The sequence below is a fragment of the Phoxinus phoxinus genome (genome assembly GCF_949152265.1).
Source record: "Phoxinus phoxinus genome assembly, chromosome: 23".
NCBI lineage: Eukaryota > Metazoa > Chordata > Actinopteri > Cypriniformes > Leuciscidae > Phoxinus > Phoxinus phoxinus.
The window spans coordinates 7,445,356-7,589,534 of NC_136898.1; the positions used below are offsets into that span (position 1 = coordinate 7,445,356).

The 144,179-nt window shown below is 38.2% G+C and overlaps 4 protein-coding genes across 23 annotated transcripts; 2 read left to right on the forward strand and 2 right to left on the reverse strand.

Moving 5' to 3' along the window:
• Positions 1-2,920: 2,920 nt before the first annotated feature.
• On the forward strand, positions 2,921-26,972 carry usp25 (ubiquitin specific peptidase 25). Of its 2 annotated transcripts, XM_079599797.1 has the most exons (26): positions 2,972-3,207; positions 5,296-5,373; positions 5,493-5,637; positions 6,394-6,517; positions 6,641-6,803; positions 9,839-9,925; positions 11,034-11,171; positions 11,953-12,029; positions 12,320-12,393; positions 13,380-13,531; positions 14,114-14,241; positions 14,833-14,928; positions 15,209-15,373; positions 15,460-15,683; positions 15,778-15,848; positions 15,942-16,170; positions 16,436-16,672; positions 16,751-16,890; positions 18,351-18,518; positions 19,067-19,162; positions 20,524-20,702; positions 21,564-21,642; positions 22,027-22,106; positions 22,401-22,524; positions 23,357-23,552; positions 25,998-26,972. In XM_079599797.1, the coding sequence occupies exons 1-26, from the start codon at positions 3,166-3,168 to the stop codon at positions 26,174-26,176; spliced, it is 3,471 nt and encodes a 1,156-aa protein (XP_079455923.1). In that variant the 5' UTR covers positions 2,972-3,165; the 3' UTR covers positions 26,177-26,972. The 2 variants fall into 2 exon arrangements, with proteins under 2 accessions (XP_079455924.1, XP_079455923.1); XM_079599798.1 differs by lacking the exons at positions 18,351-18,518; positions 19,067-19,162 and having other exon boundaries at positions 2,921-3,207.
• A 1,804-nt stretch (positions 26,973-28,776) lies between these two features.
• Positions 28,777-89,655, forward strand: LOC306991157 (uncharacterized protein). Of its 17 annotated transcripts, none has more exons than XR_013796043.1 (6): positions 28,777-28,901; positions 33,679-33,766; positions 35,461-35,589; positions 36,938-37,260; positions 72,504-72,558; positions 84,704-89,655. XR_013796043.1 is itself a non-coding variant. In XM_079598731.1 (6 exons), the coding sequence occupies exons 1-4, from the start codon at positions 28,883-28,885 to the stop codon at positions 37,091-37,093; spliced, it is 318 nt and encodes a 105-aa protein (XP_079454857.1). In that variant the 5' UTR covers positions 28,777-28,882; the 3' UTR covers positions 37,094-37,260; positions 72,504-72,558; positions 84,704-89,655. The 17 variants fall into 17 exon arrangements, 12 of the variants coding, with proteins under 12 accessions (XP_079454857.1, XP_079454852.1, XP_079454853.1 ...); XM_079598731.1 differs by having other exon boundaries at positions 35,535-35,589; XM_079598726.1 differs by lacking the exon at positions 28,777-28,901 and having other exon boundaries at positions 33,490-33,766; positions 35,535-35,589; positions 84,704-88,850; positions 89,494-89,655.
• A 17,311-nt stretch (positions 89,656-106,966) lies between these two features.
• wscd1b (WSC domain containing 1b) lies at positions 106,967-115,750 on the reverse strand. Of its 3 annotated transcripts, XM_079599023.1 has the most exons (11): positions 115,676-115,748; positions 115,339-115,477; positions 113,063-113,175; positions 112,635-112,946; positions 112,419-112,533; positions 110,967-111,151; positions 109,904-110,025; positions 109,299-109,470; positions 109,057-109,221; positions 108,610-108,810; positions 106,970-107,512 (listed from the first exon to the last, which is right to left on the reverse strand). In XM_079599023.1, the coding sequence occupies exons 4-11, from the start codon at positions 112,885-112,887 to the stop codon at positions 107,160-107,162; spliced, it is 1,566 nt and encodes a 521-aa protein (XP_079455149.1). In that variant the 5' UTR covers positions 112,888-112,946; positions 113,063-113,175; positions 115,339-115,477; positions 115,676-115,748; the 3' UTR covers positions 106,970-107,159. The 3 variants fall into 3 exon arrangements, with proteins under 3 accessions (XP_079455147.1, XP_079455149.1, XP_079455148.1); XM_079599021.1 differs by having other exon boundaries at positions 106,967-107,512; positions 112,635-113,175; positions 115,676-115,750; XM_079599022.1 differs by lacking the exon at positions 115,676-115,748 and having other exon boundaries at positions 115,339-115,660.
• Positions 115,751-142,345: 26,595 nt separating this feature from the next.
• Positions 142,346-143,403, reverse strand: bhlha9 (basic helix-loop-helix family, member a9). Its single transcript, XM_079598884.1, has one exon. It carries the CDS (start codon positions 143,287-143,289, stop codon positions 142,447-142,449), a length of 843 nt encoding a protein of 280 aa, XP_079455010.1. The 5' UTR covers positions 143,290-143,403; the 3' UTR covers positions 142,346-142,446.
• Between the last annotated feature and the right edge of the window lie 776 nt (positions 143,404-144,179).

Below are 144,179 nucleotides of genomic sequence, written 5' to 3' on the forward strand. Positions count from 1 at the left end.
ATAAAGTGTTTTGGATTTTGTTTTCAAGTGCTCAAATCACTACTTTGGGCTGATTATAGCCCTCGCTCGCACATGGCCAGACAGTGGAAATACGGCTAATCATTTCTGGATATCTGGCATACAAGTTAACCGAACAAAACAAACAAATGAAAACTGGTAAGGGAGGGGGCCCCCTACTGGGCAGGGCCCATGGGCTGCAGCCCAGTCAAGCCCAATGGTAAGTCCGGCCTTGCCTGTAACACAGGTGTTTATTGCTTTAATCAGTGCTGTATGCTGCAGATATTCTTTGTTTCTATTATTCCACCTACTCCTGTGAAGGTGAGCTTCTTGAAGTCTGTGCCAGTGCCTCAGGGGTTTTGACCTTTGTCTCTCTCTGACATCTTCAGCTCACTCACTGTGGTTGATCTGCAGTTGCCCTGCAGCTGTGACCCCCCCCTCCCGTTTCCCAGCAGCCCCCTCTTCAAAGGCCACCAGAAATGTGACAGCTGGCAGAAGAAGTTCTCCTTTCATTAAGAGCGCTCACTGAGCCCTGTTGTTGATCGCGGGCAACTGGTGGTGTGTTGACCTCGTGCCACGGAGCATAAAAGAGCTTAAAATTGATTCACACTTAACTTATGCTGGAGTTAACGTTTCATGGGTTAATGGCACGATAAATGGACTGATATTTCAAGTTCAGTGCTGGAACAGATGTGGTCCCATGACCTTTGATAATACAAGGGTTTTGTGCATCGATATGAGAAAACCTTGAATATGCAAGTTCAATAAAAAATAGTTTTAGTTCTTAGTTTCACACATTAAAAATGAAACATGTTCATTGAAGATTTTTCAATTAACCTTCATAAATGGAGCAATTAATACATTTGTGAGAGTTTTTGTATTTATATTTTTATATTCTGTAAACTCCTAATGTCATTTTCATTTAAATCGGGAAATACATTTTTAGAACTTCAAACAATATTATTGTATTTCATATTTTGTCTCAAGATTTTTGGACCTTACTCTGTATAATATTAATGAATTAAATAAAAAAATATAGAGATTTATTATTTTATTCAAATTATAACAAAACTTAAAAAAATTATAAATTATATATATATATATATATATGTATGATACATTATAGGCCTACATACACATACTTGCATACAATATATATATATTATGTAGGCCTATATAATGTATCATTACATTTTTCTCTTTTGTAATTTCAGATTTTTAAGAAATCTTTTGTGTTTCCATAAATATGTTCTACGCATGACCAGCTCAAATCCAGCTTCATCATGGGTCATGGACTTTTAGCGCAAACATTTCCACAAATCACTTTTAAATGTGAAAGGGCACTTTTAATGTCAAGCAATCTCACTGAGGCCAGATTGAGATTAGAATTGGTTCTGAGGGCAAAGGTCAAAGAGTGCGGCCGCAACTAACTCATTTGTACAGATTTTTTTTTTCAGAGCTTCATTTCCACTCCCAAAGTTGAGGAAATTCCCCAGACTGACCCGTGAAACCTTTGAATTATGCCTCATATAAATGTTAGGAGAGCTGGGTGGGGGTAGAGGTCAGATTTATTTAGTTTGACAAAAAAATTATTATTTACTGTGGATTCTTTACGACTCCGAGTAACATGCTAAATGTACTACATGAGTGTTATTTTTTATATGAATACACAATTGTAACATGAACTCACATGTGGTTGCCATGTTGGAGCCAACTGCATTATGATCATCACATCACTTTTAGTGACCTCTGACTGACCTGTAAATGTAAAGTAGAGCTACCTTATGTAATCAGAGAGAGTGCTGCTTTTACAGTAGGCTACTTGAAACGGTTTTGATATTCTTCAGATTATTACTGTATACAGACATGCAGTGAAACATATATCACACACTATTAAGGAACATGAGAGACCAAACTTACACAGAGTTCCAGGAAAAAATCTGGAACAGGGCTGCGAAACAACACATCAGTGTCATAGTGTTAGTAAAATGACACCTGGAGTAAAACCCTAGTGACGCAGATCCTGCTGTTTAGGTCGTGTTTCGTGATTTATTCAGTGATTTGAAAGGTGAAAAAAGTAAGTTCACAGCAAAAATGCTCTAAAAATGAGAATAGAAATATCCCAACCTCTGATCGGTGACTTTTTGTGTCCGTCTGCCTGGGTCAGACTTGAACTTTTAATGGCTTGAAAGCATGTACAATAGCGCCACCTGCTGGCAGGACACACAATTATCTATCTATCTATCTATCTATCTATCTATCTATCTATCTATCTATCTATCTATCTATCTATCTATCTATCTATCTATCTATCTATCTATCTATCTATCTATCTATCTATCTATCTATCTATCTATCTATCTATCTATCTATCTCAACATTAGGATTTAATATTTGTAGAAAGGACCAATAAGAATCAATCCTAAAATACATAAGCCAGATTGAACACCATATTTAATTATATATGGTTCTATATTTCTATATTATATATAATTCTATATTTTACACGCAGTCTGTGCAGGGTCATACTTTCACTGAACAGAAACAGCAGTGTCTTCTGTGAGAGAACTTTTACTTTCGTTTCATGCATGTTACAGAACTCATAGTCAGCTGACTTTGGCCTGTTATATGTAGGCTAGCAGGGAGTGATTGACAAGTTATCGCGTTAAAAAGCAACACAATTAGGCTAATTATAGACTATGTTAATTTTTTAGCTGTTTCGTGAATTGTTTTGTGTTTCATAATCGTTTGCTTTTTACATTGTGTGTGTGTGTGTGTGTGTGTGTGTGTTTCTCCTTAGGAAATAACAGTGGATTTTTTTTTGTCACCTCTTCATTAATTATTTATTTTTATTGCGTTGTTTATGTGTAGTGTTTTACGTGTTTCAATGTGTGCGTGTTTACCATAGACTGTAAAAAAATAGGTGTTTACTCAATCACTATGACGTATGGGCGGGCGCGCACGCGTGTGAGCCAGAGATTCCAGACCCAGCTAATGGATGTCAGAGATGTCAGATGTGTCTGTTCTTGTTCGTCATGGCGCCGTTGCAGCGAGGATGAGTACGGGGTTTTTCTTTTTTAAACTCTCCCATATTCTACTTCTCTAACTCCTGTATGCTGCGTTTTTACCCTCGAACCTGAGTCCATTTCGTCTGGATCGGAACCGGCCATGACCGTGGAGCAGAATGTCCTGCAGCAGCACTCTCAGAAGGTAACCCGCGCGCACCGCCCGAACACACAGACCCGGCTCGGCCCTGTTCGGTTCGGCTCGGTTCGTTCGGTGACATAAGGAGGTTTATGGTGGCGTTGAAAGTGCCAGTGGCTCAGTTTGATTGCTGCGGCCTAGTTATAGCGTCACATTAGCCGCGCCTCACGCTTTTGTGTTTATTTTTATTTATTGGAGCTTTTATGCTTAACGGTTTCACACTTATGACTTGTACATAAATTAAACAGTTTAAAACAATAAACAACTGTAAATAAAACAACACAACCCCGTATAACTAACAAAATCTGCGAAAAAGTATCGTTTTTGCTAACAGCTAAAGCTGCTAAACTTAACGTTACCCCTCAAAACGCACTGAAATCTCAGTGAAACTCTTAAATCTTACTAAATACCCCGCAAAGTCTCTGTTTGAGTGTTCAGAAGGGTAATGAGACATCTTGTTGAGTTTTTGTTTGATGTCGCTCGTGTGTTTATGTTCTGACACCCACACATCTGCTGTAAAATGTTTGTAAACATTAGGCATTTCATGTTCATTTGTGCCACATATTTGCGTTCTTTGTTCATTTATTTAATCTGTTTTTGAACACGAAACTTGTTCTTGTTGGTTTGTGTTTATGTGGGATTCAAATTAATCTGTTTGTAAACATACTTTTGTCTGTTCATAAACATTCGTTTTGTTTTGTGGGATTATTGCATTTGTAAACATTAGGGATTTCTTGTTCTTTGATTTTAATCTGGTGGGTCTTTTGTTTATTTTTGGCATTTTAGCTTTGTTCGTTTATTTAATCTGTCAAATATACACATTTAAATAGCAAATTTTGTAAATCGACTCTTGATGTCCGTTTTTCTTTTGTCGCATTATTTTATCTCTTTGAAAATATTAAAGTTTTCTTGTTAGTTTGTGTTGTGTAATAGTGTTTTTGTAGATTGAAATTGAATCTGTTTGCAAACAAATGTCTTTTTCTACTGGTTGTTTAATATGATCCATCTCAAGTGTACATTGATGGGTTGTTTTGGCCGTATAATGATCTATTTAGTTAAAAATAGGCTGATTATTCATCAGATTGTTATGTAGTAACTGAAGAAGCGATTTTGTGATCTTAATTACACAAGATGAGTTTTCAAACCTGAGTTGCAGCAGGTGGTGGGGAATATAAAACTGTGTATTTCGCATAAACTGAAAGGTTCAGCCGTCCTTATTTGGCACAGAGCGTGTGTTGCTTTATCATGTTACTGTTGAGAAATGTGTGTTACTTAGCCCAGTGAATCCACACCACAGTCAGGGAGGGGTGTGCCACCTTTAGTGTTGAGACGTGCCCGCTCCGCACACCACGTTTCATGTCATATCTTGAACGGAAAGGCATGCGATGCATCAGAAGGTCAGTGAAGCATCCCTTAGCCACTGGCTGTTCGATTATGTAATGATGTCAGTAACTCAAGACTTATTATGAGGCAAGCAGAAGAACATTTGTAGATTCGATAGAGCCCAAAACTAAAATGATCAGATGAGTAGAAACAAATCAGTCATACTGCGTTTCGGTCTTGGGAGGAGCGCTGCTGTTCCTCCTTCTTCGGCTTGGCACGGTCTATGTTTGACTCATGCTGTTCCTGATCATAGCCAGGACTGAGATAAAGGGCCAGTACTCTGTTTCCCATCCAGAGATGTGAGATGTTGTTCTGTTTGCAGTGTGTCCTGATGCTCCACAGTGATGCTGGTGACAGCAACCCGTTTGATCCTGGTCTTGCAGAGCAACATTTTTAACGTTTGATCCATTTGCCAACTTATTCTGCCAAAACCCACACATAGAGAGAAAAAAAGACCATCCGCAGTTAGCTTTTTTAAAATATGGCATTTAGTGTTGGGTGAACGAATATCATGCTTGCTCAATCAAAGTCTCAATCAAACGCATCTCTTGGGTTTTGATAACGTAAACATCTGACATGCAAATGACTGCAAAGCACACACAAATTAAATACACAGTATCAGTCGATATGAAGCTGTATAGAGGGGATGTATAGTCACAAGCACAGGAAAGGTTCATTTTGATTTACTTTTCTCTTGCGTTTTCCTCACAGCACCAGCAGACATTACTGAACCAGCTGAGGGAAGTTACTGGAACTACAGATGTTCAGCTGTTACAGCAAGCACTGCAGGTGAGCTTTCAGTTTCATTAACTCTATATATACTTGCTGCTGATTTGATAGATGGACTATTGTTTTCTCAAAGACAAGTTAGTTTCTTAGCGCATGTAATGAAAGGTGTTTGTGTCCAGGCCAGTAACGGTGACCTAGCCGAGGCGGTTGCCTTTCTCACCGAAAAGAATGCCAAGGTCCCGCAGCAAGATGAAGCCACCTATTACCAGACGGCCCAAATCACCAATGATAGATACATCAGCGTGGGCAGCCAGGCTGATACAAGTACGTATTTAAATCTAAGAACAATGATTGGCCGGAATCCATGGAAATATTATGCTGCTCTCTAGTGAAGTACAATGACATGACGCAAAGGAACCAGCTGTAAATGCTTTGTTCCCGACAGCCTGCAAAACCAGCCTGTTTTATAAGCAGTTCTAATATATATATATATATATATATATATATATATATATAAATATAAAAGACTAATTGTTTTAGATTTCAATCTGTATTTTGGTACCTGAACTTGAAAAGTGAGACTTTAGGATTGATTCATTAACTTCTAAACTGCAGGGGTGAATTTTGCTCTGCGGCGTCAAACCAGAGAATTAATCTTTTTGCTACACGTCTTGCTGAAAATCCTCTTTAGAAAAGAGAGACTGAAATGAGACATCATCATGTAACTCAATGGGAGTTTAGCTCTCTAATAAGTGCATGCACATTTTCTGAGAGAGCCAGACCTTTAAAGATCCAGCCTGCTGCTCCTCCCAGCTTGTTTTAAATGATTATGATACAAACCCCAGTCCTACCACTGAGAAAATGCTGACAGGGGGAATGTTAGTTTGGCATGCTTCCTCGTGTTTTTATTTGAGCTCTCGACGTGCTTTTTTCCTATCACTAAGACAGTGTGTTATAACCTTGTGAGCTGTCTAACTAATGAAATCTCAAACAGGCTGATTCATTGGGTAATATTTGAGCATTTTGACACTCATCGTTTGCTAGTAACTCACTTTGGGATGTTCCTGTGATTTTTTTCAGATGTAATTGATCTCACTGGAGATGATAAAGATGACCTGCAGCGGGCCATCGCTCTCAGTCTGGAGGAGTCGAACAGGGCCTTCAGAGAGACAGGCATCACCGATGAAGAGCAGGCGATCAGCAGGTGGGGTTTTAACTGTAGATTTCAGAATAAAATGAATCGCATAACAAGTAGAGTTGTATCAGAACTCTTTTATACACCGTGTGCGACCAGACAGAAGTGATGTTTGGTGTCTTTGTGCTTCAGAGTCCTGGAGGCCAGCATCGCTGAGAACAAGGCCAGCCTGAAGCGCACGCACACAGAAGTATGGAGCGATTCACCCAACCCGTACGACAGGAAGAGGCAGGACAACTGTCCCGTAGGGCTGAAGAACGTGGGGAACACGTGCTGGTTCAGTGCAGTCATACAGGTCAGAGTCAGCCGCTGTGATTGCTTTACAATTAGAAACACATTTGCTTATTTAATGAACTGAAAAACAACAAATGACAGTTTAATTCATTATTTTTAATTGTCTTATTTGATTTTATAATTCTCCAGACAGTTTCATTGTTAGTCTCACGTTGCAGATCTGATCTGAATGAAGCTGAGTTGGCCTTGCATTGCATTGCAAAAACAAAGAGATTATTTTAAGTATTAAAAAGTATAGTAAAGAAAAATTATACTTTTTTTTTTTTTTTTTTTTAAGCAAGGACGCATTAAATTAATCAAACAACAGTAAAGACATTTATAATGTTGTTAAAAATATATTTAAAATAAATGCTGTTCTTTTAAACCTTCTATTAGTCAAAGAATCCTGAAAAAAAATTATTATGGTTTTAAGCAAGTTAATTTAATTTAAGCAGCACTACTGTTTTCAACATTGATAATAATAAATGATTCTTGAGCAGAAAATCAGCATATTAGAATGGTTTCTGAAGGATCATGTGACACTATGGAGTAATGATACTAAACATTCAGTTTTGTAATCACAGGAATAAATTACAATTTAAAATAGAAAACTGTAATAATATTTTGCAATATTACTGTGTTTTTTTTACTCTATTTTTCATAAAATAAATGCAGCTTTAGTGAGCACGAGACATTAAAAAATCCTACCAACCTCAAACGTTTGAATGTGTGATTATATTGTTCACAGTAATGTCCAAGACTTGCATATCTGTTACCATCTCAAAAGTGACAATTGTAACTTCTGGCTTTATGTAGGGCTGGGCGATATGACCAAAATCTCATATCACGATATAAGTCATCTCATATCCCGATAACGATATATATCACGATATAGTACCTTTTCTGTAAATTCAATCAATTAATAATTTATATATATAATTACTACATGGAAAATACTTTAAGCATATATCAAATAAAAGAAAAGTTGATATATATATTGAGTATATATTAAGTATATCCTCAAAAATGTTTTATATATATATATATATTTTATATTCTCAAAAAAAAAATGGGCAAATGTTTGATTAAGAATGTAGAAATATAAAATATGAACGAAATTTAAAACACTTTTCAAAAACAAATGATTACAGGCCCAACATAAAATATTGCTATATAAAATACCAAATGTAAAAATGCAATGGAAGATGTTTAAAATGTAGCAGAAATCAGGGCTCTGAACCTGTTCAATGAACGAAAACAAACAAACGAAATTTTGACAGGAGCATAACCAGAACCGGAAACCAAATTAAATTTAATCGTTCTGAACAGACCGTTTATATACTGTCTATGGAACAGACACGCTTATTTGAAATGGCCATTACCCGGTTAACAACGTTATTTTATCGTTCTGTTAACTATTTTAATTTGCCAGTCAACCAATCATGTATTCAAATAGTACAGACTGAGCAAATGTGATATTGACGCATAGCCTATCCAACGTGAGTGAAATGCCCATGCTCAGCTGTCAGTCATCATTGATAAGTCGCAATGGGAATGCGCTGGCGTTAGTTTTCCATACTGTAAGTTGTCACCAACTGTCAAAAAATTAGGCCTACATTTCAGTGAAAATGAATAGCAGGTAATATGTAACTTTTTGTTTTTTGAAACCAGCGAAAATTGCAGGATAGTGTAGTAGAACATGGATCCACACAACGTCACATCACGCACTTAAAGCGCTTCTGTGAACGGAGAAAACAGAATAAAGCTAAATATATTAAAACTAATATATAGGCCTATATGCGAAATATAGGCTATTTGCCTTAAATAATTACAGATTAACAAAACGAAAGGAAGCATTTTGCTGAGCTTCGGATCATGCGACAGGGTCCAAAGTTCACAAAAAGGAAACCGAGATGTTAGAAAAGGGAACCGAGCTTGTTTTCTGTATTTTACGGCTTTACAGTTTTGAATTATTTCTTGCTTCTATCCGTATGACCATAAATTACGGAGTAACGGATTCCTGTTCCTGTGATCGCGCCGACGCTTCACGGCACGCGCACACGTTATTGCATTGCTAACTTGACATAGCAGCATGTTCATTATCAATATATAATAGTCAACCAAACATAAATAAATTTTACCAAATCATGTTCAGGCTACAGAGGTAGCCCCTCATTTAGGAACGAGCTCCTCAGTTTGTCCTGGCTGGTCCTGCTCGGAAACACCCGGTTCTATCACCCTTAACTCGCCATGTTATTCACGTTTCTGCCTGCATTCTCATGGCGGCGTGTAAGATTGCAGTCCTCCAAATGATGAAAAAAGTTTTGCCGTAAACAATGTTTTTTTGCGACACCACGATATGAACGATAGAGCATAATATGAATCGATAGACTTTTTATATCGTCCATCCGATATATATCGTCATATCGCACAGCCCTAGCTTTATGTATGTTATTGCTTTTATAAAACGTAGAGAACTGCAATATTATAAAATATACCTGGTTTTATATTTTATTATTTTTTATTTGTACATTTAATATCGTTTATTAACCTAACTGTAGGCTATTTATATTACCAAGCAACCAAGCATATTAATATAGCACTCATTTATGTGCGTATATCTGCTTTTATACAACGACTTTGAATGTGACTTCAGGTCCTACTGAGGCCTGATTGTTTGTGTCTGTTCGCGATGTCAGAACATGAACCATGTAGAGAGCTGAGTAATGATCGCTGAGTACTGTCACATGCTGTTTACCTCCTGTGTGTAACCTGACCCTGAAGAAGCCCCCGCTCATGTAAGAACCGCAGCCGCCCTGGCGCTCAGAGCTCTGTGCGTTTATAGATATGGACGAGGAGACTCTAAATGTGTGAATCTGTCACCAAAAACAAGACATCAGTCATTCACACTATGATACTGTAGCGACACTTCAACTGAGCGCGAGAAACATGCCAAATGCGTTTTGTTTGACGTATCATCACAAGGTTGTGTTGACATTCAGTGCTGGTACATACTGTTTTCAAACACTGATATTTATCTTTTTTTTTGTTTTCCAGTCTCTTTTTAACCTGCTGGAGTTCCAGAGGCTCGTGTTGCATTATTCCCCCCCTGCACGGATGCAGGACTTGCCCCGCAATCAGAAGGTGAGATTGCCGCCCGATACCCATGTCCACCGTGGTTAACAACAACTCGCATGCCATAAGAGCTTCCATTTCTCACCGAGACACACTTCCAGCAACTGTGACCTTGCTCGACCTGGCTTGAAAGCACAGTTGCATGCTGTGACATTATCGTGCTGTTACGAGCAGTGGTTTTCACCCATCTGACTGGCCTGTGACCAGAGGAGGTGAAGCAGAGGAAGTGCTTTATCAAGGTCCATGTGTTCTAGCTGTTTAACTGTCACATCAGCTCCTCCAAAAAGACTGTGTTTTTAAGTGGAAGAAGTAGTGGACAGTGTCCGGCTCAGCAGGCCAACTGCGGTCTTTGTGATTTCTGTCTTCGTGTATTTCTCTGGGGACCCTGAGCCTGCGAACGGGGTCAGCAGACATGGCCGCTAATCTGAGCTTAACCTCATCCACTGATAGAAGACCACAGAGCCCTGGATTCATTCTTTTCTCTCTCCTTATTGCTCATACTTTTTGTCTCCTGGTTTAGTGGAGAATCTCTTTCTAGACTTAATCTATTATCATTTAATACTGAAGAAGAAAATCCAGATCATGTGATCTGGTGAAGGTTTTTGACCCCTGTGTGGCATTGAGATGTTTGTAAGGCAAAGATCTCCTTAACTGATTGAAGACAGACCAAACTAATCAACTCTCATCATTAAAATTTACTCAACATTTAGCCATCATACCTTATATCCAGGGGCTGAAACTAACTTTTTGCCACACCTGCCAATGAAATGTACCGGCCATAAATATTAAACTTTTGTGACTATGCAGCACTGGCCCATCAACTGCCCCGAGTGTTGTTCATGTTTGTTCACATTCATGCATTGTTAGAATTCATAAAAATGTTACTGGCCAACTGGCGTGTGACACCGTTTTATATACTCACCAATGCGTGTTAATTTTAGGCCCTGCTTAAAGTTAACATTTTACATTTTTATGCGTTTGGCAGACGTTTTATCAGTTGCGTATTCATTGGAAATCAAAACCCATGACCTTGGGATTGCTAGTGCCATGCTCTGCTGTTTGAGCTGCGGGAACACAACGCATTTTAAGAATTTGGTCTCCATTTGTATTCCCACAGGAACACCGGAACCTGCCCTTCATGCAGGAGCTGAGGCGCCTCTTCTCCTTGTTGGTGGGTTCCAAGCGGAAGTATGTGGACCCGTCCCGAGCCGTGGAGATCCTCAAGGACGCCTTCAAGTCCAGCGAGTCTCAGCAGGTAAGGCACGGAAAGACATATAATAAAAAACTGGAGTGCTTCTGTGTAGACTCTAACATTCAGAACGTGGAGTTTGGGCTCAGTAAGATTTTGTAATGGTTTTAAGAAGACTCTAGCTGTATTCTATTTGAATATATTTAAAAATGTATTGCATTCCTGTGATGGAAAAGCTGAATTTTCAGTGTCATTACTCCAGTCCTCAGTTTCACATGATCCTTCAGAAATCGTTCTAATATGCTGATGAAACGTGATTATTATCAGTGTTGAAAACTGTTGTGCTGCTTAATTTTTCAGTTTTCTTTGATAAATAGAAAGTTAAAAAGAACAGCATTTATTTGAAATAGAAATCTTTTGAAAAATAAAAATTAATTTATTTAAAAAAAAAAAACTTTTGAATGGAAGTGTACAATAAAATGTAATCATTTACATTTTTCAAGGTTCAGCAAATGGATTACAATCATGAAATTGCAACATTTTATTGTGCAAGAAATCTAGATTAACATATCATAAGTGGGCTTCAGGGAAAAAACAAAATGTTACAAAAATAGGGACCTATTTATAGAGCTCTCAATATTTGTGCCATGGGTCAATCTGTTTTATACCTTCTCAGTATCATAGATAAGCCTGACCTTTTGATTAATATGGTGCATTATTGGCACATGTGCACTTAGTAAGAGAACAGACAAGTGCAAAATTGTTGTTCAAGGACCAATTGAGACCAGTTAAAACAAGAATACATGAATTTTGTTCAGGATTTGAATTGGTTTGTTTGTTTGTACAGCAGGATGTGAGCGAGTTCACCCATAAACTCTTGGACTGGCTGGAGGACGCGTTTCAGATAAAGGCAGAGGAGGACAGGTGAGATTCTGTACATCCTACCAGAAGATCTGGATGACCACAAGCTTTTCTCTGTATCTGTGTTTCTCTCTCATATCATTCAGAATGATGTATGACCACATGACAAATTCAGCTGGAACAGGCATTAATGATGATTAATGTGGTACATTAACCTGTATGACTTCAATTAGCACCGTTAAATACCTGCCGAATGCAGTCCTCGTGTGACTCCTACAGCCAAAGGACACTGACTCCTCTAGTCCCGAACATTTCCAGCCCCATGCGACTCTGTTTGCTCTTGTTCTACACAGGGAGGGAGAGAAGCCGAAGAACCCGATGGTTGAGCTCTTTTATGGACGTTTCCTGGCTGTGGGCGTCCTGGAGGGTGAGTATCCATCGGCTCCCCGAGGGTCATTGATGTGTGAGTGGTGCTGGGCTTATTAAACATGACAGCACTGATCATAGCTGGTTACATGCAGACTGCTTATTAGGTGACCTTTTTACCTTCTTAAATTGATTAGCATCGTTGTAAATCTAGTAAAACCTCACAAAAATGTCTGGTTTCTTATTTCAATTATTATTTCAATTTAGTTTTAGGATGAGTGTTTCGTATTTCTGATTAGATTAAGTCAATTATTAAGTACACTACCATTCAAAAGTTTGGGGTCAGTAAGATTTTTTTTTCAAATATTTTTTAAAGAAATTAATACTTGTAGTCTGCATGGATGTGTTAAATTGATCAAAATTGACAGTAAAAACATAATGTTACAAAATATTTTTATTTCAAATAAATGCTGTTCATTTGAGCTTTCTATGCATCAAAGAATTCTAAAAATAAAAATAATCACAATTTTCACAAAAAGATTTAAGTGTTAAAGTGAACTTGAACTGAACAAGTAAGATTTAACTGTTTTCAACATTGATAATATTTCTTGAGCACCAAATCAGCATATTAGAATGATTTCTGAAGGATCATGTGACACTGAAGACTGGAGTAATGAGGCTGAAAATATAGAAATAGAAAACAGTTATTTTAAATTGTAATAATATTTTTTTTATCAAATAAATGCAGTCTTTGGAAGCATAAGAGTTAAAAAAAAAAAAAAAAAAAAACTTACAGACCCCAAATTGATTAGTATTTGTATGTGCGAGTGAATGTAAGGCCATAAACATATTCTGCGCAAGTACATTAATGCAAATGATTAATGTAGCTATGCTGTCTCAATTTGTTATGCATGTTTTTGCATTACATACTTTCACTGTGATGCATCCATATGGTGCCCATATGATTACATGGATAAGATAAGAGATTAACATTATATATCAGTATTTAAAGTCAATGATGCGACGCGAGCGTGTGTGTGTTCTCAGGAAAGAAATTTGAGAACACTGAGATGTTTGGGCAGTACCCTCTCCAGGTGAATGGCTTCAAAGATCTACACGAGTGTTTAGAGGCAGCCATGATTGAAGGAGAGATCGAGTCTTTGCATTCTGCTGAGAACTCCGCCAAATCAGGACAAGAGGTTTGTAGAGATGTTGTCTCTCTTTTTTTTCATCCCAGTGTGCAACAATACCCTTAAACACTTAAAACTGTCCTCATATTCCTTCTGTTGGCCATCCAATCACAATCATTGAGGTGAAGAAAAAAACAAAACATGTGACCTCTGACCGAGATGTTACATAATGGCTTTTCAGTCATCAGTGCCGCCCTGGGCAGATCCCTTTGCAGCTGCTTCCTGCTAATTACTTCAGCTGAGTGCAAATAAAGAAGGAGATTCTCTGGTGTACATTATTCTGGGCACCAACAGGCTGGGATGTTAATGAAAGCCCAGCACACTGTTTCTCTCTCAGAATGTGATCAGGCCACCGTGCTCATTCCAGCTGTCAGCATGGGGGGCGGAGCTGGGATGGGTCACATGGTGGGCCTCTCATGGAGCATGCTGGGGTTAAAAGACTACTACAGACAGATTTTTTAAGAAAAAAACCTTAATATCGAATCAAAATACATTTATAGCCATTTTTCTCACTTGTTTCTCATTATTGGCAAATGAGAAGTTTGACTTTAGTTTTTGTATGCACATTTTTGCTGTCTTTTCTTTTTCCAGCACTGGTTCACAGAACTCCCACCAGTTTTGACCTTTGAACTGTCGAGGTTTGAGTTTAATCAAGCCTTAGGCCGACCTGAAAAGATTCACAACAAGCTGGAGTTTCCCTCTATGCTGTACATGGACAGGTTAGTGCAATTTACTTTCTTCTTTTCCCCTCTCCAAACTACAGTGGTCAACAGTTTGAAGTGGATCAAAACCTTTCATTAAAGTTATACATGCATTTTGAACAATAACCGATCTAGTCTTAGGAAAAATTTGATTCACTTTTTGATCCACTTCAAATGATGACTACTGTAGTTCAAACTGAAAACCTTCAAACTTCCAGCTTTTAAAACTACTTCAAACTTTCTGGTCAGGCTTTCTCAAGCAAACATCAATGTTTGTTTTGACAAACCTTTTTATCTAGTTTCATAATGTTCTTTTTAAGATCTTTTCCTTTAGTAGTAGTCTATTTTTTAAAATGTGTTTTGTAAAATGGGGGAACATTTCTCATTGACCTGCACTGTTCCCTAGTCAAAGTCAAAACAAAATCAATGACATCATTGTAATGTTTGTGTTTTTTTTAAATTGTTTTGATAGTTGTTTTTTGATGCCACATCACATAAAGAAGCAATTGTATAGTACTTGTATAATATAGTGTATGTATATTGAACAATACAAGCAAAACGAAAATGACTTCCAGTTTTCAGTGAATTCAGTTATGCGATTGATTTCAGGTACATGGACAGGAACAGAGACATCACGCGGATAAAACGAGAGGAGATCAGAAGACTAAAAGAGCACCTGACCGTCCTCCAGCAGCGACTGGAGAGGTTTGTTAACTCTATTTAACCTCTGCTCAGATCTAGAGCTAACCTGCTGTTAACTTGCATAGCAGGAAAATCTCAGATTTCAACATGAAAGATGCTGTTAATGGAAAGATTAAAGTCACATGCTGAGGTTTGGCTGTAATTTGCCTGAAGAATGAGTATGAGGAGACCGACTGACTTTCTTTTTTCGTATTTCTGCTGTCGGCCTATAGACAGCCAACACTTTTTCTTATTTGAGATCTGTCTCTTCCCCCCCCCCCCCCCAAAACGTTCTCTATGACAGGTATCTGAGCTATGGCTCAGGGCCCAAGCGGTTTCCTCTGGCCGATGTTCTCCAGTATGCCATGGAGTTTGCCTCCAGCAAGCCTGTGTGCACGTCACCCGTGGAAGACATTGATACAACAGCACCACCTGGTGGCATGACTGCACAGCTGCCACCTCCAGCAAGGCAAGTTTTTCCCCCAACTATTCCAAGAGGGAAATATTATTTAGTATAGTTCTGAGATATTCAAGTGTTTTCTGCTTGGACTTCAGCGCAGGGGATCAACCGGATGCGTCCGTCTCACCCGAGGGCTCCAGCTCTGGTCTGCAGGCTCAGCAGCAGCAAAGGGTTTCGATCCATAAACCATTCACTCAGTCTCGCGTGCCGCCGGATCTACCCATGCACCCCGCCCCACGAAACATCACAGATGAGGAGCTGCGGGTGCTGGAGGGCTGTCTGCACCGCTGGAGGAGCGAGGTGGAGAATGACACCAGAGGTACAAGCAAGCATGCATGCAAACATGTGCTCACACTGATGTCCTGTTGCTTTGGGATTTATAAATGTGCGTGTTTCTGCCTGATCTGTGTCAGATCTGCAGGCCAGCATATCCAGAATCCACAGAACCATCGAGCTCATGTATTCTGACAAGTCCATGATGCAGGTAAGAAGCTTTTTTGAGATCTCCGATAGTTTACTATCCATCTCAGAAATGACCCCAGAATGTGTTCATCTTGTACTTGATGCTGCGTTTTAGGTGCCGTACCGGCTGCATGCCGTTTTGGTCCACGAGGGTCAGGCAAACGCAGGTCACTACTGGGCGTACATCTACGACCCACATCACCGACAGTGGATGAAATACAATGACATTTCAGTGACAAAGTCGTCCTGGGAGGAGCTGGTGCGAGACTCGTTCGGTGGATATCGCAATGCCAGCGCATACTGCCTCATGTATATTGATGATAAAAAACCCTTCCTTATTGAAGGTAACCTCATCTGCATGTGCTAATTTTTGATTCTCCTATGACCTATTAGGGTATTTTAAAAGGAAAAAAAAGATTTTTAAATAAATGATGTTGTTTTTTCATTTAGACAAGTTTTTTTGTTTTTTTTTATGTGTAGGGATCAGTTTTAAATAGTCTGTTGTAATTGTAATTTACTTTATATTAATAAGACAGCAGGTAACATATGTTCTCATATAAATAGATGGATGTGTTTGAAATGCTGACTGTCTGCTTATGTGTATCTCAGAGGAGTTTGATAAAGAGACGGGGCAGATGCTCAGCGGCTTGGACAAGCTCCCTCCTGATCTAAAGGAGTATGTTGAGGGGGATAACAAGCTCTTCGAGAGGGAGATGGAGGAGTGGGACGCTCTACAGGCCCGCAAACTCCAGCAGGAGAAACTGGCTCTGGCCGCTGCGGCCGCCGCCGCCGCCAGTGTGGCCGCCCAGCCCATGAGCACTGAACCCTGCCCTCCAGACAATACCGGTGAGCCGAGTCTGTGGATATACTGTCTGAGACATTCATCTTTAACTCAAGGAAACTCATTCTCTGCTTCCTCAACAGCCCCTCAGCATGACCCCGAGTACATGGAGCAGCAGTCGCCCACCGGAGACTCCAAACACCTGCAGGAGGACACGCAGAGGGCCATCAGCAAAGCGGCAGCTGAGCATGATGAGAAGAGTCCAGAGGCCCTGCTCAACACAGTAAGACATACACAAACACACGATGAACCAGATCTGGGTCCTTCAGATGGTTCTGGAGACCAAACACGGAGAGAAAGTGCTCCTTTGTTGGGAAAACATTGTCTACAAATGTGAAGTCATGGCAGTAGGTCTAAATTGTGTGGGTTTAGTTTTCAAGAAGGGAAAGTATGCGTTAGTTTTCATCTCATGCTATTTGTGCTTTTTTCACCTGTCTTATGAACATGTTGGACTTTGGGTATTTGGCTCTGATCACTCAAATATCCAAAAAAAGCTCTTGATCCATGTTGTGTTGCATTCACGCTTTGCTGAATGAATGTGATTCTTTCCATCTGAACGTGTAATTATTTTCTATGCTCAACTACTTTCATATCTAAGTTTAATATGCAGATACAACTAAGTGATTAATAAGAGGTCTCATTTCGAAGGCTATGCCCTCCGAAGGTTGCATGTGTTAGATAAATCTCATTTCAGATAAATTAAGCATTAATGCAATTGATAAGGCGTAAATTAATGTCTTTTCTTTCTTACTTTGGAATGTAATGATTACTTTTCTGAATTGAGACAGCCCAAAAAATGACATACATCTTACAAATGCAACCTCTTGAGGGCATTTGAAATGAGACACACAGCCATAGTTTGATTATTGCTTCTATTGTTCTCCTCAGTGTTAAGTCTCTTTGTATAAAACTACTAAATGATTAAATTATTTCCCTGAACAAGCAAAACTGTTTGGGGCAGAGCTATTTGTTTGCTCAGTCAATCGCAAACATTATCCCAATTCAGTTTGGTAACACTAGTGGCCAAGTGTGCCACACACGTCCTGAAAAGTGAAGCCAAATCATTTAATTCTCCCCCTGGTGGTTGGCTGCAGTATATGTCATAAACCCCACCCGCTCCATGTATTCGAAAAGGATGCGAGCCAAACTAAAATATCCAATTACACGTCAAATAATTTTGCCCCAAAGATGGTTTCTGTCATTTTGGGTATTTCTTATCACGCTGATGTATGTTTGGTTTTAGTTATTTAATACTATAAAAACGGAGTGTAACGTCATGATTGACAGCTGTGCTTGCGATTGAGTCTTCAAGAGTGGGTGTATATAGACGGGACCTTGATACCGGCTCCACCTCAGGATCACTGTTGTGCAGACTCTAAGTGACGTAATTGCAAGGGCTGTTTTTGGAATATATTTAGGCTTCATTTTTTTACAGTGGAAGGAAGTGGGGACTAGTCTATGGTAGTGGCGTAGAAACGTCACACTTTAGCTTTAAAGTAACAAGTCTGATTCAAACAAGGGCAGTTTGTATCAATCATGTTCTCATTTATATATACAAACTCACTTTGTAGCAAGAAAGGCTGGATTAGTTTACTCACAAGTACATGCTTTCTCAGTTCTGCTGGCCCACATTCTTTTGCGGCGAGCTACTTTTTTCCCTCTCTCTGTCTCTCTTTGTCTCAGTCATCTCATCCCGACAGCGAGGTGACCTCTGACCCCTGCCCTCCCCCTGACCCTGAGCAGGACGACTCCGCCTCCTCTCCTCCCGCGCCTCAGCGGGTGGTGGAGGTGGCCATTCCTAATGTAGGAACCTTCGTCATTCAGTCGAAGGAGGGAGGTTATGATGATGAGGTAGAGTTCTTGGAGGCATTTGGTCATGAGAGTGCTGCCCAAAAAATCCCAGCATCCCTTTCACAACCTGCTCTGGCTTGCCAAACCCATTTCCGATTAGTATTACTTGCAATTTACTCCCACAGGACTCCCAAACAACTAATTTAGCCCCCTGTAAAACCTTACAGAATAGAATATCCTTCCATTTTGCCTGATTTCTTCTTTCTTTGTGAAGCATGTAGCAGAAGCTTCAGATCATTGTGCTGTTTATTTTTATTTTTATTTAACACCTACGCGGCTCACTATGGCATTAATAACTAATTTAAAGAAGCAAAAGACATATTAACCTGCATGATGATCCTGTTTTAAATGTTTAATCATCCTAAAATGCTGTGGGCATGATCTCGAATTAGCTTTTCTGTACTAAGCTAATTAATTTACTTCAATGGGTTGGGTTGACTTGAGTTCATTCACTGGTGGCTGAGCTGTGTTGTGATTGGCATGCGGACTGCCCAATGAGAGTTTTGGAGGCGTGGCCGGTGTAGTAATAACCTTCCCTCCTTGGGCAGGCGATGATGACCCCAAACATGCAGGGTATCATAATGGCCATTGGCAAATCCAGGAGTGTTTATGACAAGTGTGGGCCTGAAGCAGCGTTCTTCAAGGTACATGACCTGCTGCATGCCACACCCCCTGTGCATCTCATTAGCTCTGACCACACCCCCTCTCCCTGAGCATCTCATTATTATCTCTGTGAGCTCCCTTTTTATACTGAACCCTCTGTATCCTGTTTTAATATGCAAATGAGGTTCTTTATATTACCGTAGATAGAGAAGTGTGTGTAGGTGAGGTTCTGTGGGTGATGCTGACACACAAGATTGGATCAACACAAACCTCCAGTACTTTGACAGCACTAGTGTCATCGATACCAATGTATAATTCCATGTCAATTATTTGTAATTAATTTATTTTTATCTAGTTGATAAGTATACTGTTCTATTTAAGTAAAAACACAAAATAGTAATTTGTAAGATAATTTGTTTTTGTTCGGTTTGGCAATTAATTTGTAATCAATAATTATAATAAAAATATTTGTGTAATAATAATTATTTATACTAAATCATTTGATATATTTACTAAATATTTGTTTTTATTTATATTATTTAAAGGGGCTTTATGTAGAGTTGTTATTAGTGACACCCGGTGGCTGTTAAGTGAACTGCAGTAAATCTCCCGGCAAAAACGTCCGAAATCTTTCATATAAAAATCAGTCCACGGGTTTTCATAGACAACCTAGAAAGCCGGGAAGGTCTCGTTTTTTTAAGTTTTATTACAAGCTGTTTACACATTTGCAATAAAAAAAGTGATTGGTACAAATTCATACATATAGCCCCTTTAATAATTAATATATTTGTTATAAGGTTTAATCATCATTTTATAATAAATGTAGAAACTTCCCTTACACTTAAATGCTAAATCTCATGTCATTGCATTATGCTTCATGTCACACTGCGCCATTCGGGTAATCTTCTGAAATTCCTAAATGATGATCCTGAGGTACTGCAGTACTTTAGCCGTCAGTATACTGTGCAATACTTTGACCATCTGCTGTCAATTGCTGCTGTGTGTTCTGAAGAGTTTTGTCATTTTAGACAATGCATTATTGTGTACTTCACACAACATCGCAAAATAAATTGAGTATTATTTAAAATCTGTGCATTTAAAGACAATTCCATTAAATAATTTAAGATCGTAAGTGGTTGTTTTATTGTCAGATCTCTAAAGGCCTCTATTGTTTTGTGTCTTCACTGATGTCCAGCTGTGTATTGTCACTCTGCACGCAGGCTGTTTTTACTACAGTCACTATTTTTTTATCTTCTTGTCTAGATGGAAAGATTAAGTTATTTTCTTGCTCATTTAAAAAAAAATTCGGACACTTTCTTCTAAAGAAACATGCACATCTATCTCTAACTCCCTTTTTCTTTCTCTCCTGCTTTCTCTCTCGGCTTCTTTCTCTCTGTAACAGGCAATGAAAGTAGAGTACACTCGTTTACTGAGGTTCGCTCAGGAGGACACACCCCCTGAGAGGGACTACCGGCTACAACACGTCATTGTTTACTTCATACACAACCAGGCACCCAAGAAGATCCTGGAGAGAACTCTGCTGATGCAGTTCGCGGACAGAAACCTCGGCTTTGATGAGAGGTACAAGTTAAATAAACCATCTCTCTACAAACTCCAAAGCATATCTTTCAAATTCAAGCAAGTGCAAAATAAAATAATTGCTTTTTTACACTTGGTTTGATTGCTTAATTTAACAAAATAGTTAGTTAACTCAAGAGAAGTTTATTTTATTTTTTAAGATTTTTTAAGTGCTTGCTTGATTCCACATAGCTCAGCTCTAAAAAAAATCTTTATAAAATGTGTTTAAAAAATACAGTAATCATTTACAACTTTCTTTCATACTTTTGCTGTCACTGTTTCTAACAGGCTTGGCCCTGAAATGCCCTTTGATTTCACTTTTGTACGGCGATTGTATTCTACAGTTAGTTGAGCGTCACATTGACAAATATGAAAGACGAGCGTTTGCCACTCACAATGCCGTAGCTTGACAGAACCGCCTTGCTTATAACTGATTGATTTTAGAAGACGGGAACCCTATTCCAAAGGCCAGTTCCATCTCAAGCCTCCCAGACTTACAAAGAGAGTGATTATCAGCTTGTCACAGCAGTCGCTGCTGTTTCTGATCATTGTGTTGTCAAACCGCTTCCTGTCTGCGCCGCCCGAAGGCTTTTGTCTCGTTACACAGTCTCGTGTGTCTCCAGAGCAGACTGCACGCTCCGATGAGGAGCGTGATCCATATTCATAAGCAAATTGATTTCTTTCTCCTCTATTTTGAGCGAGGTAATTAGATTGATGTGAGCCTGGCCCCAGATGCGACGCTATCTTTCCATTTTGTTTTGGGTAATAAAGTATGATTCATGGGCAGAGGACGCAGCTCGTTCCTCAGAGCATCTCATGAGTCACGCCTGAGCTCTAACGTGGCGGCCCTGTTCTTCCCTGCAGGTGTAAGAGCATCATGAAGGTGGCACGTGCTAAACTGGAACTCATTAAGCCTGACGAGGTGAACATGGAGGAATACGAGGTGAGCGAAACGCTTCTTAATCGGGGTCGGGCTCCGTTCGGAATTTAATTGTGAATGCTAAGTCAGTTTCTGGCTTCAATGAAATGACGATTCTGCATCTTGTTTACACAACCTCAGTTCAATTTATGTTTTGTCGCAAAACTTGTTAGACTAATGACTCTATAAGCATTTTGCGTAACTGTTGAATTTCTTAAAAATTGCAATTTAGTGAATTAATCTTTAAAATTCCAGTTCAGCTTCCTGTGGGGTATAGCCAATAAAAAAAACAAGTAATGAACAAGTAAAAGTTGGACAAATAATGGGATACTGAGGAGAAGTAAAAAGTTTGCATCTTTTGCTACTTTTCAACTGTACTTGTTATTTATGCCCATTTTTTGGACACAGATGTGGCATCAGGATTACAGGAATTTCCGTGAGACGACAGTGTTCCTGTTGATCGGCCTGGAATTATTCCTGAAGAAAAGGTGATGCTTTAGTCATGAATTTCTTTATTTTTATCTTAATGTACATTGTCTATGAAAACAATTGATACGAAGAAGAAAGGGGCCCTTTCCAGAGTCCTTTTTTATAATATCTCCACTAGATGGCAGCATACTCTGTTTTATTAACGCTAGCCACAAAAACAGTAATTGCTTCAAAAAACATTTAGCATGTAACGGTTTAATTATTTATTTATTGCAAATCTGTCATCTTATATATTTCAATTACAAATAAGTACTGTGAGGTATTAAGATTTTCTTTTCACCTTTTTACTGCAGTTACGTGGAAGCGTTGATGTACCTGATCTACGCCTATCAGTTCAACAAAGAGCTCCTGGTGAAAGGCCCATACAGAGGCCACGATGAAGACCTGATAGCCCATTACCGCAGAGAGTGCCTGCTAGTGAGTGAATTAACCACCACCTCTTAACCCGCATCTATGACCGGATCAAACTGTGCCCCTAACAGCTCCCAAACACGATGATGCACACGCTTTCCTGTAAACATTGTTTCTAATGCCAGTGACTGGAACAAGTCTGGTTAGCTTTTCAGTTTAGAGTGCATTATGGGCAATGGTTTGCATACGTGTGGTTTTGCAAACATTTTAAGTCCAAAATGCTGTTTTCATTTCCTGTCAAACTTTCGATTAGGGTGAAGTTTTTCATACTTTTATGGCATTTGGATTCACTTTAGGTTTAAAAGCTGAAAGTTGAGTCTTCTATTTGTTGCTGTTGTAAATCAGCTGTAATAAAAGTTTGCTTTGACTTCCATTCCTCCCCGTCTAGTACGGCTGTACCCGGTGACCCCGCGCGGCCATTGTGCTCGTAATATAATCATCAGTCCTGGAATAGGAAGCATACTGCGCTCAGTGTGTAAACACATTAGCGGGAAGCACGTCGCTGTCCTTGTTTTACCTTTTGCGAGTGCTGCATAGGCCTCGACTTCATCTCAAGCTGTGCTGTTTACCTTTGCTCGCTTTAATTGGAAATACTGCTAACATTGACATAGCTAATGTACTGCAATTTATTCGTATTCTAGCTAGTTGCTAATTCCAGCAGGATGGCGAAAGGGGTAGCCACCGCTTCTGAAGTTTTAGTGCGTATAATTGCAGTGGCAAAGAACATCAGCTTTTTACGTCAGCTTTTTCAACGTCTCGGATGTTTTTGTGAAAGGGACAAAGGTTTGCGGACTGTGTATTGATTTAATTTTCTTGTCTTTTTTTGTGTGTCCCGCAGAAGTTGAATGAGCACGCAGCCGCCCTGTTCGAGACCGGCGAGGAGACCGAGGTGAACGCGGGTCTGAGCATCATGAACGAGCTGGTTGTGGCCTGTATTCCACTACTGCTGGTGGATGAGATGGAGGAGAAAGACATGGTGGCCGTGGAAGACATGAGGAACCGTTGGTGCTCATACTTGGGCCAGGAAATGGAGCGTAAGTCTTCAGGGTGGGATCGTTTGAAATCTCACGATTTGACTAGATCCTTGGGGTCGCCATCGAAGCGATTCTCGGTTTTTAATCATTTCGATTTAATATAGCTAAACTATTTAGTACAAAAATAAAAAAATTGTTTCACATCTTTAATTTTTGCATTATAGTGTTCAATCAGAGTCTCAGTTTTTTTTCTAACCTTAAATTTAATCAATAAATTAAATTAGAGTAATAATACTGTTTAGTGATGCTGACAAATCAAATGAAACTAATCTTTGGCATAGTAGCTGTAATATTGAACATTTTAAAGGGGTCATGACATGAGAAACCAAATTTGCCTTGATCTTTTGGTATATAAGAGGTCTTTGTACCATTAAAACGTCCTGCAAGTTTCATAGCTTAAGACGTCCTCCCCATTATAAACGAATCATTTATTTAATCAAGCTCTAAATACAGCTCGTTCTGGATCCATGGTAAGAAGTGACGTCACGGTACGAAGTGACGTACCAGCGTTTGCATATAGACCGCCTCCGGCAAAAGACAACTACGCTTAAAGCGCAAGACAACTACGCTCATTTCGTATCGTTGTCGCGCCCGCGCGCCGCGCGCCTCACAAGTGTTCAGTCGACGGACGGACAGCGAGAGGGTCTACTCTGTGTACAGGGAAAGTACGATGCCGCAGATGTGCTGTTCCTGGCTGTGGACAAACAACATCTTTGAATACGCTGCAGAAAGATCCAGTCGTCAGGGAAAAATGGATGCACTTTATTTTTTACGGACGTCTCAGTCACGGCAGTGTTCGTTTAAGCGTTTGTTCTGTACATTTTAAGGATGACTGTTTTGAGCTTTGCCAGAAAACTGTTGCTCAAAGATAAGTCCGTGCCGACTATTCTGGGCTTAACATCGACGACGCAAACTGTAAGTAATGTATTTAAAACTTTAAACTACTTTTTAAATACGCTGAAAGATCCAGTCGTCAGGGAAAAATGGATGCACTTTATTTTTTGCGGACGTCCCAGTCACGGCAGTGTTCTATACATTTGAGGATGACTGTTTTGAGGAAAAAATCCCAATATGATGCTTGGCTTTGCCAGAAAACTGTTGCTCAAAGATAAGTCCGTGCTGACTAACGTATTCTGGGCTCAATAACGACGACGCAAACTTACTTTTTACCATGGCTAATATAAACACATTTGTATAAGAGAATCGTGATAATATGTCGCCTTTCTAGTAGGCCTACATGTGATAGAAAATTAAAAATGTTGCCTTTATCAATGCTGCATCTTCAAAGATGGCCTGTCTGTGCATGCATTTTTGTCCGTGGTACACTCTATCATTTCATTGGAATTAGTTAAATAATGTTAAACTCTTAGCAAATTAAGCTATAGGATAATTATGCAACAATAATCCGTTTTCAAGTGTCTCGGGTTAATTTTTTTTTATTAATTTAAAATAGTTTCACTTTCCATGTGGACACGGGCTGATCCAGTCTTCGTTGTTGTGGTGATGGTTCATTTTCCGCTGATTCCGGCTTAAACATAATAAGGTTTTATCATTGCAAGAGCCATCGCTTCGCATGCATCACCCGCTATTAAACAGTTGCGCCGAATCCGCAAATGTTCTGGCTGGGGGCGTTAATAATTGATGCATAGGCACTGACGTTAGCCAATCATAACAGTGGGCGTTAACACTGAACTCTTAAAGGGGAAACACCCCCAAAACAGACTGTTTGAATCAGAGGATGAGAAACAGGTTGGGAAAAGGTCATAAATCACTACATTTTAAAAGTTTTTTGTAAAAAAAACTATAGTAATACTATAATTGCACCTAAGGGAACATAATAATAAAATAAAAAAACCCATGTCATGACCCCTTTAACACATAACATATTTTAAATATTGAAAATATTAAAAAATTGTATTTACACAGGCTGTTTAATGCAGCTCAGGTGGGATAAATGCATTTACTCTGCAATTACAATTGCATAAATAATACTATAATATTTGCTTTAAAAAATAACATTTTGAATATAGACATATGAAAAAAAAAAAGGAAATGGTTTAAATATGATTCTAAAACCATCAGTAGGTGTTTGCAATTTCCTGTCTTAATGAGTCATTGAAACATTCAACTCGAATTCATTCAAAGCGACCGGTTCATTTTGCAGTCATGAAGTGTGCGCTCTATAAACTGTCCGGATGCTGCACTGCAGAGGACTTCTGCTTTTTTTTGTTCTGACAACGTTGTTATTATGGTAACTAACTAACATTAACATAATCCATTTTTTAAAACTGAGAATCGACTTAAATCGGTAGAAGGCAGAAAAGTGACTTCATCATATGAATAGATTTTTTTTTACCCCCTACCCCTGGTAAGTCCACCTTACAGATACTTTATGAGCTTTTTATGTGCCACACACACTCAAACTTGTGTCCTTTTCATCACCAGCTAATCTGCAGGAGAAGCTCACCGACTTCCTGCCCAAGCTGCTCGACTGCTCGACCGAGATCAAAAGCTTACACGACCCGCCCAAACTCCCAGCATACTCCACGCTGGAGCTGTGCGAGCGTTACGGCCGGGTCATGACGTCGCTCACCCTGAGTCGGACCCCCGCAGACGGCAGATGAGCTGCGCGGACTTTATCTCCCCTTCACTAACACATGCCTTCCTTAAAGCAGGGCTTTCCCAAACCTACCCAACTTTCCTTTCTCTTTTGCTGCTAGAGATTTTAACTTTATCCTTATTGGTATTATTAATATTATTTTGAGGATTCTGTTATATTTTAAAGCTAATGCAACAGTAAGAACGGTGTGAAACTAAGCAGAGACAAAGTATAGTTCACCTAAAAATAAGTTTGGGCATCATTTACTTGCTTTATGTGGTTCAAAACCCGTATGAAAAGGAGAGCAGAGCATTCAAGCTGCTGTAAGTGGATGGGGACCAGAGACAACCGCGGTCACCATTTATGTTAATTATATTGAAAAGAAGAAAGTCATACGAGTTCTGAGTGACATGCGGGTAAAGATTTGTATTTATTTTTGAGTGAACTTTTTTCAAAGTGAAGAGTGGTATCGTAGTGGTGCTTTAGACATTGGCGCATGCAGCTTTAGCTTTGTGAAACGAGGTTGAGGATTCATTTCAATATTTAGTTTTATTTAGTTTTATCCCTCCCCCCTCATTTAACATAAGAACAACTTGCCACACCGCCCTCAGTTTGTTACAGTGTTACTGCATTGTTTTGTTTTGACTTTCTAAGGACAGTAAGACAAAAAGCTGGAGGTTCTCAGACGGGTCTGTGCACCTGACAACTGGGACTTTAACTCAAGTTTTAAGTGCTGTGGTTGGCAGCCATGGGACATACTGTGGCTTGTTAATACATTGAGAGAATAAAGTTTTATTTATGGCTCTTTTAGGCCAAATACATATTTTTTTAAATGTTCCTAATCTTTATTGAACTTCGCATTGAATGAAACTGTGCTGTGCTACTTTGGGTATCTCAAAGAGAACAGAGTATGTTTTCCCCATGGACTCGGATAGATTTGTCTGCACCTGAATCCTTTTTTAGACTCTTCCTGAGTTTGTTTTACCATAAGTTTGTTTACCAAGAAGTTTCTTCGATACAGAAAAAGCCAGGTATAGAGTAAAAAGGCACAAACACTATTGCTCTCCCAAAGAAAACCGATAAGAACACAGTCCTATACTGAAGTACACAGTACTCTACTATACTACAGTCCATCGCTGTGCATTCATATTATAATGTGCAGATTGAACATGCTTTGTTGCATTTTTTTCAAGATAGCTTTAAAGGGGTTTTGATGCCAAGCATCAACTAGAATTAAAAGTTTAGCATTCAGACAGGTGGAAAACTCCTGAATGGATGCACTGAGCATTACCATTGTACATACTTACACCTTTATGTTTGTGTCAAAGAGTGTGATTTTCTTTTTCTTTTTTTGATCAGAGCAGCTTGTTCAGTGCATATGACTTTAAAGGCTATTAAACAAAGCTGACACAAATAAACAAACCAAAACTCACTGTAAATGCATGATTCTCTCTGATTTAATGTACTGATCCACAAGTGAGCAATTTGGGGAGAGGTGTATGACACCGACTACGCCTACACGTTTGTAATACCCATTCTATTTGTGCTTTAAATGTCTGTTTTATGCAATTTTTTGTCTTTTCATAGCTATTATTCTTATTCTGGATGACATAGTACAGTACATTTGAACAAAATGGGTAAAATTATGAGCAGCCATCTTTAAAATATGAAAGCAAGAAATATGCTTTCTCTGAACTGTTTTATTGTATTAGGATGCTTTCACACTTGGTTCGATTGCCTGGTCCGAATTCGAGTTCGATTGCTCCCCCCTTTCTGCCAGAACTGTGCACTCAGTGACCCACTTTAGAAATAAGGTCACTGATGGAGAGATGCAGCAGAGCCGTCCTTTATCACAGGAGACTAGCCAAAGATCTGCTTGCTAAACAGAAAGGAACGAACTGACCAAAAGCACTAAATACGATTTCTTCTATGTGGATTGACAGCATACTCTATCACTCAAATCCAGCATTAAAAGCTTGATTACTGCATGAAGGTAAGACCAAATATGTGTTAAGATCAAGTTGCATTAATTTTTTATTAGTAGCCTATTATTTGAAATTTGGCAATGCGTGGAAAAACTAAACAACAAAAATAAAAAGTAATAAAACATAAATCCTGGTTTCGATCAACTCATTCAGCGAGAATATTAAGCGCTCATATAATTTCGTGATAAATACTTTTTTTATTTTTTTTTTATTTTTTTTTTATTTTATTTTTTTATTACTCATTACTCAAACGTAAATAACAGTATACAAAGTATACAAAACACACAACTCAATATTACCCTTGCCAGGGGGATAGGCATCACATACATTCAAACAAATTGTAAGTTATACAAATATTTCTAGTTTTCATAGCCTTTTTGTTCAATGAACCACTAATTAATTTTATATACGCTAACATATCACAATAAAAATGTTTAAAGGCCGGTTTTTGTTTTATATATTTGCATTTGTGGATATAGAATTTAGCTTGCACAATTAATAAATTTATAATAAGTGATAAATACTTTTTGTGTTGGATTCGATGCGCGCGTGACGTCAATTTGGCGCGAATCGGCGCTCGCGGCATGTGAGGAGAGCTAACGTTACAGTTTTTGGAGGAGAGCCGCCGACAGTCTAACGTTACATTTTTATATTGTACGAGGTTTGTTATTTTGTTGCAAAAAAAAAAACGTATTTAAATCCTTTCTAGGTAATATTAAGGCAAGTGAAGAACAGTCTGCCCTGACATGCACACGAATTATACAAGTAGGTAATGAGTGACATCTGTCGTTTGTTATAACATCACATTCAACTAAACAACCCTGAAATATGAAATACACCATTCGAAGTGTTTGCTGCTGTTACAGGATGCTAATGACACTTGAAGACTCATTAATATGTCACTCAGGAGAAGCTGGTTATAGTTTGAGGCCAAATGTTGGTATTGATAAACGTTGCCTAACGTTATATATAAAATATATATTTTAAATATTTTTTTGTACAATAACTTAACATTACGGCTACAGGGTTGATTGGATTACTTTGAAGAATGAGATTAGTCATAATATAAATAAAACCTAGACATGAGACTATATGACTGTATGGTAATTAAATGTGAAGCATTATGTAATTTAATAATGTTTCTTAATATGTATTAATCATTAGTGAAAGTGTTATCCTATTTTATTTATTTTTTTACTGGACAGCAACCATACAAAATGTATGCTTATTTTTCCCTTGTATACATTTTGCAGTTTAGCATAATTGCATTTTAGGAATGGATTAATCCAGGGCCTTAACCACCACCCTTATTCCCCCAGTACCCATAATTGTAGTCGACTAATATGGGTTCACTAGTTGATTCTTCAATTATTACATTTGTTCACTCCTTATCCTGAATATGTGCATTCAACCTAGGATTAGTCTTCAAAATGAATTTCCTCCAGAGCTGGTTTACTGAGACCATGTTAATCTGTGAAGGGGTTTATCTGCTTATGTCTCATTATCTAACCACGTCCAGACAACCGGAACTGTTGCTTACCTTGTAATTGAGTTTTTGTCCCCTCGTCTTTCTTCTTCTCTTCAATGAATCATTGCTTTCTGATGCCTTCGGGGGCCTTTTTTATTAGTTTGTCTTCAAAAGGTCAGACGGTGTATCTGTTAAACATGACTTGTCCCAACTGTTGACTGTCACACTCCGCTGATAACAGCCTGCCCGTTTCCATGGAGATATTTCATTGTCTGACTGTCTAGACACCCGGTGACACCTGACACGTCGAGCCCGGGGGTCGCGGTTGGCCGTGCGAGTCAAAAATCGAAGACTCAGCTGCCCTCTGCGTCTGTTGTAGGTCCACAGAGACATTAGCAAATACATTGCAAAATGCAGGGGCCTGTTTAAATCACTGCTTCTTTTAAAAATGTAAGGCCATTTGTCATAATTTTACTGAATGACGTGGTTATTCTTAATTTTACGTTGTTTTAATACTCATTTTTATTAGTTTTTTATTAAATTTCTGTATAGCTTTAATTAATTTTTAGTGCGGTTTTAGTCATTTTAGTTTTTCATCTTAAATCCAAGGCAACATTTTGAATTTTAAGTGTTTAATCTAATAATATGTATATTTTATTTCAGCTTAAAGGGTTAGTTCACCCAAATCTGTCATTAATTGCTCACCCTCATGTCGTTCCAAACCCGTAAGACTTTCGTTCATCTTCAGAACACAAATTAAGATCTTTTAGATGAAATCTGAGACCTTTCTGTCCCTCCATTGACAGCTAAGCAACTACCACTTTGACGCTTCAAAAAGTTCATAAAGAGATCGTAAAACTAATCCATATAAATTGAGCAGTTTAGTCCAAATCTTCTGAAGAGACTTGATCGCTTTATATGATGAACAGATTTAATTTACAGTAGGCTTTTATTCACATAAACATTGATCAGCAAACATCATTGGTTCTTGCTGAAGCTCAAACGTGCTGCGTAACACGAGAATGAACCTCATTGGTTCTCGCAGAAGCTCAAACGTGCTGCGTAACACGAGAATGAACCTCATTGGTTCTTGCAGAAGCTCAAACGTGCTGCGTAACACGAGAATGAACCTCATTGGTTCTCGCAGAAGCTCAAACGTGCTGTGCAACAAGAGAATGAACCTCACTGGTTCTTGCAGAAGCTCAAACGTGCTGCGTAACACGAGAATGAACCTCATTGGTTCTTGCAGAAGCTCAAACGTGCTGCGTAACACGAGAATGAACCTCATTGGTTCTTGCAGAAGCTCAAACGTGCTGCGTAACACGAGAATGAACCTCATTGGTTCTTGCAGAAGCTCAAACGTGCTGCGTAACACGAGAATGAACCTCATTGGTTCTCGCAGAAGCTCAAACGTGCTGCGTAACACGAGAATGAACCTCATTGGTTCTTGCAGAAGCTCAAACGTGCTGCGTAACACGAGAATGAACCTCATTGGTTCTCGCAGAAGCTCAAACGTGCTGCGTAACACGAGAATGAACCTCATTGGTTCTCTCAATTCAATCGAACATGCTTGAGCTTCCGTCCACCACAACTGATGTGTGAGTTGATTAAGGTTTATTCTGAGAGACATGCCAGTGAAAAACAAGAAACAGTTGATTTGTGAGGAGAGCAATCACATTTATTTTCTAAAATAAAACTGACCAACTCAAAATTGCAATAAATCAAGGTCGACACAACAGCTTTTTATACACTCAAATCTCAGTTAAGCTCAAAAGGGAAAAAGTAAACCAATATCCTTCAAAAAGGATTTATAACTGATGAATAAATGAATGTTAAGTAAAAAATAAATAGTCAAAGGCTACTTGCACTGAACGTGCTGGTTTCGGCTTCATCGCCAGCTGCAGTCATGTCCTCATCTCATTATAAATACCTGTGATTCACAACTAGCTGCTAATGCACTCACAGTCACGTTAAGTTTGTTGACAAGTTTAAATGAGAAAGGGCAAAATGGGCAAAATATAGTATCTCCAAAGATACTGTTTTATCTTTGATCACTTTTGAGAGTTATTTTGCTGCGGTATATTTGCTGTTTGATCGGTTAAAGTGCCGTAAAGAACGGTAACACTCAGTGTGGATGAATCGCGTTTGTGTCGAAAACTCTGCAACTATTAAAGAGAACTTATGCGACGTAGAAACTCTTACAAGGCAAAAAGTTATCTCTCACTTACTGTATGCAATCTCACTGTTTGAAGCGCCTGTCATAGGAAGTCAATGCGTGCTGTCACGAAGAACTAAGAAAGGCGTCTTCTCGAAGGATAAGGACATGCAGTCTCGTGAATAATTATGAGACACATACGAGTCCTTGCCAAACTATAGTACGAGAAAACGTTGACATGAAGACGAATTTAAACACGATAGTTGAAAATAGCTCAAAACTGTTTAAAATTAACTAGTTTTCTCCTACAATTAACACTAACGGATGGTAACATTGACTTCTATGTCAATGCATTTTCACCACACATAACTCACAAAATTTGGTTTAGGGTTTCATGACCCTTTAACTACACCACATTTGCTCGACTGCTAAACTTCTGACAAATCATTTAATCTGTATTTAAAATCTATAAGTAGGGAAGCTTGAGTTAGAATACTTTGAAGGAATGTGAGTATAAACACAGCGAGGCTGTGAAAGTGGAGAGAGTTTTCCTGTTCGGGGTGATGTTTATTGTCCCCGGCAGCCTCTGTAGTCCCATTTAGCCACTTGTTAGTGGGATATTTTTACTGATGTTTTTTATGTCATAGAATAAAACTTGAACATTACTTGAGCTTGTGTTAACCAAAGACTTTATTTCAAGCATTTAAAGTCAGCATGAAACGGAAGTTTTTTCAATAAATAAAGTTTTTATAATAAATATTGCAATATTCCATTAATAATAAGAATTGTTCATTTTGATTTCATGGTGACTTTAACCAAAAACCCATTCAAAAATCTCATTGACTCCGGGACAGTGGAACGGGAAATTCAGCAATGCTAACTCCTTTCTGGGTTTTAGTACTAATTCCTGCATCAATATATTTAATAATTATTTTATTTTTTGTTCATCAAAAAAAAAAAAAAAAAAAAAAAAGAAGTTTTTGCTTTGGCTCTTGGTCTTCATCTTTAATTTTCATTTAATCAACTCATCTGGCTTTCTCAGCATGCTGTTTTGCAGCAGAAGTGCCATAGTTTTATAAAGTACCCCGATTGTCTTCATTTGCTTCAATGTTTTGTCATTATAAACTCTGTTTAGGTAGAAGTCTTAAGATTTGCTTAATGATCTCACTCTGAATCAGCACTAAAAAGAGAACCGGACAAATATGGCCGCTCTATTGTCTTTTTTTTTGCTGCGCTGAGTCCCATGTGACCGGCCGATTGTCGCAGCATGCGGTGTTTGATTTACTCCAAATGCTCTTTTCTCTGGTACAGTCTGTTTCTTTTGGTATTATTTTATTTCAGACTGTCCAGAATGATTTTGACTGACAAAATTCAAGACCAGGAGTGGATACAGAGCGTAACCGTCTGCTAAAATATCCACGATCCCTTGAGGCAGCCAGAGGCTGTTCTCTTAGAACCCGACAGAAGAGGACATTCTGTTCAAAGCTATTCATTGGAGATATTTTTTGTTCAAGAGTTTTTTCCCTTCCTGAACTGAATATCAATCAACGGTCGCCTCTTTAGTGTGCTAAAGCTTGAGAAAAGAATCACGCCGCCACCAGAGAAAAACGGAAAAAAATAAGAGCGAGAGCGAGAAAAATGAGGTGATATTGCCAGCCATCGTGTTTAATGATGCTTTCTCCGAAATGCTGGCGTCTGGGTGTCAGAGACGGTGATTTTACCGCAAACACTGCAACCCAGCGGGGTGCGCGGTTAAAGCGAGACGGGTCGGGACGGGGCAGTCAGATTGAGAGAGTTAGGGGGGCTCTGGGTGGTTTTGGGACCCTCTCAAGGTGCCTCTTCCATGGAAACGCAGCTGGCTCAACAAGATTCCCATCAGTCGACAAATAAGATACAAGCTGGGCTCTGTCTCCGCACAGGCCACACTGTTACCAGGAGCCGACAGCCAATCGCGGCACCCCAGTGGCCTCGTTTCAACAAATGGCTCTTCTCTGTGACCAATCACAGGTGAGTAGCATTGTGACATCACACGATAATGAATTAGATTCATCGTAAAGCTTTTCAAAGGCTGATTGGCTCTCCAAATGAGTGATTCTGCCTCAGGAATCAGAGCGGCATCGCTGATGGAAGGCCATCTCTCTTCACTATCTTTGTCCTGGTTACGGGATTGCACGGTTGGGGTTTTGATCGGTCCCCATGTTTCCCAGCTCAGCATTTGGTTTTATTGTGCATTAGTGCTGACCCTGACCAATCACTTTCAATCACCATAATTCTCTGATTACAGGAAATATGCCATGAGATGGATGAATAGCTCTTAGGTCATTTCAACCCTGGAAGGGTTCCAGAGTTTCACTTACCTCTGACATGCCGTCAATCTCTCTTTTTGTCTCTCTCTCTTTTTCAGATGCATAGATGGCAATCGATTCTTCACCAAATGACACTAGAGACACTCTTTATATTGGCATCGGCCAAGATCTGTGCCCATTTGCCAGTTTAAGTGGTAGTTTCCCCTCGAGTCAATTTCAAGTCTTTCATTTTCCTGACTGAATAATGTGCATCTTCCTGTTATCTAAAAAAATCTTGAGTACTATTTAGAATTCATTTTGTGTCAATTCATTTTTGCAGCTTTTTGTAAAGCTGCACGTGTTTTATAAAGCACACTGCTCTCTATATGCATCTTTAATTAAAATTTGGATCAATCAACCACTACTGGACTTCCTAGTTTATAAATATATCTTGACTTGGATCTTACAAAAAGAATAAACCTAAACCATAAATCTCTACTTGATCTCTACAAAAAAAAAAAAAAAATCTGGTGTGACTAAAAGTCAATGGAGGTATCATTGTATGGCAATTTCATGTAGAATGAAGCTGGTATGCTGAACACCTTGATCAACAAAGGATAAAGGGAGTTAATTTTTGTGGTATATTTTCCAACTTTTGAACATAAAATCAACACAAAGATAGTTCTTTCTTCATACTGGTTATGAAGGCAAAATCTGATCTGGTAAGATACGTTGTATGTCCAGATTTCCTGCTTCTTTTTGCACCTTGATAGAAAAACTTGCGTTGTTTTACGTTTGGCTTCAGGGATATGTTTTTAAATACTTGTCAAGTGCCTGCATGGTATGTCAGTGAGCAGCTGTAACTTCTAGTGAAAGCTACATCAGGGTTTCAGATCGCTGTTCTGCAGACTGCAGTGTGAACAACCCATAATTATAAGTAGCTCTGGATCTTAATATTTTAAAAAGTGGTTTGAAATGAATGTATCTAGTCTTGCAGTCTATAGAAGTGGTGCTGGAACATATTAGATGTTTATCTAAGTTGGTCTTTAAATATAGTGTTTTTAGGCCAATTTTATGTTTTTTTTGGTCTTATCTGCAAATTTAAATACAAATGGTTTTGTATTAAGAAGTTATGTATTTTGTATTTGTTTGCTGTGGAGTGTCATTTTATCTCACAATTAAAATTTGTAGATGCTTCATTCTCAAAGTAATCTAATTTAATTGTTCACATATCAACTTGTTTAACTGTTTCGAAGTGTTAAGTGTTATTTAAATTATTGAGTGTTACAGTTCCCATTATTTAAAGTTACCTTTATTTAAGTTACTCCACGTGTTTAAAATGAGTGCCAGTTTGAATGATTGGTCATATATGTTATTTTCTGACTTCTGACGTTTTATTATTATTTTTTGCTGCAGACACTTGAAATGGTGACGTGAGTGTAAAGATCCACAGCCTCGTTAAACATGATTTGAATTCTCCACATTCTCAGCTCGCCTCTCCTCTCCTCAAGAGACTCAGCCAGCGCAGCAGCTCTTCTGGAGAAGGTGACTAAAACACTGAACACATTTCCTCATAGTTAACATCTTACTTCTGTAATGTGTCATATTTTCATGTGAAACGGAGAATGTTTGCGCAGAACTTTTATCCATTGTTATATTGATGGGATTGTGAAAAGCTATGGGGCTCTGTTCAGACCAGAATGCTAGCATACTGAATACTGCACTACATGCTGCCTACAATTTTTTTTAAATAGTAAATGAAACATTAAACATTATTCCTCTATACATTATTCAAACAGTGGTACAGTACAATGTAATCACGTGACCTCATCAAGTTGAAGTAGAGTGTTCCTGTTGCTCAAACAGTAGAGTATGGTGCTAGTGACATCGAGGTACTGGGTTTGATACCCAGAGAACGCATGAACTATTGAAATGCATACCTTGAATGCAATGCGAGTCGGTTTGGATAAACACGTCTGCCGAATGCAAATGTAAATTGCATGTTTATTTTCGGCATGTGGCAAGTTATCATTTGGCAAAGTTATCATTTGCATTTTTAATCCAATTTGGTGTACCTTTTGGCAGTCTGTTAATAACATAATGCCAAGAATGAGTTTAAAATCACAGCTGATATTACTCGCAGTTCATCTGTCACATTGGAAATGAAAGTTGCTGTTGTCAAGTGCACAATGTTCCGTGGTGTAAACTGCTCATTTTCACAAACGTGGTAAGTGATAGTGGGAGTAGTATGTTAATAAGGTATTCTGACGGGTGGATAAAGCGGTGGAGTACAAAATAAGTGGGCTTGATGATGTCAGTTAAAAAGAAAAGTCGATTTTGATAGTTTAGATGACCAATTTTCACAAAAAGATGAATCATTCACAAAAAAGAATGTATTCAGAAAGTAAATTTTGTTTTCAAGAAGAGTAAAGCAAATTAATATATTCACAAATCTTTTAGGAAGGTTAATATGTATAATAATGAATAGTTTAAAATCGCAGATGATTGTCTCTTCTCTGCATTCAGCAGTGCTGTACTTACTCTAGACACACGTCTGTTTAGTGGTTATGTCTGCTTAAACACACACACACACACACACACACACACAGGCTCTCTTACACACACTTGCCGTGTCTGACCCCCAGGTCACGCTGAAGTGACTTTGTGCCCTGTTTGTAACTGGGCCTCTTTGAAAGTGGGCCTCGCATTCCTGCTCCCTCGGACGGGGGATGTCCTGCTTATTACCAGCGAGTAGGAAGTTTCTGCCGTTAGGGATTATGTGCCGTTTCCTCGCCCAGAATCTTTCAGCTTGTCCCCTCCCACTCTTGAAAAAGCAGCGAGTCCACAAACTAGAAAACGGTGCGAACTAAATACCTGCCTCTCTGACCACCAGGCTCAGCCTTTCAGCCCCGCTCATCTGCGCTTGTGCGATTGCTGGGAGGAGGCATCCGCGTTCCGTCCGCTTTTGTGTGGTTGTACAGAACTGCTGCGGTTGGGAGGAGGAGGTGGAGGGGAACAGCTGCTCCCCACACAGAAGCCGGTTTCCTAGCCTGACAGGCAGCGAGAGGCAGGCAGTTTTCCCGGGGGCCCTCTGGTTGGTTCGCCAGTCTCCGGAGCTCCGGCTAGGAGGGAGATTTTTATGGCGGCGGCGAAACACGAAATGGACCAGAACTAGTAGGATTCTTTCCTTCACAAGGCCAGGCACTCGTGTTCAGCGTGAGTACTATGCTGTTTTTTGTTTTTTTTTGCTAAAGTTGCATGGACACAAAGGATCGTACAGTCCTTGATGTTCTTTTTTGTGCTGTTTTGTTTAGCTTCTCTTTGCCTCTCTGAACCGTCAAGAACTCAGTTTCCTGTGAGAAACAACTCGGGCAGTTTATCACTCGCATTGAGCTGCAGGTTTTCGTGAAAAGGGAGCTTTGTGCTTTTGAATTGCAGCTGGGCTAAAGGGTCACGGCCGGAGGCATTGGCGCTGTGTGTGTATGTACATACCAAATACGGACTACGATCAGATAAAGACCGTTTATGAATGTTTGTAAATCCTCTAGTATTGCTTATGGAAGTTATGGGACTCGACGGCATGCTTTAAACTTGGCAGAGAGTGAGAAACTTTGCGTAAACTGTTGGAAGGACTGTACAGAGAGCCGCTCACACTGTTACATACTTATGGCTGCCGGGTTTTGAATCTGTGATGCTTTCACACAGTATTTAAGGACATCTCTGAACTTGTTCATTCATTTTTTTGCCAGAATATTTTTCAGGGAGTGCATTAATCTTAAAGAAATATAGATATAGATAAATATATAGAGGCCCTTTTGTTTACCTTTTTAAGCAGCAATTTCATTACCAGAGGCTAAATTAATAAACAATAATTAGCTGAAATGGGCAATTCAAGCTCAATTTTTTTACTTGGTTGGTAATTTATTCAGGAACTTTGGCAATAGATCAAATATGCTTTATGTTGTATTATACAATACATATTTGTACTAATGAATGTCTGCTTTATTATTTGTGGTATTTCTCAGTGTACAGTAATTTTAGTCAAAAAAAAAGTTCTGTCCCAAAAGTATCTTTTGTTTGGTTCTTATCAATCTGAAACCTGGTGGTTACATTTATTCACATTATTTCGTTTTTTATACAACCTGTCTGTCTGATGCTGTGGCACCTGTTCTTCCAAAGCTGGAGTCTTGTAAAATGTCCTTTTCTTTAAGAAAAGCCTCTGTTCATCTTTTTCTGTTGCCCACTTAGACGACCTTGTGTCACAGGAATGAGATGTTTGGACAGGCATTATCGTACGGCTTTCTCTTCTAGAGTGCTGTTTCAAAGCACGGCCAGAGGCATGGAAAAGAGGGAATGCACAAAAAGAAAAAAGCAGGAGGACAAAATGGCAAAGGAGTAGTTTTGCAGGCCATTTGTGTGTGTGTGTGTGTGTGTGTGTGTGTGTGTGTGTGTGTGTGTAAGGTGGGATACTGCAGTTTAGTTGTCAACTTAGCACAGAGAGAGCGAGGGGCCACCACTGAATCTAGTTCTCTATTTTAGGTATGTAGGTCACTATCCTCTGAAGTAACAGATCTGCACACCTTCTTAATGAGGCCTTCTGAAGTCTTTGTGGCAGATGGTTTATTTTTAGCTCTTTGCTGTTCTATATTAAAATTTCTTCAGGGCACATCAAGTTGATGGCCTGGCTTTTAAAAAACAGAGACTCCTCTCCTTTCCAGTACTCAGTTTAGACAAATGTTCCATCTAATTTTAGGTTTATTACAGAGGAAAATCTATTTCTATTGAGCCTAACTTTTTTTTTTCTCTATAGGCTTCTCTCTCTCGTTCTATAATGCATTAGTTTGCCATATTTTTATATATAGTTACCACATTTATTTTTTTGCAATATTTTGAAGTATAGAAAGTCTCATTTAATATGACATAATTAAAGCTTCATGCAAAATAATTCTGAAAATGTCACATCCTAGGAAATCTCAGTTTTCCCAAAAGTAGTATTTAATATCAGCTTCCTTTATCTATATCAGTGTCCTTTATATCTACAGTATATCTATAGTTGCATGTAGGCTTACTATGGCAGGATGACAGCTATTTGATATTGGTAGATATGTTACAGTATATAGTGGCATTATTGCTTTTTGGGTTTTTTTCTGCTAAAAGATAACTTTTGACTGAAAAAGTGCATGACCTCTGTGGGCTTCCTAATGTTTGGAAACAGTCACTACTTCTGCAGTTTTATACTGTACCACTATGAACTTGAACTCTTCTTACTGTACTTTAGAGGATTGCGGTCCTTGTCTCACGAATTAACCAGTTTCCACAAGATTTGTTATGACTTTCATTTCATTCTTAAACTGGACTGTAGAAACAATGTCCATTTGTTTAGCTTTTGTTTTTAGTCTTTTGTCCAGCATCAGAAGTGGCGCAGCTTAGACAGAACATCGATTCAGCCCTCAATGCTCTTAACTCAGTGATTTTGACAGGGAGGAAAGGAACACTGGTGTGTTTGTGTGTGTGTGTGTGTTAGTGTGTGTGTGTTAGTGTGTGTGTGTGTGTGTGTGTGTGTGTGTGTGTGTGTGTGTGTGTGTGTGTGTGTGTGTGTGTGTGTGTGTGTGTGTGTGTGTGTTCCAATCGCTCTGCTGCGGTTCTAACGGACTACAAGGTGGATGCGTACTTGCTCTCGGTTGACAGGCAGAACGCTGAGTGCCGAATGTGTTTAACTGCCTCGCGGGCTGTAAATTTGTCACACTGTCATTTGCCGGGAGGAGAGTGAAACCGCAGTTTGCCACAGAGCTTTATGAGCTGTGAGTTTCAAGGTGCTATGTGGTCAGACAGTTCTGGTGACCAGGATCCGGGCCTGAGACATGTTTTTCTAGGTATTAGGTTTCCTCAGAAGCTCTTGTTATAAAGATCATAACTAGATGGGTCTGGATTGTGTAGTTGAAAAACTTTTTGGACAACTTGTGGATAGAAACTCCGCTGTCTTCAGATTATCTTTACTCTCTTTCTGCTTATTCTTTTTTTTTAAATAGTTCGTTATTTTATTTTTATTTTCATCACTTTTTTGTCTATAATGTGTGGATTATTATCTTCCTCAAATTAGTTATTTTATTTTAATTAAATAAATGTAATTTTAGGCAGACTTTCCAGTTAAAAAAAAAAAAATCTATTCAAGCATCCAATATTCATTATATATTTATAACAGTTTTGTTACGTTTTAAATATTATGATGTGTAAATTAATATTATAATGATACATTTATACATTTATTATTATCCAGCATTTTTTGGTTTAACTTAAAAATAATTATTTATTTATGTTTTCAAGATTTCAAGTGTTACAGAGGTTGTGTTTAAAACATAACTCTTTCTCTCATTCATTCAGGCTTTAGTTCCTTAGTAGTTTAGGCCGGATTCTGACACTCCACAAATTATTAGTTTAGTTTGACTACAGTACCGAGAAATGGCACTAAGAAGCTCTCTCTCTCTCTCTCTCTCTCTCTCTCTCTCTCTCTCTCTCTCTCTCTCTCTCTCTCTCTCTCTCTCTCTCTCTCTCTCTCTCTCACACACACACACACACACACACACACACACACACACGCACACACGCACACACACACACACACACACAATTTGTGTCCTGGAGAGCCATAAAAGAGATGATGTCATGTCTGAACTGGAGACTGTGTGTGTTTGCACTGATCCGTTTCTCATTCAGAACCATTGAATGGGCCAGATCGCTCTGAAAGAGGACCAAAAAAGCCCTGAAATCCCCAGCAGACAGCCTGAAAGTTCCCTATTCTAGTCAAATTTAATTTAACTCAATCTTCTATAAAAGTGTAGACCAGGTTTTTTCTACATTTAAAGGTTTATATACCTTGTCCAGGAGGATTTATGATGATTGTAAGACTAAACAATAAGAAGAATAAAAAGAAATTGTCTGAAAAATGTCAGAATTCTTCAAAAAGTCTCTCTCTCTCTCTCTCTCTCTCGCTCTCTCTCTCTCTCTCTCTCTCTCTCTCTCTCTCTCTCTCTCTCTCTCTCTCTCTCTCTCTCTCTCTCTCTCTTTAGCTTTCTTTTTGACAGGTAACTTCAAAGGTTTCAACATTTGAAAGGCAATATTTTTAGTATACTATATAAAAAAACTTTTATAATAAAGATATTTTATTGAATTACTGTTCTTATTCATTTTCCAAAAAAATGCAGGTTTGACAATATGACAAATCTATTGTGAAAAGCAGTGGAGGGCTGCTATGTCTGTGTTAAATGTCACATGCATTTTTATCTGTTTCCACATATTCTACAAAGACAAACTGTTTGTGCAGGTGTGATGTTTTTTTTAACCTTTTACTGATATTTTTAGTGACCTTTCAGAGTGTGTGCATGTTTTACGGAACAAAATAAAACATTTGTGTTTAGTTAATGTTCACTACAGTCCCCTAGTTCACGTGACATCACTTCCTACTCCCTGGCAGCTGCGTGGTGACAGGCTCTAGAGGTGAAATGCATCTCCTTGCTTTTACGGCTGCCTTGTTTCGTCCTTGTTTACTTGTTAAATGTCCAGCAGTCGTTCATTCTTGCCTTTCTGATGTCCTAAAGGGACGGGGTGGGACTGCATTGAGAGCTACTCTTCATCAAGGGCTTTTGACTGCTGTCTGAAGAGAGGGGACTATTTCAGGCACAAAAGGCAAACACACATATTTAGTGTGAGACAAAGGCTGTCCTGGGCAGCTCAGTGAGGGGTTAAACTCTCCTTTTGTTTGCATGCAATTAGAAGATCACTAGTTTGTCTTGTCGTGTCATCAAGACTAGATTGATACTCAAGAAACCTGCCAAGAATGTTTTTGGGACATAATTCTCCACAAAATGAAAAATAAATTAAAAGTAATATTTTTGAAATTATGTTTTTTGACATTATTTTCACAAAGCGTTAAGCACATTTTACCCCCTTTTACTGTAATGAAAAAAAAAATATCATGATATTAATCTTATGTGAAAACAATAATGGCATAATTAAATTGCTAAATATTTATGGATCATGGTAGTTTTTGTTGTGCTGCTCAATATATAATTATTTTTTAAATAGCTCTGTGAAATTTATTTTTGTAAGAAAGTAAAAAATTACTGTAAATAGAACCAGTATAATGGGATTTTTTAAAACTATAATGCTTGGAAGCATTACAATAATTGTAATGTACAGTAGCTGTAAAATTGGCCTATTTGACATTAATTTAATGTCACAATATAAAATATGATTTATTATCCTTTGATTTTCTAGTGAAATGTGATTCATGTTTTCATGCGATTCATTTTCAAATACAAAGCTGCTGTAGGTTTCAGAAGCAATCAGTCTCCTACATTTATTTATTTATTTATTTATTTATTTATTTTAGCAGTGTTTATGAATGTTTGAGTGCTTTTCTTTTTCTCTTGTTAGTACAACTATATTGTGTTATGTTTTTAGTTCTTGGACTGTCTTTCTTTCTAGCTACAAAACCGACTTCCATCGAGTTATATGAAAACGAGCATAAGAAGCATACAATTATGTAAAAATTTTCAAATGTCAAGTATATTTTATTTTAGATTCGCATTTTTGAGGAGAAAAATAGAATTCCTCAAAATACAAAAGGATCCTCACGTTCTAGGGCAGACAGGGGAATGCATTGCCGACGTGTGTGTGTGTGTGTGTGTGTGTGTGTGTGTGTGTGTGTGTGTGTGTGTGTGTGTGTGTGTGTGTGTGTGTGTGTGTGTGTGTGTATATGTGTTGGACTAAAGCGCCCTTGAGAGGCAAGTTTAGAGGCAATAAAGGGAGATCTGGGAAGTTGAAACTCAATAGCGGCAGGGGCTTGTGTTGCTATTGTGCTCATGAAGTCTCCAGCATCTGTAGACAGCAGCCTGTGAAGTAATGAGTCGTCTAGGTTTATATTGACCGGTCTGGTGCGGTGGCCATGGGGACGATTACATTTGCTATTGAGAGTGAAAGGATTACACATCTAAAATAATTGAAATGCAGAGAATGAATAGATGGAGGTTGAAAATGAGGCCATCGCTCTGCCAACAAGGCTCTCTCCTTCTCTCCTTCGAATTTTTTTCACTCTGACGTCTCAAGATTCAAGAACAGGACAGTGCCCCCCCCACACACACACACACACACACAATTTCTAAAGTGCAGGTGTTTTACCAAAAAAGTAAATTAGTTAAATACTTATATTATATTATAATAAATAGCAAGTTAATTATGTTACTTAGAGCTGCACAATTAGGATTAAAAATTATGTTGACATTTATCTCTATTATTAATTTTGATTATTATAATTGATTAATAGAATAGAATGTTTGGTAACACTTTAAAATAAGGTCTCATTTGTTAACATTAATGAATGTTTTAACTAACATTAATTGAGCAATACATTTGTTACAGTATTTATTCATCTTATAGCATTAGTTAATAAAAATACTAACTTAGTTAACTTAGTTCACAGTGCATTAACTAATGTTAACAAATACAACTTTTTATTTTAGTAACGTATTGACTAAAATATCTACTAATAATATCTACTACTTATAAATATCTGCTATCTACTACTTGCTATTAACTAATGTTAACAACTGAAAACTTATTGTAAAGTGTTACCAACTTTTTCATTATTTGACAATGGAGGTCCAATTGTCTACATTGCAAGACATGTCTGTGATTTGGTTGCAATGCTCAACTGCTGCAAAACATGTTACAAATGGAATATTTTTATGTAACAGGACATAAACAGATATAAATACCGGTAAACTGTAATTGTTACTTTTCATGATAGTTCATTGTGCCATCTGTAATCTTAATCTTAATTTTTTAGTTTTATTAATTGTGCAGCCCCAACAGCCCTAAAGTCCTTTTATTCATTTAAAATGACAATGATCCGGCGAATGTGTTAATTGAACATCTTCACTAATGATTGTCTGGCTTTATATTTGAAACTCAACTGAACAGAATTTGATTCCTCTCCAGATGAAAAACCTCTCCACTATAGGACGATACACTGAGGCTTTTTCTGTGAGTGGGAACCCGATCTGGGCCGGGACCGGTCTTCAGGGAGTGGGGTTGGGTCTCTGTTTACAGCCTCTGTGATTGGTTTCACTTACGGCCGGCCGGAGAGACAAACATATGCGTGCGCTCGTGAGACAGAAAGCTCTCGAGGGGTCCGACAGAGCAGAGGGCGAGCGTAACACAGCTGAGGGATTCAGAAGTATGAACCAGAGCCGTCTGCCAGCAGCCGAGCGCGGTGAACTCTGTGCCCTGGTGTCGGGGGGGGGGGGGGGGGGGGGGGGGAGGAGGGGATGGGATGCGTCGGTCCAAATCCCCAGACCACGCTGTAATAAGATCAGACCTTAATGGTGGTCAGGGTATATTTGAGCTCGGGTCCATATTGGCTCTGTCTGGAGTGTCAGTTGCATAAGTCTGGGCTTTTGGGTTGCAGAGGTTTGAGTGTATGTCATGTCCTTATTTTGTGTAATCTCCGGCCTCTTTTCTTTTGAAATGGCATCTTTGGTTCAATCCACAAATGTTATTAATGTTTCTAGACCACAGAGCCGCCTTTGGGAACTTTTACCATGATTCAATTAGACATGCTTTGTGTTTCGGAAATCTTGATTGTATCTCACGCTGATTACTTTGGTGTGCTGGTTACATTCAGCATTATGATTCAAATGGAATAATTCTAAACATGCTTGTTTGTTACATGCTTAAAGTTCTAAAAAAGAAAAAATGTGAATAGTTTTATTTGATGTCATTTTTAAATTCTTAATTCTGTTTGTTTGGCATCTATTGCAGGGTTGTAGTTTTTTCTCCCCCCTTTTTTAATGTAGTTCCAGATTTGTTAAATATGTTAAAGTTGCATATAACTTCACCCTTTATTCTCTCCAAACTGTTAGTATTAATAAAAAAATACCTCAAAAAGGTGCAAATCTGGTAAATGTACTTAATTTCTTGTAATATCTAATTTAATAAGCATAACAATTTTAGCAGCTGAGCAAAAGAATGGGATGTCTATTGTAGTATTTAACAATAGTTAAAGTCAGTTATTCCTTACCACACACACACACACACACACACACACACACACACACACAAATCCTGTCACTTTTGATCTCACTTTCAAAAAGTGCCTGAATTTACCGAAATCCTTCCATATATATTAAATGTTTTTTGTTGTTGGTATTTCTTCTTATCACTGTATAGAGTAATACATATTAATTTTGGCACTTTTATTGAGGGAATTTTTATTGGAAGCAAAGAGAATGTTTGGTTAAGAGTTAATAAATATGCTTATACTATCACAGTCACAGATTTATCAAATAGAACTGTTAATCAAAACTAAATCAAAACAGAACACAAAAGAGCTTCACATATAAATGTGGAGATATCTTAAAATTGTTAAATTGTCATATTGTTTTATATAAAACTTTTTATAAATGTTTGAATAAAAATAAGATGGCAGTATTTGTAGACCTTTTTCTTAAGGTATACGTGCTTAAACACTCATTTGTTGCTAATGTTGTTTGATCCTCACTGTAATGGCATTCAAGCAGCTTGTCATCTCTGTTTAATGTGGACAGATCCCGTCTCTTTCCTCTTAGTATCCTGCTCCATCCTGTCCCCGTCCTGCTCTGGATGACCTCAACTCCATGGGTCCACCTTAAAGAGCACAGTCTGTGTCTGTTTTTTTTTTTATCTCTACATCCCTGTGTTTCCGGGTCTATGAACGTAGACATTGCGTCACAGGAAATGAGGTGTGCTGCGTATAACCCGGACGAGCCCATCAGATCTGTGATGGTACAGCCTGGGTGGAATATTAATCGTGTGTGTGTTTGCACATGCGTGTGATCATGTGTGCACGCGTGTGTGTGCATGTGTGTATGGGTTGACAAGCTGCTCTGCTTGACATTGGGGTTGACCCGTGTGTGGCAGGCTTACATATGGCGGTGGTGTTGTTTAAGAGAGTGGGGGTTCTGGGGGTCTATTCCATATGAAGAGACACAAGGCAAAGAGGGGTTTTTTGTTTTGTTTCTTTCACTCTCGGTCCCTCTGTTGACTTCCACTCTGACAGGATCTTGCACTTTCAGGCGCTGATGTTATGAAGCATTCAGATGGTAATGAGGGCTGAAGGAGGGGGGGATTCTCACATAAACTTGATTTGTCCATGAATAGCAGCTTGTGTTTGTCCTGACCTCTCCACTGCCCGGAGACACCAACTACCCCGACCCGTTCAGATTCCCGGGACACACACAGACATTCTCTCTTTCTCTCCCTCACACACATACAGCTCAGCATTGTCTAAGAGAAACCACTATTGTTGTCTCTTAATATATTGTTTGTTTCATTTTTTCATGTTTTGTGCGATCTGATCAGGGGTTTTTCCCCTGCCTTCACTCTTTTTGTGGTCTTAATTAATCGGATGCTTGTTTTGAATTGATCCCTTATGCTGACAGTGGTCATTTAAAATAAAATAATAAAAGATTTTATACTATATACTTTTTATTTTAATTCAAATAAATTATTTTATACTTTATAAAATATAATTTTTTTAAATTAGGCTATATAATTTTATCGACTGATTGACAGTGGGACTAATATACAATGCAAATTTTGTATGATCGGGTTTTAAATGAATTGAATTAATATTTAATATTTTATAAAATTATATTTTTTTGATATTTAAAATTTTCAATAAAAGTTGTAAAATAAAATACATTGTAAAACAAAATGATTAATAAATAGCAATAAATATATTACCGGTAGTTAAAAATAAAATAGTATGTAAATGGATGTTTTGGGGGTCACTTTTCAGTCATTGTGTTCTATTATGATATTATATTTATAACATTCTGTTTATTTATCAATTCCAAACACATCTGGTACAGAAGAAACAAATCTAATTTCATTGGCCGTTTCTCCTGTTTCTGTCATAGACACAAAAAGTGTTCTAGAATAATGTCCCTCAGGCTATTTTTTTTTTTCTGAACAACATTTGTCCTGGTTAAAATCTTCCTTCGATCGGCTCTGGTCTGCCACGTCACATTACACTTCCTGATTATGTGTTAATCAGAGATATATATATATACACACACACACACACACACACACACACACACACACACACACACACATACATACACACACACACACACACACACACACACACACAGTTCGTAGAAGGTTCTCTTTTTAAAAGCTTTAGAAGCTTTTGTGCATTTCTTACATTTTTAAATCATCTGAATTTATTTCATTATCTTTTATATTTTGTATCTCAACCAACAGTACTGATGATTAGAAAACAAATTTGTTCATATTGTACATTTTGTATTTATATATTTTTTCAAAACCCATTTTGTAAACCCACTTTCTTTTAACATTAACCTTAAAAAATGTTTAGCAAAATAACAATACTGATATATTTTATGATGAAAGATTTAAGGTGTTATAAATTGTATTAAATAATTTATTGTCAGTCACTGTTACTTTCATCCATTGAACTCATTGGGCTTGAAAAATATAAGAAGTATTTGTAATATTTTTGTTGTTTTGTTTTGAAGTATGTCTTTCTCCGTGATGAACAGATTGCTTATTGTTTCTCGTTGGCGTTGCGAAAGGCCGAACCAGATATGGATCTGTAGGTCAGAACTGCAGGTGACCCCAAACACCTAACTCATTTTTTCCCGGCTGTAGAGACACATCTGACCGTATATACGGGACACACCCCGTACATAGACAGTGAAGTGAAACCACTGGAATTTCCCTTTATATGACATCATATGTGTCATTTGGCAGAGGATATCTGGGTTGTGTCAGCGTGATATTTGGGTTAAAAAAAACATTGGTAACACTTTATAAGGTTTCATGAACTAAGAATGAACAATACTTCTATAGCATTTACTACTAACATTAAGAAAGGTTAATAAATGCTATATAAATATATATTGAACATTGTTTGTTAGTTAATGTATTAACTAATGTTAACAAATGAAATCTTATTGTAAAGTGTTGCCAAAACGATGAATGAGTCAGAAAAGCAGGCGTCATTACCATTAGCAGATACTCATGTTCAAAGCTGTGTGTGTGTGTGTGTGTGTGTGTGTGTGTGTGTGTGTGTGTGTGTGTGTGTGTGTGTGTGTGTGTGTGTGTGTGTGTGTGTGTGTGTGTGTGCGTGTGTGTGTGTGTGTGTGTGTGTGTGTGTGTGTGTGTGTGTGTGTGTGTGTGTGTGTGTGTGTGTGTGTGTGTGTGTGTGTGTGTTTCTCTCTCAAGGGAAAGATCAGTGCTGGAGCGTTACTTCGTTCTTAAAATGTGGGTGTTCAGACACTCCAGGATCTTGAGCATCCCGCCGTCTTACACACGAGCATTTCCTGGTCTGCACATAATTAAAAGCTCTTTGTGCCGTAATGATAGAGCCGCTCTTTTGTTCCTGTTGAGCTGATCTGAGAATGTTGGGGTTTTATCGTCTCTGCATTTTTTTTCTGTCAGGGCAATTGAAGAATATCATGTATGTTTTCTGCACGTCATTTGCAATAAATCTTTTAATTAGAAAATGCTGCTGGTTAAAACACTTGCGAAACCTGACGGCAGTAATGGGTAATAAAGCTGTTAATTAGCTATTGTGTGCCGTTAAGTTAACAATAGGGTCGTTTTACAATGCATTAAAGAACAATGAGTCTGCCGCAGAAGCGTCTGAAAGCAGGTGAGTGTGTGTTTGACCTGCAGGGGGTGGGAGGGCTTCTAAATGTCAAACAAGAAAGCTTTTATCAAGCGAAGGAGACACTGGGGGGCTCTCAGTGTTGCCCCTTTCCAGCCCAAACACACACATTCAGTGCATTCACTTGTTCATGGATGCTAGAAGCATCTTTTAAAAGCAGTTATCTGGTTCTTGCGTTCATGTGAATGATTCTTCTAATGCATTTTTATGCTATTTATTAATTGCAATTTCTGTAAAAAATAAAAAGATGAACTTTGATTTTAATAATATTGTAACATTATATTTAATATATACATTTAACATTCATATTTTAATATGAATTATTTTTGTAATTAATTGTTTTATACTTTATAATTGCTAAATATAAATTTAGTTCAAAAATAAATTTGAATGTGTTTTTTTTTCTTCCCTGGCAATAATGGTGTTAAATGTTAAAAAGCTTGTTTGTTATTTTTTAATGGTTTTAAATATATAAAATAGTTTTAAAGCTTTATGCTTTAAGGGTTGTGCCTACTCTGAATTTGACTTTCAAAAATAAATCTAACCTGAGAAATATTTACTGGAATGAAGACTGTGACAACTCTCCCTGGTCTCTGCTGTGTATTATTTGTCAGGGTTAATTATTTCCGCAGTTAGCTAACACCACAAATTATGAACTAACATAAAACCGTAGTCTCTCACTGTTCATAGCATGTTTGCGGTGCCCTTTAAAATGTCTCTCTTTGACAGTCTGTCCTTCCTGTAGCCGCACCATTTAATCAGTTTTGTCCTGGTGTCATTTTGTTACGGCACAGATGTGATGGATGAACGACAGCCCGTATAAAGATGTAGATCAGAATTCGGACTGGGGATTATTTTGGTCTGATTGATTTTAAGAAAGGCTTCTGGTGCAGATTTGTGTTTTAATTCGCATCAAATCTTTTGTTTAATTTCCAGCAATCATTCCACAACTCAATTAATACCAGTAAGGCTCTTTGCAGATTCAAACTTTTAGTTTTTCTGGTATGTGTAATGCCTGAATGGTTAGTTGTGGTTCAGTGTGTCTCTGGAAGAGATTAAACTCTCCGTCTCCACGCTGCCGGTGTGTTTTCTGCTGTCTTTCCCACCCAGGTGGATCTCTGCATGTGGTCTTCCTGAACGCCACATTTATTTCTCACAAACTAGAAGGAGAATTCATCTCGCTTGCTATATTTTAAGCATAGCTTTAAGCTTTACTGTATGCAACGTTTTATGAGAATTATATGGAAATAGAAAATGAATAATGATTATGCTGAAATTGAATTGGAAATTCAGTTTTGTCATATATTCGCTTGTTCTGTCAAAACCTTTGTGACCTTTTGCCTCAGGATTTGTGTATATATATATATTTTTTAATATATATATATATATACAATTCAGTAATATTTGAAGCAGAAATATACATTTTTCCTCCCTATAATTTACGTAAATGTGCACACAGACTCTGTTTTGTATTTTCTTGCTGTTGAACTTTAATCATAAAACATATTTAACATTATAATTGTAAATACTATTTATAATTTCTCTTAAAAATAATAATCAGCCTCATCGTTGTTAATGTTATTTATATATAAAGTATAAGATTGAAGTGTCATATTTTACTACACAGTCAAATGTATTAAAATAGGCTTATCAGAACTATACATAAATTACTGTAATGCTAAATTGAAGCTGTCTGAAATGCAATTTTTTAAATTGTAATATTTACTTTTTAAATGATTCATAGAACATATACTTTTGTAGCCTTATATAGCTATAACAATATCTGCAAACCTGTATCAAATAATTGGGTTAATGCATATAGAAAATGTACAGGTTTGAAATGCTTATTAATAACATCAACGCATAATCTTTTCAGTTATCTTAAATCTTACATATCTTCAATAAATCACCTTTCAGAAGCATCGAGCTGCAGATTTGATGTAGAAGAGCACATTTTATTTGCCCATCTCTGTATACGGAGTGTGTGTCTCTTCTTCCTATAGCAGATCTCATTTTTTTCCTTTCTGCTTTTACGCCATTGATTTTCTGCTTCCTGACAACAATGACATTGTCTTCTCACTTGGCTGATCTCTTTCCTTCCTTTGCCTTTGAATTTGCTCACTTTCTGCTGGTTTTGTCCGTCCTCCACGTCTCTGTGTCAGATGGACAGCGAGTCTTTTCATCTCTGTGTGTCTAAATCATTTGAATAAGAACAGGGAGACGCATGGATTTTTAAAAATGCTTTTTCTTTTTTTTTATTCTTTAAAGTGAAATGCAACCTATACATTTATTACCAAAATATCTTCCAGAAAGCTTAAATAAATTATTTGATGACATTAGGCATTTCTTTGAATAATCGATTCAATGTTATTAAATAATATGTAGGCTATATGTATAAATTAAAATATAGTCAAACATTTTTTTTAAAATAATTTAAAGTTAATTTATTTGTTCCTGCTGAAAATATTTGCATTTGTGAAGATCAGTTTAGGGTCATTGTTAATTTAAATATTATTCTTGCAATTCTAAAAAATAGAAAATCTAATTCTAGATTTAGCCATAAAATCCTGGAAAAAAGTAAATATACATTTATACAAAATGAAATAGTATTTGCATGTTTTTCTGGTCTGTATTTCATATTAATTATGGATGTTTTATGTCAAATTGAGCATCACATTTGAATAACTTCATTTGTATTATTTCATTAGGTGTGTGTGTGTGTGTGTGTGTGTGTGTGTGTGTGTGTGTGTGTGTGTGTGTGTGTGTGTGTGTGTGTGTGTGTGTGTGTGTGTGTGTGTGTCCTTCACAGAAGAAAACATTTTAAAGATGACAAAGAAGTAATTTAAAACTCCAAGGTCACAAATACAGACTCTTCATATTCAGTAAGAAAATTGTACTTAATTGTATCATTAGTTCATGTCGAATTAGTTGAAATTCATCTGTACAATTGATTTGGATGAATATGCAGTTGAAATCAAGAAAAAAAAGTAATTTTAAAGGTGAATACACCCAAAAATATCACTCATTTAGACTGTTTAAATTCACATTTTAATTTTGTCACTAACCTCATTTTATTTTCTTGCTGTCTTTTATTTTTGTTAATTGCCTCTTTACTGTAACATTAAAGAGGAGGAGAAGAATAGTAGTACCGCAGAACTAAATATATATAATGAGATAAAAAGAGACCTTAAATCTGTAGATAAAAAATTATGATCATTAAATGAAATTGAACATGAGAAAGGAGCAGTCAAGTCTGACCAGAAGAAAAAAAAAATGCTGGCTAAGCTAACTGTTTCACACATGCACCGACAGAAGGTTCGATATGCATTCGATCGATGAATGAAAAGGCACAATGGCAAAATCGGACGGGCTTCTTTTCAAAAGCACGTCCCCAGCGTTCCCCGCAGTCTGCAGTTCCACGGCAGGCGGAGAGCAAGGGTTACATCAAGGCTGCTCTGTGGACCGTGCAAACAAGTCTAGACCAGTGACCTGCTGAATAGCTCCCTTTGAAGAGCACGCAAGTTCGGTCGGGATGAAGAGAAATTGAGGCGGACCCTCTTTTGAGTGTGGAGCAGCCCGTGGCCGCTGGGAGGTAAGGGGCAGGGGAGAGCGACAGCATCTGCTTCCATGGTTACTGGCCGGGCATGGAGACCTCGCTATTGTGGAGAATCTGTTCTCATGCTCCCACCATGGAAATGTCACGCATTTTAAGAGCGGCCGGTCCGGGACGCTCTCTTCATCAGCCAGGCGCTTTTTTTTTTTCGACTGTAGTCAGACGATAGCACATGGCAGCTTAGAAGACGCGAGAAACTGAGGGAGGGGTGGGAGCATAGAGGAAGAGATTTTGTCACATGATCGCAAATCAAAATCTTATTTTGGAGTAAGATATTTGGAGTGAGATTTCTGTCTGGGGTGATCCGGAGGGGGGTGGGGGTGCGCCTCATGTTGTGATGATGGATCGCCATAGAAAGGGCCAAAGGTCAAGGTTTATATTGTGAAGTCGGGGGGTCTTTTGTTGCGTGGAGGTCATATTTATGTAATTTGACTTCAATGCGGCTCATTTGAATACTAAGAAAGTTTTGTCCTTAAAAGCCTATTTTTGACGTTTGTACTTTTTAATAGTTGAGTTTTTTCCCTGTAATGTTATTTTTAAAGCATTTAATTGTGCCGTGCGGAAAGGCAGGCAAATGTATTTGATGTTGGTGGATGTCGGGTGTGTGTGGACGGTTTGCTGTTTGTCTTTCTGTGGGGGTTGTGGTGGAACGCAGAATTTGGCCGTGCAGCTGACGCCTGCCCTCCCAGTGAGAACACAGAGGGGCCAGATGGCAGCGGTCTACCGAGGGTTCAGGGCAGAGGATTTGCCGGAGGACCGTGGGAAAGTCTTAGGCTGAGTTCACCTGCTCAAAGAGCAGCATCAGGATTAACACCAGCCCAGATTTAACCCGCAGTCCTGAACACAAATAGATAATCAGAACCCTGGAATATACGTGTCTCGTTTGAAATCGTGCTACCTGGATTTTCTTTTTTGTAAAAAAAGAAGAGGGGATCTCTTTTAAAATACTCAAGAATAGAGAGTAGATCTGATAAACAGATTGCTTTGACTCTATATATTGCTGTGAAGTCCTGCGCAGCAATGTAGTAATAATAATAGTAATATTTATACAGTAATGAAAACACTGTATAATACACGTTTTATCATGTTACAGATTTATTTCTAGAAATAGAAATTAGAGTTAATCATTTAGAAATTAGGTTGGAAATCAGTGAATTGTATCTAGAATTTCTAGGACTTAAAATATAGTTTTTTCGATATTTATAATAATATATATAAAATGGAAAGTATATATAGGCGTTGTATGTCATTAATGAGGATGTTTAAAATGCTCATGTTTGAATTGTAATAGATTGTTTGCTTTGTCTCGATTTTTGTGCGTGTGCACATACACACACATTCACATGCAGCAGAAATATTTAAAAGATGTCACATCATTCAAATCATGCCCACTTCTCAAGTTTGCAAAAACAGACTGTTTGCGTTTAATGAGAACATAGAAAAACATGCATTTTGGCATTAATTGAACTGTTTGTAAATGCATCTGCAGGGTTCATCTGGGAGCATCTAAATCAAACAATCCCAAACAAATAATCAGTTTTTATAGACAAAGGTGCACCTTTGACAATATGTCTGTCATTTGTTGGTTTTTATGATTTATGACATCGTCTACCATGTAGATAGAAATGGTAAAATATCACAGCCATTTGTGTTAAAGGGAAAGTCCCCCAAAAATGGCAATTCTGTCATCATTTACTCACTTATATCCGAGCTGCTCTTCCATGCAATAAAAGAGAATGATGACCTTGATGGTCCTGCAAAAAAAGTAAGGTTTTTATTGAATAATGACTTGCTTTTCAGTCTGTTCATCACACTAAGCTATCATGTGGCTTAGGAGACTCGAAATATAGGATCATACTGCTTTTAAGAGGATTTGTTTTTGTCCTTTTTGGAGCTTGACAATCCCTGTTTCACTTTAACTGTATGGAAAAGAGCAGCTCAGACATTCTGCTGAACATCATCTTTTGTGTTCCACAGATGAAAGAAAGTCTTGTGCATGTGAAATGACATGAAGGTGAGTAAATGATGACAATTTGTCATTTTTGAGTAAACTACCCCTTTAAAAGCCAGAAGAGCTGTTTTCCTGCCTCAACCCAGAAATTAAATAAATGAGATTTGTGGTATTGTCTGAAGCATGGTTCAATATTCAATTACAATCACATTTTCAATAATTAAAGGGGTCATAAAATGCATTTATTTTTTAAATTTCATAATGTTCTCTGAGGTCCGCTTATATTGTTATCAAGATCGGTATCTAAAAAAATACCTATTTTCGATCCTGTTTCTGACCCTCTCTTTCGAACACTCTGTTTTGTATACGCTTACTGCTATGATACAAAAATATTTGCCAACAATGTGAAACATTTCTGCATATTAACTATGCTTTATAAGTCTTGGTTGTGGCAAATAAAATTTAAGTAGTTGGAGTTACCAGTTATAGTTGACAAAGGATGGCTTACGGTGTTTGTCACACTGTCGTTCTATTCATAGTTCATCCTTTACCATAAAGTTAAAAAGAAAACATTTGCAGTGTTGTGTTTTAAATCAAATAAAGCGTGTTGTAATGTCTTACTGACGACAAAACAGAAGATGTCGCTCACTGAAGCTTTTATTCAGGATTACATCGATTGGCTTAGATTTTTTTTTTAAAAACAGTATTCTCTACGTGCTTTCTTCCTTATCCAATAATCCAATGCATTAAAGGAATCATATTCACCCAAAAATAAAAATTCTGTCATAATTTACTCACCCTCAAGTTGTTCCAACCCTGTATGTGTTTCTATCTTCTGTTGAACAGAAAAGATGATATTTTGAAGAATGTTGGTAACCAGACAGTTGATGGTAGCCATTGACTTCCATAGTATTTTTTTTTATTACACCATGGCACAGCATCATCTTTATTTTCAGTCTCTCTGAAAAGCCTGCATCGAATTGTGTCTTGTGTAAAAACAGATTCGCAGTAAAATGAATCGAACAAACGAACAGTGTCTTAGGCCGTGTGTCCAGCAAAGGGTTTTTTCCCGTGGCTATAGCGTATTTTTTCAATTGTTTTAAATGAGAGTAGTGCGTTTTTAAAACGGCAGGAGCGCAATGAAGCGTTGGACGTCTATTTCACGCTGAATCGCTCTGCGCTTTTTTGGCTTAACTTGGTAAAAAACAGTGCTCACCACAGTCACTTTTTACCCAGCCGTCCAATCAGAGTGGAGGAGGGGTGGGACAAATATCACACCGACCAACCGCCACATCCTGCTTGTACAAACAAGAAGCATAATAACGGAACAAAATAATTTAAAAACAAGAGCCAGAGTTTTCTTTACGTTGTATAGACATTTTATATTGAAACAATACAGAATCAAACTATCTGTGAAATGAGATACTAATAACACAAAAAAACTGTGGATATTCCGTATCATAGCAACCAAAGTGTCAAAAAAAAAAATGCTCTCAAGCTCCCACAGCTAGGCCTTTTCAGCAGAGCTTCTGGTAATCCTGTGTTTGCCTCGTATTTACGACTATACATGACATGCACGATTCTGTGGGTGGAGCTAAAGAGGCAATGATCTTCTGCACTATGACTTAATAATGTGACAACATTTGAAACGAGTCATTTTTTAAGCTTGGTTTCAATAAAAGCTGTGTTTGGACTTTTGGATATTTTTTTATAGTACAATGACTTATATATCAAACGATCAAGGAAACATTTTTTTTTCAATTCATGACCCCTTTAAACAGATGACACGTTGTTAAAGGTTTGCATAAAATGTCTGGCGGCAGGTCCATTAGCTGTGTGTGTTGTGATCGGCGATAGCAGCGCTTGAAAACACAAGTCACGCATAAGCTGTCTGTCGTTTGACTAAAGAGATACAAGGACGTGTCTTGTGTTAGCTCTCATGCTGAAGCTGATTTCTTCAGCCGTTCCTCAGGGTTCTCCGTCGTTCTTCGGTGTGAGAGGTGGATCTTGGCGTGCAGTCAGAAATTTGGGCCAAAAGGGATTTGAGGTGAGGACAGAGAGCGCTCTGTTAGCAGAGCCACGTGAGGACATTCATCCAAGTCCCACATGTTTCATAAAAGCAGCTGAACGCAGAAGCCGTGACGGGGCGTTCGCCCGCTGACAGCACAGGGGCATCGTGGGTCAGACTCGAGAGCTCTCCAGCAGCTGAGAGATCAAACACATCCACATGATGCTGAGTAATGATGTACTGTTTGACTTACACTTTGAACTCTGGGAATGTTTAAGAAGCATCTCTTGAGTTGTGTCATACAGGCGTTAGATTTGTTTGACTTCTGCTGTAGTTGATGATTCCGTTTGCGTTCTGGTTTTCACTGTCAAGTTTGTTGACATGAATCAGTGTGGAAACTTTTTTGTTTTGAAATATTAACTTTTATTTGTTCACTTTGAACCTGCATTCCTCATGTTGGAGTTGAGCCCGAGTTTGTCTAGAGCGTTTCAGCGACCACTAGAGCTTTGTGAGTATAACCAGGCACAACATGGCGAGTCTCCAGTAATAATCAATTTTGTCTTTTCACATTGAAGGGTTGTGCACAACTCAGAATGGGCTCCCTTTTAATTTGTGTGAATTTTACTTGAATTAGCCACACACTCAAGGAGTTAAATTTGAATTGGTATGACAGGAAGAAGTATCTATCTATCTATCTATCTATCTATCTATCTATCTATCTATCTATCTATCTATCTATCTATCTATCTATCTATCTATCTATCTATCTATCTATCTATATATCTATCTATCTATCTATCTATCTATCTATCCATCTATCCATCTATTGTCTGTCTGTCTGATTTTCATTCAAAAATTGAATTTGAACTTCGAAAGATTATTTTTACAGTGTATCCTTCAAACTATGTTCTATTTGTCCATAATGTCAATAAGTTTTTTTTTTGTATCAACTTTTAAACTTTTCAAGCTAGCATTCGAAGCTTGTCTCTGCATAGTTCGGATATTTAGTTAAAATTTACAGCAACATGAATTTCTGTTCATTTTAATTCTTCCTTGCATTCAAATTTGAATTTCAACTCTGCATCCTGTTTTGCTACTTGAATTCAAATTCAGTTAACATTCAGGAATTGAACTAGAATTTCTTAATTCAATCCCCAATGGTGCAGTCCAATCGAACATGTTTTACTGTGTTATATTTTCCGATCAGATAGGGTGCTAACTTGGTTACTGGGCCTTGTTTGCTATAATCTTACACAACCTAATATATTAATATACATCGTACCTGTGTTACAGAGACTTTGTTGACCTGTTTGTAATTTCACGCCAGTGTCTAGGCTCAGGGTCATCCATCACACAGACACAGCTCTGCTGCGATTATAGTTGTGTGTTAAGTGCCGGCAACTAAGCTCATGTAAATGCAGATATCTTGATGGAAACAAACTCAGGATTTGATTTGACAACTGAAGGTTTGCTCTTGACAGCACCAATGTTTTGCTTAAGGTTAATGGTTGTCTGTATTGATCACTCATAGCTTTGATGCTAAAGCCGGAGCTTCCTTGCATGTGAATGGATTACCTCTGTTTTGTTTTAGAGTTTAGAGCGTAAGTGTCTCAGCCTTTAGGAAGTGGACCATTGCAATGGTGTGTAACTCCTTTAGGATCATTGTTCCAAACAAAATGGCCCCCCGGGGTATGTGACACTTTTCTCAAAGGCCTCTCATGAGGGGTTTAACGGGTTAACGGCAAACAAAAGAAACTGAGAACATGTAACTCAGCAGGGGGCCCTGTGGAAACTCCAGGCAGCAATAATCTCCACCTAGTCACTTCCTGTTTGCTTTACCCAGAATCAGGAGTCTGTCACAGGGCTAAATTCAAGTTGGCAGCCACACATTGATTTCCAAGCATATTAATGTGCACTCTTATGAGGATTTGACTTGAACTACATGGTTCTTTGTTCTACTTAGTATTTTTGTAGAACTATAAACTCTTCTAAAGCAGATGTAAAGATGAATAATTTTTCTTTTGTTTGCCATTTACTGTATACTGAAAACCTTCTGTCAACTCATGTTATTTCTTGCCTCCATTTAACATAAAAGGATATATTTAGCTGAATTTGGGGATTATGTACGTCAAGTTAATATATATGACAAAAGGGTTATGCTTGTACATTATATTCTGAGGTCTTCTGAAGCCATATAGGTTGGCAAAGAGATGGACATCGAAACGTGTCGATCATTTTTGATGAACAAATCATTCAAACCACTTCTTTACTGGTAAAACATTTACTTGATTTTCAAAAATCAACTAATTTGCCACAACTGAATGTATCAATGTGGCCAAACATGTCAGTTAAATGTAATATTTAATCCATGAAATAAATTTCATTTTTGTATAATTAACTACGCCAAAAGCATTTAGAATGTCTACAGCATGTTTTATAACTAACAAAAAATCAAACATAGTTCACTCCTCACACACTCTATGACGTCAGTCGAAAACCGTCAGTAAACGCTGTCTGTTAGAGACAATAACGTTCATAATACATAACGCATGCAAGTATATATTCTTCAATCGCTGAAATTAAATCAGAATGATCAGGGACCTTCACGGAGAATTTTAACCAAATAAAGCTTTAATATTTCAGTCCGCTCCTCACACAAATCTATTGTATGGCTGCAAAAGACTTATGGCTCAGTTTTATGGTAGTTTGTTATCATATTTGAACTTGACAGACCCCATTTACTTCACTGTGGAAAGACCAGCTTAAACGTATATTGCAAAATATTTTCTTTGAAAGAAAGAAAGTCATATTTGATGCCCTTTTTGTGCATAAAATTGCAATAAAGAAGTTTAAATAAACAATTGTCATGTAGAAATGTTGCTAATTAAAGAGATGATGCTGATTGGCTTGTTTTGATGACCATCCCATTGACTCTATGAATGTTCCACTGAGCATTCCTTTACATAAGCTTCTCTCACCTTCATAATTTAATGATTTTCAATGCCCTGTCAGTCTAATAACCAATAATCATACCGTTCAGACTCACGAGTCATGTTTGCATATTCTGTTATTATTAAAGAAATCAGTTTACTCTTTGTATGCAAATGAGCACTCAGTCTCGCTGTCTTTGTTCAGTCAGAGGTGTTGGTTTTTGTTGCACAGAGATGCAAAACAATTTTGGTTCAGCAATTTCCTGCACGGTGCAGGGGTGAATCATAATTATGCCTTTCCATATCATTCCTGCTGTGCCCTTCCAGCGTTCTGCTGAATCAGCAATGGATCAGGCAGCATAAAATGCCATGATTTTCATGCTTAACGCTTTTTATCATGGCTGCAGAAAAGTGAGCTTAAGAACAGGACAGACAGTGTGTGTGTGTGTGTGTGTGTGTGTGTGTGTGTGTGTGTGTGTGTGTGTGTGTGTGTGTGTGTGTGTGTGTGTGTGTGTGTGTGTGTGTATTGCACTGCAGTCCATACAATTGTATAAATTTCACCCAGTTAAGTTTGCTTGTCAGGCTGCAGCTAAACGTCTAGACCAAGAGCTTTATTCTCTTGGTTTGTGAAAGCCTGAGATGAGGTTGGAGATGTCAAAGAGCAGGACTCAATAAAACATCCCTTTCATGGTGATTTTAGAAGCATGGAATTTAATATATTCCACTTGATTGTAAAGACTAGCTTTTTGCCGGCCTCTATAATTGTAGATGATTGCCTCAAATGAGCCTTAAATGTGTATTTTAAATGTGTCATTTTTTCTTAAAGCTTGAACACATTTGAGCGGTGTCTGAGGTCTCCTGTCCATGTCTGCTGTGTATTTTCTAAGACAACAAAAGCCAAACTGAGGGAGGAATCAGAATGAAAAGACAGGAAGCAGAAAGGCAGGTTAAAACAACAGTCTAATTCCCCAAACATTTTGTCATGATTTTTTCTAGATCAAATATATAGAATGTCTCATTTGTTCAGAAGATTCAAGTGCATTCTTGATATAGAAGGGATAGAAATAAAAAATAATACTGCAACGGAATGATTTTCAGGACATTGTGTTCTGTTACAACCTACTAATACACTCAAGAATGTGTTTTCCGCACTGCTGATTTTGAGTTAAAGGTTTGAATCACTTCAATGACTCACTCACTGATTCCGTCAGAGCGGTTCTTGATTTATTCACAAATACTTTCATCATGCCCAACTCGAAATGAACCAATAACTTTTATAGTGTGTTGTTGTTCTTAAAGTCAACATGAAATCCAAATGGTCCCTATTCACTTTCTTCATTACTTGCTCTTTCTCTTAAACCTCTTTCCTTTTTTGCTACTTAGGACTTGCAGTCTATTGGATAATGTTAACCAAAAGCCAACTAGCTTTTGAAGCATTGCAATTGTTTTAGAAATTCAATTCTGTTTAATTTTTTGTTAAAATGCATCACAATGCAAAAGTAAAATGTTGACTTTATGACTTGCAGTGACTGGTTGCTCGTATGAGAATGTATAATTAGAAATACACTCAGATTACATTTGCCACAATTAATGGTACTTTGATAATAGAAAGATTTTAAAATACGTGTTCAACAATTAGTATTGTTGTTCGTTAAGAAATTGAACATTTAATTGAAGTCAGAATCTGAATCAGAATAATTAAATAGCGAACAATTCTCATACTTAAGGAAAAGTTGTTCTCTGGACGTGTCTGATAAGCCGAAATCAGTCTGACAGCTTCCTTTGTGTAAAAAATCTCCATCTCTGTAGTTATAATGAACATGAAATCCTATTTGTGTCCAGTCCGGTGAGTTTCAGAAGAGTTGATGAGCTATGCTGAGATTCATTTTTTCCCCTTGGCTCGTTACCTGGCGGTCCTGAGAGTAAGCAAGACTACCCTTGTGAAAAAAAAGTGCACTTTAGTGTACTTTTATAAAGTGTACTTATTACACAAATAATATACTTTAAAAGTATACACTTAAGTGTGAATTAAATGCAATCTTTTGGGCGCACTTAATGCACATTAAGTATAATTAATTTCAAATTTATTACATATTAAGTTGAAATAAAATGCAATAAGTTGCCATTAAGAGTGATTTTTTGGAACAACTTAAGTGGGACTTTAATACAACTTTATATCTACTTTCATAATTGCTTCTAGTGTCTTTAAAATATACTTAAAGTGCACTACACAATATACTGACACGCAATTAATGTGAACTAAAATATACTTTAATGTCAGTTAAAAATACACTTAAGTGTGAATTAAATGTATTGTTTTGGGCGCACTCAATGCACATTAAGTGTAATTAATTTCAAATGTATCACATATTAAGTTGAAATAAAATGCAATGAGTTGCCATTAAGAGTGATTTTTTGGAACAACTTAAGTGGGACTTTAATACAACTTTATATCTACTTTCATTACAGCTTCTAGTGTCTTTAAAATATACTTTAAGTGCACTACACAATATACTGACACGCAATTAATGTGAACTAAAATATACTTTAATGTCAGTTAAAAATACACTTAAGTGTGAATTAAATGTATTGTTTTGGGCGCACTCAATGCACATTAAGTGTAATTAATTTCAAATGTATCACATATTAAGTTGAAATAAAATGCAATAAGTTGCCATTAAGAGTGATTTTTTGGAACAACTTAAGTGGGACTTTAATACAACTTTATATCTACTTTCATTACAGCTTCTAGTGTCTTTAAAATATACTTTAAGTGCACTACACAATATACTGACACGCAATTAATGTGAACTAAAATATACTTTAATGTAATATACATGTACATCGTTCGTTATATAATTAAATACATTTATAATTAAAAAAATTTATAATAAAGTTGTAATTTAGTACATTTCAAATTTTAATAAAAAAAAAATCTCTTAATAACCTAGTTACAATCAAAAGAAACACTATACATAAACACAAACAGTTACAACACTTTAACTCCTTTAGAAAGAGTCTGGAGGACAATGAAGCTTATATGCACAATCATTTTCTTCCTCAAATACCCTAAACATCACAGAAAACATTATGCATTTTTACATTTTCAGAAAACATTCTGTATGATATATAATATTGTTTTTGTTTCCATGTAATTTACTGGTACTACTACTTTTGGGGTAATTTGGTCCCCATAAAAAAAACACATACACATACACACACACACACACACACGCACGCACACACACACACACACCTAATATTAACAAAGATGAATAAATACAGTAAATAAATTCTTCATTGTTAGTTCATTTTGGCTAATGTATAAACTAATGTTAGCAAATGAGACTTAATATTAAAGTAAAAATATTAAAGCTCTTAAACCTTTACTAGCACCAACAGAACCAAATGGTTTCTTCTAAAATCTTACTCAATTACAGTGAATGTAAGTTTGTCTAAAAACAAAAAACAAAACAAAATCTGAAGAACTCCAACGGCATAAAAACAAGAAAACCAAAATCGTTTGTCACCAAATGTTTTGAAGTTGTTGGAAAGTGCTGTTTATGTCTATGTCCCAGAAGCTCTCCAGAGTATATGTGAATGGAAATGTTCCAGAGAAGCAGGAAAGTCAGAAAAAATACCTTGAAGAAAGAAAACAAAAACAGAAGGAAAACAATTGTTTATAAAAACAGATCCAGTCCATTATTATATTTGGCTCAATTGAATGAAAGTGATAGATATACAGTTGCGCTTTAAAGTTATACACCTTGCAGTATCTGCAAAATGTTAATAATTATAGTAATAAGAGGGATAACACAAAATTGTGTTCTCTTTTTATTTAGTACTGCCCTGATGAAGCAGTTTATTCATTCCCCAATCAAATGTCAAAACATTTTCGTCATAGTTGTCGTCATTTAAAACTGGTTTTTATTTAGTTATCCTCTCGTTTTCGTCTGTGAAAAAATGTCGGTGACGAAAATAATGATACAAATTATTCGTCATTAGTAACATTGCAAGATGGCTGTGGATGAACACCAGTTGTTTGAAACAGCTTTGGCCGCTACAATGAACGAGTTAGACTTTTATCTAAAAGAGGAACCGAAGACGGTGCTCGAAACGTTCCTTTGCAAGAAGGATGTTTTTACTGTTTTGCCGGCAAAGACATTGCTGGCAAGAGTCTAATCTACCAGTTAGCTCCGCTGGTAGCTAGGCGTATGGGGCTTAGTTGTGATTGGTCGTACTAGTATTATCCAATTGCGTGCAGTGAGATTTTCAAATACATGCTTGGTGCCGCCCCTCGAGTTGGGTGATTTATATTACTCAATGCCAGACCCTTAATCTTTCGGATTTGGGTCTGGATTTCCAGGCTAGCAGTTCCTGGATGTTAAAGTTGAATTTACTGTCCAATTCGAACCACTGAATTTGCGAAGCGGAAACATTTTTTTGACCGAAAATCACCTGTTAAATATTATAGGTTGTATTTTTAAACCATTTGAATATTTTTGAAGTAAAATATTAAAGGTGAATATGGATTATTGGATTTTTAATAATGAAAATGGGTTTGAAATGTTTTTAATCGAAATATTCACAGCTTAAATTTCAACCCAATGCAATCCCTAAAAATACAATGCATTAAAATGCAAGCATAGTTAATGCAATGCATTTTTTTTTTCAAGTAGTGCAATTCAACAGGCTTTTTTGTTTCAAAAACATTTGCCATTATTTTACTTCCATACCCAAGACCCATGCAAACGTTTCCTCATCTTGGCTTGTAAGTTTCAGCTTACCGTGCAAATCTTCATGAAGGATGTTCCTGTATTTACTGGTACCACGGTTGACACAGCAATTCTGCGGCCCTCTTCCTTTGGTTTGATACCTGTAAAATATATGATGATTATAGGGGCATCTGTAAATGCACAGGTGGGAATTTATTACTTACAAATGGAGAAGATTTAAAGTATTTAAAAGCTATAGGGATAGTAAGTGACTTGATAGCAGTGTTTCAGCTTGATCAGGGTGTGCTGTCTGTGCAACAATTCATGACAAATTATGTAACGTTAACATCACCTCATCAATAAAGGCCTGTGATTCCACACCGCTTGCACTGTATCTCCAATCACAAATTAACTGATCCTGCAAAATGAACGTGTAACTCCAGATAAGCACAAAAAAATAACATATTCCAAAACAAATAGTAACTGAACAACTCACTCTTCAAATGCAAAAATAAAAAAATAATGCTACATTACAAGCATTATTTCTAGAGTGATATATTAAATATTTATGGTGGTTATAACATTGATTATATGTATTAAATGTATATAAATGTCTTCGAGTGTTAACGTTACAATATTGGATCTGTATTTAGCAAATTTGTCATTTAGTAATGTTTAAATGATTTAAAAAGTCGGTTTAATTAAATTATATATTTTTTCAGCAGCCAAATTCGTCGAACACACCCACACGCGAAAATATTATGATGTAAGAAATTATTAGAATGCAATCATAGATAAATTATTGAAAAACTGATTAATTCACCTCCCGAGTCTATTGCGTCTGTCTGCGATGAAAATAATGTAATGTGTTACACTCTCGCAATAACAACTGCCATGTTACGGTGAAAATGTTAAAATAAAGAAAGCATCAAGATATACTTACTTGACTCATTATTGCAGTAAAACGTCTCATCTGTAATCAAACGTGGCGTTCTCTTCCTGATTGCGCAGCTTCAGTTTCCTTTCCTCACGAATCGCGATTACAGAAACATAACAGTGCATTTTTCAAACTCTAGTGAAGTAGTGCGTCATCGTGACGTAGTATTTCTGGCGCATGCGCATTAAATAAAGTTAATATATTTCATGCATGGTTATATTTCAGCTTTTTAATTTCTGTTCAAACTCATTGTGTTGTTAGACTCTGTAAGTTCACAAAACTTGATTCATTCACCTAACTAAAAGTCAATCATTTTTATAGTGTAGTGTAGTCTAATTTAAATTAAATGTATTTTAACTGAATTTAAATGCAATTTAATTTTGTTTAGATTTGTTTAACTTTGCTCACAACTAAATGTGTTTAATTTACTTAGATCAACATAATGATATTAAAAGTATTCTCTACACAGATGTAAAGTACAATACATTAATATTACATTAAGAACTCCTCTCATAAATTACATTTTATTGTCAAATATTATGTAGAAAACTGACACTTTTAATTGAGTTCATAGAGCAGAAGCTGGTGATAAAAATGTCAACAATAAGTTGTACTGGAGTATACTGTATAAACAAATGTATTGCAGTTTAGAGGAAAAATACATTTCAAGTGCATTAATGCACACAATATATTATAGACTAAACACATTTAAAATACATCAACAAAATAATTAGTAAACACACTTGAGTTGAAATTAAAAACAATTATTTTTTTCATATTTTCCATTAAAATTATTCTTTTATTTAGTATATTAGTCAATACATCAAAATAACTGTTTAAGTAAAACTTAATTAGACATTATTACAACGTGCCTTTTTAAAACATGCACTTACGTGTGTTTAGAAATATTGTCATGAAAGTGTACTTACTTTAAGTTAAACTTAATTAGACATTATAACAAAGTGCATTTGTGAAAAGTGCACTTAAGTGTGTTAAGAAATATTGTGATGAAAGTGTACTTACTTTAAGTTAAACTTAATTAGACATTATTACAAAGTGCATTTGTAAAAAGTGCACTTAAGTGTGTTTATAAATATTGTGATGAAAGTGTACTTACTTTAAGTTAAACTTAATTAGACATTATAACAAAGTGCATTTGTAAAAAGTACACTTAAGTGTGTTTATAAATATTGTGATGAAAGTGTACTTACTTTAAGGTAAACTTAATTAGACATTATTACAAAGTGCATTTGTAAAAAGTGCACTTAAGTGTGTTAAGAAATATTGTGATGAAAGTGTACTTACTTTAAGTTAAACTTAATTAGACATTATTACAAAGTGCATTTGTAAAAAGTGCACTTAAGTGTGTTAAGAAATATTGTGATGAAAGTGTACTTACTTTAAGTTAAACTTAATTAGACATTATTACAAAGTGCATTTGTAAAAAGTGCACTTAAGTGTGTTAAGAAATATTGTGATGAAAGTGTACTTACTTTAAGTTAAACTTAATTAGACATTATTACTAAGTGCATTTGTAAAAAGTGCACTTAAGTGTGTTAAGAAATATTGTCATTAAAGTGCATTCCCTTTAAGTACACTTAAGTGGTATTTCATTTGAACTATATTATATTATCTGCAAGTGCACTTTTCAAAAAGTATACTTTTATGATATTAAGCACAAAAAAAGTACGCTTTCAATACAATTAAGCACACTTCTTTTTCACAAGGGTAATTAAGCCTGAAGTCATTTAAATTCATTTGAATGGTCTTGGGCAATTAACAAGCTGCTTTCTCAAGTCTTATTTAATGTCATTTTTATTGATCGGCTCCTGCGTTGTCACATGTGGAATACTTTTTACTCTGCCAAAGTTTAATATTCAAAAGTCTCAATGTATTGATTGATTCTTTGTAATGGTAAACAAGATCTATGTATGCTTGTCGCTCACGGTTAGCTGGGTTTCGGTAATCAATGTGTTCTCTTCACGCATTACGTCATTTAATTAAAAGCCCTCTTAAGGTTCCTGAACTGCTCTGAGACTAAGATTATGTTATTGATCATAATTTAATAGAGAGCTCAGTCAAACCCTGTACAGTATTTATTATATTTGATTTTTAAGGATTAGCATAAGTTCCTCTCAAAATGAGGTACTGCTGCATCTCACTTTTAGATTTAAGGTGATGAATTGCCATTCAGAGGGGAGTGGGGAAACTTTTTGATGCATTTCGCATGATCTTTATTTCGCAAATCAGCAAATTAGAGTTTGCGTTGTGATTGGATGACCTATCCGACGGTTATAAAAGCTGCCTAGCAACATGCAACAGTTATGATTTCTTATTCTGTGTAAAGACTTTAAATTAAGATTATTGATTAAAGTTTAAGCCTGTACCCATAAATAAATTCATGAAATGAGCTTTAGCTTAATCAATGCCTTTAACTCTTTTTTCTATGCGTTCGGTTGCTCTGCTCCCATTGGCTGTCGGTGTGCTCTGCACCAGCTCTGCTTTCCTTTTCCCCGTCAACAGCCTTGTTTCTCAACCTGTCTCCGCCCACAGGAGGCAGCTGCGGCCAATAAGGCTCGCAGAAAAGGTGTCGCCGTTTAATACAGACCCACCCAGCCGAACTGATTGGCAGTTGGGTCAAACAAAGTCATTTTCTTGGCTCGTTGCCTGGCAAACTCTGCAAGCATTTAAGGGAAAGAAGGCATTGGCCTCTCTGCACTGGGATACCTCAAATCTCACTGCACAAAACCTATTTGTGCCTTCAACTTTGTTATTTTTTTAGTTGGCTCAATCTCCTGAGGGTCTAAAGCAAACGACTAACTGCATTGAGAGTAGCAGATCTGTTTATTGTGTCTGTTTAATCAGCCTGCAGTTACATTTCATTACATTTACACAAATCTGTTTGCATATATGCATATCACTTATTGTTCTGTTATGTTACTTCATTTTAAAACTAATGCTCTTAGGCAACTTTTGTGAACATATACACATAATAAAACTGGTGTTGTTTTTCCTTTGTAATTATTTGTGAAATTTACCAGCAATTTCTGAGTACAAATTGTTTCAAATAAACTATCAAGTAACACATTGAATTAAACATGACATTTTGATGTAGAAAGACTGAAATAGTATTTTCTTGTAATACTCCAATAACAACTTTGAAAAATATTTAGTTTAGAGTGTATGTCTGTATTAACATGTGCAGCGGCTCCTTTTGTGGCATGAGAACAGTTCCGATGAAGAGCCGCTGCATGTCTTCTTGGCTTCTCGTAAAACGAACTATCTGTCCCTTGAGTTTATAGTCAGTGGTGCAATTTTTGCAGTGCAGATTAATAAGACATGTCGAAATAAAGTTTGACATTTTACTTTTGGCAGGAATGACTTGGTTCGCATATATGGGGAGGTCAGTGGTTTGAGGAGGGTTCTGCGGTGCAGACGAATCATACGTGGAAGATTAAAGTCAGACTATTCCGTCACCTTCACTGACATTGTTTATAGAGTCGATGAATAATTGCCATTAAGAAGAAGAGCACCCAGTGTTGATTTTCCGCAGCCATCTGGTTCTTTCACCCCTGCGAGTAGCGCATGCAGTTGGTTCGTCCCGCTGAAGGGACCGCATTACGACTGTTTCACATTACTGCGACGTCTGTCTGATTTTCCCCCCTGTCTGGTTTTCAGTGGTTTGACCTGTCTTGCGGGAAAACCTCTCTCTGCTCTGTTTTTTTATTTTTTTTATTTTTTTTGCCAGTCTCAGTTGATCTTTGACCTCAGCGTCCTGCTTCTCCGGATATGAAATTGCCCTTCTGTGAGGTGATGAGATGGATAAACTGTTTATATGTATAATTCACCCGAAATGAAAATTGTGTCAATACTAACCCTAATGTTGTCATGGTTAGTAATGTCGTTCTGAAGCCGTATGACTTTCTTTCTTCTGTAGAACACAAAAGGAGATATTTAACAGAATGTCCAAGCTGCATTTCCAAATAATAAAAGTGGGAACCAGGAGCAGCTGTGGTCAACATCCATTTTGTCATCATGGTATTTTAAAACATATTTTTTATATGATATACCAGTAATGCTTTATAATAAAGTAAAATTTTATGACATTTTTAATTGCATTAACTAATGTTTACAAATTGTTAAGTGTTACTGTCATACTTTAGAGCATCGTGTAAATACATTTGTACATAAATACAAAAATTCCTCAGTATCGTGGTATATATCACTCTACCACGGTACTGCCACAATCAGCAAGCTGGAAGATTCTCCAAATGACATGCGACAGACACGCCCCCCTCATGTGTGTTTTTCAATCATGCATGGAGCTGACACAGCCGGCTAAATGATGTGAGGAGAACACGCGTTTCGCTGCATAAATTCGATTCCTCCCCCTGTTGAATGCGGGCTGTGTTTGAGTGCTGTGGTGTGCCTGTCTGACTCAGGATGAGGGGAGCGTCTCACACCCTGTGGCAGAATTTATTGGTCCTGCTGGTCCAGAGTGACGTGAAAATAGTTTATCCTCACAGGCCTGCATCTTCAGGGAATATATCAGCCCGCTGTGCACCATTAGGAAACACACACACACACACAAACAGACTTAACGTTCTATTACATAGTTTATGAGACAGATTCTCTCTGTAGTTTAGTATGAGGAAGAAGCTCAAACATCTTGTATTCACAGATGTTCTCTGCATGTTGATCACCATTGAAGATTTGGACAGAGGTTTGTTTAAGAGATCAAGCTTGCATTGGTAATTTGCTGAAAGTGGTTCGCAATTGTGATGTAGCACACCGTTTTATTTCATTTCTTTGTGGCACTGAACTGTAGCAAGTCGTTTTATATAGAAAGAGTACATTCTGCCTTTAACTTATTTTATAAATTGAGTTTCAATTTGCAGACAAGGACTAGATTTAGAAATCATCTTTTCCCACTTCATTGTTTTTGTGGTGCACAGGGCCACACCAATATATGCTCGCATGCATCAACTTGAACAGAGCATCTCCTGTGGTTTGATGCAGATCTGCTGTCAGAGTGTGTTGAGAAATTCATCCATCCAGGAACAAGGGTGGATGAGTTCAGGGTGATCAAATCCAAACATCTAGTATTATAAGCGTTAATCTAGTATTATAAGTATTATATACTCAGGGTTGTTGTGTGGGAATTTTCATCGTGGTCTGTTGCTGCTCTGGACAGAGAGATCAGGGTGTCATGACATATTTTGTGCTCAGTTCAGTGAGACGCTTCTCTTAAGTGCACTTGGGTAATAAAAAAATAATAATAAAAAGATTAAAAAGAGCTGTGACTTGGCCTTTAACCGAATTCGTTCCAACAGGTCAACTTTCTAATCTAAAGGTCTTGACTTTTATGGTGAATCTTAAAGTGGTCCCATCCAATTTTCTGGCACTTAAGCCACACAAAATGTCTGAATATCATTGCATTCACAGTTCGAAATTTAGCGCAAGCAATGGATTCTGGTAAAGTTTTCTTTCACCATGGTCTACAAATGTTAATTTATTAAATATGAACTCTATCTATCTAACATCTATCTAACTATCGATCATTCTATCTATCAATTTATCGATCATTCGGTCTATTGTTCTTTCTGTTTGTAAGGTCTATAAACCTTGAAACTTCGCAACTTTTAAAACTTTAAAACAAGGCTTTGTCAAGCTACAGTAAAATTTTGCTATTTAGTTTGTCTTGACAAATTCTGCTTTTCTAGTTAAAAAATAGTTATATTAATTTCTTTACATTTTCATTTATTTTAATTAAAATTGCAGTTGTGCATGCTGCATCCTACCTCAATTGAAATTCCTGAATTTGAGGCAATCTTAATTCAATTCAAACCCTGGTATCCAGACCTTACTCTGCAGTGAAATTATAGTTAAGTTCCCCTCACCTCAACTCTGAGGCTGTTGAGAGACAGAGGTCATCTGTGATCTCATGCGCGCGGCTTTAACAAGAAGCAGGAAACGCCTACATATCTGCCCCGTAGTCTGCTATCACACTTTATAAAGCCCTAGCGGGAAACTACATCAACCCACTACAATCTACAAACTACAATTATGACTCACGGATGGATGATGAATCGCTGTCTGTGTATTTGACATAAAGCTTTATAAGTCAGTCCATTCACAGGCAACAGGAGACACGTTGTCCGATGGGGCGTTTTTTTCTCAACGACCGCCTGCAAGCGAATGCACTCTTCTTCGCTGCATTCCAGTGCAGCTTCATTCAAGAATTACTCGAAAAGCATCGTTAAAATATTGAGACGTTTCCTCTTCTCTTATCTTCAGAGTGCCTTGGCATCATTGTTTGAATTCAGCTGATTTCTATGTCCTCCTGTTCTTACGATGGGCACCGTGCCAGGTAAAGGTTGCCATGACTCCCAGCGCCACCCCTTTTCAGCCCCCCAGGAAGGTTTTTTTTTTCGTGGAATGCTCGGCGAAAGGTTTTATTTTAGACAAAAGATGTCTACTCGACATCAGCTGAATGCTTCTGGGCTCGAGCAGCATCATGTGACCCGCTGGTGAAGGTTTTGTGAAGGTGCCAGGACAGAAAGGGAGAAACTTGGAAAGCGATGCTAGTGAGAGTTCTTTCTCTTTTTTTCCTCTCGTCTTTTCCTTGCTGAGAAAATGGCGGACTCCGCAGACTTTCTGATTTAGCTCCCTTTTGTTCATTTTGAGTCTCAAAGGTTGTTTTAGATGGTGCTCAAATTGTTTCCGAAACTCCCAAAAAAGTAATGATTCTGCGAATGAATGGGTGTAAAAGCCGCCGCCCACTTTGGCATGGCTCAAGTGTACTGTGAGTTGAGGGTTTACATCCACTGAACATCAGCAAGCAGGTGAGGCAGTCAGAGGACAGCAGCTGATTATGAAATGCTCCTTTACCACCAGCTTGTGTGTTGTCTTTTAAAACCACCGTGTTCATGTCTAAGCTCACCCTGATCTCGAAGACAGTCACGCATGGCGTTCTCTGGCAGGGATGTGTTTGAACAAGCTGTTTTTCACCAAACTTTTTCGAGCCAGTGTTTGTGTAGCCATCTAATCAAATGAAAATATGATGGGTGAAGCATTATTTTATGGTTTATTTAGTTACTTTGTGTTATATATTTGTCAGATTGTTAAAACGGAGTACCTATCCTAATATAGTTTCATAATTCTTGTTCCTGGTGTTATTGTATTTAATTGTTATTCAAACCAGTGAACAGTTTGTCTTTTTAATCATTCATCAAAATGTAATAATTTGCTCTGCCTCTGAAATAACTTTACTTTTTTTAGATGACATCATCAAGCCCTCTTATTTTTCATCTCCTACAACAAACTGTACTGTACAAACCACTTTTCAGTCAATTCCCGACGGATAAAATAAAGTCCCTCAATATCTTTTTTCTCATTAAATATCCCTTTTCACTCGGAGATATGTCATATTATGGAAACAAAATGTGTTAACTCTATTACATTTAATTTACGTTTTCTACACAATGCTAAAGTGAATTACTGTATGCATTTGCTATAGAATCTTAACTGTGAAGATGTTTCCTAATGTTGTGATCTCTTTCTTTTCACAGCACAACAATCAGGAGAAGATATGCAGATACACCACCACTACTGAAACTTAACCAGGTCAGTGGATGATGTTTTTGTCTTTCTCCCACTTTCTATATTTACTGTAAGTCCATGACAGTGTTTTGTTCATGCAGGGGAATATTGCTGTGGTTTATCTCACCTGATAGCTCATCCACAAAGAGTCGGGAACATGAGTATGACCCGGGATTGGGTTTCATAAGAAGCTTTGACCACTTGTCACAAACCCGTAGATCCGATCTTGTGGCGTTATCGGCAACCCAAGCTCGATTCTGTGGGTCTCTGTCACTGTGGTGAACTCAGCGCACTCTTTGAACTTGCTAAAGCAGTGGTTCTCAAATTTTAGCAGGCCACAACATTAAAACATTCGGAAACCCCCAATTACCATAAAACAGCTACCAGATTTAATAGTGCACAAATTATGCTTAGTTTATATTTTATTTCTAATAGCCTCTAATACTGTAGTCACACTTTAGATTAGGATACAATTCTCACTATGAACTAACTATTAACTATGACTTTTGTCTCAATTAACTCCTAAGTACTGCTCATTAGTAGTTAGTAAGGTAGTTGTTAAGTTTAGGTTTTGGGTAGGATTAAGGGATGCAGAATAAGGCATTAACATGTGCTTTATAATTACTAATAAACAGCCAATATCCTAGTAATATGCATGCTAATAAGCTACTAGTTAATAGTGAGAATTGGACCCTAAACTAAAGTGTTACCTTTTTTATTATTATTTAATTGAAATGAATAAGACTGAAATTTTACACAAAAATTTAACTAAAATGTTGCATACACTTGCATGCTTTATTACATAAGGACAGAAACATAATTAATGTTAAAGGGGTCCTATTATGCTTTTCCACTTTTTCCACTTTAGCTAATGTGTAATGTTGCTGTTAGAGCATAAATAAGACATGCAAAGTTACAAAGCTCAAAGTCCACTCCAAAGGGAGATATTTTATTTAACAGAATCCACTTTTCAAGATCTACAACGAATGGCTTGTTTGGACTACCACACGATTTTTCCGGATCTTATAAAGTCACAATGTTACTCATTTAAATGATCCGCACCTATGGAATATGCAAAAAAGGGAAACGAGGCCTGGTTGATCTGCGTTAGAGAATACAGTGTTGTCGCTACGTCACAGAGACATACTCATTTATTTGACCTTCCTAAAGCTGACGAAATTAGAATGTAACATTTATTTTAAACACTGTTCCTGAACATTATAACCACAATGTTTATCTGTGCGCTGCAAATTTTATGGACAACAGCTTGTTTTCTGTTGCATTTGTAACCTCTCGCTTCTGTAAGACAGTTCACCGCTCCTTAGGAAAATGAACCATGGTTTTGTTACCGATTACTGTTCTGCATGATCCTCTAGATCATTGTCAGGGTCTGAATCGGGCTAGAATAGGTTTGAAATTGATGCCATCCTTAATATTTTAAGCAGTTATGTTTAGGGGGGGGGGCATTTCCCAAACACTCGCTACGTCGTACCAACCATGACACACTGGGTCAACCAATCACAGCACATTTCATATTTCGGAAGGAGGGGCTTCATTGAAACAGGACCTAGAACAGTGCGTTTGAGACAGGCTGGGGAGAGAGATGTTGTAATAATGTAAAATATGTGAAAATTATTATTTTTTGAACAATCAAGCATGAAAACATATTCTAGTACACCCCAAAAACAAGAAAAGAAAAGACTTTGTAAAAAGGTCATAATAGGACCCCTTTAACACTATCAATCCCTATATTGTTTTGGGTTGATTATCCAGTCGATAAATTCAGTGTTGGTGCTTTTTATCAATTTTACTTGTTTATTTTCATTTTTTTTATTGAGCAAATCATATCATGGACCATTTAAGGTTTGAGAACCGCTGCTGTAAATGGATAATGTGTTGACAATTTGCAATTGTCATATCATATAAAACAAACAATAAAAAAAACGGAATAATTCCTTTTCTGGAAGGGCAGAAGATGTTTTTTGCTCCCGGAGGTCCAGAGGAACAGCGGTGTGGACGTGTGCATCCAGGCTGAGGTAGTAGGTTGTATGGTTTCGAATGACACCATGGGAGTTAACTGTACAACCTTCTAGCTTTCCCTGGAGTACACTCATTTCATCAAGCAAGACTCCTTTCCACAAAGTGGGATCCTTTAAAGTGGCATGCATTGGATTAATACAGAATATCTTTGCTTTTTCCACTTTTAAATACATAAATTCAAGAGATAAATGCAGTAGCACACCGATGATTCAGAATCATACGGATAATCAAGGTTTTATGTTCCTCAAGGACTGCCAGTTTCGTTGTCATTTACTGTGTTGTTCATATCTGCTGTTGGACAGAAGCATATTTTTAGTAATATAATACATCATCACTAAAATGACAGCAGGATCCACCACAGAAACCACCCAGTATCCCTTTCAGCTAACAGAGTGTGATGTCAAATTGTCTTGTGTTTTATCATCACTGCTGCATATCAGTCTGTTTTCCCCTGAGACGCTTGTGATGGCTGTTTATAATCAAGACTGCATTGGATATTTTAGGGGAAAAACAGCAGGCGTTGGTCACAATGGTTGACTAGTGAACTGGTTTATCTATCTTTTTATGTTTTTTATATTTATCTCTGATATATTTTGCAACAGTTTTAATTAGTGTGTTGACAGCTGCTGTGCTGTAGCTCTTGGAAAAGTTGCATTTTTCATTCTTTACTTCATTTAGACTCATTGATTGTTCAGGCAACATAATAACTAAATGTAGTCCTAAGCATGCCAAGAAAGCAGGAAACATGTATAGGCCTACTTTATTTGAACCACATTTAGACAACAATAATTGTTTGTTCTTTGGGTTGTACAGTATATAACATGAGATGTTGGCTGTTAGAATGAGACATTAGTTTCCCATGATCTGTCCCATGAAGTTTAATTTTGCTCCCTGAATCATTGGGGATTGTAGGGATTTTTAGATGGCCAAGACATAAATAGTGTGTGAAATGGAATATCTAAACTGTAGTGTACAGCACCAGTGTTGTTGGTTTCTGGATTCAGTGGCCTTTCTAATAATCAGCACTGATGTCACTTCCTGTGAGAGTTGGAGAAGTGGTTGATGTGGGGTATGTTTGGAATATTAGCACACTACTTCCTGAATGAGGCACAGTATATAACGTATAATGCATACTGATTTTTAATAGGACTATCCATGTCTGATAAATATTTCCGACAGTCGTATGCTACCAGTGTTGCCAACTGTCAATGGAAAGTAGCTTAAGCCTGTTCAAAAAGTTGCTAAATGTCGATTGATGATGTAATGCTCCAACTATTGGCACTTTACACATGTTTTCTCCCCTAATCCGTACTTACATACTGTATTTTAATACAATAGCCAAATGTCCAAAAAACTGTTCTCATTTGCAAATTTTCTGTTAGACAATGGAGTATGATATAGTGATAAAAGAGTATGATATAGTGACTGGCTGCATGTTAGCCAGCAGTCCAAAAAGTCACTAGATTTGTCGGTAGTGGCTTTTTTGAAATGGAAAAAAAAGTCGCTAAAGGGCTCTGAAAAGTCGCTAATATAGCGACAAAGTTGCTCAATTATAAACACTGTATGCTGCATTATGCACATCATGTTGCATGTTTAACTGAGTGAGTTGCATTCTGCATTCGGATATTAAGTATTTTTTTGAAGCCAGTATTCTATAAATTCATTAAAAAAATATATATTTTTAAAAATATAATATTTATTTACTTTTTTTACATTTCATAAATGTATTTCAAAAATATTAAATAATCTTAACTCTGATCAAATAATGAGCCAAGAAAGAGATGCTAAATAGTGCAGCAGAAATTAATTATGGTTCATCCATAACTCTAAAAATGGACGGTCAAGTCAAGCACATTGCTTTATGGCATACAGTATTCCACCCCGTAATCTGATGAACTGTTCATTTAGTCAAATCTAGTAGGTCATCTGGGTTTTTTATACTGTATGCAGAATATTTACATACTGTGCACTCTATACATACTAAATAGAGCAGTATGTCATTATGCTGTTGCAAACATACACTGCTTGGCCCAAAATGGGCCAAGCCCAAAATGGCTAAAGACTAAGATTTTTATTGTCTTAATCACAAATTATTGGTCAGGAAATTAGCTACATTTGCACTCAAATGCATTAAAAAGCCATTGCTCTTTCAGAAAAGTTAATGAGAAGTTGTGTGTGGAGTGATGAATCACAATGAAACACAAGTTGTATGGTGATGCTCCAGAGTGGTGTCTTCGAAAATATGCTGAGAAATATAATAATAAATGCATCTCTAGCACAGTGAAGCATGGAGGACGAGTGTCATTGTGTGGGGAGACTTTTTAGCTGCTGGTATTGGTGCGCTACTTCACTGTGAAAAGGCATTTAATGCTTTTCACTACAGGAGAATATTGCAGAATGGCTTGCTTCCCACAAATGAAAAGTTATCTAAAGAGAAACGATCAGATGTTTTTTTTCAACAAGACAATGCTCCTGTCCAAATTGCAAAGACAACCAAATAGAACAAGTCCATGAGGCTCATGTTTTGGCCTGGTCAGAGTCCAAATATGAACCCTATAGTGAATATTTGGTCTCATATTAAACTCAAACGAACTGGGAACTCATATGTTTGACGTATATATGCGGTTGTAGAGTCCTAAAGCGAATTGATTACGCCTAATTAGCATGTCACAGATAATTCTGTACTTTAGAAATGTGATAAATCCATTTGAAAATGCAGAATTCCTTGTTTAGGAATATTCACGAGCTAAAATAAGTGCCTTTTAAATGAATTGTTGAGAATCTGGAAGCAGACATTCCTTTGGCATTCAAAACTCAAGAAAAGGTTTTCTTATGAAGTGTGCTTTCAAAATTTGGGTTTAAAAGCTTTTGTTCTCATTTTTCAGTGGTGTTTGGAAGCTATGCCGTTTACAGCCTCATATGTCTGTCCTGCGTCTTGTGTTGGTGGGTCTCCAGCGTGAACGCCTGCAGTCTGTGAGGCCCAGTGTTCATGGAGTATTTTAGTCTGGCCTGAAAGCCCCTGTAAGCACACATAGGCCCCACAGCAATGCAGCCAACATGGTGAAAGGGATTTAACTGCTATCAATTAAGCACAGACAAATGAGCAGTGAAATAAACGAGGATTCAATGGGCAACCGTAAGAGTCTCCGTCATTGATTCCCCTCTCACGCGACGGCAGGGTTGGAACGAGCTTAGCGTGGCCCCTCTAAAGCTTGAAAAGACGCTGCTCCTCTACCCAAGCCATAAGTCCACTTCACCCCCCCTTTAGTCGGGTGTCAGCTGTCTTTCTCTGTCAGCCAAACCTTCATGCAGCTTACATCTGAATTCTGTTTAGGCTTTTAGGATTTAATTTATAGAAAACAGCAGTTGAAACTCTTAAAGGGATAGTTCACACAAAGATCAAAACTCACTTTTAATATAACAAAAGTCAGTGAGGACAGAGCCTGTCAAGGTTAAAAAAAGATGCTAAAAGTATTATAAAAGTAGTCCATATGATACTTGCGGTATATTCCACATAATCTTACGTCATATGATGTGCTTTATGTGGAGAACAGACTGAAATTTAAGTTGTTATTCACTAATAATGTTCCCTTCCAGTGAACTGTTAACTGCTGTGACTGGATCAAGTCAGTGAGTTGAATTCGAGAACTGGTTGGGGAATGAATCATTCACACCACTTCTGTGAACAAGATCAACTGATTCGTTGAAAAATCGGACTCAAAAGAATGATTCATTCATGTAAATATCGATAGAGCAATAAATCGTTCTCCTTCTCCGTGCGGTACGAGAATTGATACTCTGGTACCAAATATCGATATTTTAATTAATAAAATAAGGCGCTCTATATAGGATTTCCTGCTCCCGGCGTAGCCTCATGGCTCCTCGAGGTGGCGCTCAGCACATGAATGAGGGAAACGTGAACATAAGTTAACTAGCCTAAGAAAAATAGTTTTTTAGCGGGATGACGGACAGCAGTGTGAGTAAAATAATAGATGTCACAAGTTTAAGTCCAAACTCTGGAAAACTCTGCAATTCTGGAAGAATTGCTGTATCGTGATATTATCGGTATCGTGAGCAATGCATTGTGTATCAGATTCCCACCCCTATTCATGTATCACTACTTGAACTCATGAATTTGCCATGATCTAAGACGCATGTCAGGATTTTCAATGATAAACAACTTCAGTTTTGGTCTGTTGTTCACAAAAAGCTATCATATGACTTCAGAACACTTGGATTGTAATGTGTGAGTTATATGAAGCACTTTTATGGTCCTTTATTATGCCTTTTTTTTGTCATTTTGGAGCTTGACAGCCTTGGTCCTCTTTTTTTTTTTTTTTTCATTAAATTCAAAAGTGTCCTGGATGATCTTCAAAAATTCAGATTTCGTGTTCCAAAGATGAAAGATAGTCATTCGAGATTGGATCGACATAAGGGTGAGTAAATCATTTTCATTTTTTGGGTGAACTTTGGGTACATTGAATTGAAGGGAAAGCCCGTCGTTTTGTTTTCCATATTTTCCTGTTTAAACTGACAGAGGGAGTCGAGCTGCTTTTATTTTAGGAGGGATTTTTCCGCCTTCACCTCTGCTCTCGGATGACTCTTCCAGATGTAGCGGCGCGAACCCGGCTTGAAATCCTGTTGGTTCAGCAAAACCAAGTCCAGCTGGCAGCCGAGTCGAGCTGCAACTCGTTGGTTACAGCTGTGCTTAGATTTATGCGATGGCTGAACAAATAAATTAGTGGATTTGATCTGGAGAAAGTTGAAGCTTTTGTTTCAGTGAGGCGTGGGTCCACAGAAAGGCAGAGAACACTAGTGTCCTGAAGGGTTTTCTTAGTCAGTTGAACTGTTTTTTAGACATTGTCATTTGAGGTTTCGACAAATCGCATTAAACTGACTTTTTGCTTTTGTTTATGTGCACAATCGTACACCAATTAACTATGCTATTATAAGATCGTGATTGTTTTAAAAATGTTCTTGCTTGTAAATGATTTGACCAGAACACCTAGGGTTCTGTTACCACTATTTTGCTCTACATGTACAGACATTTATTGCCATTCTGTCGGCTTATTCAATGTGCACATATGTTTACATTTTGGTGTCAAGACAAACAAACCATTTCTTGTGTAAACATGATTTTCTTGCGTTGTTGGGTTTCTATAATGAGTACATTTTACATCATTATCAGCAAACACATTTATCATAAAACGTTATGCTTAAAGCTCAAATCACTTCTGAAGTAAATAAGTGTGTAAGAAATTAACTGCTTTGTGTGCAGAAATGTATTGCAATATGTAGTTCACAGATTGCCTTAAAAACAACATGAAGTGGCATTTGTAATCCATTTAACTTGCGTAATATTCAGCGGGAAATTATGTAGAGCAGGACTTAATTTTATTAACCAATTGGATTTTATTCATTTCATAACATGTTAGACTATGTTATAGTATTAATTTCCTAGCCTATGTGGCCTTGGTTACGTCAGCAGGACAGAAAAGTCTTTTTTGATTAAAGATTTTGATTGAACACATTTTTCTGCAGAGTCCAAAAAATAATGCACTGATGAACCGTGCATACAACGAAAATAAATTGTGTTATGTTGTCTTTAAATTCATCGTTGTGCCGATATCTAAGACGGCATGTCTTTTGTCTTCCAATTCTGTCTGATTCTTCCAGACGTGTGACCAAACCCTGCTCATTGATTTTGATTAGAAGGTCCGTGATTGGCCGTCTACCCTTTTGCCCCCTGTACACGAGAGCAGAGTACTGATGAACATGACCTACTGGTCCCAGACCGCTGTCGACCTTAACAGGGCCACAGCTGCATCAGGAGCAGCCAGACGTTACTGTGGTGATGAGGTGCTGAGATTTATGACAGATGAATAAGAGTAATCTAAGCGTAGCAGACAGAGGTGCTATTGATCTGTCTGGAGTCAGGGCAGCGCTGCTGCTGATGACACTTTTCCCAGTCAATACGCATTTGACCTCTGACCCAGCATGAGAGATCAATGAGTTTGATTCGGATGGGCGGGGCCTTTGCGCTGGGCTGTTAGCCAGTCAGACGAGATGTTATAGCGGTTAAAGACCTGCGTTCAGCAGACATGAACGCTGTGTAAATGTGTGTGTCTATGCACTAAGATGTTCTCTGTAAGGGTATTCTGGGTTTTCATGGTTGAAAGATGTTGGGTAGAACTTAACCCTACTGAATTTTTCAGGATTTATGAGTTTATCATCATCATCGCATGATACATACTACACAGTCTTGAGGTGTTGGCATCAAGAGTTAGCATCGCTATTAAAACCCATAACACTAAGTATTACAGTTCAACATGTAGCTCATCCCACATTGTTTGTGCTACAGGTATGAATGACATCTTAAATTGTGCCATTTCGAGGAGAGACGTGCTGTTTCCTTTTCCAAAGCAACCAGACGTACAGTTTTCAACTGCCGGACAATAAACTGAGTGAAAAAATTCCATAGATGTACATCGAAGAAGAGACCGATCCATATAGACTTCAGGTTTGCGTTTGTTACTTAAGATCATAAGCAACCACCCAAAACACTTTAGCTACACCTTAGAAACCACCCAAAACACTTCAGCTACACCTTCGAAACCACCCAAAACACTTTAGCTACACCTTAGAAACCACCCAAAACACTTCAGCTACACCTTCGAAACCACCCAAAACACTTTAGCTACACCTTAGAAACCACCCAAAACACTTTAGCTACACCCTAGCAACCACCCAAAACGCCTTTGCTACACCCTAGCAGCCATCCAAAACATTTCAGCAAACATCTCATCAACGCCCTATCAACCACTTAAAACACCTTAGCAGCACCCTAGCAACTACCCCCAAAAAAACTCAGCAATGCCCTAGCTACCACCCAGAACACTGCATAGCAACACCCTGGTATAGTGGAAATGAGTTTTGCAAAGGCAACTTCTACTCACATTTTCTTCACAAAATGTAAAACTGTAATTTAAATGAATCATTGCATTTGGAAAATATTGGATTTGTGTTCAAAAATCTGAGAAATAAGAGATTTCTTCTAAGTGTGTCTGGAGGCTTGTAAAGTCGGAGCTTAATTAGAGACGGATCTCAAACTTAATATGTGCTTCTTTGTGTAGTGGTTTTGGTTTATAGTGTTTTTGCTTCTGTCTAGCATTCTTTGTGCCTTTTACGTTTGTGTGTGTGCTGTCTGGTACTGTGTGGTGACAGCACTCTGCTGTGTGTGTGTGTGTGTGTGTGCGTGCGTGTGCGTGTGCGCGTGCGCGTGTGCGTGTGTGTTGATTGATCACCATCATTCCCTTTCAGTCCCTGCTGATCCCACCAACCTTCTTCACACACACTCACAAATGCTTCTCCACTCTACAGCGTGATAGACTTAAATCGACAAACCTGTGTTCAGATGCAGCCCAAGATGGCGTTAGTTTAAAACACTGAATCTATGTGGATTTGTGAGCTCTCACGCTTTATGTATGTGTGTGTGTTGTTCGGAGCTCTGCATTGCAGTAAAACAGACGTGGCGAGTGTGTGCATTAAGCTCGTAATCAATGGTGTATGTGGTGGGCAGTCGGCGCCCAGCACCCCTCTATGATGGGGTCACGACTCTCACACCCCCCCCCCCCCCCCCCCCCCAGTGCAAGCAGAGGGGTCAAAGGTCCTTCAGGGCCACTGCAAGACAGATAAAGATGCGTCTGATGGTCAGAAAGCCACACAGGGAGTGCACGTTGTCATTTTAAATTTTCAATGCTTACAGCAGTGCATATGATTTCCTCACTAATGCATGTTATTTATGAAATAATTATACATATATGCCTGTGTACATTAGACCTGATTCATGAAATACAATGTGTACGGCATTCCATTTTACTGAGAATGATCTAATAAACTGAATGTGTCAAATTACATGTTTTTCTACAAACCATTTATGCAGAAATTTGTTCTGCTCAAGTCTCATGAGACCCATTATATTGATTCAAATTGAGACTTTCAGTCAGTTGCATGATTATGTTTGCATTGTTTTCACTTATATTGCTTTTTTGAGTTCACCATGTTTTGTTCCAGTTGACGTTGTTTTTCATTGTTTGTTTCGTTGCTTATTTTGTTTACTTTTACATAATTATGTTGTTTCGCCTCCTTGTTTTGTTTAAATTGCCAATATTTTCATTATTTTGTTCGTTCATCTCCACGTTTTGTTTAAATTGCCATTGTTTTCATTATTTTATTGTTTTGTCTCTTCGTTTTGTTTAAATTGCCATTGCTTTCATTATTTTGTTGTTTTCACCTCCTTGTTTTGTTTAAATTGCTATTTATTATTGGATTTTTGATGCTTTTATGTTTTGTTTGCTTATTTTTGTCATTGTCGGCCTTATTTTGAATTCTCTTTTTTTTAAAGATGTATTGCTTGCGTATCCTTAGATTTTTAATGAAATTATAATTATACAAATGACTTTATCGTGGCGGTCAAACACTTTTCTGCAGATTTCGTGGTTGAGTGGTGGATGACCCTCCATAGTTAGTTGTGGAAATGTTGTCACAATATTGTGACAGACAGATTGTCGTGTGGCTGCACAGAGCGCTGTGGAGAGCGAGGCGCCATTTCTGGCTGCTGGCTGGCTGCGTTTTTTCGAGCCTTCGGAGAAAGTGAGGGATTGATCAGTGCAGAGGGGAAGCGGAGCTGAGATGAAGAGAGGGAGGGAGGAAGAGAGACGGAGGGGAGGGGGAGTGGGGGGGGGAGCGCTCTCGCTGCAGAATCTGCCGCTCGCTGGCACTCAGTCACACAGAGAGAGCGAGATCGGGTCTCATAGACGGCCCAGGTACAGGTACAGATACGCCCGGGACAGGTGTCCGGACCGGAGGAGGATGAGCGGGTGAGTGTGTGCCGCTAGCGTAAGGTGTGTGTCAGACTGACGAGGAGGGTGACAGTGGCAAGAAGATGTGCAATGGTCCTGATGAAGATGAGGGTGTTCTCACGAGTGTCTACTTTTGGTCACATCTCACTGTCTGACGAAGTCCAGGATGTTTCGCTTGTCCTCTTTTTCTCTCACTCTCTTTTTTTTCCCTTGATGATGACAAAGCTAACACAGGTTTGAAGGTAGACAATTTGTGTGTGTGTGTGTGTGTGTGTGTGTGTTTGAGGCACGTGGCGGCTGCTCTCATTTCCGGGAGTGTCCACACCGTCTCGTCCCCAAGGATGAACGATACTGCTTATTTGGTGGGGTGGGGGAAGTCTTCAAGGTGTGTGTGTGTGTGTGTGTGTGTGCATTAGATGTGCGTTTGCAGTGTAAATCACATGTATGTTTTGGCTGCCATGTGCACTATTGGATTTGCTTGCGGTCAGTGTTGTGAGGTTGCATGATCTTGTCTGTCTCACAAAGTCACAAAAAAGACTTAATGCAAAAGCCGTCAGCAATGTCAGGCGATGCGTGTCTGGGTGGGTAGGGGGTGGTCGTGCGGGGAGGTGTGGAAGCCAGAGACCGTTTTTTGTTCATTTTGCCCCAATGCCGGTTTACCGGCTGATTGTGGCTGATCAATTGCCGCTACACATTTTTCAGTGTAATGGAGTCAGTGGCGGGAGATGAGACGCAGACAGACAGACACACACACACACACACGCACGCACACATGAAGCTGCAGTCAGAGGCCAGCGGTTCTGCTCACCAGAGATCCCGAGGATGAGAAACACAGGACAAAGAGAAAGACAGAGAGACTGACCATCTGACTGGAGGCTTTTCTCGACCAACAAAGGCTTTGCCTGCCCGCTCGATGGACAGCTTCAAATCCGACCGCTCGTCCTGGTTTCCTCTTACCTGATGATTTTTTTGTCTGTCTGCTTTTGTGTGCATGGCGTTTGGTGCATGATATACCTGTGTGTTGCATGTCTTTTACTCTTAACTCTGAGAGAACTGCAGGAAAGGCACATTTTATTTTCATAGGCCGAACATTATTAGCAGAATAATATCCGTTACGCCGGACAAAAGAGGACGTGAGGGTGCATTATATACATGTGTATTATATACATGTACATGTGTATGTGTGTGACTAACCTGTGCGGACACCGCTGCACTCCTCCTGGTCCCTGAGACCCTAACTTGTGAGCTTTGTGTGCTAAAAATCACAGGTTAAGCTCTTGGGACCTGGGCAGAGGGCAAAAGCACTCGATCCCCTGGACGTGTCCCGACAGAGATGGACGTGGGATGGATGTCTGTGAGAGATAAGAAAGAGAAACGGTGGAAGACGCCAGAGGATGCAGCACTGGCGTGTCTGAACCACTGAATGTTCAATATGTTTGCCTATGATGATGATGGTTTCTTCTTATTTTGAAATAAAACTCGATCTTGTACGTCTGCTGAGATGTTTTTTCTTTGGGGTGAGGGGTGCAGGAGAGGGTCGTCGTGCTAATCGCTCTGTCTGGCTGTCTGGCCGCCGCTGCAGCTCATCTATAACCGACCTTTATCACGGCAGCAAGAGGAAGGGCCGGGATTCAGTTATTCCCTCCCTGCGATCTTAAATATCTTGATTTCAGGAATATTGGATACAACAAAGATTTTCTTTTTAATGAACGTAAAATGTACAACCATTTTAATGGTGACGCCCTTCATAGAAGATCTCAGCACCTGCACTATCATGAACGTCTGCTTGGCTTTATCCTCATGTATCCACCAGATGTAATGTCATTTTTTTGTTTAATCCAATAATGTAAGATCTGTCTGATGCGTAGCCAAACAAGTCTGTAAAAAACCGAGCGACATATTGAACCAACATATGCTGACACCTTCATTCACACAAAAAAACATTTCTATGAATAGACTTGGTTACCTAGTAAAGCCCAGACTTTGTGTTAGCAGAACATGAGGCTTGCAGATTATTGCATCCGTAGGCAAGGCACGCACAGGCGTCCATGTTTATATGGATCTCAATGTGTCATAATGTTGTTTTTGAGCTGAAATGACATTGAACTGCAGACGGATGGTGGTCTGAAGGGGTCCGGTTGGGACGGAGCTGCGGGCTCCTTCCTGTTTTAAAGATGTGAACTCATTAAGTCTTACAACTGGCTTTGTTCTTTATCTCCCTGGAGTGTTTAACTTTTGAAAACCTAATTTTGCTAAATTACCCACATTAGATTTGTAGTTTCAAAACAATTGATTTCTCCCTATTGCTCTCTCTCTCTCTCTAATTATATTTTTCCCCTGCTTGGTTTCGCTCTGAACAATGGCGGATGCCAACTAATCAGGCTGGGTCTGTGCCACAAAGCTCCCAGCAACAGCTGAAGCTCTGCCATGCTCTGTGCATACCAAGCAGTCAGCCACGACCGGCGAGCGCCAGCCTGGTGCCCAACGCGGGGTCAGACAGTTTTATTAGGATCCGTCTGACACTCGGCACAGGCTGGCAGTGCCAATGCACAGATAAAATCTTGTGTGCTGCTCACACTATTCATCTGAGCTAGCACATAAATACTCCCTCGTCCCACACACACATGGAGCATTTCATCAGCTAGATGAGAAAAGGAACAAAGACTTGGATCAAGCCAGGAATGAAGATTTTGTTATTTAATAAACGGCCCGACTTCTGAATGGTCCAGCAAGCATCGGGGTCTCAGCCTCACTGACGTGGTTTCAAATTTACATTTTTGGCTGACGGCACATCGGGCTGTTTCATTTGTGTGTATCAGAGCAAAAAAATGGTTCGTTTTCTGCCTGATAAGTCTGACCAGCATTTTCAGACAGACACAGACTTCCAGAAAGATAGACAGAATAATAAATTAATCAATGTGAAATAGTTTAAGAACAATAACATTACAATTTCCCCATATTATTTGTATAAATTGCCTGGATTTCGGGTTTGCAACAAATAAAACCAATGGACTGATAAAAGTTATTTTTATCTTTTTTAAGAGTATACAGTACATCTGGACAATACAGAAATGAACTGAAATTAGAATGTGTTTAGTTGTACTTTATATATCAAGTGTGTATTAAAGGAATTTACATAGAGACATGTTCACTAGTAAATTATAAACATTTAGAAATATAAAACATAATCTGATATAGAATAATTGTTGTCAGGAGATAAAGACGGGCCACTGAAGAATTAAAAGAGCCTGACGGTGTGTCGCTAACTGTGTGCGGTTTAAATAAACGTAGCATTTGTCTGGGATAAAGGTACTGAAAGTAGATTAGGCACTGCGAGCTCAGGCGGGAGAAACTCCAGGAGCCGGGTGAATTTACAGGATTACAGGAATCTTTCTTCCATTGGTTGTCAGGGATTGTTGTTGTGCATGTTATCAGCTCAGGTCAGAGGAAACAGTGGGCCATTCTCACTCCAGGTACAAATAACTGGTGTACACACACACACACACACACACACAAAGAGTCATACATCCAGACACAGAGAATGATGAATAATTAAACGCATCAGGGCAAATGCCACAGAATTCACTTATTCATAAATGACCATAATGGTGTCAATACTATTGATCTTTTTTAAGCAGTTGAATTTAAAACAATTTAATCTGCGCTGTATTTTTATGTCTGAATAGCTTTGAAATCACACCGTCCCTTCAGAGCGTCTCTTCTTCAAAACGCATGTACGCACACAGCAGAGTCTGCAAAGCATCACAAGAGACGGCGTTAAATTATTTCATGCCTCAAACCACATAATATTCCAATAATAATAATGACAGTAAAGACCACTGACCTGTACCACCTGACTGCTGCAGGTTCATTTCCGTGTTGATGTTGCCATTTACCCTTCAAATTTTTGTAATCACTCTGTCCGACCTAATCAAAGCCCAGCAGATGGATATTATTGAAGCTTTAACCCTTGAATCACTAGAAATGTGACTGTTATGGGGAAAAATGTGACTGTTATGGGGGAAAATGTGACTGTTATGGGGAAAAATGTGACTGTTAAAGGAAAAAACATATATTGAAGTCACAAACCGCACTGAGTGTAATGTCATGGGTTTCTATCTCTTCCAAATGACAGTAGTTATGGTGTGAACACAGCATAAGCTCATTGTTTTGGTTCAGGAGGAACTGTAAAAGGCAGCTGATGTTTCGTTTGTGGCGCTCGGTGACTGACGTCTGTCTAACTCTGCATAGCATGAAACACACTGATGACGTGTGATGTCTACGCGAGCAGGTGCACGGAGGTATGAAAATACATATGTTGACAGGCAGGTAGGACCAAATGCAATGATTCGATGAACATTTTATGGTCCTACGTCTTCCACAGACGATATACGGACATATAAATACATTTAGACCACTTAAGTTAATGATTGTTATCAGGATGTGAAGAGACTTTCAACCAGCATAACAAAAAAAAAAAAGCCTTTAAATGCCCAAGCTCTTTTAAGTGGGATAGATTCTGATTGGCCGTCAATGTTTTTATCGTTCATCAGCTGAAAAAAAACCCCGCTATATCATTATAGTTTTTTGTCATTGGTGTGAACGGGCTGATCGTCCCAGGCCAGAAGTGCTGAGAGACCCTGAGGCTTTTATATCTAAGAAGAAAAAAACCTATGTATCAGATTGATACTTTATCATTTTCACCAATCTTATGAAAACTGATTTTAAACATGTGTTAAACATCAAATTGGTATACCCCAGGTATAAAACAACTAAATGCATCCCAATGCATGTACTTTCACGCACAGAAGTACAACTGATAGTGTTTTTGTGAGGTTCAGATTGAGCCCAAACAGAAACAGTGTCCCTACAGTGCAGAACAGTCACATTTCTAGTGATTCAAGGGTTAAAGCTTCAATAATATCCGTCTGCTGGGCTTTGATTAGGTCGGACAGAGTGATTACAATAAGGGAAAATAAGAAGTAATTTTGAAAATGTCATTATTTTTGTACATCTCTGGGACCCCAAACATAAAGAAAGTAAATCAATCTCAGCAGAGAGTAATGGCCTGTAATTGGCCAGCATCAGTCTAGAGGACGTATCTCCACACGGCCCGCCACTCATAAAGACTACCCTCCCCGATTCATCCTGCCCCGTGTACCCTGTGACCGCCTGCCTTTCTCTGTGATGTCTGCAGTACTGCTGTGGAGGCGTTGCCAAGGAAACGCAGTATCTGGCTGGCAGCGTGCTGGAGTTATTGAACCACAACTGGCTTTTTGCTTTAGAGGATAATTAGCTTCTGTCTCACAGGTTTCTCTCAGCCGATGGGACTCCAGTGGAACCTGGGGCTGCTCCGAGCGTCTTCCTCGCGTCAGAGCTTTTAACCCGTCGGATGGTGGTTAGCGATGGCCGCAGGTGCTCCCTTTACCTGCACGAGAAGCTGTGTGCGCACTCCTCACACACACACACAACCTAGACATCTTTTTGTTCTTCAACACACAGTGAGCTCTGGCAGAGATATAAACCTGTCAGTATCCTGAAATTAACTCTCTTTCTCTGTCTCCCTCACACACACACACAAAAACAAGTTAAATGAGTGTCCAAAATAATACCTCAGATTTATTTGATGTTATTTTTGTATTAATTGATTGATTTAATTAATTATTGGTTTTAATTGCTATATTTTTTCTCGTTTTTGCGTGTAGAAAATGTTTTTATTTTCAGCTTGCAGGTAGATCCCAATAATTGCAGGTATCATTATATATATATATGTGTGTGTTTACTAATTACTAACTTATGCCATACAACAATTTCATAATTTCAAAACACAATCAAAGCATTGAAAAATAAATATCAGTATATTTGCCTTGTAAAAAAAATCTAAACAAGATAAATGTATTTAAAAAAATATAGATAGATATAGTTTTGTAATATTTGATACATTTTGATGCCGTAAATGTATCTTGTTTTAAGGATGTCTTAATATTTTCATTGGAAAACAAGATGTTTTCCCTCAGGATCCAAATCTCAAACCCTTTTCCCACCTTGTGTATTGCAGAAATGAAGCAGTGTGTATGTGTGTGCAAGTTTGCAGTGGTAGTTTCAGCAGGTGAGTTTGACACATACACTCCTGCATTAGAGATCCTTTGACATTCTGCTTTCACACACTGTCCAGTTGCACACACACACTCAAACCACAAACACCCAGTAGTCTTGTTTTTCCTCTTGCATATTTGTTTTTTCAAATCCTGTAGATGTTTAAGACATTCTAATAAATTATGTTTGTATTACTGTATTAATTCTTGCCTCGTTTTTGGTGTCCCTCTCTTCATCTGGTATAAATTACTTATTTAAACTCCCTAATACATGAAATCATTACCCTAACACACTTTTATATTCTCCCTCCATATGTATAAGTGCAATAGTTTCACGAATGAAGTAAACAATCACAATGGCAGGTGGCCGTGGTTCTTCTTTTGTGCGTTACACGTTAAAGGTTGTAGCAGCAGCATCACAGCATTAGTTACATGTGTGAATGTGTGTGCGCACAGCCTTGCTGGCTTTGAGAAGTGAGTGTGCGACCCTGTGCGCTGTGTGTGTGTGTGTGTGTGTGTGTGTGTGTGTGTGTGTGTGTGTGTGTGTGTGTGTGTGTGTGTGTCTTTACCCATAGAGCGACCGGCCAGGCTGCAGATATCATCCATCTCTTTGTCACAAAGCGCCGGGGTTGCTGGGTAGGCAGCAGACAGGCGCTCGGCGCTGAGGATGGGAGCTGAATCCTAATTCCGTCGCTCCTCTCCCCCGCCTCCCACGACGGAAAATCGTTAACCTCAGGATTGGAGAACAAAGCAGAGAGCTTTAGCCAGCTAGCTGCTGTTAACGCAAAACATCCCAACACAAGTCTGAGACACGCTGAAATCATGCAAAGTGTGTTCAGATGTAGAGTATCTCTGTTCCAAAACCTAGTGAGCTTCCTTTCAAGCATTACAAGTGACTGATTTGGAACATTTATGAACATCTCACATATTACTTTAGAGACTCGATTCGGTATTGATTTCAATTAGTTTGCTGCTAAACTAATAGTGTGCTACTCTAATAAGTATAAAAATACATGGCAAACAAAAATATAGATTCGACTCCCAGTTGGTTTCAATGTTGTCGAGATTGTCGTTAGCATGTTGCTAAGCTAGCAGTCTTACCCTAATAAAAATGTAAATACACTGTAAAAAAATTCCCACCAAGATTGTTGCAGTACATGGGTTGCCTTCTCTGTGAAGGATTCATACGATGCTGTATAATTTGACTATAATGAGGAATCATAGAATGGAAAAGAGTAATAGCATCAGTCCCGTTTTTCAGCGTAGGCCTAAGTATTTTTTCTATTCATTTTTCTCATAGATATTTTAAAAAATACCTTGTTAAAGAGTTATAAGCCGTTAACCAAGCTATTCAGCTAGGAGGTGAATCACTACAAACTTTTATTTGAAAATCGGACAAAAAGACAAAGGTACAAGACTTTAGAGAGGGAAACAACTACTAACCCATAGAACAGCATAATCGAATAAAAAACAATGAAGAAATAGAAAACTACTCGTTTACAAACGTTGATTATATATATATATATATATATAAACAATATATTTTAGGTTTATTGCAAAATATGCATATGTATACAAACATTTAAGTATTTTGAGAGCATGGGTCATTCGCTGTGCTTCATGGGAGTGGGCGGAGCTAAAGAGCTATTTTGGCAGGTGATGCTTTTTTCGGCTCACTGATTGGTATAATTTTCTGTACAGCATTATGGGTAATGTAGTTTTTCACCAGGAGTTTTGTTGTTAAACACAATTATTTTAAAAATTAGCTGAAATAATACGGGGATGAAACAATAACCCTAAGGAGTTTTGGAGTATGGAGTTTTTACTTCCGGAACCCAGCTGTTGCTCTCTATTTAGATACCTATGTGTAATTAAGATAACCATTAAACCTTAAAATGCTGCTTTAAAATGTGTTTTTCACTTGTGAAATTCAAAAACTGCTCTGGTATGGTATCAGTGTGGGCTGATGTTGCTACATCCAAACATCCAAAATGAAATAGAAATTCCATGTCACTCAAATAATTCCTCAGATGTCTTATTGCTACAGCTTTTAACCTTAACTATAAGCATGTTTGGTTGCCTGACCTGACATGGGTGAGTTACTGATAGTAAATCAAGACAGTACTATTTTTGCAGTATTCAATACATATGCTAATTTTCTCTGCATTGAATATCTGTATGGAATATAATGCAGTATGCAGGCAGAATACACTATTTCCCACAATGCAATGTTCTCAACTTGATACCATTGCCAGTATGCAAGGATGATATTCAAAATAACCATGATGACAGCGTAGAATATTCATATTTTAAATGTTTAGTGTTATATACTGAATACTGTCTCATGTATTTAAAAAAAGAAAAAAAGGCGGTACACTAGAATTACATTGCATAATATCCGGTCTTAGACACTCCCCAGCCAGCATGTGAAGTGTGTTTTTTTCACAGATCCAGTGATCTGTTTACTCAGGCTGTTGACCATCTATCTGCCTGTAGCTCTGTGCGCGAGGACAGGAGATTCTGTTCTAGCTCTTGGAAGTCAGCGGCGGCGCAGGCCTCTTTGTTGTTTTGAACTCAACGGAGTCCGCATGAGGCCTGGGAAACAGATCCGGTCCCACACACAAAGGAAACTTTGATTCAAGGGTGAGTAAAACAAATGCTCTGCTCGTACATTATCAAAATCCACTGGCTTTTCTTCTGAAGTTTGGCCTCGAGAGAACTGCCATGAAAAAAGGAAAAGAGGAAAGAAAAACTGAATTATCTTTTATGCAAACTAAACGATCATCCCCTCTGAGTAACAAACCCAACGCATGAATCCTGGAGTCCAAAGTAAACAGTGGCGAGCAGGAAGAAGAAGATACAGAGCATGACAGCGACTCTTCTGTGTGTCTTATCTGGAAGTTCAGGTCTGAGTAAACTCTTTAACCTGAGAGACCAAAACAAGTTTAATATGGACCTATTCTATATACAAAGAACATTTTTGGTGTGTACAACTGCTTATTTCTCCTACCTCTAGCTCTACCACCATCTTTTCAAAAAAGACTGGGTTTAAGGTGTCCCATTTCTATACTTCTGACCCGGTTATATTGCAGACTATTACCTGTGGTTAACAAAACTAAATAAATCACATGTAAAACTGTCGGAACTTTTCTTGCTATCAAGCAAGATATGACCAAAATCTTATTTCACTATATGAGTCATTTTTACAGAAACAATATGCATCATGACATTTTCTGGAAATAAAGTTGTTACCCAAAATTAAGAAACCAGGGAAATTTCACTATTCTCAATACCAGTTTCAAGTAAACAGTATAATAAAATAAGAACAAAGAAACAAATGACAAGCAATAGGACAAATATAAAGAAAAAAGAGTGCTAAATTTTAGTTGGGTATATCAGAAGTTACTCTTCACTGAATTAATATGACATTTATTAAAGCTACAAAAGTGATCATGAGCAGTGAGTGATTTTCTCTTCTGTTGTTTGATAAACATGAATGACAGAAGGCAGCAGGTTTATAAGTCTGCTGTCACTTTAAAAGCTGATGCACAGACTCAATACTTCGACACATCCGACTGTTCACCTTCACTCAAGACACTGACTGTTTTTACGTGGATATCCAGATTTTGACAGATTTGTGTGTGTATTAGACTGTTTAGCCGTATGAGAACTGCCTCTCTGTGTGTAAATGCTGAATAGGAGTTCCTTTTGAATTTGCGGCATATTTCACTTTGAATAACTCCATTTAACATCAAGCACGTCCCTGTCTTTATCATTCGTCCATGTTCCTTTATCGCTCTAACGTGTCAATAACACCTGCTACTAAAAGCTGCACGGATATATTTGCATACTGCGATTATTGCGATATATATATATAAAGGACAGACAGAAGGTTCAATCGATTCACACTTTACATCATCGCCATAATATATAGGCTATATATATACCACCCAGTCCTACAGTAGCAAACAGTAATGCTTAAACACATTTGACTATAAAACCAACAACCGATAACTATCAAGACTGACTGGCTAATGCTAGTTTTGCCCTTGCCAGTTCTCTTTTATTCCTTCATAACTAAAGGCAAATCTGAATGATATTCCGTTTTAACCAGTAATCATGACATCCTCACCTTATCTTATTTCTTATTAATGCAGAAAATTAGCTCACCCAATGAGATGGAGTCATACAGCTGCAGCTCACGTGCTTAATAGTTGGGTTTGGGTGAACTGAAATACAGGAAATCTGCAGCCTATATATATATATATATATATATATATATATATATATATATATATTTTTTTTTTTTTTTTTTTTTTTTTACATTCCCATGATTTGATTGAACATTCCCACACAGTGTTGAAGAGGTTTTTATCCCCAGTCTCACGGCTGCATGTGTAATATTAAAGTGTCATGGTTCTGCAGTGAGATAGTTGATGATAGCATGGGCATCATGATCAACAGCTGGCTGGAGGAGGGCTTTCCTGCGCTCCATAGAGGAGAAGCTTCTTCTGTCGCTCAGCTGCTCAGCGATGCCTGTTCTTCTCTTGGAGCTCTTACACAAACCCTCATACAGATGTGTGTTAGACATGGGCGCGCACGTCTGTCGCAGAACGGGATCTGACAGCAGAACACGAGGGGAACTTTAGCTTGCGAACAGATGGAGCCGTCCAGCTGTGGCGTCTGACGGACACGAGGCTTGTTGAAGTGGGTGTCCCGTCCACAGGACCGCTGGTAAAGTTTAATGGTCTGTGAGATGAAGTCCATCATTGTGTTGACTCGCACCTTCGCTTTGAAGAACAAGAGATGCATCACATCAGTGTCAGACAAAAACAGGGCGAGATATGGGCGATATTAACATTGCACTGGCCAATACTGACAAAACGATAATTATTTTCACCGATATGCCCGATAAAGATTGACCGATATTAATTGCCACAAGTGACAGCACAAACTTTAGATATTTACAGTACGGAAAATGCATATTTGTTTCGAGATTAGCCTAATTTAACTGTGTTAATAAATTAATAGCCTAATGTTTTAAATATTGTCTTTAAATGAGTCTTGGAGTCTTTGTAAACTAGGTCACATAAGTCAAAAATAGTGATATACTGGAGCCTGGCCACTACTGATAAGCCGATAATTATTTTTAAGTTATCACTAGTAAAGACAATTGTATACTGTTTTAAATAAATAAGTAAAATACTAATGTTTTTAAATATTATGTTGTCAGATGACAGAAAAGGTAATGTACATGTAAATCATAACAATGTAAAAATGTAAAGGAAATTTGAAGGAGCACAGGAATCCTAACATGCAGGAAGACAAGACGTGGGTTATTGTAGCCTGAAGACTGTTGGCCTACACTGCCACTTTTCCAGAATTATTATTATGAAGTTTGTGTTGCCATGGCAATGGAACTACTGCGGCATTGATGGTCAACACAGGTGAGTTATGTGACCCCAGGCTCTGCTTGACCACTCATACTGATGAGAAATCATTTCTTTAAACTCCAACTGAAACACTAACCTATGACCAGCAATAATGCAACAGAGATCAGTGGTAATGTGGAATTACAGCCCAATCGTTCTCTTGTTCAGTGAAGTGACATTTAATAAACACTGAGCAATCATTCTAATAGCTTATACCTATCGCCTTGTTTCTTAGACATCTAAACTCTTTGAAACATACATTAAATCTGTTTTCTGGAGGATTCCTCACAGATGTCCCAGGTATTGAGGGATGTGGACTGGACAGGTGTGACGCACTGTTTATGAAACTCAATCACCTGCATATGCGCTTCCTATGAAAGACAGCAATTATCTTCAAATGACATGCTGATTGTTGTAAACCTGCATGGTTATCAATATGTCACACTAAAACTGTGGTAAAGCTGTCTGGCTGTCATATGTTTTCATAAAGTAATGCTGTGTTTTGTTCAATAAAGTCACAGATGTTACACTTAAAGATAAACATAGGAAAAAAATCCATGCAGCTACTGCTGAAGTAGTTCAAATTAAGCTTATAATATGAATGGGACATAACAAATAGTAAAGAAAGTCTCCTTTTCTTGACATTGGATCTTTAAATTGCTTGGGCTGCAAAAGTAACTATCAAGAAAAATAATCCAGTACACTACAGTGTAACTCTCCAGTGGCTCGTTCGGGGCACTTGAGAGTTGATATTCTTTTAAAAAGAAACAGTAGGGACATCTAGTGGACAAACTTATAAATACTTGGGTTCATTTTTTAAGCACAATAAAGATCCTAAACAATTGAAGATTTTTAAATGGGTCATGTTGTGTTTTGTGATCTTGGTCATTAATGGGGTAAATTCAGTTAAATTGGGCCACATTTTCGTCATTCATCTTTACTGACAAAGAGTGGCTCAACCTGAATACATCCTTTATTTATAACATATAACTTGAGGGCTTTTTTAAAGTGTAAATGTTCTAAAAAAAAAAAAAATGTAATATTATTTATTTATTTATTATCATTTAAATGGCCTTTAAGTCTGTGCCTATTTCCTTTAGGGCGATCTAGAGCTAGGCTATAACTCTAAACATTGGCTAAATTCAAATACAGTCTGTGTTTGCCTTCTGGGAAAATGGCGCAAAATGTGACTCATCTAGCACTGCACAGACTTTTGTCCATAAAATGAAATGGCGTCTATAATGTTACTTCCCCTAATCGACCCCTAATCCCCTTTAGCTACCTAAAATTTTTGGTTTAATGGTTATATAGACAATTTCGGAGCAGCTATCAATAGCAAGCTATAGCTTTGAAAGCATTAGATTCCCACCCTCCCTTCAGAGCATCTCCAATGCCATGCCTCCTTTAGATCACATGAGCACAGAAAGCAGAGTCTGCAAAGCAAGAGAGATTGCAGTCTCATAATAATGGTTACAACATGGCGTGAACGCAGCATAAGCTTGTTTTGGTTCAGGAGGAACCATAGACAGTATATAAACGGGAGGAACTGTTAAAGGTTCTGCTGTTAGTTTGTGGCGCTCGATGACTGTCGGCATAGCCTTACGGAACATGCGGCCACCCGTCCCTTAAAATACGGAATCGATTTGTCCCGTATTTTACATTAGGCCCACATATAGTTGAATAAAAACATAAGGATTTTGCAGTATGGATAATACTAATAGCAAATATAAAGAAATCAATTTCTTAGTAGAGAAGCTCATTGCGTGATTGCATTTTAGCATCTTTGTTTCTATAGCGACTGAGTCTCGTGAACATGCGCTGTAAACCTGCACGTTTTTTAACCCCTTGTAGCGCGCTGTTCGGGTCTTTTCGACCCCAAATGACGTTTGCTGAAATAAATAAAACATTATATTTGTCCAAATGATGTGAGACTTTGCACGGTTGACAACACTTTCTACATCTACAAAAAAAATGTATATACATATTTTTTATGTTAGTGTGGGGGAAAAAAGTTGTTTCAACAAAATGTCATTTTGAAACATAATAGTTTTTTTTTTTTTAGGATTTATAGTTTTAGGAGGATTTATTATATATTTAAAAAAAAAAAATATATATATATTTTTAAACAAAAACAGTAAAAAAAAAAAAAGTTAAATTTACTTTATAAAAGACCCACATTTCTAACGTTCATGGATATAGATAATTTGACATGGTTTAGTGTAAGATTTTTGCCCATCTTTTGGAAAATGCTGTTTTAAAAGTAAAGAAATTATCACTTTAGTAGATGGCTGCAGAGCTACACCATTTGCTATTTGACTAAAATACATATTTTCAATAGCTTTTAGTTGGATTCATATCTACATATTATGAAATCACAATTATAACAATAAAAATGACTTTGTCAAAGTTGAGCATTTGGGGGGGGGGGGGGGGGGGGTGAATGGGTGTCCCTTATTTTGCCACACTGAAGGTGGCAACCCTAATGACTTGTGATGTCTGCGCAAGCATGTGCACATAGGTATGGAAATACATCCGACAGGACCGAATGCAATTGGTTTGGACAAACATTGTTTTGGCCCTGCGACTTCCACAGAAGAACATGTTTTAATATTTAGACCACTTCTATTATTGATCAGTTGGTAGTAAAGAGAGTTTCAACCAGTAGGTTTAAAAAAAATAAAAAAAATAAAAAAAATAAAAGCCCTAATAGCCTAGTAGCCTAGCCTAGCATATCCTGTGACTCCTGCCCACATTTCCTGTTTTTATAGGAAATAAATTAATGGGTATGCCAACATTTCATTTTGCTAACTTTCGCCAGACAGTCATTATTTCGGGCCTCTGTTTCAGCGCTATCTGTCAGTCCAGTGGTGACTGTTTAGCATAAACTCTCTGACCTGATGTCATTTGGTGCCGCACGCACTCCCGCTATCCAGAAGGGGGCAGCAGCGCGTCAGTCTTCAGTAATTAATATGAAATGTAGAATAATACCTAATCTGAGAAACCTGGCAAGAAAAATATGTTCCGCGATCCTCATCGTTGATAATGTGACACTAATGTTAAAGGATGGTTTGATAAAACGAATCTCTGCATGGATGAGACATTTAAATTGTAAAATTGAAATTGGTGATAAATGGCCAGCAACCCTTCACACACAAACACACGCAGTTCAGATAGGCCATTCTACCACACATACAGTCTCATCATTTCATCAAACATATTGCTCAAATTTGATCTGCCGTTTATGTGTCCCGTGAGGCCCCTGGCTGCATGAGAAATGCTAAACTAATAGGAATTGATTAGAGACGGATCTCTCGGGCTGTTCATTCCCAGCGGTTGTGCTGATTTATGCAGCCTGTCAGTCTGTCTGATGAAGACAGATGCACTCAGAATCACTGCTGCACAACTTCTCTTCAGTTTGCTGCATTTTAATGGCTTTAATTCAAAGAGGAAATTATTATTATACAGGCTGATTGAAGTGGCGGCAGATGGAGAACACAAGTTTGTGTGTGTGTGTGTGTGTGTGTGTGTGTGTGTGTGTGTGTGTGTGTGTGTGTGTGTGTGTGTTGGCTTGTTCCTGTTCCCAGTATTCAAACACACACAGGTGTCACACACCACAGCCAGTGATATCCTTCAAATGAAGAAATATAGCAAATACATGAACAGAAAATTACTTTTAAAATGCTGAACAGCTCAGCTAAACAGGACTTCTGTCCATGTGTGTTTTGTCAGACTTGCTTTTCATTGTTTTCCTGATGGGCATATGTGTATTTTGAAGACCAAAAAAAATTGGATAACAGTAGTAGCTTTAAAACCCTGTCAGTGTGCAGAAGCATGAATTATTTGTCAAGCTAACATATTCTTAAACATGAGAAGCAGGTTAAATGTTGGAATGAATGATCCACACTAAAAAGTGGAAAAACAGAAATGTATGATTATTGTTGACAATACACAATCACATATTCCAAACAGAAATGGCCTTAAATGTTGTTTCAATACTGGCTCTTCCTTTCTCATCTCCATCACCCTCTCTCTTTCTGTTCCTCAGTCTTCTTATCTTGCCCTGTACATCTTCCCTTCCCAAAGCTGAGCATTGATTGATAGTCTTTTCATTTTCGTCTGTGTCAGTGAGTCAACTGATATTTATGTTTTATGAATAATTTTCTTAGACGTGAGGTTAGATTAGAGGTTTAGAAAAAGGGCTTTGAGTGATTAATCAATCTAACCTGACGAAAATATATTTATTATCAACATATTTCAGTTGATACAGCAGTTTGAACAAAAAAAAAAACATGTTTGGTCATTAACTTTTTAAAGCATAATTATGCAAACACATGAGGAGAGTCTCCGCATGAAAGACATACGACTGGCAGATCAACATACTGTACATATCTCTGTGATACGGTAAGAAATTTAATTGAATGTGGTGGATTTTAGCTGTGACAAGATGATTGACAGGGCAGTTTAAACGGTGACAGGAACGGATGCACATAACTAAGAGCTTCCCTATTATTTTGCTACACACTCAAAAGTATGCACTTTTTCTTCTCAAAAACAGTACTTTTAGGGCATAGTAAGTAGGCTAATTGGGACACAGCGCCACTATAAAAGAGACACGCCTCTCATCATTTTCAGGTTGTGCTAGTCATGTGATCTGTCATGTGATAGGACAGCAAACAGCACTTCATATTTATCAGAAGGCCAAACCAACCAGGTAATGTTACCAATAGGCTATTCTTATGCTTTATTTGGCATTTTCTGTTGTTGTTGGTATTGTGAGTGATTCTACTTTAAAAGACTTTATGGTCTGGTTTCACAGTCAGGGCTCAGAAAAAGAAAACATTACTGATGTGCATCTTGAGTCTTGACACAAAACAATGACACTAAGATGTGCCAGTTGAAGTTGCTTTTAGTTAAAACAGCTTAAACATATAATTAAGTCTGTGACTAGACTTCAGCTTTGTCTCTGAAACCAGTCAAAAAGGTTTTAGTTTAATCTTGTGCTCTGTCCCAACACATGTTTTGTAATTTATTATCCTCTGAGAAAGAGATTTTTGAATCGATTTGAGCACAATCTTGTAGCCTTTCTCATAAGCAAACACATCTTTAAAGTCTAGACAGGTAGAATGACAGGTGATAACCTGTATGGATCAGAGTTTCATGCAATCAATCTTTCATGAGCGACTGTGCTTCTTAATCAGACCTTAGAATGGCCTGTCCTTTCACTTGCCATGAAACGCCTGCCATTTCTATTAACAGAGAAAAGATTCCTCATTAGTAAATCTATCTATCAAAAAACCTTTCCTCTGATTCTCATTCATATCACCAGCAGCACTGGATGTGTTTTCTAATGAGAAAAATGTCAATACTTTGTGTGACGGCTGTCTTCGCCGGTGGGCTACTCCAGCTTTCATGCGGTTGTCATGGTGATCAAACAGCTTTCTGACAGAACAGAGCAGGCAGCTTGACATGACTGAAGCATGACTGAGCTCTCGTAGTTACAGGCGAGACACATGCTTTGGTCTAAATTACACAAGCTGACAGATGTTCTATTCAGTTTTCTTCTCCAGTTTTGTATTCAAAACCCTTCTGTTCCCTTTTTTAATGACTTATGTGGTCCCTGTGTTGGGAGTTTAGATTGAATGCAGGTGGTTTGTTCTTCAGTGGTTGTGCTTTGAGAGTGTGTAGCATCAGAGCTGGTGTCTGATGTTTATACCTTTCCATTGCCCCTCAACTTTGCAGAACTGAATATGTGATTTGTTAAAGAGAGTTAGATAAGTCCATACAAACCACGAAAAAAACAACAACAGAAAACCACCTCTCGGACAGCGCAAAATCCTGAATTCAGTTCTCTTCCGCAGCTCATATGGCCAAATACACACAAAATGATGTCATAATGCCTGTCATGGTGAGTATTCACATAAACAGTCGGATTTGTCTTGAGTGAAAATAAACAGCTGAGAAAGACATATTAGATCTGTGCATTAGCTCTTAAAGTGACAGCAGCCTAATAAACCTGCTGCCGTCTGTTTTATTATTGTTAATCAATGTTCTTGACTCAATAACTTTTATAGCTTTAATGAGAATCAGTGTTTATTTAAAGGAACACTCCACCTTTTTTGGAAATAGGCTCATTGCCGTACCATGGGTGCAGCAGGCGCAAAGATATTACGCAGCGCCTGAAAATAGTCCCCAGCTAGGTAACTTCCAACGTGACCGGCACTAATATCATTGCGCCTGCTGCACCCATGGTATGGTAGCAAAGTTCCTTGATTATTACGCAGGAATGAGAGAATAGTTCCTAGCCATATCGGCCTAGAAAATCGCAACTTTTCATTTTCCGTCAGTCTTAGTACACGATGTAAAGAGTCAAGGTTTAAATAGGAAAAATACTCTTAGGTATTTATTTTTTTTTGAGAGAGAGATGCTAACGATCTAATCAGATTCAATGATCTATGCTAAGCTATGCTAAAAGTGCTACTGCCAGACCCGGAGATCGGCTGAATGGATTTGAAAACGGTAAAGCTCTGTTTAACTCTAGGGGAGTTGAAAAATGAGCCTTTTTCCAAAAAAAGTGGAGTGTTCCTTTAATTCATACTGTGAATTTTTACATTTGATTATTCATTTTCTGTTTTGTACATTATCGCATATTGCATTATTTCACAAGTTATCGCATATCGCACTTTTCTTCAATATCGTGCAGCCCAAGTTAGCGTCTAAAAATGTGGTTGTTGGAAATGGAGAAGCTGGTTGACCACTGTTCTAGTCATGCACGAAGTTATATCTCAATATAATGTGATGACAATTTAGAATCTCTCTCTCTCGGGCTCACCTAATAAGGCTATTAAAGCACAGGCACTGGCTTTTAGTCTGATATCGTCTCCCCAGACAGATGCAAACAACACATATGTCCAAACAAGTGCGTCAGTCATAAATATAGCCTGAAACTGCCAGCCTTGAGATTTGCTGAAACAAAAATCACACAGTGTGTGAATGGCTGAACATGCAGTACCAAGAGGTGTTTAGAGAGGTATGAGGTGAAAGAAGAGACAGCAAGGAACTGACATTCATTAACACAAGTCTCCGACACTTTTTTCCCCCTTGAGCAAGGCTTATAAAGCTCTGAGGACCGTGACGAGAGCCTGAGAGAGGCTATGCTTGAAGTCACCTTGATCAAGGGCACCAGATGACATGCAAGTCTTCATTAAGATTCCCATCAGCTCAATGTTTCATTCTGCTCTCTCAGCTAAACTGTCCTCTGCAACATATCTCCTCTCATTCACTTTAAATGCCACACATATATTTAGGCCACTTACAAGCAGACTGTAACAGGAAACACCACCAAAAATAATGATGGGTTCTGTTTGCGTTTGTTGGGTTCAGCCGAGCGAGTAAATACTTTAGATAACAGATCAGATATTATTAGAGGAAAGCAGAGACTGCAGTCTCAGAGCCAACACAGCAGGTGAGGTGTGAGATCCATCCCATCCATATTAATGAATACAAACTTATTTATTTTCAAATAAATAATAAACAGATGGTGGGGCACTGAAGCGTGCCCTGTTTTAGCAAAACTGCAACAGTATGTATAGAATAATCTTCTGTATAGGACAAAAGATGGATGATGGGAAATGTTAATAGTGGTGCTTGCAAGACATTGTTTTCACTTGTATTATAAGCAATCTGATTTATTATGAGCATTATTAAAGTCATCAAAAGTTTTCTAAAGAAAGGCTTAAAAAAAAAAAATACATCCACTAGTTTCACGTGGATCGTCCTTGTCGCAGCCATGTCACGTCTCAGCGGAGATCATTGTTTTTCAGTCCACTATTAAGGTCATCTGCAAAGATCAAAGGTGCCAAACGCCATCCAACTCAGAGTCATTATTGACCTTCTGTATGACTTTTAGCTGCAACTATTTTATTAAAGAGTGAAAGAGAGCGAGCATGCATTATTTATACTGCTCCAGTCACTCTGACAGTAGTCCTTTTACAAGAGAGAATCCATCAATATTGTTGCTTTTTATCATGTCCCCTGGAAGAACGTTATTGATGTCAGGAATATCGGCAGAAGAAACACTGTCCTGGAATTGAGCGTTATGGTACTCAAAAGGCCTGAGGTTTATTAAACTGCATGAACTCCCTTCGGAAAATATCCGTGACCTTTCCCAGGTCACAAACTCTTGCAAACATCATTCCACCAAACAAGATCTGATCCACAAAGTATCTCATCCACTAAAACTTCATTCAGTCATATGGCATAATCCATCCATCCAATAATTTAATTCAGCAAATTTGATTTACTGCTCAAAAATTTGGAATGATTGAGATATTTTTCATGTAAAAAAAAATAAAAAATCTCTCATGCTCACCAAGGCTGCATTTATTGATCATACAGTAAAACAATACTATTATGAAATATAGGCTAGACATTTTTAAAAGCTGTTTTCTACTTGAATATATTTTAAAATATAATGTATTCCTATGATTGAATTTTCAGCATCATTACTCAGTCTTCAGTGTCACATGATCCTTCAGAAATCATTCTAATACGCTGATTTGTTGCTCAACAAACATTTCTTATTATTATCAGTGTTGAAAACTGTTTTTGCTGCTTAACATTGTTGTGGATTTTAAAATATATTTATATAGAAATGCATGCAGACTTGGTGAGCATAGGGGATGTCTTTCAAAAACAGTCAAAAATCATAATTTGCTTTTGAAAGGTATTGCACACGACGCACACACACGTCTGGTTCACTGTCATTGTGGGGACTCCATAGACGTAATGGTTTTTAATACCGTACAAATTGTATATTCTATCCCCTAACACTAACCCTACCCCATCACAGAAAACTTTCTGCATTTTTACAATAAAAAAAGTCTGTATGATTTATAAGCTTGTTTCCTCATGGGGACCTCAATTTAGGTCCCCACGGTGACACGAGTCCCCATGAGTCAGTGTGCATTAAGGTTGAAGTCCCCACTGGGATAGAAACAGAAACACACACACACACACACACACACACACACACACACACGCACATACACACTCTTTAGGTGCAGGTATGTATCTCTAGCATACTGTATGCTAAGAAAATGAATATTCCTGTAATCTGCTGAAGATGTGAAGGGAAGAAATGTTTGGAGGCGCATGAACAATAGAGCCACCTACAAACCAGCTGAAGATTAAAGCAATTCCTCCAACGGCTCTTATAAAAGGATCAAGGGATCCTTAGCATCCCAAACATGGCTAAAGGATCTTGACACTAAGACACTGTAGAAGGATTGAGCATGGTAAGAGTCTAAGCTATATATACATATATATTTATTAGGGGTATAACGATACCCTCATGTCACGATTCGATGCATAACACAATACTGAACTCACGATACAACATTATTGCAAAACTCCAAGACATATGATAAAAGGTTAACAAAAAGTGTACTGTTAAAATGCTAAATTTGTCCTTCTCAGGTGCTGCGAGCAAATCACTCCACCCAAGTAGCAGTGCTTCGGCTTCTGAGAATATAGTTCCCAGTATGTATACGGTTAGAAGATGGTTGTCTTATGTAACCTTGTTATTTGTGCACGCTGTGACTATACAAATCACAACATGTAAATAGGAAAATGTTGGCGTTATTTTGTCATTTATTGGGAGCAGTATGCTAGCTGGAGCCGTTTACCTCCAGTTTTTGTGCTAAGCTAGGCTAGCAGTGCCCAGTGTCAGACAGAGTTACGGCACGCACGGAGATGAAAAACTCTAACATTATGCATATCACGAGTCCAGTCTACTCTCTGCTGTCTGTTGTGTTGTTCTGGTGAAACTGCACATGATCAGCAAGGTGCATGTCAAAAAACAAAGTTATTTTTGGACAATACCAGCAACGCTTGATGTAAAGGGATCTTTTGTTTGTTCTACTCTCTGCTGTCTGTCAACCTACAATTTTGACTTTACGTAACTTTTTACGTATTTGCTTTTTAAGTATTAAAATAATGAATAGCAAGCCATTGTGATATGTATAGATATTTCGATCATTTTGGTTATATTGTGCAGTCCTAATCACTCATGAATAACAATAATTTCCACAATTCTTTTGATAAAAACTTGTAATAGATGATTCACAGATCTGCTTCTCTAGTCCCAGACCGCACTGATGCGCTGCAGGGGGGAAATTACAGCAGGACGTTATGAAATCATTGAATTGTGCCACAGTGTGATAGACTGTTCCAGCAGGCTTACCGCCACGCAATATTTAACAGATGGATGGACTGCTTGACGTGTTAGTGTGTCTTGGTTGTGTTTGGCAGAGACCAAACACAGCAGCCATATGCCAAAGTTATTTAAGTCATTCTCTCAGATTCAAATAAACCTGCAGGAGAGAGGAGCGTGCTCATATTTTAATGGCAGACTTTATGGAGAATGCTCTGAAATCTTTTGTAATTCTGATAAAGTGCACCCAGTGTAAAGTTCCACTGGGGTCACGGTTTGGCCCAGTAACGGTTAGCCCCTGCTGGTAAATGTCTTAACTACACCATCTGGCTGCAAAAAGCATCTCATTCCATTGACAGCCTTTCAATACCATTTTGCACCATTTACTTTGACTTATGTTTTTTGTTTGTTTGTTTTTGGTAAAATAAATCACAAATATTTCATTATAATATAATGGTAATGTTTTATTATAATTATTAATATTAAAATACATAGTTAATACAAATATTTATCATTATTGCTATTTTCTTATTTGAGGGCTTTTGAAGTGTACTTTTTATTTTTTATTTTTTTTACTTTTTTGCTACTTTTTCTGTTTTGTTGAGGTCGTTACAAGTCTTGGTTTTGCATAAATGCCTTGACATTTGATATCCTTTACATGGAGTTCCTTTTCTCAGAAAGACTAAAATGTTGTTCAATGCAATTTGTTCAAGTTTCTTTCTCAGTTGTTTTAAATTACAGTTGCAAATTAAATCATTATTTTTGCTTCAGCTTAGACTTGATTTACGTAAAATACCATGCAGTTTTTAAAAACGGCATGAGTTGCATTTAAAGCATAGCTTTCCATCAATCCAAATCCAGTTAATATGACTACATATTCCGCACTCTGTAGGCAAGATATTTTTGTATCTGATTGTTAATGCAGTCAGATGGCAATACATATTATATTTAATGAGTTATTTAAAACCTGCTTGAATTTCATTCGAATATAGTTCAATCAAGATGCCAGGTTTGCAACATTGAGATCAAAGAGATAAACTATTTAAAACAGCAGATTGACACAGGAACATGCTGGTCCTCAGTGAACAGCTCTCTTTAGGCTTCTCTAGCGTGTGGTTTTGGCCTGTGATGTGTGAACTGTCTTTCGCAAAATAATTCTGCAGTCACAGCATTTTTCTTTCAGCCTGCAGTGACATAAAGCGCTAATGTTCCAACTAACTATCTAAAGACTGAAACATTCGACTTGGAAATGGGTGTCTTCCTGATTTCCACTGTGAAGAAAGAAGGAACTTCTGCTTATAGTACATCGCCAGATATATTTATCCAGTCAAACCTTGCTGAAAATAGTATTTTCTCCTTTTATGATTGTGGTTATGTGTACAAATGAATGTTCAGCACTTATGTTTTGGCCTCTGCTCTCAGGTAAATCCAGGGTTGCTCTTCCTTCTGTCTATTTGAAGTTCTGATATTAGCTCATGCTAGTGCTGTAGCCTTTAAGATTTTTGCTTTTGATTCATTATAGTAATAAAATGACCGAAGGACACAGACTGTTTGTCATACAAGGGCAAAATGTCTAATCTTTATGAAGGAACATTTTCCCTGATGCATCTCTCTGGAATGAATGCCTCTGTGTCAATTAAAGATGCGTTGACCCTGAAATTCCAAATACACATCAGAAACACAGTTGACAAGCAGTAATTGTCAAATAAGTATTGGATTTTAATTATTAAGGTAGGCTACTCAAAATGCCGTAGTGTAATCTATTTGAGGATAATATTAAAATGGACTGAAACTGATGAGAATTAATCAGTTTAATGATAACACATACTAAACACTCTGCCAATAAGACATCAAGTACAAATAAAACAACAGACAAACAAACCACATTTCAAAGGCTTTGAGAGATGTCAGTTGTGTTTTTTACACAGGCACTTTGTGGTTCTGTGTCCTCCCTCCAGCAGGGGGCCGCAGCAGCGTTCATGTACCCTCACCTGGGCATGTATTCCTGTGGTAGGCCGCTAATGCCTCTGTCTCTGAGAGCTTTATCTACTGTGTGGATGTATTCGTCTATACGAGCTCTCATCTCAGGGGTGAAAGGGTCAAAAGTCAGGCTACGAGATCCAGAGCGTTTGAAAAGGCCGTCTCTGTTGCTCTCCGTGCAGAGGAGTCTTTCATCGGGAATGCTGATGTTCAGGAAAGCGCTGATAGTCTTTAACTGAGGGACTAGATCTTTCTGAAGATTTTCAAAGTGTACCACCAGCAGGCGGTGGGCAAATCGCACCCAGGCCAGAGCGTGAGACACCCACCAGGTCGAATAGCTGTCCACAAAGTCAGACCACTCTGTGAAAAAACAAAACAAAAAACAGCATTATAGTAAAATTAACTAGCATCTCCCACATGCTTAAACCTAGGACTGTATTTGGGATATTTTCGAATTGTGATTTAAAATGAAATTCCAGGTTGACTGTCCTTGTTTGTAGGGCTGCGCAATTTGTGATATATATATATATATATATATTATATATATATATATATATATATATAATCAATATGGATATAAAATAATAACAATAATATGAATCCATTATAATCCATTATTATTATCATTATTACTAAATGAAAATATAAACATTAAATTCAAAATGTAAAATAAAAAATAAGCATTTAAAGCTGCAGTCTGTAGTTTTTCCTCTTTTCGCCATCTCTGTTCGAAATCTGCAATTGCGGTTATTTGCGAAATTACTGGTTGTCCCTGGTGATTGTCGTTTGAACCTTTCTGGATCCGCCATCAAATTGCTAAGTTTAATTATATCAAGTGCTGTGAGAAAAGACTATAAACCTCCACCTCCAACATCCTCACACGCAATATAGCCTACTAGCCGAGACACCTTCTTTATGTGTACAGACGTGAAGTAATGACGCAAAGACATGCATTCAACATTTATTTTGAATAATTTTTAACCCAAAAAAGTTACAGACTGCAGCTTTAAGAACAAAACACTAATTATTATTATTTTATTTTACATTATAACTGTAAGAGTACAATACTAATATTTATATTTAATATTTAATAAGACTTTGGTTAACCTTCTGAACACTAGTAAAAATATTTTTACTGAAACCTGAGAGATTTCTGTCCCTCAATTGAAACTATTCACCCAAAGATCTGATGCATCAAAATGTTCAGAGAAATCCATATGAAGTCTTCTGAACAGACACAATTGCTTTATAGGATGAACAGATTTAATTTAGGCTTTTATTCACGTATAAACATTGATCAGTGAACGTAGAGCACTCAAATTTGGTATACATTTTGGCCCCCTTTGAAGTTTGCTGAGGCCCCCTAGTGGGCTCCGGGCCCCTGGTTGAGAACCACTGCTCTAAAGTATCTGAACATACTGTAAGACTGAAATGAATGCCGTTTCTATCATTAGCACCTTTGCTCCTCCAGTGAACGTCCGATGCGTAGCCCAGGTGTCCGGCACACTTGCGGTTGAACTCCGCTATTAGAGAACGATAGGGGTTTCGCATCAGCAGGATGGCAGAGTTGAACATTTCGATCTCTCGCTGGCCGCTTTCATGAGTCTTGATGCAGATGACTCTCCCGCTCTGCCAGTAATCCTTCTCTCCTTTAAAACCTACAGAGATGCAGAAATCTGAGAAGCGCGAGTCTACATTTGCTTTTCAATTAATCTCATTCCTGCTAGTCTAGGACAAACAATTGAGATGTTTAAGAGGTGTCAGTGTTGATTTTCTTTCTTGTGGGGCAACATCTAAGTGTGTTTGGGTTTTTCTGATGAGTTCATGTTCAGACTCCTACAGAATCCTAATACATCTCACGGCTGAAAGGGATGAGGGTTTAAGTGTTATTAGTGGACTCTCACCTTTGTTGTACAGAGATCCGTCAAAGTAATAGCTTCCGGTGTAGAATCCAGTGGCGAGTTCAATCAGGTGACGTAACCAGGTGTTTCCTGCCCCTGGGAAGCTGGACAGGGCCACGAGGGTCCTGGACTTCTGGGGCAGAAATGTCCTTTCTTTGCATGTTGCATCTGAAAGAAAATATATTTTCTGTTGCAGCAGTAGTTCTTGAAGTTTAAGTTAAATGTTGTAGCATGTTGTAGGTTACCTAACACAGGAGTACTGTACACCCAGTAATAGTCCTGTTCATAAGGGGAAGTGTGGTTTGTTTTGTTGCCCCTCTCACACATGCGTTCCTGTTCACTCATCTGGATTGTGAAGAGAAATGGGGCATGGCTGCAGAAACAGTGCTGACCTCTCAAAAGGGCCAATGGCAGTTCCTGACGAGTTCACACACAATTTACAGGGGTCAGATAAAGCTCTGAATAAACAAACAATAACATGTGTAACGGGTAGTGATGGGGAGCTAAATTATTGTAAACTAGAGCTGCACGATTAATTGTTGAAAGATTGCAATCTCGATTCAAACACCATCTTATTCCTAAATGACAACAATTCGGCTGTCTATTAAATCTTTGACTAGTAAGATCACAGCGAACATTCAAATCTGCATTGGCATAAAACAGTTTCACAGTCTTTTCTTGATTCTCAATTTATCCAGAATAGAGCAGACAGACTGATCTAGATTTAATCTAAATAAATACAGTGCGAATTAAGCAGGGGTTTAAGGGAGACGGAATAATAATAATAAACTAAATAAATACACTTTTAATTTGCTACAAAATGATTAATACGAGCATTTGTGAATTATACCTGATCTGTACAGGTCTCGATGCACTGCTGAGGAGTGTGTGTTTGCCCAGTGGTCTGGATCAGGAAGTCAGCGGTAGAGTTTGTTGGCCTCTTGAAACAGCCGTGGTAGTGCACAGTTCTGTCTGAGAAACATCGGACAGAAAAACAGAAGTCATCTTGTACAAAACCTCAGGTGACCCCCCCACTGTCCTGTAGCAGATGACGTATGAAGTTACAACAAGAGCAGCCCTCACTATCGCCAACGTTCTTTCTGTCTTATCTAGTCATACTTCATCCATGCCCATTTTGGCACAGGGTTCCAGGCCTTTAAATGAACACTCCACTTTTTTTGGAAATAGGCTCATTTTCCAACTCCCCTAGAGTTAAACAGTTGAGTTTTACCGTTTTCTAATCCATTCAGCCGATCTCTGGGTCTGGCGGTAGCACTTTTAGCATAGCTTAGCATAGATCATTGAATCTGATTAGACCGTTAGCATCTCTCTCAAAAAAAATTACCAAAGAGTTTCGATATTTTTCCTATTTAACCTTGAGTCTTCTGTAGTTACATTGTATACTAAGACCGACAGAAAATGAAAAGTTTCTAGGCGGATATGGCTAGGAACTATACTCCCATTCCTGCGTAATAATTGAGGAACTTGCTACCGTATGGGTGCGGCAGGCGCAATGATATTAAGCAGCGCATGACGCTAAGACATACTTTCCTCAAGCTCCATTTACCAAAACTGGCATGCCAAGTTGGCCTCTTTTCCCTAGCCATGACTGCGTCCATATTCTCTTCCTTCGCTTCCTCCTCTTTTTTTCTCGCACATAAAAACCACAACTGCCAAAGTGCGATTCATCTTGCTCTATTTGTTTACCACTGGCACACACTGATGATGTTCTATTCTTCTATACTAACTTGCGTCGTAGCCTACGATTCAATAGATGTCATCGTCGTACAGTCTACATATACAGCACATGTCGTACCCAAGTTTATTAGATCCATGTCGCACAGTGTGATTTGTAATAATCTTATAGGATTGCTGAAATCGCACAGTCTGTAGCAGGCTTTAATGTGACTCACATCTTCTCTGTCCTGGAAGACGATCCTCAACCCTGTAAACAGAAATGCGTTCCACCCCTCCGCAGGGGGATCCCTTCTCTCCCCGGCAATCCAGATTACAGTCCTCTCCCCGAGCCCGGCGGGAACAGACCCGGTTGCCACAATGGCACTCCGCTCCATATTCCAGCCCAGCGTACCGGAACCCACTGCAAAGGAACAAACCTTCTGAGGAATGTACATACAGATACACATACACATGAACATTCTATTCTATTCTATTCTATTCTACTCTTTTCAGTAACACTTTACAATACGGTTTAATTATTTAACATTAGTTAATGCATTAGGTATGATGAACTAACAATGAATAACATTTTTACAGCATTATCTGTTAATGTTAATTAATAAATATGCTTATAATTTATTAATTTGTTCATTCACAATACATTAACTAATGCTACTGCAATTTTAAAATGACAAATGAGATTTTAAATGTTAAAAATATATTAGCATATGTAGAATCATGTAAACAAAATGAATAAATGCTGTAAAGGTTTTGTTCATTATAACTTCACATTAACTATAGCTAATGATTTCTGAAGGATCATGCGACACTGAAGACTGGAATAATAGTTGATGAAAATTCAGCTGTGCCATCACAGGAGTAAATTACATTTCAACATGTATTAAAATAGAAAGAAGTTATTTTAAATTATTATAATAATTCACCATATTACTGGTTTTACTGTATTTTGATCAAATAAATGCAGCCTTAGTGAGCATAAAATACATCTTTCAAAAAAAAATGTTTTTTTTTTTTATAATTCCAAACTTTTGTCCGGTAGTGTGGGACTTCTCATTCTATCCACCTTATTTAAGCGGTGGTGCAGACATTTGTAAATTTAATGTGCAAGGCTTCAAGTGTCAGCCACTTTATTTTTTTAGTTGTACAAAAACAGTCATTTAATGTTGCAAACTGATATTTGTTATAATACTATTTAAATGTATTATCATGCTAACAAACACACTGGTTTGTAGAGCAAATTAGTTTTACCATTTACTGCACTTTGCTATTCGTCTAGGTTTGCTATTTTTCTAGTTATTTACCTAAAAATACAAATGAGCCTAAATTCTCGCAAATTCACAGGTAATAGCTTTGCTAAGTAAAAAGATCAAAACAAATACCTGTTGGCATTTCCTAAATAAAGCATAGTTTTATTTTGAGCAGTGAATACATTTTTTATGTTGACTTTTTGTATTTAAAATAATGACTTTAGAATGGAATTTCTGTCTTTTTAAATGGTTGAAGCATGCATGTATTTTTAATGCTCTTTCTCTGGATGGACTCCAGGTCAGTCACACCAGCCAGCTCACATTCTGTCCCCTGCTTCTGTGGATAAACACTGAACGCATTCTTCTAAAAGAACAGGGTCTCTTTCATTTATCTTTCATTTTCATCCCTTCAGACGTTACCTCTCTGAGCAGGTGTCCTGACACAATGCGCTGGTCATTTTACGGAAATCATAAAGAACTGTCCCGCCGAGTGCGTGCTCCGTTTCGTTGTTTATAAAACATCCAATGTAGGTCCCTTGTTGGAAACAATTAAAAAAAAAAGCAATATAAACAGTTTAGAATAATAATAAAAAAATCGTACATTTAAGATGGGTAATTCTATTTTATAAACATTACCTTTATGTCTGGCTTCCTTGTGTGACAGATTATGTTTAGAAGATCTTTTCTGTTCAGCATTACCGTGAAACCAGTGGCGTCTCAGATGCCTGATTTCCAGGTTACGAGATGTGAGGTGCTTCTGGTCCATTATATTGCCTGTCTGCTCAAGAGGTTGGTTCTCCATCTCCTGGATGACGTTCCTCCTGTAGAACCACCTGGCAGCAGGTACTTCTAGGGCTCTAGGTGGCGCTGGTAGGGAAGGGAGCGCCATGGTATCTGTTTCCCTCTGAAATGTCTCCACACTGGAGCGCTGAAGCAGTAACACGCTTCCTGCCATGATGTAAGCCACACCCAGAAAAAACAGGAGCAATTGAGCTCTCCTTAAAAAGGATGGCTTGGCCATCCTGGCTCAAACCATCCAGATGGATGTCAAACAAGATCCTTACTCTTATACAGGACAACTGAAGAGAAGATGATGCTTTCTAGAAGGCTCTGTGATCTTCATCTTTTAGAGAAGATTTATATCTTGGTGTCTACACCATCTACTAGTTCACAGGACCTAAAATAAATAGAAAATGCCTGTCAGTATGAATACAATATCAGATAAAACACGTCCCTTCACTCAGATCTGAACCATAAATCTCCAACAACTCAAAGGAAAATATGTGAACCACTTGTCATATTTCTTCATAGAGGCTTCGGGGCTTTGGGGCTAATGAGCTGTTTTTGATGAACCAATAAGAGTCCAATTACCTTTTTCCCTTTTGAAATATAAATTTTTTTTTGGAAAACTGACGAGAACCTTGCAGAAACACAGGTGAGGTATGAAAACATCAACTGAAGGAATCGCTGAATTGTGTGTCTTCATTTGTGCATGGTGTTTTATGGGATGTGAGTTGTCTGTCCATCAGAGTGATGGGCTGGAAGAAATGTCTGCCTGTGGGAGGAAAGAGCCGTCCATCCTGCTGAACTTCATATCACAGATCAAGGCGCTCATTCATATTGCAGAAAGAGAGAAGACATCCAGTGCAGATTCGTCAGTGTATAGCACAGCTTATAAAATAACTCAGTGTCTGAGGAAATCTGATGTTTTGCCAAAGCACTAGGTTATACTTTGCAACTGAAATCTTTTACCGTTTTTGATTAGTATAGCCTAACTCTTGGTAATATTTAGGATTCAATCCATGCTCAGTCGTTGTGGTAATATAGATAATCACAGAAATAAACATCCACTTGTCCCTCCTTTAAAAAAAACTAAATATGTTACAGTGACACACTTACAATGGAAGTGAATTAATGGACCAAATTGTAAATGTTAAAATGCTCAATGTTGCAATAGTATGGTTTTATTGTGAAAAAAGTGTAAAGTTCACATTTTACAACTTCATTGCCAGGACAACACAATGCCATTAACACTAAAATCGTAAATGACTGTAAAAATTATGAACCTTTCAGCTCAAATAATACAAGTTTTATCAGAAGAAAGAATGTAATTGCTTATTTAACATTGTAAGCTTCACATTTCTGCTTTTTTAATACTCCAAAAATGGGAAGTAAGTACCGGTATATAAAAGAAAGACACAAATGGTGTCAATTGAACTACCAGGGATATTCCTCAAAATCCCTTAAAGGATGCAACAGCTACTAGATCAATCATTTTGATATGTTATCTCCTACAGATTTTCATCAGGACTCTACAAATAACAGCCAAGCAAACAACATATGGCATCGCTCTTTTAAATTCATCATCTGTACTGAAATATTTGACACTTTCGTCTTGTAGAATCAATGGGAAACTGCTTTTGCTTTGTACTGAGAGGATTCTCTAGGAAAATGGCACTCGTTTCTATGTGTCTGCAGTCAGTTGTCCAGCCTAACATAGCAAATGAAATCATTTAGATGCTGATGGAAAAACCTTTCTCTTCATGATGGGAATGAGAGGTCTATCTGATGATCAACCTCCAAACAAATCAGCACATTATCAGACAGAATTTACAAGGTCTCTCTCTCTCTCTCTCTCTCTCTCTCTCTCTCTCTGCTCTACTGGGTATACATCACATATTTTCTTTGGGTATACTTGCTTTTTTGCTTAATGCATCACTCAGCATTAGTATCAGAGATTATGTAAATTTTGTTAACATTTTAGTCTTGTGGTGAGGGGTTGTTTATCTCTGCAAAACTCTACATTTGTTTTTGCATGTTATCATAGGCATAAATAGGCATAAAATATAGTCAGCAAGACTGAATTTACAAGAGAGAACGAAATGTCACAAAAGTCACTACGGTTATTTAAAATGCACGTTGATGTTAAAGGGAAGCAGAAGTAGTGGTTATTACATCAAACCAATGTCAAAACTTTTCAGACGCAAGCTGTCAATCATTTGAAAGGAAACAATTCCTGTAGGCTACTTTAATCTTTGAGTCCTCAGAGCGGGTTTCAGATCCAAGAACAGCTGCTGTTGTTCATTTGCCCCATTTGATATAGCCTAATTAACCTGTCGACGTTATCCTTATGAGCAAAAAACAACGGTAAGTTAGCTGTTAACGTCAGACGTTGAAGGACAAAAACTTTAAAAATAGGCTGTAGCCTACTGTAGCCTACGAAATTTACAATTAAATTAGGCTATGCATACGGCTGCGCTCAGATAAACCTCAGATATTATTAAAGTGTGTAGGCTATACTAAGATAAGACACGCTTGTTACTTGTTACTTCTGACTTACCTCTGTGTTACTGTGGCTCCTCGGATCAGGTGCGGTTCAAACGGACGCGGATGTGTCAGCTCACGCGCCTCCACTGAGGAGAGTCCGCTGATTCCTGACTGGATACTCTCACCGGCTCTTCGCCGCAGCTGAACGCTTTCTGTCGATTATAAAAGACTGTTTTCAACGCATGTTTTAACTGCTATTAACGGTTTTTTACATTTTCTGCAGTTTTTAACGACTTTGAACGTGTCTGTACTCCCTCTTGTAGACGTTAGAGAGAAGTGAGCGAGAGTCGTGCCGAATATTAAAACGGCGTTGTTGTTTTTCCAAAGCAGCGTGTAAAACACGGACTGACCTGACGCGTTCAGATGAGTGTATAGAGGAGCCGCTGCTGTCAAGCTTTACACCCCCACCCAAACTCTCTGCCTGTGCCTACACAGGGACCCCCGGTATAAGATAACTAGATTAGCCTACTTAACACTCTATAGCCTATTAATGTATATTAAGAACATTAACTAACAATATTAGCCTACATTTAAAATGCACCCCCCCCCCCTCATTTAAATGAGAATAATTGTAAAAAAAAAAAAAATCTTCTTCTCCTACTTCTGTGTTTTTTCTTAAAAATAGGTACTTCTCTGTGCAGCATTGCACAGTTTGATTATATCACAGCTTTCAAAATAAGCTTTTTGCTTCCACATTTGTCAGAGCCAAATGTGGATCATGAATAGGCCTACATATTTTTATTTGGACATCCATGCAGATTTGCAATGCATCACAGAGGTCCACTGATGTTCGGCATTTTTTTTTTTTTTAGTTCCTCTGGCTGCAGAGATCAGGCACTATCTGTGCTGAGCAGAACAGAGGCTTTGTTTTTTTGTGGAGACAGGAGAGCAGCGCATTCATCTGGGAAATACACACACACACAAACACACACACACGCACGCTAAAAAGAAAGAGACGAAAGCACACTCGTATATATTGAGATACATTTTCTTGACATTGCAACATACCCAGAACAAATAACACAAACGGATGCTTTCTGTGCTCATTGACATTTAAATATCTGGCAAATATTATGCCAGACAGTTGTTCCTCTATATTCTATATACAATAGTAGGCCTGCTGTAAAAGATCGAATTATCTATGGGGCAGCTGTGGTCTAATGGTAAGAGAGTTGGACTGATAACCCAAAGGTTGCAAGGTACCTAACCCCCAATTGCTCCCCGGGTGCTGTAGCAAAAAATGTCTGCCCACTGGCCACTGCTCCGGGTGTGTGTGTCACGGTTTGCAGTGTGTATTCACTACTCACTATTCCTAACCTGTGTGCACTAAGTTGGATGGGTTAAATGCAGAGGGCAAATTCTGAGTATGGGTTACCATATTTGGCCTTCACATGTTATTTTCACTTTCATTAAAATATTTTAACATTAATGTTCCAAAGTCATTTTTTTTGTCCCATCACAACAACCAAATGTTCACTTCAGAATTTCCAACCGTATCCACCACACATTTATATTCACTCAATACTGTTATAGTATGTGAAAATTTGGTATAATACTTCCATAAAACTGTCCTCAATAATATTTTGAGTCACTTTGAGCAACAGTCTGTATGAGTGAGTCATGTCCACTAGGGGCTTGTGTGCCTTGCGCTCGCTTTGTTAATCTGTTTTTGAGGTTTGTCCCTCAGGAACACTGACTGCAGAACAGTGCGCCATGTTTTCAAGTAATTATATTGCACTTATGTTCAGGGTCAGGGACCCATCGACAAATTGATTCCATTTAGTCCTGGCGGCTGGACCCAGTGGGCAAAAACAGATTAAAATCTCTTGATGACCGCACTGCACACTTGAGGCACAAACCACAGATACGATCAGCTGCCCTGCACACCTGTCTCTGATGAGAGCCATCGACACCCTAACTGTCTGCAGGGCTCCAGACTAACATTTGAAAGCTGTAGCACCAGTGCCACTATAATTCTACAGATGGCACCATCACCTGAGGTATTTAAATAAAGGTAATTGAATCATAAAACTACTATTATTTTGCACGAATAAGTGCAGTAACTAATAATATTAGGCCTACATGTTTATTTCTTGGAAATGCACATTTGACCGTAAAGCACTGAGTTTGAGTTCAGAGGCAGATATAATTCACTTATATAAACAACAGTAATATATAAAAGCCTAATTTTAATAGGGAAAAGAATATTTTCTTGTGAACCTGTGGGTTATCATCACATGAATCAGTTTACAGTGTTATTGTATACATTGATTTATTGTTTAATATGTTATGATTGTTTACCTTTGATTAATTATATTATTTGTGATCATGTTATTAAATGCATATAATAGCACTGACATTGAACTAAATGTGTTTCCGTTGTCATGGGAGTTAATCGACCCCTACAGATGGTATGATCCGCTAGTGTTTGGCGGGAAGATATCAAGGAGTGAGGCTAGTTGAGCCGGGGAGAGACGGGCCAAGGGCCAGAGCTTGTACAGCCAAGTGCTGTAAGATGTGAGTCTTCATTGTAAGAGGCTTGTTCCTCGAGACTAGATCTAATGCCGTGTTTTGCTGCTCTCAGCATGTTTTATTTGTTTTGTACCATCTATTTTGAGTATTTTTGATGATTTGTTTTGTTGATTATTTCATTTGGAGCACATGTGCAGAGACAGCTGTATTAATAAATTAACTTGGACTTTAATGATTACGTTGGACTTTAATGATTACCTACATTGTACTCAATCATTCCATCTTTTCCTGGGCCTATCAGCAAAAAAAATTACGTTACAACTCAGGGTAACTTTATAGAACCAGACCTTTGACACCTAGCCATTGTGGCTTTCCTGCATCAAGCGGCAGTGGTTGTTGTAACGGCATCCCGACACATGGTGGCAGCGGTGCTTCCAGGCCTTAAAGAGGAAATGAGTACACATGCAGGTGAAATCATGTGGTCGCAGATGTGCCTTGTTTAAATGAAAGCGGCAGAGGGTGACTTTTCATTGAGGGGAAAATGCCACCAAAGAAACAAGATGGAGCTATGGGCAAAGAAGATGGTAAACCAGCAGAGCAACTGGAGGCAACGAGTTAATCTCCAACGCACGACGAAATTACTTTAGGTAGTACGTCAGAGCAGATTGCCACAATGCTACAAACTTTTCTATATAGTCAACAGCAAAGAGAAGGACGGCTGGGAAAGGAAGCGCAACATCACGAGCACAAATATTGGATACTTCAACACTAATTTGTACAACTACAGTCCGAAGTTCATCATGAAAGACTGGAACAACTGGCAAAAGGAGTGTCAGCACAGCAGTGTGACACACACCAGAGGCTACAGATTTGATTTCTGATTCAAATATGCGTCCTAGGCGACAAAAGGCACAAAGTGAATCGACGACATCAGTAGCTGCAGATGAAGCTGCAACGGGAAGACAATAGTTCAACAAGCTTTAACAGCCCAAGGATGCTGCCACGGCCAAGTGATGAGGACTTTCAGCATTATTTAATGACTTTTGAACGTATTGCTCAAGCATGCAAATGGCAGAGTTATGACTATGACTGTTAAACAGATTATACTTGATCATTTTGAAATCAACCCAGAAACCTTCCATCAACGTTTCAGAGCAGTCTAGGAGAGGATGAAACCCCACGTGAACTGTATGTGAGACTGAAAGACCTGTACGAAAAGTGGATGGTCCCTTCGCAATGAACTAAACGAGATTGGCGATTAAATAGTGCTGGAGCAGTTTCTAAAATTGCCGAATCCAGAAGCGAGAACATGGGTGAAGCAGAACGGCCCTACTTCGTGTAAGCAAGCTGCAGAACTGGCAGAGACGTTCATGGTTGCAAGGCGATTGTTGCATCAGCCGAGACGATGGCGAGGCGTCAACCACAGTCTAACTGTCTGGGGATGCTAAGGGTAGTGGTCTGAGAAATTTTGATGCTGATAGAGTGACTTTCTTCGAGTGACAGTATGCCGGCAGGTGGAGTTAGTCAGTACAACAGAAGGTCGGTGATTAAATGTCATAAATGCGACCAGTGGAGGTGAAGATTGGAAACACGTTGTTTAAAGCATTGGTCGATTTAGGTTCAAGCCAGACATTAGTGAGACCAGAATGTTTGGGAAAGTCAAATGTGCTGAAATATAAGCTGAGAGTCTGTTGTATTCATGGCGATGAAAAAGAGTATCCTAATACTGAGATTTGTGATTGAAATTGAAGGCCAAGCCTATAAGTTATCAGTTGGAGTAACTGACAAATCCCCTTATCCAGTAATATTAGGCAGAGATGTACCTGTGTGGGTGGATTTGTTGCAGAGTGATAAAAACGTAGCATATGCTAGGGTCATAACAAGGTTGGAACAAAGCACAGGTTAATCAAGAGGTCAGGAAACAGCTTTTGCAAGATTTACCATTCAATGTGGTTTCTAAAAACAGGAAATCTAGGAGGGAGAAACGTCATGATAAAGTTATGGATAATGAAGTAATTGAAAATGTGACAAAACCGAACAGACGATCTTGAGCAAATTCCTCATGATATTGTGCAGTTGCAAAGGCAGGATGAAACTTTGAAACTGTTGTTTGAGAAAGCTAAGGCTAACAGTACAACGTCTGCATTAAAAAAGATCAGCTGATGATCAAAGATGACAAGTTGTACTTAAGTGTTGAAGGTGAGAGATTGGTGGTACCTGAGTCAATGAGATTAAAAGTATTACAATTGGGTCATTCAGCACCGTGGGCAGGACGTTTAGGTCAGCAGAAAACACTGTGAAAACACTGTCTAAAATTAACTAGTAAGTTTTATTGGCCTAAGCTCTACAGATTTTTGTAAATCATGCCCAGAATGTAAGCTGGTGAGACCAGCTAAAAAGAGTGACAGAGCATATCTTGTAAGTTTACCTATTATTGACATACCATTTTCTCATATTGCAATGGACATCGAAGGACCTTTGGAAAGGAGTAGATCTGGTAATAAGTACATTCTGGTTGTTGCTGATTACGCTACGCGTTATCCAGAAGTTTTTCCTCTCAGAAACATCCAAAAACAGCACGTTGTGAATGCACTGGTTCAACTATTTTCTCGAGTAGGATTGAGATAATCACAGACCAGGGCACTAACTTTGTGTCCAAGTTAATGAAACATGTTTGCTCAATGTTACGCATACAGACCACTCCTTATCACTCTCAGACTGACGGTATGGTGGAGAAAGTTTGTGTCTGATACAGGTAATGATTGGGACTAATGGTTGCCGTATTGGATGTTTGCTTATCGTGAAGTTCCAGAGTCATCAACAGGCTTCTCACCATTTGAGATGCTATATGGACGTCAGGTTCCTGGACAGTTGAATGTGCTAAAAGATGCCTGGGATTCTGGGAAGCAGGTAATGCATGTGAGCAAACAAACATTCTGTCTTATGTTATGAAGATGAGAGAGAAATTGGACTCAAATGACGGAGGTTTTAAGGGTTAACATGACAAAAGCACAGCAGCAGCAGAAACACTGGTGTGATCAGTCAAGTAGGAAAAGAACGCTGACTCCAGGGCAGAAGGTACTTTTATTACTTCCTACAACTGAAAGTTCACTTTTGGCTAAGTGGCAAGGGCCATATGAAGTGCTTAGTAAGCTAAGTCCCATGAGATTGCTGTACCTGACCGTAGGAAAAAATCTCAGATTTTCCATATTAATCTTTTGAGGCCTTGGAATGAGAGAAAATGCTAATGTTCAGAGCAGCTGTGGGCAAGGAAAGTGGAGGAACGAAGAGGAATTGGAGGAACAATATTTTCCTGTTATTTAAAAGTCCACTTTCCCACTAATAGATCATCTAGCACCTAAACAGCAAAAAGAGTTTCAGAACCTTGTACCAGGGGGTCTCTTTTCTGAAAAAACAGGAAAAATTACACTTTTGTATCATAGTATTCGTTTGTTTGCAACAGAGCCGAACAGGCGAAATCACTGCAGAGTACCAGCACACCTGATCCCAGCCTTGAAAGAGGAAGTGCAAATGATGCTGGAGTCTGACATCATCGAGCCTTCAACAAGTGAATGATGTAGCCCAGTCGTACTGGTTCCAAAGAAAGACGGGACACTCAGATTCTGCGTTGATTTCTCAAATCTGAATGCAGTATCCGCTTTCGACACTTATCCGATACCGAGAGTCGACGAGCTGATCGAACGACTAGGCAAAGCTAAGTATTTGACAACTTTAGATCTGTAAAAAGGATATTGGCAAGTGCCACTGACTGATTCTGCTAAGAACTTGACTGCCTTTCGTGTTCCTGCAGGGCTATATCATTTTAAATATGCCGTTTGGTCTGCACGGGGCCGCATCAACCTTCCAACTTCCAATCAAGTGCTGAGGGGTCTGGACAGCACCGTATATTGGCGATATCGTCATGATCAGCTTGTCCTGGGAACAGCATATGGAACACCTGGTAAAGGTGTTTGAAAAAATTAAACGGGCAGGTCTGGTTATAAACGCAAAGAAATGCCAGATCGCCAAACAGTAAGTTTCTTTCTTGGGCTACATTGCTGGAGGAGGTTCAGTGAGACAAGCAATTTTGTCATGTGCACCTCCGTCATCAAAGAAAAGTGTCAGATCCTTATTAGGTTTGATAGGCTGGTACAGAAGGTTTATACCTAACTTTGCCTGCAGAGCGGCGCTGTGTCTATGTGATCTGATATCTATGGTTTATAAAAAGAGGATTCTGCTGCAAATTTGAATGCTTCTGACTAGCGATGTTATTAAAACTGCGGCAAATTCAAAAGGCCACAGTCTGGAGCTCTGCTATCTGTCTTTCTCTCTCTGACTGACTTGACAATCTTTTTTAGCGACAGTTTTATTTGCTTAGGCTGTTTAAAAAACAGCAGCTGATGTGGCTTACAATCAGAATTAGTGCTCCAGCATGCAAAAATTGTGCAGATCATTTTCTCTGCATTTTTAATCGCTGTGGTTAAGACCTGGATAAAATGATTAAGCTCAATTTTAAACATTAAAAAAGTGATGAAAAATTCAGCAAGTTTTCTTGTTGGTTGGCAGTTAATTTGCTGGTTTACCCTTATTCATGCATTAACCTTATTCCAGATGCCATAAATGAATAGATTCAAACACAATTCTCATTTATAATACAGAGAGTTCAGTCCTGGATGCTGTCAATACAACCTTCCAGTCGTGCAGAATATAGTAAGCATAGTACACACCCATAGAAAACACATTGTTCTTTTGTCAACTATTGTTATTTTTTATTTTATTTTATTTTAAAGGGGTTACAGGTATGGACCTAGTAGTCAAAGTTTGTCTGATTAGGTTCAGTTTGTTAACAAAATTCTGACAATTTATTTATTTATATATATTGCATGGTCTCTTATTCCTTATTACTTATAAAATCTCTTTTTAATGTTACAAGATTAAATGTTACAAGATTGCTGCTTGTCAATACAAGCAGCTTCTAAATAATTTTGGACGAAAACAGGCATTGAATTTGAGCACTGCTCAGTAAACATTTGAAAATTGGTGTTTATGCTGAAATAATAAAATCTGTATCTGAGATTGTTCTGTTTACCTGTAAACAAAGCCCTACATCAGAACATTTACCAAGCTGAGAGGAAACTAAATTAAATTTACTCGAATTTATCCAAAGACCTAAAGTGACATGGTGAATGCAGTGTTTTAATGATTTTCTTTTGCTTTATTTCACCCAGTTATCCTGAGAGAATAGCTTTTATTGGGCCAGAGCTTTCCATGGACTATAATTAAATGCGTTTTTCAATCTCTTTTTCTTTTGTGTGTCAGCGGTTATGGATAAATCACAGTGTGAAAGACAGCCTTCACGTTGGTGTTTTGTCCAAATGAACCACCTCTTTGTGTGCTGAAGCCTGTCTGCAAATGAGGTAAAAGAAAAGCTTGAATAAAGCCAGTGGAGATGTCTTTCTTTCTCTGACCTTTTTATTCTTTAATGAGGGTCTGCTGTCTGGAAGCACCAACTACGCTAATGAACAGAGCAGGAATGAAGACAATGCTATTAAAATCACAGCACTGAATTACACTTCAGACTGCCGTCATAATGTAGGCCGATCACATTTATAGGAGAGTGCTGCCGGATTTAACAAAACTAAATGACGTTGACATCAATTTAGGATTCTTGCACATGCATTCTTCCACTGATGTGTACAGAATATCATAGTAAAATATTCAGTTTTTCCTGAACCACTTAATCAGTGTTGGCACAACACCACTACTGAATCTGCAAACTATGGTTCACAAAGCATGACCAATGTTTGATTCCCCAAGACTTATTTTTAGTATCATACACATAAAGAACTTGTGTGGGCCGATTCCCCAACTTCCATATAGTATGCGAAAGCAAATACATCAAAGGTTTAGTATAGCATATGTCTAAATCCATAGTATTTGAAAGACAGTAGGCGAAAAGTACCTGGATGACCTACAGTACTGCTTCCAACGAGATTCTGGAGTGAGCATTCGCTGGAAACTTGCACGTGGCCAATTAAATATAAGAGGAGTTATAGTTCACATATAGGTTATAGGTTAGTAGCTGTTTCCATCCAAAGTTGTGAATTTAACTTACAGTGTATGTGCAAAATTGGAATATCGCATAAAACATTTCAGGAAAAAGTGTTCAAGGGAACAAAATTGTCGCAAAATATCTGTGATAAAAGTGGAAGTTGCTGCAATCGGGGAAGCACTGTGGCTCTTTTTTTTTACATGATAAATTACTTGAGCCTCTGAGTGCGCATGCAACGAAATAAACGCAGTCATGTTATCTTGCGTTCAGAGGCGGATGCCTGGTGTTTGGGAATACAATAGTGTGAGACACATCTGGGAGATAATTACCCAACCATTTTGATGATAGACTTTGGCTTAGACATTTCAGAATGACCAAACCAACATAGGAGATTCTGCAACGAGATTTTTGTTATCATTTATGTACAGTACATTTATAGGGTTTTATAAATTTAATAACATTGCATACTAGTCTGATTGTCAGTTTGTATGTTATATTTCAGTTTTGACAGCTTTTATAAGATGCACGTTATTTTTGCTTATATTTAGGGTCAGGGGTTTATAAACCTGGCGGACAAAATACTTGGAAAGAGATAAAGGGATTTGTCTTCGCAGACTCAGAGATGTTCAACAGAGCTCAACCCGATGGAGAGAAGAAAGAGGGCTGACTTTTGTCTTCATGAATTCAAGGGACTGAATGACTGCCAAAGTGCAGGTTCTGTGGCATTGTAGAGCTCATCATCTGTGTTTTGGGCTTCAGTTCCCGCTCCTCAGACAGACTGCCTTATGCATGAGAAAGATCCCTCTTTGGGCTCTGAGGGGTATGTGTCTCTGTCTCATCTGGATGGCAGTCATGCTCCAACTCTGTTTTATGCTCCTGAGGAGAAACCTCAGGTCCACACACACACACACACACACACACACACACACACACACACACACACACACACACACACACACACACACACACACACACACGCACACTCACACACAGGCTCATGGAAAATAGTGGCCTGGAATTCAAATGAATGAACAATAGAGCAGGCTGAAGCCTTTGACCACTTCTAGTTGAATCCAAAACAAGTAGTCCTTTATCTCTGCGGCATTTAAAAAAAAAAATCAAACCTGACATTTCATGTGGGCTCCTGGGAAATACAGGCATACAAACAAAATATGTGATTTAAAGTCAAGCAAGTAAACAAAACGTCCAGTGCCAAGGTGATTTCTAATATCTGTGGGCATCCGCTCCGTTTTTCAAATGACTGGAGGACTTTCATTTGCATTTTTAGTCTCTTGAATATGAATTCATCCCAAATGAACATCCTGCCATTATTTACTCACCCTCATTTCGTTCCAACCCCATAAGCTGTTTTCTGTGGTACACAATGAAACGCATTGGTGACAATGTGTTTAACACTCAATCAAGCCCTCCATTTGAGATATGCAGTAAGAAAACCGTAAGCATCATTGTGCGGGTGGCAAACACTTTGATTTTTGAAGCAGGCTGGAGAGATAAAAGGCTCAAGTGTTTTCCAGATGATTCTGGCTAGAGACAATGAAAAAACAATCAGCGACATTTTCCATTTCAATGATTTGTCCTCTTTTGTTTGTTTTGATGGCTTATTTTTCCTTGACTATGTTCAGATCAACAGAAAGGGTGAGTTTTTTTCGACGAATGGTACCTTAGATGGAAATTAAATAAAGCATTCATTGTGAAGATGTGGGCGCAATCTATGGTCAATGGTTTTTATAAAAATTAAACCATCAAAGAAAAACGTTTTAAGGTCATGTCAGGATGTGCAGACAGTTCATCAATTACATATCAGTCATTTAGATAATCGTTGTACAATCAGAGACTCTGACAGAGACAAAGTGATGCTTAGCTTATAGATGGGGACAGAATGCCAATATAATGGAGACAAACACTTTCTTTAAATCAAAGAGTTCTTGAGGTTGTTTTTTCAATGGTTAAAATGCATGTTAAATGGAACATGCAGGTGTAGGCTCATTGGAAACATACAAAATGATATTTCATCGCTTTTGACATGTTTTATTACCCTATATGTGTCGCGACAGTTCGGAAATTAAATGCCCAATAACTGGCACTAAAAGGTTAATACTCTATCGTGTTTGAAACTGCAGTGAATTGTATGTAAGCTTTTGGAGTTCTGCAAAAAATTACAGTACATACAGTACATTTTTCATCACCATTCTCCCACACAATTCAAATTGGTGCCATTAATGGTAAAATTGCCTCAGTCTTGACTTTAAGCTGTATTAGGCTGACACAGGGTGGTTTTGGGAGCTCTGACAGTAATAAGAGAATGCACGACTGGTTTACGATTGAGCTGGGTAAACTGTAATTGTTTGCTCCTTCCTTTCTGAGTTTAATTGGCTTAGTTCAATAATGAAGTGGCATGAGAACAGCTCTGCGCATGAGTGCGCTTCAGTCTGTAATTGAGACATTTGTTTGACAGCGTGAGATCCCCAGACGTGTGGCATTCGTACTGTCTCACTTTACTGAAAGGCGGATGATTGGCAGTGATGTCACTGGGTGCCATGAGCCGTCGCCGAGCTGCTTATGCGAGTGATTATCGACGTGTAAAGTTATGAATGTAGTGCCAAAGCTGTGGAAAATCTGTCATAAAATGATCCATAAATGCAGCACTGTGGGCAATCAACAAATGATGAGTGTATAATGATGAAACATTGCAGTTGTATATTAAAGGGGTAGTTCACCCCCCAAAAAAGAAAATTCAACTAGTAGTTAGACACCCTTACACCCTAGTTAAGGGTGTGCTGTGTTGTGAATAAACCAACCGAAGCTCATTGGAAAAACATGGCAATACCTACGTTTTTGCTAAACCTCTAAAGCTATAGGCTTTACATATTTACATGCAGTTTCCAGATGAAATGAACACTAGTGCCTGTAAAACACCAACAACTTTGATTCCCGTTCCCATTAATTACGATTACAGAGGCAGATTATCAATTACTTATTTTCATGTAGCTCTGTGCACAATATTAGGACCTCAAAACACTGCATGATTTATAAATGAATACATTTTAATGTTTGCATCTCATAGCTCCATATGTATGGCTTGTATCTCCATATGTCTGATGTAAACTTGCTCCGTAGCTCACCTGGTACAGCATTGCACTTGCGATGTGAAGTTCTCTATACTGTCTGTCAGTCTCGATAAATGAGCTCAAAGCCTTGTAGATGCAAGCTAAAATGGCATGGATGTTTCAGCAAATGTATTTTTTATCTCATGCTTTAACAATATTGCTTGTGTCTAGTTTAGGTTAGAGTTTAGGTGGCATATTATTTTCAAACGCTAATAGATTAACCTTTTAGCGCTACTTTACGAACTGCCACAATACAAGGCATGGTTTTCCAAAGAGCCTGGGTTGCAACCAACTTATGAAATTTACTGAAATCCTGCCTTCTGCTTTCAAATCGTATTATTTTTTAATTTTTTTTACTATTCCTTTTACATAACAGTAAAAGTGTTACCATTTTGTCAGTGATAGACTAGTGAAGCCAAAACCCACAATTTTTGGTAACACTTTATTTTACGGTGCCCGTGATACAGAGTAATTACATAATTAAGTACTTAGTAGTAGATGTTGTAATAGCATGTAACTACATGTACTTAACATGTAATTAAGTTATGGAACAGCCTGTACTTACACATTGTAATTACACACATGTAATAGGCAGCTACTGTTACACATATGTAACAAGCCGGGTCAGTTACATATGTGTTACCAACTTGGTACAATGTAATTATATAAGAAAGTACTTAGTACTACACAATGTAACAAAAAGTGTATCAAGACTGTACTTAAGTGTACTTCATGTGTATCTACATACCTTATCCATCTGTACTGTAGTTTGGATTAACTCACTAGTTCACAGCATAAATGCATGTAGTAGCTTCCTAATTACATTGCAATTACATAATATTACACAGGGATAAGCTACGTAAAATAAAGTGTATCAAGACTGTACTTAAGTGTACTTCATGTGTATCTACATACCTTATCTGTACTGTAGTTTGGATTAACTCAGTTCACAGCATAAATAGGCTACATGTAGTAGCTTCCTAATTACATTGCAATTACACAATATTACACAGGGATAAGCTACGTAAAATAAAGTGTATCAAGACTGTACTTAAGTGTACTTCATGTGTACAGATGGATAAGGTATGTAGATACACATGAAGTACACTTAAGTATATTCTTGATACACTTTATTTTACGTAGCTTATCCCTGTGTAATATTGTGTAATTGCAATGTAATTTGGAAGCTACAACATGTATTTATGCTGTGAACTAGTGAGTTCATCCAAACTACAGTACAGATAAGGTATGTAGATACACATGAAGTACACTTAAGTATATTCTTGATACACTTTATTTTACGTAGCTTATCCCTGTGTAATATTATGTAATTGCAATGTAATTAGGAAGCTACTACATGTATTTATGCTGTGAACTAGTGAGTTAATCCAAACTACAGTACAGATGGATAAGGTATGTAGATACACATGAAGTACACTTAAGTACAGTCTTGATACACTTTTTGTTACATTGTGTAGTACTAAGTACTTTCTTATATAATTACATTGTACCAAGTTGGTAACACATATGTAACTGACCCGGCTTGTTACATATGTGTAACAGTAGCTGCCTATTACATGTGTGTAATTACAATGTGTAAGTACAGGCTGTTCCATAACTTAATTACATGTTAAGTACATGTAGTTACATGTTATTACAACATCTACTACTAAGTACTTAATTATGTAATTACTCTGTATCACGGCCACCGTAAAATAAAGTGTTACCCAATTTTTATACTCTTGACTTGAATCAGACCTCAAACATTGCAATTTCTTTTCTGCCCTCATTCTTCTTGGCTGCTTCGACTGTGACCTTGGATCAGAGGATTGAATGACATAGACATGACACGACTACCTGACAGACCTGTTCTCTCTGATTAATGGCCTCATATTGAGGACAATGTAGAAGATGGACACCAGTGAAATGCTATGAACTCACTGACACACACACACTCTTGTCAATGTTAAATTGATGTATTGATACTATGTGCACTTCAATTAAGAGATTACATTTCTACAGAAATTCATTACTTGGGACATGCCTGCACTGGTTTATTGAATACATGTAAGTAATAAGAGAATAAACCAATTTACAAGTGAACATAATTACCCATCTAGGCGTCTATTCAGGTTATTTTTGTTTCGCTTTTATTAGGTTTAGTGCAAGAATAAAAAGAATGAATCATTTCTACTGTATAGCTGTTTGCTGGACACATCTTGCTGAAACCCCAGGAGAAAAGATGTGGTATCGTCTGCTTTGTTATTGAAGGTTTCCTCTCTTAGTGAAACCATCGATCACATAGTCCATTTTAGCCACGAAAGAAGAGAAACCGGGGTCCTCTGATAGCGGCTACTGATTGATTATGGCACATAAATCCAATGTTATGACAAGAAGAGCAGATAATTCACCTGTTTGATTTGTGCATAAGCCATCTGGGGGAAATGTATAACCTTTCCTATCTCCTAAAAGTAGCCACAACCAGCCCTGTATTTTCGATAGTTTCTGACAATATGCAGCATTTAGACAGATGTTAGGACTACAGTCATCCATTACAAACAAAACTGCTGGAGTGGAGAAGATGAAGAGCAGCTGAGATTATCTTTACCTGGTATGGTTACTTCGCAATTGGTCTTTTTTTCACAGTCTCAGATTAAATCACACAATATTTGTTTATAAGGGTCTTTGGAATACTCAATTCTGATTGATTATAAAATTATAAAACAATTTAAACTGATACAAATTTCATGTCCACCTATTCAAGTACGGGACTTGCTACTGCCAATACATACTGTACACAACAGGCTGCAAATAATACATGCTGCTATTGTACAATATATCATACAAGAATTACCCGTAGCAGATCTATACAGGTGGAGCTAGCGAAGGTGTAGGGTTTCTAAAAGCAAACTGCAACAGAAAACCAGTAAGGTTGAGAAGCGAGCTCATTGGCTACTGAAACAGCAGGAACCAATCAGCTGTGCCCTATAGAGAATGATGTGATTGCAAGCAGATTGAGTTAAGGCTCTCAGTCCTGAGCCATGACCGAACTTTGTATTTTCAGGCATTTCAGGCATTATTTGGCCAGTTTTATTAGAATTTTGTTTAATACAAGCCCTATGCTAAATTTCATATCTTACTAAAACTGAATAGTACAGTAGTACATCAGGTTCAATCTCCCATCATTCTACGGCTGTCAGTGCGGCAGCACCTCAGCGCTCCAATCTCTTTGTATATTTTCATTTTATCCCTTCATGGAACAAGCTATAAATATTTTCTCTCTCACTTGCCTTTTTTATTAAAGGAAATTTGATTGGCTGAAGGTAGAGTTTATTAAAACTGTATTTCCTCAGTCATAACTGTACAGCATTTCTAGCGATTGTGACAGATGCTATTATTCTTTCTCTTTCATGATTTAATCGCAATGGGCTACTGGGATGTTGGCGGCTGCTGTCCCACACAATGATGGGAGTTCATGGAAGTTGACAGCTATGACTGATAACCTTCTCATACTCTTTTCCTTTCTTAGAGAAAAGGGCATAAGAAGTAGCCTTGCGACATTAAAAATAAAAAACACATTAAAAATGACAAAGCTAAATTGATCCAAGAAAGCACAATTTTGCAAAACATTCAGGGTCATGTCAAAAGACTAATGACTCATCATCACACATTGTGACAGCAACAATTAAGCTGCGTATTTGCAGTGTGCTGAACATTGCGTGAATTTGAGTCCCAGATTATGCATTCAAATGGACCTGCCATATTACTGAGGACTCCTATAATTAGTGTCCAATCGCCCATGCTGAATGCTGGTTTTGACATCTCCTTTCACAAAGTGGCAAACTCACTGAGATGCCTGACCAATAATAGTCTCACAATTTGCATAATTTCATTTAAGCAACATCACAAACTTGCAGTGTAGATGCACATACTTTTTATTTTTATTTTTTAAAGTCTCTTCCCAGGCTGCATTTATTTGCAAAATAAACATTTATAATGTTACAAAAGCAAAAATTGTTTTCTACAAGAAACAAATATTAAAAGTTTAGTTTACCCAAAAATGAACATTCAGTTTTTTTTACTCACAGATTACTCTGTGTACATTACAAATGACTCACCCTCATGTTGTTCCAAACCCATAAGACTTTTGTTCATCTTCGGAACACAAACTAAGATACTTTTAATGAAAACTGAGAGCTTTCTGTCCCTCCATTGACAGCTACGCAACTACCACTTTGATGCTTCAAAAAGTTCATAAAGAGATCGTAAAACGAACCATATGATTAAAAAATAATCGCAACCATTGCAATTTCATAATCACATTAAGCCAAATCAGTTTATGCGCGATTTCATGTAAATTGTGCAGCCCTAAGCCTAAGTGTATACAGTACATGTGTTACATCCACCAGCTGGAGTGTCCATGATCTCCACCAGAGGGCACTCCTCCCGTCGCCCTTGCTTTCCCCTCATGAACTTCAATTCCCATAACCCACTGCCTGGACTTATTGTTTGATCACTTCTATATGTCATTACCACATTATGCCTTTATAAGCCCTGTGTTTTCAGTCATTCATTGCAAAGTCTTGTTTGTTGTCACACTGAGTCCTATGGTTTTGACTCTTTTGCATTGTTATTTGGATTCCCCTGCCTGTGCTTTCTGCCCATTTGGATTATTTGCCTGTGTGTTTGACCCCATGCTTATTATATGGATTTATGATTCTGGCTGTTGCAGCAGAACGTGTCAATATGATGGTAAATAAAGCTTTTCTACTGAGTTGTTAAGACTGGCAAATCACGACTGGCAGATTTTGTTTTTAGTAGACGGTTTTTTACTGAATCCGTTTTTTACTTCGTTTTTTTTATTGTTTATGTCACTAGCATTCTTACATTTCTATTTAATCCATTTTGTTGCAATTGCTAATAAAGCTACCGGGCAACAGTCAAGTACACGCCAAAGTCCGTTTTTACTCTTATTTGATGCTTTAGAAATAGTTTTAAACCAAAATGACCCTTGGCCTTGGTTGACAGTTTCATAAGTGAAAAGCTCATAAGACTATGAGGACTGATTCAATTATCCACTGTCTGTCCTCCTCGACACGGGTCGAGTTCATTCTTCCTTTTCATTTTTCATCCGTTTGCTGTTCGTTACTGTCTATTCATGTCATTGCCATCTATATTTGTTTGCAGAAGCCTATATCTACGCCTCTGGATTGTTCAGACCCATGTACTAGTCCTGACAGAAGTTGTATTGTTTTGATTATTGGCTTTATCAAACATTGCAATTGTACAATTGCAATGTTTGATAAAGCTAATAATCAAATTGATAAAGCTAATAATCAAAGTCAATGCAACTTAAGTGTTTAGCTGAATTATAGATTACAGAAAGCCAGAAAAAAAACTAATTTGTCTTTTTATAGAGTCGTTCTTCTGACATAAGCTGTCTTTTTGGGGGCTATTTGTAGTTATAAGCTGCATGTAGCATCATGTGACGTTTAATTTTTCATATTTAACATGTGCCAAAATTCCATGCGTGCTGCTGTGCCACATGTAGACAGGCATTCAGTGTGTCAGCATGAAAGATCAGTATGACATTTCATGTTCTATTAATGAGACATGTTATGTGAGAGGGTCTAGAAGGAAACTGGCCTTCATTAAAATCTTATGTACTTGATTTCACCTGCTGCAGTACAGATGCTCTTCACGGGACACCACACAATATTTTTACATATTGTGTATTATTAGTGGCCATCTTAACTTTACTATTGCTATAAACCGACACCAGTGCTGGATGCGGACATGAGTGATACCTCAATTCTTCTACGATTTGATTATTGGCTGGTAAACAATCAAATGAATAAAAAAATCCTACTTTTGAATTGCCCCATTCTTATCATATATCTGTTTAGTAAGCATGGTGATTTTAGTTGCTCTCATTTAGAACATAGAACAGCCCAGCAACCATGTGGCAATGCCATTGCAACCACTTATACACATCGCATTGGCTTTTGTACAGGCAACAACACTAATATTTTCTGCAGAGAATCTACAATTTTTTTTACAGTTGTTGTCTTGTGTTCATGTATTAAATAGCAGTCAGTAAGTCACATAAGACAGTGCTTTACTCAGTATGACAGCTTTCCAACATTACCTCTCTTTTCTGAATCTGAAAACTGTTTTAACTGTGAGCAATAACGATTCGCAGAAGGACACCGGATGGCCGTTCGTACTTCAGTAACCGTGTTTCGTTTCCCTCAAAGGAACTAAAGTTTAAAATCTAACGCTTCATTAGGGCTTCTGAGAAATGAATCAATGGATTAGACCTTTTGTGTTGTTTACTGGGAGCATGTTGTCGATAAAAGAGCAATTATTGTAGATTCATGAATAAGCTGTGACCATAAAGGTTCTAATCAATGCAGAATGGTCTTTTTAGGAAAGATACAAGCTTCACTTTGGACATGTTTAGCTCTTTTCCAAAACCTAGTGAGTTCTGCATGCAAAGCGCATCAGAACCTTGAATCAATACAGGCACAAGAGGAATGATGCAATGCTCCAATATACATAAATATACACACAGATTTTGACTTTTTTATATGGATCCCTTGAAGATGGGACACACACACACACACACACAAGTCGTTACTCTCAAACAGGCCTTTAAATGGGTCTCAGAAAGTGAGAACCAGCCAAAATGTCCTCGCGTTACTTTCTTTGTCCTCACTTTGATGGTCTAAAACTCAAACTGGTCCTCACAAAGATAGTTGTAGAAAGAACACACACACACACACACACACACACACAATGCAGACATTTTTTCTCATGTAGACCCATTTGATGAGTTAATGGTGTGGAAATGCTAATCATACCTCAAGGTGGCAAACTTGTCTTAATGATACAAGCGTTTATCTCCGGGCTCTAATTAAAAGGCCATCGTATCTGCTTCATTAGCTGTGTAAGGCAGAAATGAGGTAACTGATATGTCACTCTTGGATTATCATCAGGAAGCTGGGGGAAGGACAATAGAGGTCTTGGCTTTCTGCCTTCAGCGTCCGCCAGATGTCATATGCACACTTCTCTAACGATGGATGCAAACATCTCTAGGATGAAATTATGAGTTGCTGTCTGCCTGACATGTTTAACACTGAATCTCTTGACATGTTTAACACTGAATGGAGATTAACTGAGGAATTAAATTTAATAAAAACTATATATATATTATGTGTTATACTAGCTATATATACAGAGTATATATATATATATTAAAGTGTGTAAGTGCGTATTTATAGGAATATATATAGCATAATAACGCAAACAAAAAAAAAAGCATCAAGGTATATGAGCTGCGCATTAGTTCTTTTCCTGCAGTGGCAAAACTGGAAAGAACTCAAATAAAAAGTTTCTCAAATGTTGTTTTTCATCTCTGAAAAGTCCAGAGGTAATCCGTCTTTTCTGACACTGACTCAGTTTACCTGTAATCTTATCAGTCCTTTTTTCCCCTTCAATTTCATTTGGTCTTTGACTTTCAATTTTACCGACTCATAAAATGTCCTGATTAGTTTAGTGAATTTGATTAACCTGAGCACAAGCCTGAGCCACAGTTTCTATGTTGCACTTGTGCTGTGAGGATTGCTAATAAATATTTTAGCGGCATTCTCAGAAAAAGGTACCATTTGTGTGATGTATGATCCCCTGCTCATATAATGAATGGGATACTGAATGCAGTCATAATTGATTGATTTGAATTCCCGAATGGTGGTCTTCAAGTGTTGGTTGGTTTCTGCCTTGGCACTTTGAGACCGAGAAAATATGAAGGTTCAGCAGTAACCTTTCCAAATGAAATGATAAAAATATTCATTTCATTTCCTGAGAATGACCCTCTAAGACCTGCTGTGAAAACTAGTTTTCGAAGGACCTCCTGGGATGGGCTGTATGAGCTAGAAAGGCCCATACAAACCTCTGTGTCAGAGATGAGATGTTAATGAGTGTGTCTCAGCTGTAATTAGACTCTGACAGCATCCACAGACTCAGTTTAATTAACGTCTGGTGGAGAAGTTTGGCATCACTTTTGATACCCAGCCACATAAAAGCGTGGATCTATTTAGCATTTCAAACATTTAATAAAGGTTAGATAACATGTTTTAATGTGAATTCTTGGAAATATGTTTTCAGTTTAGAGTTTTGACATTCAAGCAACTCGTTTAAGCGTTTAAGAGCCTGACAGGGTACTTGATGGTGCAAAAGAGTTTATATTATGAAAAAAAAAAAAAGAATTCTAAATCGTACTGATACATGTGTGACTCATAACTTCTCAGAGCACCATCTGAAAGAGTTATTTGTTGTTGAGATTCAGTAAATCTGTAATCAGCATTCAAAATGAGCGTTCTTCGAGTGGTTGACCTGGTAAGAGTTGAATCCTTGAATGTTAAAATTACTACAAGACAGCAATTATGATTAGCTAATAAAACAGATGGCGTTTTACTGTTTTCTGTATTAAATGCACATACACTGATCATTTTCTTTAATGGTTATGTGATAATAACACTCTACTGCTGGGATTTGGATGTTTGAATGTGCAAGGCTTGCACTAATGTCTCTGATGAGTGAGATTTGCATGTTAACATCAGATTGATTCATTAACTGATCATGCTGATGAGAATCTCTCTCCACGGGTCTATTCTCGCTCCACGTCAAGTCATTCGGCGGTGCGAGACGAGCAATGCATACAGAGGGAATTTCGAGAGGAGTTTGTAGCCTGCTATATTTATGTTGGTGATTACGTTTTTTATGGCCTGTTTTATTGAATAGCACATTATTGACACTATAAGCCCCCTGATGTGTGAATTTCCTTAATTCGTGCCATAAGTCTCTGTAATGAGAAGCTGAAGGTTTAAAATAATTTGATTTACAAAAACAACAATGTATCTTAGTTTTTGCATAATGTGGGACTACTAAAGACTTAGCCTCAACCCTTATACAGATGAGGAAAATTAAAAACACTCGTGAGTGAGTGAGTGAGTTAATGAGTTAATGAGTGAGTGAGTGAGTGTGAGTGAGTGAGTGCACGAGTGAGTGAGTGAGTGCACGAGTGAGTGAGTGAGTGAGTGCACGAGCGAGTGCACGAGTGAGTGAGTGAGTGAGTGAGAGAGTGCACAAGTGAGTGAGTGAGTGAGTGAGTGAGTGAGTGAATGCACGAGTGAGTGAGTGAGTGAGTGAGTGAGTGCACGAGTGAGTGCACGAGTGAGTGAGTGAGTGAGTGAGTCAGTGAATGCACGAGTGAGTGAGTGAACGAGTGAGTGAGTGAGTGAGTGCACGAGTGAGTGAACGAGTGAGTGAGTGAGTGAGTGCACGAGTGAGTGAACGAGTGAGTGAGTGAGTGAGTGCACGAGTGAGTGAGTGAGTGAGTGAGTGAGTGAACGAGTGAGTGAGTGAGTGAGTGCACGAGTGAGTGAACGAGTGAGTGAACGAGTGAGTGAGTGAGTGAGTGAGTGAGTGAGTGAGTGAGTGAGTGAGTGAGTGAGTGAGTGCACGAGTGAGTGAGTGCACGAGTGAGTGCACGAGCGAGGGCGGGTCTGTGTTGAAACGCTGCTGTCAATCAACAATCGTGGGAGGGGCGTCGATTTTGTGACGTCACAAAATCGAACAGCTCAATTTGAGACAGGGTAAAACATATAAGGAGATTTAAAAAAAAACACTGGATGGATTTTTATCATTTTCTCCAGGCACTGCCAACACACATTTCAGTGCAATCAACTTGTAAAAGTGCATGTACCATTATATGACCCCTTTAAAAGGAGAACTCCGGTCAATTTTAACATTGAGCTCAATTTTGAGTACATTTGGAGTGCTGTCAATACAGAGAACAACGACAAAAATCGGTGTTGCCTACACCGTGTTATTCTCTTTTTAAAATTTGCACCCTATTGACTTGAATGGGGCAAGGTTTAAACCTGCTTTTATCCTCTTAACATCCTTGATGTGTAATTACAAGTGCCCAGCCATGACCAAAAGAGAAGTGCACGAGTGAGTGTGTGTCTGCACTCGTGAGTGAGTGTCTGCACTCGTGCACACTCACTCACTCACTCACTCACTCACTCACTCGTGCACTCACTCACTCACTCACTCATGCACTCACTCACTCGTGCACTCACTCACTCACTCATGCACTCACTCACTCACTCGTGCACTCACTCACTCACTCACTCACTCATGCACTCACTCACTCACTCGTGCACTCACTCACTCACTCGTGCACTCACTCACTCACTCACTCGTGCACTCACTCACTCACTCACTCGTTTACTCACTCACTCACTCACTCACTCATGCACTCACTCACTCACTCACTCACTCATGCACTCACTCACTCACTCATGCACTCACTCACTCATTCACTCACTCACTCACTCACTCATGCACTCACTCACTCACTCACTCACTCACTCACTCACTCGTGCACTCACTCACTCACTCACTCACTCGTGCACTCACTCACTCACTCACTCACTCGTGCACTCACTCACTCACTCACTCACTCACTCACTCACTCACTCACTCACTCGTGCACTCACTCACTCACTCACTCACTCACTCACTCACTCACTCACTCATGCACTCACTCACTCACTCACTCGTGCACTCACTCACTCACTCACTCACTCACTCACTCACTCACTCACTCACTCACTCACTCACTCACTCACTCACTCACTCACTCGTGCACTCACTCACTCACTCACTCACTCACTCACTCACTCACTCACTCACTCACTCACTCACTCATGCACTCACTCACTCACTCACTCGTGCACTCACTCACTCACTCACTCACTCACTCACTCACTCACTCACTCACTCACTCACTCACTCACTCACTCACTCACTGTGTTTTTAATTTTCCTCATCTGTATAAGGGTTGAGGCTAAGTCTTTTGTAGTCCCACATTATGCAAAAACAAAGATACATTGTTGTTTTTGTAAATCAAATTATTTTAAACCTTCAGCTTCTCATTGGGTCATGGCTCTTTTTGGCTCAACCAAAAGGGCAGCAGTCTGTATTTAAATCAATTTGTAGAGAAACCTAGAGTACAAACTCAAGATACGTATGTTTGAGACTGAACTGAGGAGATAAACGAAGAGTTTATATAAAAGTTTATGATGGGGCCTGAGGAACAGGGCGATGATGTGGAAAAAAAGTGAAATATTATGAAAGAGAGAGGGAGAGAGACGTGGACAGAACTTGAGGAGCTGAATTTCTCATAATCCCTGCAGTGAGCAAATTCAACAGAGCAGACAGCAGAAATCACTTCAGAGATCAGTTATTGCACTTCTCAGGCCTGACACTCAAAGCTGTGTTAACCGCTGACATTTAACTCAATATGTTAGATAAACAATATATTAAATGCTCAGGGGATTGTGGGAAATCCTGATTTTGTCTGACCATGGTGAGACTATATTATTACATCCAAGGAGCTCTATAATTGTTGGAGAAAACTATTTGTAGCTTTTCCATTCATCTCAATGGCAGTTGCTTGGTGGGCACAAGCCTGACATCTTTGGTCATGGACCATTATTTTTTGAAGCCACTCACTTAAGCCAGAAATGTAAATTAATTTCATATTCTTTGACAGTGGAATGAGGCGTTCCTGTAGCTCAAACACTATGGGTTTGATTCCAAGGGAATGCATAAGTTTGGGATATACATTGTTTATTTTTTTTATAAATTCGTCTGCGCCTTTTAGTATAATTCCAAAATGTCCACTTTGGTACACGTGCCTTTTTACTATGAAATCTTTACAGATTTTTTTTTAATAAGGTACTATAAATAATTTAAGTAAGTAAGAATATAAGTATAACTATAAGTAAGAATAAATGTTATATTAGTAATATTTTAAAATGAACACTTACTGGACTGAATCAGGCTTTTGAGGAACGTTTATTTGTATACATCTCTCAATCATCAGTATAATTTATAATTTTCATGTCAGGCTTTACAGTGTTAAAAAGCCCTGTTGTTCGCAGCAGGCAGGCGGTTTTAGAAGTGACTCTTTCAGCTGTGGTGTTCTGTTACCACCTGCTGGTGTATGTGGATTATAGTCGACTACACAGAGGCAGATCACAGCATATGACATGAATATCCAAATGAACAGCATGCTATGTGCCAACACTGCAGAGCATTGTCTTAATTACATGCCTCTATCTGGTCCAAAACCAAATCTGTGTGCATGAAAGTGCCAGAACCCCCATCCAAACGGTCATAGCCGTGAACTCTGCTATCACACTTTAACCAGCAGCAGCTTTAGCCTTTGCTTGTGTATGTGTCTTCCATCATTAGCAAACAGTAGAGAGGCTGCAGGTGAGTCATCTGCCCTCTCTTTCTCTCATGTGCTCAGTGTCTTGGCATGTGCTCCTCTGCACATTCTCCTGTCAACAGTACCCGCCGCAGACATCATGGGGGCGGTGCGGACCGGCCCGACCTGGCCCGGCGGATCAGCGTGGGTTTGAAGTTTATGAGTGAGAGGTGTTATTGTGCCATGGATGACTCAATGCATTCAAATCTCTGCATTACAAATGCTCATAAGCTCACTCTTTTGCCTGAGCTGCACCAGAGAGCCCTTAAAGTCAACATGAATTCACAGTTGACCCTATTGACCCCTCCTGGTTGTATTGTCAATGATTTATTGATGCATGTTATTTTAACTTTTTTCACTTTAGACGAAGTATCTTGCACCTACACTCTAAAAAATGCTGGGTTGTTTCAACCCAATTTTGGGTCAAATATGGACAAACCCAGCTGTTGGGTTAAAAATGTAATGTAAAAATTGAACCCAACGGCTGGGTTGAAACAACCCAGCATTTTTTAGAGTGAACTAACTCTCCTCAGAGTATTATTAGACTTAGGTTAGGGTTAGTAATAAGTTGACATGTATTTGCAAAGTTACTTAGAATGTCTGTTGGGGGACCATCAATGTGTTAGCCGCAGATATTAAAGTGTAACTTTGCAACCCACTTTGTATTGTTACAATGTAGTATATGTCAAAAAATCAACAGTGGTTACTCGTTCTGTTACGAGGACTGAGTAATTCACGTGTATTTGTCAGCCCTGGAGCTGTCAAAAGTCCGCCAGATGACAAGTTTTATTAACAGAACAGTTATTGTAAGGGTTTGTCACTGAAAATTCACTGATTTTTTTTTATATATATATATAAAAAAAAGATTTTTATTGTTTATTTTCTACCTGGGGTCAAGGAAAAAAATTCCAGAGATTTTGTTTGTGTGGAAAATAATAAAGATTCCATTTGTTAAAGTCCTGCCATTGTCCAGTCTGCACAAACAATGTGCTGCCATCTAGTGGCCAAACGCTTTCATTGCACAACTGATTATTTAAACTGCTGCTATAAACTGTTTACAGATCTTCATCTGACAAGATATGACAAATTCCTTGAATCAAATTAGCCATGTCCGGATTGACGGGAAAGATTTGCTCACTGCAGAAAACAACATATAAACCTGCTGATGTACAAATGAGGCCTGACTGGCCCACTGCCACAGCAGGCAGAACCACAGACATGTCGTCACCATCACTCAACACATTCATCGTTGTGAACGTCACTCAGCACATCGTTGTGAGTCAGGGATTTCCATGATTCATGTCTGTAGATGAAATAAGAGGAAGACAATAAATCCCTCCCCTTTTCTCTCTCACCCTCAGACCTGTTTGTGTAGCACCGATTGGACACACCTGCAGGTCTCCCTATGAAAGTCCCAATGCAGGATCAGGCCCACGGCCCACGGGGCAGCCGGAAAGAGACCAAGGGGGATTTTCTCTCTATCTCTGTCTCTCTCCATGGGTAGAGCTTGCACTTCCTTCCTGTGAGGTCATAAATCTGTCCACAAGCACATGCTAATGGTCTTATATTAACAGTGTTTAGATTCATCTACTCTGAGGACAGACCTCACCTGAGGGTCCCACTCATATTTCAAAAATCATATTCAAACTTTTACCTTCACTGTTCCTCACTGTTGGAATGATCTTTTCAACCATACCCGAACAAGCGAGCCCCGTCAGCATTTAACTCAATAGAATTTTTATTAAATACTTTATTTAACAGGGACAATGGACCGTCCATGATTTCCCCAGAATTAGCTACAGAGCTAAAAAAAAATAAAAAAAAATAAAATGCTTTTGTTGAAACATTAATTGATGAATAACATGCATAAAATATCATACCTAGTGTTTCAGAAATACTTTGAAAATAAGAGTTAGTAATAGTAAGTTTCACTATGTTAAATAATATTAAATAGGCCTGCCTGCAATATCTGGGTATAAAAATAAAACACCCTGCTAAGTTTAAAATAACTCAAGAATATAACAGACTATTAGAATACAAATAGTTGTTGTCCTCTAAATATGTTATAAAATATAATATTTTATATAGTGTGTGTGTGTGTGTATGTACACACACATTGTTGTGTGCATATATTAATAATATTTTTTTATAAAATATTTAAAAATAATTTAAAATTGTTATATATTTACAGTTTTCATTTTACTTTTACAAATAGTATACTTTTTTTACTAGCATATACTATGAAACAAAACATTCTAGCAATTTAGCGATTTTAGTGTTTTAGCAAAATAATCTTGTGATGCACTCATAATGTTGGTGCACTCTCTATATTTGAAAAATATTTTTAATGTACAGTATTAAATATCATTTGACTTTTCCGGGGTTTTTCTTCTTCTGTTCTAAGCCTGTACTACTTGTACTAACACATTACAAGTAACGTACAACTTTTTTTTTACTTTGTATTTTAACGCTTCTCAAGTTAGGATTAATTGATTTGTTGTATCCTTTCTTTTTAAGATGCTTTGGATAATATGTTAAATTAATAAAAAATCAGAGTCAAGCTTTTGAGATCATAAGTAATGCGGTGCAAATCATTCTGATTAAGATTAAATTATTTGCTAGCATGCTAATGTGCTCATACTCCTTCAGACACAGACATGAAGGAGATTTCTGTTGACTTTTGCTACAGAATGTCATCCTGTTTGCAGTTTGTTCAAGATCAAAGCTCCATTTTTCCAGAAATGAGTAGAAGGCAATACAAACACACACACAACTTCTGCTACATACGTAAACACAGAAATATTCCTTAAATGCTCACCCTTGATATGAAAAAGAGTCAGTGTGTTACTATTTTGCATATTTTATTACGAAAATGAAATGCAAATGTTTAAATTCAGAGTTTTTTTGTTTGTTTACTAATGCATTACTTTTACAAAAAACATTCATTTTTCATTACATATAATTTTCTCTTAATGCAATTAACATTAATAATAATTATATTTATTCAAATATGTACAGTGTTTCCAAACAGTGACCTAACCACAGAAAGGCACCTGTTTACAGGTGTTGGCGGTGATGCTCTCAGTATTGCCCTTGACAGTTCTCGTGCTGAGGCATGAGTGTGAATCACAGTGTGTTGTAGCAGTGCTGAGGCCCAGCGTCCTGTAGGTTACCCATGTGCCAGGGCAGAGACAGCGTCTGCAGTGTGTCCCCGTAATTGTCTGTATGATTCGGGCCACAAGAGCCCCAAACTCCTGGCTGATACGTCCCGACATCCCCTCTCCGCCCGTACCTGGGTGGGCTTGCCACACTGCTTGGTGGGTAAAGCTGGGCGTCAGCTGAGAAACACGGGTAGTGAGGGGACGGCGGACAAGCAGGGCCCGTAAAAACGTGTTGCTCGGAGGACAGTCTGTGCAAGGGGTTTTGTATATGGTGGGTGAGCGGCTGATGCCAGGATAGGAAGTTTTGGGATTCGAGGCGGACAGGAGGCGCCGGCTCCGTCTCTGACCACAAGCCGCCAGGCGGACCGTGACAGTCAAGGTGGCTGCAGGGCTTCCCCGTACTCGCAGGTGGGTTGTTGGTGAGAAACACAGACAAAGCAGAGATTCGATTGATGGCTCTCTGGAGCGTGGCAATCTTCGACAGGCGTTTTCCGCCCAGGTCATGATGCAAAGCCACCCGGAGCGCGTTGAAGGCCTGGTTATAATCCATGATGCGTTTCCTCTCTCTCACGTTGGCCGCCACTCTGCGTGCTTTGGAGCGCACCGGTCTGCTGCGTTTCTTGCTCTGTCTCTCCTCCAGCTCGCTTAGGGTGCCGTTGGGGTAACACCCTGTCAGGCTGCTGCCATCGCTGCTGTCCAGCTCCTCGGACCCTTGTAGACTCCCATCCAGTTCCTCCTCGGAGAACTCGGAGCTGGTGAAGCTTCCTCTGCTCGCCATGGAGAACCCGCAGACTGTTTCCAGTGTCATCGACCTCCCGTGAAAGAGTCTGGATGGCGCTTTCACACACTTCTCTGACGACCTGTGATTACCTGCGATGCCTCTCGACAGGTCGGGCCTCTCTTTAAAGCACCTCGTTTAGGAGTCACATGGTACAGTCACCTATAAGAAATGCTGGTGTTTATGAGCTCCCCAAGGCAAATTCAGCTACTCCCTCCTCAGACACGCCTTCCGCTGCAAGATCTGCACAACCACATACAGGCCATGGAACAGTGAGTAAAACTCAGAGGCAGACAAATAAAAACACAGACACCGAGTATGTTTTAGATATGCACACATCTCATAAACTGTCGGAAAAAGTGAAAACATTACTTTTTCATGACAACACTGCCATCATCAGTGATGGAGAATGAGCTTTTGGTGCCTTTGAATGAGGGCAAGTTGACCTTGAACTTTGGCAAGGCCCAGATAGAGAAAGTGCTGGCACAGATAATATCAAGCAATATGACCAACACATCTAATAACAAACAATGCTAGACTTTTAGTCAGCTGGCCCCAACGCTTTTAGTGGATGGATATTTACATTTACACATTTGGCAGACGCTTTTATCCAAAGCGACTTACATTGCATTTCAAGGTACACATTTTACATTCTTATCAGTTATTGCTTTCCCTGGGAATTGAACCCATGACTTTGGCATTGCAAGCGCCAACACTCTACTGTTTGGGCTACAGAAAAGCATATATGTAGGATATGTGGTTCATTGTATAATGACATTCATTTATATGTAATATATTTCGTCTCTGTGTGTGTATCTTACATATAAATATAATTTGTTTAATCTTAATGTGTCTGTTTTATGTATATTAATATGCATATACTGTATATGTGTGTGTATGTATATATACTGTTATAACAG

Coding starts and splice junctions, on each gene's coding strand:
- usp25 (XM_079599797.1), top strand. CDS start 3,166: ATGACCGTGGAGCAGAATGTCCTGCAGCAGCACTCTCAGAAG. Junction 12,394..13,379: donor GGCTGTGGGCGTCCTGGAGG/GTGAGTATCCAT, acceptor GTGTGTTCTCAG/GAAAGAAATTTGAGAACACT. Junction 16,891..18,350: donor CAGAGGCCCTGCTCAACACA/GTAAGACATACA, acceptor TCTTTGTCTCAG/TCATCTCATCCCGACAGCGA.
- LOC306991157 (XM_079598721.1), top strand. CDS start 33,603: ATGGAAACGCAGCTGGCTCAACAAGATTCCCATCAGTCGACAAATAAG. Junction 33,767..35,534: donor TTCTCTGTGACCAATCACAG/GTGAGTAGCATT, acceptor CCACATTCTCAG/CTCGCCTCTCCTCTCCTCAA. Junction 35,590..36,937: donor CAGCAGCTCTTCTGGAGAAG/GTGACTAAAACA, acceptor TCTGACCACCAG/GCTCAGCCTTTCAGCCCCGC.
- wscd1b (XM_079599021.1), bottom strand. CDS start 113,019: ATGGCCAAGCCATCCTTTTTAAGGAGAGCTCAATTGCTCCTGTTTTTT. Junction 109,222..109,298: donor GTACAGTACTCCTGTGTTAG/GTAACCTACAAC, acceptor ATTTTCTTTCAG/ATGCAACATGCAAAGAAAGG. Junction 108,811..109,056: donor CGGATCTCTGTACAACAAAG/GTGAGAGTCCAC, acceptor GCATCTCTGTAG/GTTTTAAAGGAGAGAAGGAT.
- bhlha9 (XM_079598884.1), bottom strand. CDS start 143,289: ATGACACTGGAAACAGTCTGCGGGTTCTCCATGGCGAGCAGAGGAAGC.